Source organism: Perna viridis, chromosome 3, assembly GCF_037379345.1.
Source record: "Perna viridis isolate PV_CMFRI_1.1 ecotype Kerala chromosome 3, ASM3737934v1, whole genome shotgun sequence".
In the NCBI taxonomy this organism is placed as follows: Eukaryota; Metazoa; Mollusca; class Bivalvia; order Mytilida; family Mytilidae; genus Perna; species Perna viridis.
In genome coordinates, this window is record NC_142447.1 from 60,438,892 (window position 1) to 60,576,569 (window position 137,678).

Here is a 137,678-nt window from a genome sequence, read left to right on the forward strand (position 1 = left end):
AGCCTATGCTTCTCATATAAAAACCTCCAACAGTTTGATCTTGAACAGTTTGACAGCGGGCTTTTTTCATATCACATCAAGGTAAGACTTATTTGGGCCCTTTCCAGAAGACGATTCAAGGCTTTTTCCATGCGAGTTGTTGGGGCTTACGTAACACCTCCCACCGAGGTTCTTACCATTACACGTTACTTTAGGTAAAAAGATGTTTATTACTAAATTGGTTATTGGCTTGTACAATACGCGAATTTTTTAACTTAATTTCAAAAGACCACAACAAGAATGTTGATATCCATTGTTTGGAAGTCCGTCATTGGTAAACTAGAGATCTGACAAGAGAACAGGAGCAGATATGGTAAAGGTTTTTATATTACGTTTACAGCTAACACTACCATTAGGTTTAAGAACTCACGTGGAAGAGGATGATATTTGTCCGGCTTTGTCATAAAAATATCTAAACTATTAATATTTTTGTTGTAATAATTAATTCATTAGAAATCAAGAATTGGTTTTAATTTTATTACTTGTAATTGCATGTATTAGTGGCATAACATTTCTTTTTAGCTTTTTGACACACAAAACTGCGTAAATACAGTTCTAGAAATGATTCTATTTTACAGGGAAACGGTCATTCATAATGGTCCCAATTCTCATAGCTCTCCTTTTCGCCACAGTCCAAGCCGGGGGCTATGGAGGTAGCAGATACGGCTATGGAGGCGGTAACTTTGGCGGCGCCGGTGGAGTTGTTGTAGTTGGTGGTGGCGTCGGTGGATTTGGCGGTGGCGTCGGTGGATATGGCGGTTATGGCGGAGGCGCAGTCACATTACCAGCTGCCCCAGCAGTGTCATACGCCCCAACAGTTTCATATGCTCCATCTGTTGTCTCAACTCCAGTCGTATCAACTCCCGTCGTCTCAGCTCCTGTTGTCTCAGCCCCAGTAGTTTCAAGTGGTGGTTATGGAGGCGGCAGAGTTTGTTCCGGATACGGATGTGGAGGGGGTGGAGTTGTTTCATCTGCCCCTGTCATAGCCGTCCAGAGTGCCGGCGGCGCTGGTGGTTACGGTGGTTACAGTGGTTACGGCTATGGTGCTGGTATTGGAGCAGGATCTGCTGCATACATGCCAGTCTCAACTGTTTCAACAGTAGGATCAGGAGGTTATGGATATGGTGGTGGCCGACGTGAAGTCTACGTTGTTAATGGTGGTAATGCAGGAGCTGGAATCGGAGGATTTGGAAAAGGAGGAAGTTCATCAGTTGTCGTTGTCGGTGGTGGTGCCGGTATTGGAGGTGGTGTCGGTGGTGGCTATGGATACGGATCAGGTTATGGAGTCGGTGGTGGTGCCCAGACCGTTGTTGTAAGCCGTGGACTCGGTGGAGGTGTCGGCGGTGGATACGGGTATGGTGGCTATGGATTCGGTGGCGGTGCAGGTCTCGGTGCTGTAGGTGGTGTCGGAGGTGTCGTCGTCGGAGGTGGCGCTATTGGTGGTGCGATTGGTGGTGGAAAGGGATATAACGCATACTAAATACATATGGTGAGAAACTTTCAACATAATTTAAATAGAAATATGTCGAAACCTCATCTTTTATATTAATTATTATATAGATAACAGTGACTTACCGAATTTTCTCAGTGTAAAACATTTCGATAGTTCACACTGTGAAATAAATTGGGTAACTTCACTCTCGAACTTCCTCCCTTCAAAACGTCACAACATGAATATCAATCCGCCGTTCACAGAATTTAAAATTTATGTTGAAAATAGTAAGGAATATTGAAGGAAACCTATATATACAATAACATCGTGCCAAGAACGCATTAACATTTAACTCGTGCGCGGAACAAGTTCGCATACTCGTTAAATTTAGGCGTTCTTAGGCACTACTGATCATATCTTGTTTGATCACTCTCACTGTCCTGAACGAGCCCGGTTTAGATTTTTATGGGCCTGGTTTCGATAACGCAAGATGGCGGACGGGCAATTTGACGTAAGGTAGGTGTCTTATATATCTTTCTGGTACGGCGCTATGCATACTTGTAACTGCTTAAAATCGAAACCAGGTCCAAAAAAAATCTAAACCGGGGTCGTTCAGGACAGTGACTCTTTCCAATTAATTATCCGATTAATCTAAAATTCCGTGAGGTAATTAAATTGGAAGAAACTGTGAATGAAATTGTTTCCTAAGGAATTTCATGTTACTATTTTTGTCTTTTTTCTAGACGAAGTTAAACATGTCAGGCGCGGATTCATAAGCGGAGGGGTTGACCCAGCGTAAGCTGTCCTTCGAATTTTGGAAAGATATGCATGCATGAATCCACAAATTCTACCCCAAAAAAGTTTCAGATCTGTTTAACCCCAACTTTAAACTGAAATTACGGACCCGCTCCTTGCACGTGAAAAAAACCCGAGTCTTTAATGCATTACATTTGCCACTATAGATATATTACTTCTTTGTTTCAGATGATGAATTTGTACTTCAAACCGATGAAGATCTACACGCCCGCTCATTTTGTATATATTTTAATTTAACATGATCGTTGTGGTAATAAATTGATGTCTGTTACTTGTTTTTGTGTTTGGTAAGTGCACCTTTTTGCATTTTTTTTAAATTCATGACCCCGAGACACACAGACTTTTAATTAGTATTCAAGTAGATTGTCAAGGATCAAAGTTCAGATTTTATATGAACTAAATTAGTCCTAAACTCAAAATGTACCTAAATAAAAGACACTTGCAGGAAAAACGTGTAACTCAACTACCATTCGGTTACTAAAACACTGAAACAAAACGCAATAAGATATACTATATCAGTAATTTATCTGATTTTTTCCAATTTAAACAGTATTTGCTTTTTTCGTGCATTATGGTTGGTTGTTCGCCTTTTGTGACCTCAGCGATGACAGTTTTTACAACGGCGTAAATTCCGCGTACATTTAGTAAACAGCTTGTCTAGCATCGTTTCGACAAAAGATAGAGCCGTTCGGTTGAACGGAATTATCTGCTCTATTTCATATCTTTTCGGCATTGTATTTTCAAAACAACAATTTTGAAAGAACGTAGTTGTAAGTAGCCCGTAAATACTTTAAATATTGAAATTGACAACCATACAACGTTGTCGTTTGAATGCCGCCATTTTCAATGTCAATTTCGAGTGACAATTTCACTGAAAGAGAGCCTACAAGACAAAATATTACTAGTAATATATTTCAGATAATAAGGGATTAGGATTATAAAGATTAAACGTAATTTTGGGATGTGTAACATCGGACCATTCACTCACAAACCTGACATATTTGGGTTGCGAGTGAATGGTCCGACTTGACACATGTATGAATTATGGAAAAAAACCGTGCAAAAGTAAATTCTACAACAGCATGTCTACCATCGCGTCGACAAAAGATAGCACCGTTTAGTGGCTTAAAATCGTATTGTCTACTTTATTCAATATTAGCTCGTAAGTGCTTTGATTATTATGTCACGTCGTTTGAATGCCGCCATTTGCACTTGTCGATTTCGGGTGTCAATCAAGTTTACTGAATAAGTGCCTACAAAAAAATATTAATATATTTCAAATAGTTAGGGGTTGGAATGTGTAGAATCGGATTATTTACCAACAAACCTTTTATTCGTTTTGTTTGTGAGTGAATTGTCGGATTTTACACATCGATACATTCTGGCAAAAACAATGTTTAATCCTATAATATTTTTCTTGGTAAATATGTTGATGATGAACGTTTACACATGTACACAAAAAACCTGAACGATAAAATAAAATTAAACTAGTACTAATTGTGTTTAATATCAACACAGATGTTCCCCAAACGTTCTCATTGTCACAGTATTTTACTTGAAGCTCTTCCGTTCGCCAGCATTTTTCTGTTACCCCTGCTCACAATGGAAAATGTGGGTGGAGGTAGAATTTGATAATTCATTTAATGTCATAATGGTTAAAACACTAACATACCACAGTCTATTTAGTCATTATAAAATCATCATAAAAACCCCTTCTTTTTTTAAAAATAGAATTAACATTTAGTGTTTAGCATAATATAGTTTTCAGTGAGCGAACGACAAAAAGGAGGTGTGCAAGTTGATGACTTTTTCGTCGTAAAAACAAATCGGTCATTTCAGATGTTACACTGTTATAGAGGAAATACTTGAAAGTTGCCAATATAGGTGTAATGAAGGTTTCAGAGTATCGCAGGATGAAATCCATCAACTTCTGTCTATCCAAGACTATGATGGAGTATGTTTACGCAAGAAAAATACTTTGACGTAGGATATGTGGAAATAGGGGTCGAAACTTTGTATGAAGTGTTGCTCGTAACGATTAGTTGAAGCATTTTGGAATAGCTATCCACGGTCGTATTGACAGGATTTTCCCATCATATAATATGGTTAAAGAGGCAGGACGTACAAACAATAACCAATTGGTAGTTGACAGCAGTAATTTCGAAATGAAACTATTTACTTCGATATGTAATGACATACTAACACAAAACTAAGTAGAAGATAAACAGTTGTTCGGTATGTTAATCTCGTGTAAAATGTGCATCATCCCGGATAGTCGCAGATTCTCCACCAAAGTCGAGACAGGGATAGTGATTCCGGCGGCGCCATAAACTATAAGTTTTTGTCTCTTGTGTCAATTAGTCGAGATTTTTACCATGCTCCTAAAGTCTATAGGCCTAAAGATCAGTTGTTTGAAGTCCTGAAAAATTGACTTCAATAGACACAATGTATGTGATCCCGATGTAGGGGAAGTTTGTGACATTGTTATGAATGAAAACGTATGTAGAATTCCAGATAACTGTGAGGAGGCAGTAGAATTGTATCTTAATATATTAATATTATAAACTCTATTTTACAACAGCTTTAAAATAAACAATGACAAAGAATATGTGTCCTTGTCTGAGGGGTCTGGGTTGTAATCATTCATATTATGATGTACATGTGTTTTTTAAAGTTTCATGATGATATATCACATTCCCTTCATATAAAACTAACATCCAACTTCTGCTTAACATGGAACAGACGTTAAGACGGACGGACACATAAACTCGAATTCTTTTATTGATTTTAGACGGAGTATAACAACCAAACCCATTCATAAACAATTTTGTATCCTCGTATGATATGCATGTCGCACTCTACATGTATTAAAATGTTCAATTTTATTTGTGTTCATAACGTCCAAACCAAGTTTCGAACCTTTCTTATGGATGTGATTCCTGACATTTTAGTGCTTGGGCTGAAATAATCTCCCAACTCCAATATGATTTTCAGGTACTCTAATACCTTCCATTTACAAATCAATTTGTCGCTAAAATATAAACTGAAGTTTTTTTTTGGCCGCTTTTTTATATTTAAGAAAAAAAACCCAAAATTTGTTATTTTTGATTCTCCAACTCTCCCCTTTCTGCAAAAAGAAGTAAACTGACATATAAGGGCATAGTCTGGCAGCTTTCAAAGAAATATGTGACAACACTTACGGTTATTGAGTTTAATGTAATATATACTAATGGAAAAAAAATGCATTCCCGTTTAAATTCATAGGTAACAAAACTTCAAATGCGCATACAATTATAAAAATTGCAAATAGTAACTTGAATTTTTTACACAATGGCAAGGTAATGGTGTAAATCTTTTTTCAGCAAAAATTGAAATGCTTTGGTTAGGGGCCGGGTTAGGGATACACATTTTACATATAACTCAAAAACTGTAAGTGTCACCGCATCTTTCTTGATAAAATTGATGAGTTTAGATACTTTGCTACATGATTATACCTTTATATTTTATAGTTAATAATTATTCATATTCGTTGTCCCAAGATGACATAGAAGCTCGAACAATTGAGTAAGAAAATCTTGACTTTTTGACCCAGTGGGGTACAAAGATAGGCTTATACTAAAACAGAATCCGAGAACATTCTTTCGTCAATGGTAGGTATAACAGCATGAAGTTGAAGATTGGGAGTGATGCACGGTCCATGGACTACATTCATCAAATAAGAATGTCTGAATTCCAATATGACATTTGTGTGGACATAATAACATAGAATAACACAACTTGTGCCAAGTTTGGTAGAGTTCCATTTAGGAATTAAAAAAAAGGAAAATTTTCCACTCGGTATCAAATATACTTATCATCTGGCAATTAATTTTAACGTCCAACCAGCTCTAAGATATCTAATACTAGAGTTTGTCTGGTAAGCTTTTTTCTGACTCAAAATGAGGGATACAGGTTTGAAAGTAGATACACGAAGGAACATTTGTGAATAGTTTGATTCAATTACATTCAGTAGTTTCATAGCAGAAGGACGATGGATACAAACTGATGTCCTATCATAGACCTGTATATTTAATTTACAGGTCTATGGTCCTATGAAGCATAGACTAATAGTGGTAGAAAAATAAAGGCGTACACACTGGATAGAAAAAAAATATGACATTGTTATATAAGGTATAACCTGAGTTAAAGTCTAAGTCTCGTAAAACAGGAATTTAAGTTGATGTCCGACAGTATGTTAAATTGCTTAATTTAAAGCTGCATTAGCTGTTTTTTTTTTCCGAAAAAAAAATTTCTGTTGAAATATGCCTTAATTCTACTAAATTGCACTTTTCCTATATAATTTCATTCGGTATCCACAAATAAAATGCGTTAAATACATGAAATTGGTGTCAATATATTTATATTGTCTTGCAAGACAAAAAAATCGACCTCGATAAATTCGTAGGCATGTGACTTCTGGTGACCTTAACCCACGCATGTGCTGTGAGGGTCGCTTAAAAAAAAATCTGATTGCAAAGCGAAAGTGGTCAATCAATGGCAAGGAAGACCGTCGGACTCAAGCCGTAAAAGAAAAAAGTTCGAATATAATGCAAGGATCCTTTTGAAATTTACGTACTGTGATATAATGTGGCACAAATATGGTCAGTAACTGTCATTATTTATTTGAAAACTAATCAAGAAATAGATGAAATGAAATGAAAACACGACACGTACTTATATGTGTATCCGTTATTGTTATTTTAGGTTAAAATATTTTTAACGCGGGTTAATGTCCTGTCGGCAATCTTCGAAAGTAAAGGCGAAAAATAATTAGATCTCAGCTATCGTTCTTCTTTGATTGAAAAAACGTTGTTTTTACAATATTCTATGGGTATTATCGACATTTATTGCTTCAATTGCATTACTACAAACATTTCATTTTATCAGAAAAATTCAGTAGAATCAAAACTGAACAAATTTGGCAGATAATGCAGCTCTAAAACCGTTCACACAGCTTGGAGGTAAGATTTTCCCGACGGAATTTCTTGTCATTACCAAGGATTTTTGTAGTAGACATACATTAACAAAATTCAAAGTTTCGCCGAACAGAAGTTGATTCCGGACCGAAATCGTTTACAATGTATCATAGACGTAAATTAATTAGATTTAATCACAGGTTTATGAATGTATCAATAAACTACTTCGTGTAGGTCACTCTGGATGATATGTCAAAAACTCAGACACATACAGCAGTACTGGTTTTACATAACTGTTATAGATGAATACACTTATTCTTTTGCGTTACACTTTTGACCTCCAGATGTGCTGAGATCTTGCGAAGGCTCATCCAGCTTTGGATGATCTGGACACTATATCTTTCTTGGTCAGAGCTTATGGTACTTCCTAGTATGGTATTACACATACATAGATGGTAAAGGGGATTTGAAACGAATCCTATGACAAACGTAATGTTTTTGACATTCCAATTGCAAACTTCCCCTTTCTTAGTGTCAGTATACCAGCATCTTTAGTCTATGGAGTACACACTTCACATTTAATCCATAACTGTAGTGTATGTGATCAATTTGTACACAGAATTTTTTAGTAGAGCAAGGAGACTGTCAAATGAGGTTCTAAAACGGGTATGCTCAGCCTTTTCTGTCTGATATCATCACTATAAAGTTGAATATGGTCGTCTTCACAATTTGATTGACAGATATGAATTTCCTATCTCAATAATGGGACAGGATATTTAGGTTAGTCCTTCAATTTAAGTGTCCGTTAATGGTGATACAGATGATATATAACCTTAATTTCAAGGAGTGACTGGCTGTATTAGCATTTGATCTACCCAAATGAACTTAAAATGAAATAGACAACTGTTATATCCTCTTTTGCTTCAAATCTAATCTTTTAATGGATAATACAGGGCGTATTAGTTCAGTACAATTTGATCGAGAGATGTAAAATATCTCAGTTCAGATTTAGATTTCACAACCCACTGAACTTTGCGCTTACCGAATGCAATCAAATTACAATGTGACGGGTATCGCTGGCGGAGAAGGACATGCTTATCCTTTAGGAACACCTGATGTGTCTATCATTTTTTTCTGCGGTGGTTTAGTTTTTTTTTTGTGTGTGCTGTCTAGTTTTTTTCATCTCCAGTTTTTATACTCTATTGTGATTTATTCTGTCATGGTTTATGTAGATCTTCTCTGTACCTGTTTTCACGTTTTGGCCATGTTACTTGTATCTTGTGTACTGTAGTGATGCCTCGATACTTTTTTTACCTTCACTGTTCATAGCTGATAAATACATGTAACTACATTTTTCCAATAATCTAGCAAATGACAAGAACATATTAACGCTTAATTTTATAGCTAAAGATTCGAGTGGACTGTTAATAAATCAATGAACTATAATGATCTGTCATAGACCCGACTTGACAAAGTTACAAGAGGAAATTGGATTGTCTCCACGGTGACTTTCGCTACTTGAAATTCAGATTTGTTGTTTATTAGCTTACAAAATCTGACAAAGACACTTTTTACAACTCAGAATTACAGCCAATAGGGCAGGTTATCCAGATTTGTTTTAAAATGCCAGCTCTTAGTACCACACTGGTGGGGAGAGAGTTGCATCGCTAGCACTGTAGCTGCACTACACTGGTGGGGAGGGAGCTACATGGCTAGCACTGTAACTGTACCACACTGGTGGGGAGAGAGTTGCATGGCTAGCACTGTAGCTGTACCACACTGGTGGGGAGGGAGCTGCATGGCTAGCACTGTAGCTGAACCACACTGGTGGGGAGAGAGCTGCATGGCTAGCACTGTAGCTGCACTACACTGGTGGGGAGGGAGCTACATGGCTAGCACTGTAACTGTACCACACTGGTGGGGAGAGAGTTGCATGGCTAGCACTGTAGCTGTACCACACTGGTGGGGAGGGAGCTGCATGGCTAGCACTGTAGCTGAACCACACTGGTGGGGAGAGAGCTGCATGGCTAGCACTGTAGCTGCACTACACTGGTGGGGAGGGAGCTACATGGCTAGCACTGTAACTGTACCACACTGGTGGGGAGAGAGTTGCATGGCTAGCACTGTAGCTGTACCACACTGGTGGGGAGGGAGCTACATGGCTAGCACTGTAACTGTACCACACTGGTGGGGAGAGAGTTGCATGGCTAGCACTGTAGCTGTACCACACTGGTGGGGAGAGAGCTGCATGGCTAGCACTGTAGCTGCACCACACTGGTGGGGAGAGAGCTGCATGCCTAGCACTGTAGCTGCACTACACTGGTGGGGAGAGAGCTGCATGGCTAGCACTGATGCTGTACCACACTATTGGGGTGAGAACTGCATGGCTAGCTCTGTAGCTGCACTACACTGAATTCACTAAAAGGTGTCTAATGCAAATCATACATTGAATCAACTTTATTACAACGGATGTATGTTTTTCTAGCCTTATGGTTTTCCCAAATCCAAATTTTCCCCAAAAATGCACAGGCAAGGCAAATATAAGTTAACTTCTCCTTTGTCATCGTGTTGAGGTCTGAGGTCTCCTCAATCCCCAAAATCAACCCAGCCTCTCTCCCTTCTGTTGTTTGGCATCTCAAAGTACAATATCATAGAGATCTATACACTTGCACTCAAGTTATTTCTCGTTATTGTTCGGAAACAAATGTCTTAAGACGACGACGACAACAGCAATATGATACCATTGCGATGTCTGCAATGATTTTACAGTCGTATAAAAATACCAAAATTCAATTTTATTAATCCAATCATTGTCCCTCAAGGGGCTTTTACATTCAAATATATATCCATCAGATGACATAATAATAAATTAGTCAATAAATCAATATAGAGACATAACATATAGTATCCATGTAGCACAATTAAAGATGTGTCTTTTGTATATTTGTAGTCCAGGTGAGATGACCCACCATAGATAAAATAATGAGTTTTATATTGAGAGAACGAAGTTGATGTTTTTTCCAACAATAAATTTGTCCAGTGAAAACGGACTGAATTCTAACTGTCTTGGACTTCGTTTTTTTTTCTCTCTTGTTTTATCAAAGGACTTTTCCATATTGTCGGTCCACAATGGACACCAAGGGGCGGTGCTCAAGGATACACATGATTTATTAGAATCATTGCATTCTTCCTCATGTCCTATGTCGACCGAAAAAGACTCACAATATAAAACAAAACATTTTGAAATAGGAACAGTAGATATAAGTAGTTAAAGGGTTGTAACATTGAGTATAGAATTTTAAGTTGAGAGAACATTAAATTTGTCCAGTGACAAGAGGAAGAATTCTAACTTTCTTGGATAGTGGCAATTGTTTTCTTTTTTTTTCTTTTCTTGTTTCATCAAAGGACTTTTGTGAGAGTATTGGTAACAGGACAAACCTCTCAAGTACAAGTTTTATACCAACTTCATATAGAATTACAAAGTACAACTGACAGTACACGACTAGTTATTAAAATTAAATGCTTCGCATGGCATAAGTCTGATACAACCACAGAGATCGAACTGCAAGTCGGGATACACCATTTAAGATTGAAACATCTCTAATTAGATTGTAATTTTAAAGTTTGATGCAGGACAATATCATGAGAAGAAGCAAAATAACCCCTTTCGATCACCAATTCCTGGTTCAAGCACAACTACCATAATCAATTCATATTTTTCTTTATTAGCATGGGATTTCCTGTACAATATCTAAGAAATCCGTTCACTACTCAAGATATTGTTCGGATATCAGGAAAATGGTAGCCCCGTAACTTAAAACCCATAAAATCAATTCTAACCTACTTATTGTGGTATGGTACCTTATAATATAATTACATAAATACTCGTTATTATCAGGGAAATAAATCATAAATACTTTTTGGTCCCTCATACCTACATGTAAATGGTTTAAATCACAACCCATCCCCAAAAATGAATTCTATACTTCTTTATGTGGCATGGCACACATATTATGAAATAATTTCAAATAAAGATATTTATTATATAGATAGTAGTGACTGATCGAATGATCCCCGAGTAAACAAAAATGAATAATTCACACTGTGAAATAAATTCGGTACTTTCACCCTCGGACTTTTTCCCGCCAAAAGGTTACAAAACGAATATCAATCCGCCGATCACAAAATTGTTAAAATTTATCAAGAAAAAAGCAAAACTTTATGGATAAAATTTATATAATAAATATAATAATCAATTGGTTGTCGTATACTCACTGGCGCCACTCAACGAATTACGATCCAGCTCGAGCGCGGAACAAGCTCTGCACACTCGTTAGATCTAGGCGTTCTTCGGCACTCGTGATCACATTTTGTTATTCACTCTTTCTAATTAATTACCCTGTATTATACTATTATGAAACGGCAACTTTTTTGGTGTCGTGTAACTGCGGTCCTTGAAATGTTTTTGGAAAGTCCCATATTATCCGACTCTTACCCTCATTATTGTCTCCTGCAGTATGAACACCAATTCTTTATTTCAACAATATGACAAAAAAGACTTGTCCCTATTCACCCCACCTCAAAATAAAATAAAAAAAATAATGTTTTATACTTAGTTAAATACCTACACCAACAATCGGACATATGATATAATTAGCTATTTTAAAAGAGTAATCAAGGGAACCAAGGTTATAGCGGTAATCAAAAGAATGAAATCCAGGGACAAAGACCAGACATGGAAAACAGGCACACACAACAAAGAACATAAAGTAACTAAAATCATACATACAAAGTAACAAAAGTAAATGAACAACTCGGACTCCACTAAAAACTGGGAGCATGGACCAGGTGCACCGGTAGAGTAAGCGTCCTCTGCTTTTCTAGAAACACCCGCCGAGTTGCTCATAAAAAGTCAAGTCCAGATAAAACAGTCTAGATAGTGTATCAATTAAATTTATCAAAATTTTACAACATAATTTAGAAAAACGTAAAAATGTAGAACATTTTCAAATCTTTGAATGAACAAATCTATAAATCTGTACTATAGTGACATGCTACATGGATACCTCTATATGCATATTATAAAATCGTATCGAACCAATATTACTGGTTTTAATACCATAAACCCATTTTCATTTTATGATCATTTACAAAATAATTTGTGTGGTAACAATAATCTTTTCTCTTAAGATAACCTTAAACTGGAAACTCCAGCTACACAAAAAGCGCTGAAACAAGTATATATATTCTTAATGTCTCACAAACCGCAACTACAGTGGTATATATGATAGGTAAGATATAAATTGCACTAGCAATATAAATACATGATATACATTTTTGCATTTTGATTCAATTTTATACATATAAGTAGATACTATATAAAATAGAGTTAGCCCACAGAGTTCATTTTTTTCCATTCCACAATTGTTCTAATGAATTTACAAATGACGATTTCGAGTTTGCACAAATTCCTTCATCTTGAAAGTATTCGGTCTTACTCTGAACTTAAATTTCAAGTGTGTATTGCTATTCATATTGAAAAAGCGACAGGACATCCTCTTGTTTCAATCGTTAATTATGATTTGTTATTCTAAATGTACAAATTTTACTGTATAAGATTTGGAAGTACTATTCAAAACGAAATGTTTCTTTAAACGGTAATTGAGTGCTTTCGGGCATTTTGCAAAGAGTAATCAAGGGTACCAAGGTTCTAGTGGAAATCAAAAGAAAGTAACCCAGGAACAAAGACCAAACATGGAAAACAGACATACACAACAAAGAACATTAAGTAACTACAATAATACATACAAAGTAACAAAAGCAAATGAGCAACTCGGACTCCACTAAAAACTATAAAGACGAGTTCCAACCTTGGACAAATTGATCAATAAGAGCTCGTTTTACAGAGTTGTATAACCAAGCATTTCTAACATGCTGAATCCCATATGTACTGTCCACAATCATCGAGAATGGCTTTTACATAAGTCAGCCAAGTAATTATATTTTACCAGAGTAAAATTTTCTGACACTTACATTATATATAATAGAAGGTAGCATTTCAGGTATCTCAAGTATTTGCTTGGACCTATATCAAGAGGGTATCTGCCTAATTCCCAATGAAATGTCTTTAAATGCAATATAATTTATGATCCCCAAATTTCACACCCGTATAACAAAACAGATTGGATGTTTTATTAAGATTGACACTCAGTAGATAAGTTATGCATCTACCTCGCTTTAAGATATCGTACATCGCGCTAGTTCTCTTTTTTGCGTTGACTTCTTTGCCTTTGAGAAGCTACCTGAAATCCATCTGCAATTTCGTATTAATTATCATCATACTTGAAACAAAGGTTCTTCGGTAATCTGCCTCAAAAAATATTAGTACCCTACTTTTAACTACATTCGCTTTTTCAATTTACTACAATATTCGTACAAGGTATCTAATTCTTCTTTCGATTCTGTCATAAGAACAGCAATAGTTAACAGTTTTAAAAAAGATCATCTCTTATATCTTTTAGCCCAACAATATTTTTGCTTTGTAAAAAATTAGCCTACATAAATAGATAGAGAACAAAATAGGTGATAAATTTTCACCTTGTCTTACTCCAATATTACAAGGGAAATAATCTGAGAATTATATACGAGACTTAATATTTGCTTAACATATTAACAATAACATCATACATTTTACCTTGAATCGAGTTCGCCAATAGTTTTTCTCCATGCAAAGACCACACCGCCACACAGTGTCAGCCGACAAAAGCAGTTAAAAGTTTGTTCCTTTTTTATCATAGTAATTCAAACAATAAATATAACACATATAAATTGTCTATAGTGGAATGTTTTTTTTTTTCATAAAACAAAATTGTTTTTAATGAAGTATGAGATATGATTTGAAAATGTTGCTCAAACGATTATTTGAAACTGACATAAAAAGCTTCCCAAGACAGCTTAGAATAGTTATAGGTCTGCAATTTCTAGGGTCCTTCCTTTGCCCCTTGTTTTTTTTTTTTATATAGAAAGGTAAGATGTTATCTTGAAGCTAAATTTCTGGAATGTTCCCCGTGGTGAACATGACATACAAATAGTTACTTTCGATTTTGATGGCTAAACAGATTAAATGAAAATTTGACCAGAGATAGATCTCACCACGCTGTACACTTTTACCCTATGTCAGAATTTGGCTAAATGGTTTTTGAGATATAAGCGAAAAACTACTGTCTGATCCCTGTGTTCTATTTTAGTAATGGCGGTCATGTTTTTTGAAACATAAGTTTTGTGCAAGATGTCCCAAGCAACATTCATGCCAAATTTGATTTCAATTGGTCAAGAAGTGTCGGAGGAGAAGACTTTTGAAAGAAATAATATTAAAAATAGCAAAAAAAAGAAAAAAAAATAAACGTCGAAAATAACTCCAAAATGGCTTGACAGATTAAAATGAAAATTTGACCAAAGACAGAACGCTTCATGCTGAACACTTTTACCCATGACAGAATTTGTTTAAACCTAACGGTTCTGGAGACATATGTGAAAAACTACAGTCTGATCGCTATGCTCTATTTTTAGTAACGGCGGCCATGTTTTTCGACGGATCTAAAATTTAAACAAAATTTGTGTGCAAGATATCCTAAGGAACATATGTGCAAAATTCCATATAATTCCGTTCCGCAGTTTCAGAGGAGATTTTTGAAAAATTGTTAACGGACGACGAAGACGGACGCCAAGTGATGGCAATAGCTCACATGGCCTTTTGCAAGGTGAGCTAAAAAAGGACAAATTGCTGATGAATCACAAAGTTTAACATATACATGGATGTATACACGTAACAAGTTCTAGCTTACCAAATAAGATATTTATACTCATTCAATGCAGAATACTTCGTAAACAAGTTAAAAAAAGATAATAAAAAATCATGATATATATATTTTCTAACGTAATAGCAGTAAAATTATGACAATAACAGACAATAGAGATTAAATCTCATGCATGTCTGTCTAAATAGCTGTATAATCCCTGGAGTTCTGTCCTGGTTTATCAGATGTTTGCCTAAATAAGGAAAATACACAGCTATTATAGAAATAAGCCTTGTGTTTTAATATATATGTATGGAGTTAATCATATTACATGTCATACAAGTTAACTTTATCATTTCATTTTTGTTAATGTATTTACATTGGAACATGTGTGCTGTAGTATTTAGTGATTGACGATGAATTATCATCATGAAAACGAAAAGAATTTTGGTATATTTGAGTTAAAACTTTTAATGCATGAACTCTTCTAGCCACAAACAAGAATCATACCATATTTCGATACATATATCGTAGCCACGCGCTTTCGCGTTCAGCCTGATAAAACCGTTGCATTTTCTTTGTGTGAAAAAAATTGTTTATCATTTTAGTTAAAAGAGTCACTCATGATTTTTTTTCTTTTTTAGTTGAAAATAAAACGAAGAAATATAGAGTATGATTTCTTTTTATGGCTAGTATACATTTTCGGACCCAGATATAACACAGATAACCTAATAAAAAACTCTAACCTTTTCTCGCAATCCAGAATGAGCTTCAACATCTTCATGTCATTTTCATTTTTAATCACAACGTGTATCAGAAACGACTTTTTGTCCTTTTTTTCAAATGAAAGGATGCACTTTGCCAGTATAGCAGCATTTTCCTTCGTAAACCAACTTCCAGGCGATTCATAATATTCTTCAAAAACAAAAATATAAAAAAAATATATCAAGACGTTGTAATCGAAGTTGGAAAAAACAACACAAAATTAACGCTGGTTGAGCGTTTTAAGTGTGCGCATGAGCATAATGACTTTTCCATCAAATGGTTGCATCTCAGATTGCTACTTCTGAAGTCACATCGAAACATGTTCTGCAATATTTTCTGCACGAAAGTGTTCAAAATACTATTTCTATCGACTATGGTAAACTTAGACGAAGTTACCAGAGAGAACTTAGTCTCAGTGTATATTTTAAGGTATATTTAATAATACTTTGATTAGTCTGATATCTTTTTTTTTTGGTGCTTCTGTATTTTTGCAGATATGCTGAGCCGCTAAATAACCGACTTAATTACAGCTGTAGTAATGAAACATCATTTGGATTGTTCGTTACTGTCAGCATTTTCGCCAGTTTAATTGCTCTGCAGTAGCATCTTTTTACCACTGGTATATTCAGGCCGCAATGGAAGAAGGAGGTTTAGCGCGCTGTAAAACCTAGATTTAACCCACCATTTCCTTTGAAAATGGTGGTGTAATATCTATTTTGCAAGATTCATTTTGAATTTGGCTTGACCATGGATCAGATTAGTGTTCGGTAGTTTTGTTGTTACCCTTAGTCAATCATTAAAACGGTTGCTTTTCCCTAACATATCTTCTAATAACACATTTAATGGTTAAATAAGGTGCGTTTAGGTAAACATATAACCTTTTTGGTTTCAGCAACAATACTATTATAGTATTGCGATATTAATACCGTCTCGGTCAAAGGTCATAACTCGGCAAAATAAAAAAAACAAAAAACAAAAAACAAAACAAAACAAAAAAAACAAAACAAAAACAACAAAAAAAAACACCAAAAAACAACAAAAAAAAACAAAAAAGAAACGTTCGAACGTTAATTTCAACTTACCTAGATATATTATATTTCAATCCATACAAAGAAAAGTATATCTTGCTCCATGAAGGAGATGTCTTACAAAGATAGACAACAAGCTAGTTGTAATACTATCTACTTATCATATACTTAACAATTCTAAAGATTTACTTGAAAACCTAATATCCCGTATTTTTTTTTTTTTTTTGAAATTCAAACGTTTGACTTCTCAACACTTTACACTACGTTGCCACATGATATATTGAACTCTCGTTTAAAAGGACTTACTCGTAAATCATTTGCTGCTTCTAGAAATTATGTTGTTTTAGGTTACAAATCCACATATTATTCCTCTCAGGGGGGTTAAGTATGCTACACTGAAAAGCAGGCTTGTAGCATGCTTGATTTCTTCATTGATAAAATATTTGTCACATTTGGAGGAGCTATTTTCAGCAACAAGTTGGCATTCTAATGGCCACTTATCGTACTCCACTCATAGCCCGAATTGCTTTTGTATTCATACCAGTCTGAATTTCTTCATAATCTCGTAAAGAATGAAAATATAAATGATGCTAAATCCTTCAGTTTCACATACAGATATATTGATAACGTATTGTCCATCAACAATCCTTCTTTTGTTAAATGGTTACCTTCAATATATTCACCAGAGCTCTTGAGATAAAGGAAACTACAGAAACAGCTTGTTCAGAATCTTTATTGGACCTACAGTGTTTATCTCGAATTCGGCAACAGTAGTCATCTCAGTACCTGCATATGATGTTTACATTTCACAATTGATTCGCTACGCTAGAGCAAAGTACTAACTACTCTGAATTTCTTGAACGCCATAAATATCTGTGTAACAGAATACTGAATCAGGGGTATGAGGAAATGCGTCTCTAAAGGTCTCATAATAAATTCTTTTTCAGATATCAGTCGTGTCGTAGGTTGAAAAATAATTAGTTTCTTCTAAAACAATAACTAATGATCGCTTTTAGAAATGCATTCTTTGTACTGATATGACCACTGATTCACCGATTATGATAGGCCTAAGCATGCAAATGCTATTTGTAATCATCTCCGCTATATTCACGCCGCAATGGAAAAGGGAGGTTTAACGCGCTGTAAGACCTAAATCTAACCCACGATTTCGTTTGAAATGCTTATACCAAGTGAGGACCATCGCGGTACCAGCTACTCCGGTGGTGTAATGTCTATTTTATCAGATTTAATTTGGACTTGACTTGATCATGCATCGGATTAGTGTTCGGTGATTCGTTGTTACCCTTATTTAAAGATTGTATATCTTAAGTCCGGATAATCAACGTGACATGAAGATGGAATCTATAATCATAATGATAATTATAATATCCTTTATTTAAACAGGATGACATATTTAGTTTAATAACTAGTTTACAATATGGGCCTGCAATATATACATATTTACGACATAAATTATCAAATTGATATTAAACAAGGAAGTCATATAAATTATATGATGATATTACTAAAAAATGATACAGGTGATATACAACTAAAAAAGCTTTTGTCAGCCGGGAACCCCGTCTAAACACATGAAAAGTAGCTTTTATGTTCCACAAACTAAGTGGACATATTGTTTTTGGTCGGTTTAGTAAAACAAAAAGGAAAGGTATCAGACTTCTCACTCTGAGGAATATTCAGTAATACAACGAAGAACTTGTGGTTAGATAGGATTTCATCGTTGTCCAACGTATTGCATTTGTATATAGGGTTATCCAAATTGATTCCTAATTCTTTTATTAAATATTAGTAGTATTATTGCGTCTTACATACAAAAAACAATGTTGTTAGAAGCTTTGTACGCAAGAGCGATAACATATTTCTCATGAAAGGAGGAGAGTCCTTTTGCAGCTTCTTTGAATTCTGATTTTGGTTGAGCAATCACGCAGTGTTTAAGATTGCTCATGCTGCACCTAATTGCTTTTGTACAATCGGACAATGACTTCTTGTTCAATGAGCTATTTGACACTGTGACAAACAATGAGATTGCTCTCCTCTGTTCACGCCTAAAATCAGGAAAAGCTGGTGGTACATGCAACATTCGAATATGAAAACTTGAAATGTAGTGGTGCAACAAAAATAAACTGCAAGTTTTATTAACCGGTTTATTGCTGGAGGCTCTCAAGAGCCCGAATCGCTCACCTGGCTTGATAAACAACATTCCATTTTTTGTAAAAGCGGCAGTATCATTTTTTCTTGGATAAAAAATAGTAACTCTCATACCTAAGGAACAATCACATCAATTTTCATTGCATCATGACCAATATTTGACCAGAAATATAGATTTCATCATACTGAAAACTTTTACCTTTTAGTCAGAATTTGACTAAACATAACGGTTTTGGAGGTATATGCAAAACAAATTCTGTCTGACCCATATGTTCTATTTTAGCAACGGTGACCATGTTTTTTCGACGGATCATTTCTATGCAGAATACCATTGGGAACATTCATACCAAGTTTGGTTACAATTGTTCATGCAGTTTCAGAAAGGGAAATGTTTGAAAATTGTTAACGACGACAATGAAAAACGACGAGATTGACGCCAAGTAATGACAATAGCTTATATGGCTATACGGGCTAGGTGAGCTAAAAGACTGGGTTTATTCCCACGGAATCGGAATAATGTAGGATTATATCACGCTGCAAGATATATAACAAACCCAGAAAGGCCTCAAATAGTTATCGGGCATAACATTACTATATTGTACATGTTGCATTCAATTTGTTTGAAAACCTAATGTCATATCGTTTAAAATGACATGACGACTTTCCGGGATTATTCAACAGTACATATGATTTTCTCGGACAATGAAAATGCATTTGACCGTATATGACAGGACGGTCTCCAACTCAAACTCTCGAATTCTGGAACGACCGCTGTAATATGGGGAAATAGTTCACCAATTCATCAAAACCACATTGGCACATGTTCAATTTAACATGCAGACAAGCCCAGTGCTTCCGAATTCAACAAAGTGTTGGTCAAGTTCTGGTCACACCCGCTTGGTTGCTCTTGCTTTTTAATAAATCAAGTACTGGAAACGAACTGTGGCAATACTAAAATATGCCTTTTATACTTCACTACTAGCGGATGATACAACCTTACGGAGTGGTTCCAAAGATGGTTTACAAACACAGAAGGTCCTTATAAACCAAACTGAAGACTTCAATATAACGCTAGCAAAAATAACTTTCTTGTGAATCATTCAAAATCGACATATATAAGTGATTAAGGACTATCCATGGAGTAATCGAGGGAACCAAGATTCGAGCGATTTCTAAGGACAAGGACTAGACAGGGAAACAGATACACACGACAAAGAACAAGAAATAACCAAAATAACACGTAGGTGATGAGACAATACTGATGAACATTGACATATTCTGGAACATGAATTAAATCTACTGGAAAACAACTGAGCAAATTGAAAATGCATGTAAATATAATAAAAAGTCACTGCACAGTATTTGTCTAAACCGCAAGGGAATGGAAAACGTACTGTGTTACCGACAGCATGTATGCATTAACCTTTAAATAAATCAACTCAGCTTTTCTTTGTATGACTTATTGAAAATATAATCAAATTCAGTGTTAATCCATAACCCACTTCACAGTCATCTATTGAACATTATGTTATGCAGAAATATTGACTTGACTTATCGAAAGATGATGAGTTGTTCCGAATTACACCAGTGAAATACCATGATATGGGTTTGACTTGTAAATTTCTCGTGTTCATGATTGATTGATTGATTGATTGATTGATTGGTTGATTCTCTTTAATTCCACCATTAAAAGGGAGTTCTATATATGATATACTTAAACATAGTTACATCTCACAAACACAGAAAAAAACTAGTTAACGTCAAAAATAAATCATGACTCATATCAAGTTTCAATATACAACGAAAAATTAATATATATGTGACGGCACACATCATATTTGAAAACATCGTACAATTTGTGCATGTACTCTGCTATGTGACACATAAGCTGAGCCCATTGTACGTATAGTGTCGGTCATGCCACCAAGCATCGCTATCATGAGTTCACTGTCCTGGTCGAAGAATGAAATTGATTTCTCTATAGGTAATGTGTCTACTATTTTATAGAACATATCGTTTCGTAATTGGAGATTCGTGCAGGTTAGGATGTGGTGATGAAGAATGTCTTCGAATAAAATTTACAGAATGAACGGTTCCGGCTTTAATAGGTATTGAACCATAATACGAGAAGCATAATAATTTGTTCGTTTATTTTCGGATAACACCGTAAGCCTCCGCAGTCTATGTTCGGTAAGAGTATTGCGAATTTTCGAGTAATGGAGTAGATCAGACCTCTGTTCCAATGCATTTTTCCGTCGTGTTTTTTTCGTGTATTTCTATCGACTGTGTGACAATTGTCTTCCACAAAAGTTTATTAGGAAAGTAGTTCTCTATTAAGTATACTTCGAGAAATAGCGTCAATTGATATTTTATCAATAGTTGAAATAATTCATACGCGATCGAATTTTTCCTGCATTCATTTGTCAACAATTGACTAATGCGCAAATTAAGCAAAAGTTTATGTGTACAATTAGGCTTCGCTCTGCATAATCCACCGAATAACAAAAGTTTCATTTTGTCTATGAACCCATTGACGCTCCACAAACCTAGGTTACTTACGCAGGAACAAGATGGGTTCCGCTTATAGAATCTCAATACGAACCTTGCGTAGTATCTCCATTTAATTTTTCTTAAAATATTGATTTTATAAAAAAAAAATATATTGATTTTATAAACAAATATTGATTTTATATATAAAAAAAATAAATTATTTATTGATCAATTCATCACCATTATAAATGATATATTTATCATGCACTTTAATTCAATTATTGCTAGATATTAAAAATCATTTCAAATCAATTCCATCTTCCTTAATGAAGCGATCTGTACATGACGTCTAGTAAACATGAAATATGCAGAAAATACCTCTTTTGTCAAGATCGAGTTAATAATTTTTAATCTTTGAACTTTATCTACCAATGTTTACAAAAATGTATATTGATGATATTCTAAAATAAATAAAGCAATTTAATTTGAAGATAATGGAAAAGTTATGCATTATAATATAAATTACACAGAGAATACTATTATTATTTTTTATAGAGTAAATTGGTTAATATAGTTAATTTAACTAAATTTAATGAATCAACCATTAAATTCGTTTATTGCATTAAAACATCTTTTTATCTTTTGCTATCATTTAGTTGAAATTTTTAAAAACCTAAGCGATACTCAAAAGAATTGTAAACGGTATAAGCGATTGGGCGCTTCCAAGTCCGTGCAAGGGCATATACTTTTCCCGCTTTCAAAGGAATTGTTTTAACTAAATTTAATGAATCATCCACTAAATTCGTTTATTGCATTAATACATTTTTTTATCTTTTATATGCTATCATTTAGTTGAAATTTTTAAAAACCTAAGCGATATTCAAAAGAATTTAAACGATATAAGCGATTGCGCGCTTCCAAGTCCGTGCAAGGGCATATACTTTTCCCGCTTTCAAAGGAATTGTATTTGTAAAGGAATATTATTAGTTCATCATTCACAGATTGATATTGGAAGGAATACAATCGAAATCTAGCACTAGAAAAAGTTACGTACTAAAAAACAACATGATATACAAAGCAATAGTCCAAAGATATGTTATGATTACAATTTTAAAGGGATATGTTTTAGACGTAATTGCCTTTTCATGTATATATTAATCAAATGTAAACAGATTCACTCTGCTTTGAATTGCAAAAGATTTATTAATACTGGTTCCTGGCAACTAGTTGTAAATTAATTTGGATATAACAGATCTGATGTATTTTCAAAACAGAAGAACCCTATCAATTCAGCAAAAATCCATGCAAGACAAAATTAATGATTGATATTAAATTAAAATATTTCAGATCTCGACAATGATCAGTTTAATATTTGGTCTCTAGGACATTCTCCAGTAAAAATAGCTGAAGTAGAGAAGTTACTTTACAACTACCCAGGTAGATATAATGCGAACATTTTACTAGATGGTTTTAAATTTGGATTCAAATTAAACTATGCTGGACCACGAGGTTCAGTTATATTTGATAATTTTTTGTCGGTAAGACAGAACATTGAAATTGCTTCCAAATAATTACAAGCAGAAATTGAACTGGCACGTATGGATGGACAATAAAACCTATTTCAAATCTTAGATGCTCTCCAATAGAATTAGTTCCTAAGAAAATTAGTGGACTTCGGCTGATACCTATCTTATCCTAAAGACAATAACGTTAATGACTTTACTGATGAAAAATTCATAAAAGTATGTTATTCATCATTGGACAATGTTGTTGATTTAGTCCAGAAACTTGGAAAACGGACACTATGTGCTAAGAAGGATATTAAATATTAAAAAGTTTTCTACCTTTCTACATTGGGCTGTTTCCGAAGAAGCGAAATCAGAAAATTTAGATCATTACTTAGATGACTTCTTTTTTGTTGGGAAAGTTGATTCAGATGAATGTTTAAAATGAATGGAAGCCTTTTCAAAGGTATCTTTAAGACTAGGAGTTCCGATACCGGACGAAAAAAACTGTAGGACCTACCACAAATATAGATTTTTTTGGACTTACTATAGGTACTTTGGAATTAATGATTAAAATTCCACAAGAAAAAAAAATGGAAAAATTAAAAAGTATTTTAAATAGTATATTAATTAAAAGGAAAGTTTCTCAACAAGAATTAGAATCATTAACTGGTATGTTAGCTTTTTGTACAAGAGCTTTGCCATCAGGTCGAGCTTTAAGTCGCATATTGTATGCTTCTCTGAGCAAGGTAAAGAAACCTCATTATCTCATTTGAGTAACTTTAGGTATGACAGAAGATTCGGAAACATGAAAATCATTTTTAGATAAGTTTAATGGAACTTGCTACATGCAAGATGTTAATTGGGTGTCAAATGTTGATTTGCAATTATTTACAGACAGCGCAGGTGGTAAATCGTTAGGTTATGCAGCTTATCTAGATGGTCAATGGGCTGTTCTAAGGTGGCCAACCAGTTGGCCAAATGAAATACTGGCTGATATTACTTATCTTGAAATTATTCCTATTGTCATGGCTATTTATTTGCGGAAAGAAACATTTTCTAATAAAAGAACTATATTTCATTGTGATAATTTAGCAGTTGTGTCCATTGTAAATACGAAGACTTCAAAATCCTTAATTGTTATGTCTATTTCGAGACCAATTGTTCTTTTGACATTGGAGTAAAATTTTCAGTTTGAGGCTGAACATTTGTCAATTACATGCAATAAAATTTCTGATGCTTTATCTCGTGGACAGATACAGAAGTTCAGGGACCTAGCTCCACCAGCAGAGGTATTTCTGAAGAAGATACCTCTAGATTTTCTTCTTAGATCTTTTGAAATTGAAGCATCTAAATTAGTAAATGCTTCGTTCGCTGAGGCCACAAAGAAATTGTATGACAATGCAGTTAACTGTTCAATGAATTTAGATTGAACTACGAATTACCACGTTCATGGCCACCTACATTAGATCAACTAAGTCAGTTTATTGTTTTATAATAATGAAAGATTATGCTCCGTCAACAGTAAGATCATATATTTCAGGAATTAGTTTCCAAATTAAAGTTGAGGGATAAATTGATGTAACAAATAGCTTCTTTATCAAAAAGATGTTGAATGGTTTTGATAAAATGCATAAGAGGCATGATACGAGAAAACCAATCACTGAGGACATATTATTGATATTAGTGTCTGTTTTAAAGCATATATGTTCATCTAGCTATGAATGTATTTTGTTTAAGGCTGCATTTTGTCTTGCATTTTATGTCTTTTTAAGGGTAGATGAAATTGCAGTCATGCCAACATGTTTATCTTTGTTGTTGCCTTTGTAAAGCGGTATAATGACACCATGTTGGAAAGAAGCTGGCAAGTATAAGTTCTTCATTATTAAGTTATACAACGCACAGAGATGTTTCAAAATCGACCGTCCACCACTGATTATATGCTCATTTATTACATTGTATTGTGCGGGTGATTTTCGTATTTTAAAAGTTCGTACTTGTTTTTCGAGTTCGTCAATCGTCATAAGCGAATAGTCTGCCACATTAACTGTAATGTCGAATGAGTTCTGAACAGTATTTAACACGTGTTTAGAACAGTTTGCATCATTAAGTTCATTTGGTTGTTCTGTATATAACTGTTCGAAGTATTGTCCCCATAAATTACAAACGTAATCAGGAATCAAACTTTCCTTTCCATCAAAATTAAGTTTATTGCACTGAGGACGGCAGTTTTTCATTTTTCGAACTTTCTATAGAATTCTCCTACATCTACTTCCGCTGCTTGTCTAAAATCCTCATATTTTTCCTCGTTCCTCTTATTTTCAGCTTGACGTTTATGTTTTTTAAATAGCCGTTTTGTTTCTTGTATTCTCTGTATAGTTTATTTGTATTGTCTCTAGGTTTGTCGTTGGCCAACCACTTATGTTGAGCTACGCGTTGCTTAAAGTGAAGTACATGCAGTCCATTGTTATTCAGTATGGTTTTAGGTAAGAGCGAAACTTTCCAAATGGGATGTAATAGTTACTACATGTATCTGCATTAAATTCGTTATCCAAGTGTTGTATTGTTCGATACTGTTAATTGTGCTATATCCGGAGCTTTGAAGTTGAAAAGTTTGTCTATTTCGGTTTGATACATACGGATTGATTTCAAAATCATTTGCATCGGACCATTTCAAAATATTTCTCTGTGATTTCGATCCAGCATATATGTCACACATCAGATTAGTTGTCAGAGACATTAAAATGGGAAAATGATTGGAATATTCATATGGACACTTCCCACATACTTTGAGATTTAAAACACAATTCACTAAAAAATCAGGTAGATATACATAATCAGTGAAAGACCTTTGCCTTTTGTCCTCATTTCTGTATATATAGTTTGGATCAACTCTTTTTTTTGCAATAAAGGGACCGCCTTAAAGTTTTTAACATTCAGAAAAGATCAACATTAAGGTTCCGCTAAAGGAAAACAAACCTACAACTGAAAGTTCAATATTTTATCATTGTATGCCATAATAACATCACATCATATACCAAAATGTTCCTCTCATTTAGCACAAGCTTTCAAAGCCATTTGTCAGTAACTGTAATCCTTGAATCTTGCAAACAAAGGTGCCAGACTGCCATTAAATACACACCTTTTGTAAGTCCATATTTACATATAAAAAGTAAACAAAATTATTTAATAAACATGAATCTAGTGCAAGTTACCCTTTGTTATGAATTCTAAATTTTGAAAATTAATTGTAACAATTAAAACGCTTATAATCAATTTAAATGGAAGCCATTTATATTGGGACTACTTTCAATTCTTTTTGTAGTTTTTCCAGTTAAATAAAAACTGCTTGCTGAAATGATATAAAAGTACATGTATATGTGAAAAACAAACACATTACCACAAACAAATTTCTTTTTTAAACCCTTAAAATAAGGATTATATTGTTGATTTGATGTGCAGACTAAAAACGTTTCAGGGTAAAAAAGGAATTGAGACTTTAGGTTTATATTGTAAGATTTTTCATTCAATATGGCATTTGGGGAGGCAAAATAAAGGGGTTGAGTTCAAAATTTTGAAACACACTGCTAAATTATACACAACTGGCCCCTTGTGAATGGTTGAATCAAACAACCTTGGTGAACATACTAACATTACCCCATTAGCACACATTTTCACTCTTTAGAAAATTTTAATTCCGATACCCAATACAAAATTAATCGTCCTTTTATGCTTCACTGGAGAATAAATTCTATTTAAGTTGTATTGCTACTAGCTATTTAGCAAATTTGAAAGTAAACTCAAATAAAATTCTTTGCTCAAATAAAAATTTGACCAGAACCATCATTAAAAAATTGTTTCAGTAAAAACCTGTAAAAATAAATCCCAAACTTCCAGTGGAGATATGGCACCTTGTGGTACAATTTCATAGTAATCCATTCCCCTTCACGCAAGTTATTGTCCAGAAATCAGAAAACAAATACTTTTTTCCATGGCCCATTTGTGAACCCTTATTTTTACTTGGCTCAAGTCACAACCACAAAAATCAATCCTAGCCTGTTTTTCTTAACTTTAATACCAACCCTAACAGTTTTACCATTTTAACAGTATATTGTACATGTACATGTATATAATTCAAAGATGATATCCCATTAACTTAATGTAAAATATAAATTTGAAAAAAAAAATTCTTCCTACCCTACCTTATATTTTTCGGATGTTACCCTCAACACACATTTTGTACACAGAACGAAAACCCATAAAATGATTCAGTGTAAGTGACGAACAATTACATGTTCCGCGGTATAGTCGTTCTACTTTTTAATTTTATATCATGGTTTAAACTGACCATAATTTAGTTTCAAATATAATTTATTCATAACATTTCCTCCATTATAAATGTGTTTGAGTCGCTATTACCTTTATTTTTAAGGACGGACCCAGTTGGCCTTTTGAAAATTCTTGAAGTATGAACTATAATTTTTTTTTTATATCTTCTTTATTATTGTTATGGTTTCAGTTGTCAAAACATCAGTCTGTTTGTCAGTGGGACGAGATATCCTATATTTCTTCTAAAATAAGGAAAATAAAAATACATTATACGCTTCTTTTGCAAAAAGTAAAATTAGTGAGCAACCATTTGATTTTTATGGGGAAGGGGGCTAGGATCAAAGCTGTTTTTCTGTTTCGAGATAATATAGGTTTACATGTTGGTCCTGCCTTTTTTTTGTTCGGCGCTGCACCAAAACATTTTTTTAAAATAATACAAGAAATATTATGGCAATAATAGATCCTGCCTTTTTATTCTTTTCTCAAGGCCTGTCCTGGCTTGACATTTCAAATTTGATCCGAGTCCCCTCCCCCCCCCCACAAAAAAAAATCAAATTGTAGTTTTCTTACTGTCCTTAGAACTTTTATACAATATTTCATATCTTGAATTTTTTTATATTTTATAATGAAAAAAAAACTACAATTTGAGGGATCTCCAAAACAGGAGTTTTAGCCTACATGTAAATGCACAGAGAAACATAGAAATACTTTTTATTCGTTTATTAGTAAAATTATATATATATTTACAACTGAAACCATAACAATTCGGTTTTGAAAATTGTTTAAATGAAGCAAATTAGTTGCCCCAAACAGCGTGGTAAATATGGAGATGATGTAGCATGAAACCATTTGAACATTTAAATGGTCGAGAATTGTTGGAATTTCGCAACTGACTGCGTTGACATCTTGACGAAAAGTTTAAATAGAAGTCAATTGTAAATAAAAACTAGATGAATACAAGCAAATACTCACCGATTTTAAATAATCAAACATTATGTCTCTGTGTTTACATCCTTGGCTTTACCGAATCAAACGTAACCGGATGTCATACGGCGTTAAAAAATCAACAGCGAAACGTTGAATAATGTATTATAAATACACGTAACAGTAAGTAAGACGATTGTTTGTTTGTTTGTTTGTTTTTGTTTTTGTTTTTGTTTTTTTTTTCATTTAAGAGCATGTCACCTAAGTTACATGATGTCTCCATAGATGGTCTCCTTCCTTTCATACAAAAACCTCTTGGACTTCATCACATTAGAACCAAACTTTATTATATACCTCTCACTCTACTACACTCCCTTTACAAAACAAGTCTTGACACTCCTGTTTCTGAACCCACCTCATCATTATACAGACTTGTTGCCATTATTTTGGATATTGGTTTCCATAGACTCTTTAAACCAGTTTGTGTGAAAAGTCAAGATGAAGAAAAACGATCATTTCTACCACTACCGTTTGTCAACAAAGGTATAGATGCAATTAATTTGGCTAACATCCTCCATCACAAAAACGTTACCAACAAAATTCCCTCATATTTCAAAGACAAATCCATACCAATTATTTCATATTCCTATACTTCACCCATCGCATCCAAAATTTTCAATTATAAAAGGTTATTGCAGAACCTCGAGATTGAGGACTTCAAGGCTAAACCACCTGACTGTTCTTGCAAAACCTCTCCATTCAAATATGGTCTTAAAATGGAATTATAACTTTAAAGTTCTTATGGATGCCGTCGAGGACTATGCAAGAAAATGGATAAAACGAGAACAAGAAGACATTGATTCTCTGTCAGAATGGTTAAAGGCCGTGAGGTCTTTAATTTTGAAACTAATGAAAGTTTTAAGTAGGTCAATGAGTGCCAAGGCTACCCAGTTTTCAAAGACCCCGATGTAGCAAAAACATTGTCTACTATACATGACAAATATGTTGTCGTACCAGCAGACAAAGCCCAAAACAACATTGTTTTTGTCTGCAAAACGTTTTATATCCAATGTTTATTATCAGAGGTAGACGTAGAAAATAATAGCAGTGATAAGACCTACACTGCTACCACTCTCTCCAAAGAAGAGATTGTGGAAAACCATAAATCTGTGCTATCCTCTTTTGGTCTCTCTACCAAGGACGATGATTGTGATTTACCGTCTATGTACTAGATTCCTAAACTTCACAAGAATCCATACAAACAACGTTTCATAGCTGGATCTGCAAAATGTACCACCAAACCTCTTTCAAAACTTTTAACTTCTATACTCACAAATGTCAAAGAGGGTCTACAGTCCTACCACAACACTTGTTACTCCCGTAGTGGTATTAATTTAATGTGGATCCTGAAAAGTTCAAAAGATCTTTTGGAGACAATCAGTTCAAGACTATTATCTGAATAAAATAGCATTAAAACCTATGATTTTTCAAAACTGTATACTTCTATTCCCCATACTCAGTTAAAATCCCGACTTAAAAACATAATACATCGTTGTTTTTCCAGAAAAAGATGGTACACCTAGCTACAAATATATAGTTCTTGGTAGAGATTCCTCATACTTTGTAAGAAATAATTCCAAATCATCTTCCAAATATACCGAGGAAGATGTTTACAAAATGTTGGAATTTTTAATCGACAACATATTTGTCCAGTGTGGTGGACGTGTTTTTCTACAAACGGTCGGCATTCCAATGGGAACAAATTGTGCTTCTTTACTAGCTGACCTATTCCTTCACTCTTATGAGGTTGACTTTATAGCTGATCTGATCAGAAAGAATATCGTTTGTCTAGATCCTTCAATCTCAGTTTCCGCTATATAGATGACGTATTATCTTTAAACAATCCTAATTTCGGGGATTTGACACATCGCATCTACCCAAAAGAACTTGAGATAAAGGATACTACAGACAGTGAAGTCAGCCTCATATATTGACCTACACTTAGAAACCGATGGTAAAGGAAAACTATTGACCAAACTTTACGACAAACGTGATGACTTTTCATTCAGAATTGTCAACTTTCCTTTCATCTGTGGCAACATCCCTTCGGCTCCTGTGTATGGAGTGTTCATATCACAACTCATACGTTATGACAGAGCTGAGCTTGCCGAAACTACACAGACTTTTTGTATCGCGCTAGAACTCTAACAAATAGGCTTCTGGAACAGCGTTATGTTGTTACAAGATTGAAGTCATCACTAAAGAAGTTTTATGGTCGTCATCATGAACTCGTGGATCGTTATGGTGTATCCATCAGCACCATGAAAACTGATTTATTCAACGAGTCATAGATTTTCTTTCCTCGTTTGTCTACCCCGGACTTAACTTCAATGTAAAATTAAAAATAGTTAATAACATCTTTCAGGGTGGAGGGATACATCAATCTAATTTCAATTTGGACAGATTTAGTTGTGCAGGATGCTAACAGCAGTTTCTGATGATTGATTGATTGATTGATTGTTGGGGTATAACGCCCGAGCAGCAATATTTCAGCTATATTCAGGCGATGAACATGGAATAGAAGATAAAATGAACATCAAATGATGATGAAATGGCAAAAATGGGACGGGACACAAGGATAATGGGGTCGAAAAATTTTTATTGCCACTGCAAAAAGAGAGAAGTGGGTAGGATCGGGCAATTTAGCCTCCTGTGGAGGAGCCCTATGGTTCCTACTGCGGGAGAATACCACAGCAGGGTTCTTTAACGTGCGAGGAACGTGGCATCTTTCCCAACACGTTGCACCACAATGGTTTGAGGTAAGGTTTTCCGTATTATGACCTGACGACCCCATCATGTAACATGCCAGGGTTACCCCGTTCCACCACCTGGGGCACGCAACCTAGTTGCTCTGTGGGAAGAGCGTCCTAGCCCCTGCCAGGGTTCTGAGCACTATTTAGTCGCCTTTTACGACAAACTTGGCGCTGCCACGGGCCTATTCTTTTGACACCCGGACCCGCACGGGGCCAGTTTCTGATGAAAAGGACTATCATCATAAATACATTTTAGTTACAGTTATGCAAAAATATCTTTTAGGTAAAATTTTGTTCGCAATGACTAGATCGGTTCAGTTTCACCCGAGATTTAAGATTGTTTTTACACTGCCCACTAAGATTTAAAAACAAAAAGGCGGCTTCCGTCAAGCTGAATTCAAAGTGAAAGTAACCATGAAGCTCGTGGAATACAGTAATTCGTTTCATGCAAGGGGTAACTTGCACTAGATAAAGGTGTGATGAGTTACTGGGAACCATTTGGTGTCGTTTGAAGGTGTACAGTAATGACCGTACTTTTTTTTAAATTCTCAAAATAACTACATTTTTTTCATATTTACACTATTTGTGATTAGTGGCACATCAACACAACATTGTTCATATAAAGATAGTGACAAAATTAACTTTCTGGCCAAGTTTCAAGTCTTTTTTATTTGGTAATAACAAAGAAATTAACATCTGACATTTTCCTTTAGCGGAACCTTAAAATCACTACCTATGATTGTGATATAATCTTCATTTAGAACATCATAATAACTAGATAATACATCTAAATATTTCAAATATTTATCTTTTGAATAGTTAGTGGATGGTAGCAAAGTACATACAACACCAAATATCCTTTAAATATTCTGAATACAAAATAGCACCACACATTCTATCATTATCTAAATTCAGATATCTCGACCTCTAAACCATGTTTTCTTATCAGTATTGCTGTACCACATGAACCCTTACATGTTTCATTAGTATTTTTGCTAATACTGTAAATGGTATTGTAGTCATCAGCAATATTATTAAAAAGAATATATTCTTCTCATTTAACCACGGTTCAATAAAAAAAAACAATAGCAGTATATTTTTAAAACAGATTGCAGGTATGTCGTGGCATACATGATATCTCATGTTCCAACATAGTACATTCAACAATGTAATTAATAAGAGAGAATAACAACTGTAACCTTTAATGTCACGGTCTTCATAACTGTTCTTGATTAGTTTTATTTTAAGGCACAAATTCTTGCAAATAGGCCAAATGTTTCATTTCTTTCTACGCATTGTGTAAGTAAAAGGTCCATTATTTTCTCGTTTTCCCATGAGCTTATTAAACGACACCTTAATACCTTTCTTTTCTGCAAAAGTTTTTACTACTGTACTGACAAGTTCGTATGGCTTATCACCTTTTACATTGAACAATACTATTTTTTTGTTCGTCTTCTGACAATACCTTTGAAGATATCATCGTCTAATGCCAATCTGTCAGTACGTTCCGGAATGTCGTCACTGTCTGTTAGCGGAATAAGATTAGGGTTTCTGTTAACCTATTCCGTTGTTGAAATTCCGAATACTTATTCCTAGATTCATCGACTGGGTGTGTGTCAAGCGTTTGTGTGATAATGGTCTAGTTTTACCAATGTTATGTGATGCATATGAACGAGGGTCTTCATCTATGAGAACTGTAGTTTCATTGTCAGCTTTAGTAATTTGTTCGATACCATCATTATTGTTTTGGCGCACCATCTACTTTTACAACGTCAAAAAACTGTCTTTTTCTGTTTTTCGTTATTTCGGTACACTTTCCGTCAAAATTACCTGCTATTTTTGTTAGGCTTTGCTGATATTCATGTTCTTTAGTACTTTCCTGAAAATGTTTTACCTTTTGAGATCGCAGCTTTAGCTCTGCATGCAGTTTTGTGTTCTGTGCCCGGGTTCCCTCTAGTTGGGCCTTGATTTGCCATTTCGTCTTTTTTGTTGTTGTTTTCAACTTGTTCTTTAAGGACTGAATTTAATTGTCTAGTTTCTTAGTCAAGACATCAACTGTATCGTTTGTTTGTTTGTTGATTCTTTAGCTCAAGTAAGGTACTTAAGATCACCGAATTCTCTGATTTTTTAATATTGTATTTATTAGTCAATTTTGTGCAAATCTCATTTATCGCAAAACTGTCATCGTCCCTCCTCAACTCTTTGATATGAACTACCTAAGCTCGGATATGTTACTATTACTCTCAAGATAGTAATATATTGTGTAGATATCAGCAGCCAGACTATCGACAAGAACTGTTCCACTTGTACTTGTTCTCTCAATAAGTTCGCTGTCTTGTAAAGATGTTTCACGTTTGCGGATTAGATCAAGAAGTGATTTTCTGATGGGTTTCACGTCTTGGACACCTGTGACCAAAGTTGGATCGTATTAGAAGAAACATGTCTTCGTCGTTGAATTGCGCAAATGATCAGTAATGAAAGTCATCTTCAGGTCATTTTCAACCAAATTGCAACTGCTTACAGTTAGTCAAACACATAAACTTCTTTACAACCGCTGCAATAATGATTTCACTTACTCGATCTGCTTACATCGACTAATATTATGTATCCATTACATTTGCTGTGAATATGCATAGAATACTCATACGCTTAAAGAAAATAGTAGTATATGCTGCAATATTTTAAAGCATATGCGATTTTTTACTGTAAAATTCTGTAAGTCTCAATAATGACTTTGCTCCCTTACTTTTGTTTCTATTTACGTGTTATTTTTATTATTTCATTTTGTCTGGTCTTTGTCCCTGTTCTATTTTATTTACATTTTAATCTGAAAAATTGATAACTTAGAAATGTTTTCAAAAACTAAAACTCCCGTAAACAGGGAGCGAACAACAACCACGACTCTAAATAACACCTTGCAACATGGCACACTTTCTTTAAAACTATTAAATCTGTGCTACAGTATCAAACACAAATTATTATTTTTTTCGGTTTTAGAGGTATGGGATTTTTTTAAGTGACAGTCAAGATTTCAAATGTCGCAAAATATCTTGAAAAAAACTTCTAATTTAATACAGGTGTTAATTCAAATTGTTTGAAGATCTGTATACTTGGGAGAAATTTCAAATTTTATTTCTGGGGTCATTGAATGTTCATGCGCTGAAAGGGTAGCTTTTCACATGTAACACCATATCTTGAGAACGCCTTATTCAAATAAACTCTACAGAATCATTGTCTATGATAATCTTAACGTCCGTACATTTTTTAATGGATACACATTCTTCCATTGCAAAACTAGTGGAACTTTTCTCTCACATGTGCAAGTACTGTTTTTTTTTATATGCTTATCAAAGGTAAGAAGGGAACCAAGGTTATAGTAATAATCAAAAGAATGTAATAACTTCAGAATTAAGAAAATAATGTTTTATTCTTAATTAATATATTCGGCAATATTTTAGATTTGATTTCTTTCAATGATAAATGTCAGTTTTATATATTAATAAGATACTTGTTGTTTATTGTCAAAAGTGATAAGCATTCAAGTGATAATTAAGATCAGAATACTCATCGGAAATATTTTAAAGATAATCTCAGGGTATATAGAATAAGTATTGCCGAATCAAAACAATGTTACATCATTCTTAAGGGTAAAAAGTATTAGTTTTGTCGACTTAAAAATTTTTTAGGAAATAAAATACTTCTTGGAAATTTTTGATATAGATATTCGATGTTTCGGATAATGTACACTTTGACTTAAGGCACCATACCAGTTCACTACATGTATTTAAGTTGAACAAAAAGTACTCTTGTCACTTAGCTGGTGACAAGAGTAAAAGATGTAACTTAAAGTGAAGTTGGTTTGTTTAAGGTGCGTATTTATTTCAGATGACTTTAATATAATTTATTTTGTTGAAGCATTCATTTTTAAGAAAAGGGTACTTCTTTAAATAACGAAATTTGAACCAAGACTAAGTTGTATTTCACCCAGTAACTTATGTTTTGAAATAAATATTTAAACGAATAAAATGCTGCTCAAAGTTAGTGTCCTTATAAATGTTTATTTATGTTTAATTGATAAATTGCATGATTTATGTATAATAATTATTATTATAACTTTTATTAATCACTATTATTGTATATATGACTCAGCTGGTGACAAGAGTAAAAGATGTAACTTAAAAGTGAATTTGGTTTCATAAGGTCCCTACCGCCGAGTCCCTGTCCCTCACAAAGTAACACTTGCGTAAGCGAGTTCCCCAACAGAAAAGTGAATGTGAAGTCAAGATAAACAGAAAAAATAAAATAGCGTAAATTCCCCTATAAGACCCCGAAAAACAGCATTATAGATTAAAACCATAAAAATGTTTATGTCGCATCATATCGCGAGAAAGCCTTTGTTTGAATTGTTTCATCTTACAAACCTATTGATTGTCACAATGAAAACCAACATATGAGAGCTGAAAAAGGCGAAAAAGTAATTATCGGTTGAATTGGAGGGGGGAATTCACGATTTGTCATTTGTTTAGTGTAGCCCCTTCCTCACAAGTGTGGGTGTATATGCAAAAGAGGGACATTCAAAGAAAAATCCTACCTTCAGTAAGAACAGGCATGCATAGATGATTAATTCCCTTCGCATGAGCTGCTTCAAACAAAGACCGATAGCATTCCTCAATTTTTTTAAAAAAAGACTTCTGCTGTGTCGAGGCTTGTCTTTTGCATTCATCATTCAAATTCGGCATGAATACATAACATGCATAATCAAAATTAAGCATGGTGTCCCCAGATATACATTTAACTTTGCCAATGCATTTTTTCTGCGAACTCAATGTATCATAATGTTGACGAAAATTTTTTCCACCTTTCTGCAGGGCAAGCGCTGCTACGCGACTTTTACTCTCCAGTTTTATATTATCGGGAATTGCAACTGCTGTTGTTGTCAAGTTCGAACTTAAATCCTTCAAGTGGCTATGTCGGTAAGACTTGAATAGTGTTCCATCACACATAACAACTGACAAACCTTTGCCTACAGGAATGTCCACCGTTTTAATTTCTTTGTCATGCTTCTTTGCATAGGAATCAAATTTTTCAAGAATTTTCGCCGGTATTTTGCTTATTTTTTTAACAATGCCTTCGTCTGGTTCGGGAACAGCCAGAAGAAATGATGTTTGAATATCTCGGACAACTTCAAAATCCCGGTCTACAAAGTGGACTTCCTTAACAGAACTCTTTTTACCGTATTCTTTCGAAAATGCTATAATGCCGTCTACATACTTTGGGAAACAAAGCTGTGTTGGACCACCACGACCCCCTAAAGAGGTAAAAACAAATTAATCAGGAAGTGATAATATGTATGAAACAAATGATTTATCAAATAATCATCTCTACTGTTAACTCCAATATTTTTCGAAATTAATAATCACTTCAGCAAAGCCTGCATTGCTACATTAAACATTTGTATATTTTAAGATGAAGTAAGTTAGAATTTTAAATTGATTATATATCAATTTAGCAAAGCAAATTCACATTGTTACTTATGTTTGTTACAATGGAACTTGACCTTGGTATTTATTTAAATGAACTTATATTTGGCTGAAAGGAAAAGGTTTTACCTAGATAAAGAAATATTGTTGTTAACATATAAAAAATACCACACAGGACGCAGGTTGATAGGACCGAAATATCAAACCATAAACAATCGTTACAACTACGAAAACTATATCGAAGCAGGACATTCTCTTAATTTGGAGTAATATTTGAATTGTGACGCATCATAGATTTCTGATGACTGTGATTATAGACCTTTAATAAAAAGCATCGACGAGCTCAGCATGATACGGCGGCATCTAGTTGAACTCTGTTCACTTGAGGCAAATGTGGACACAATATCATTTTTTGACATACTAAACAAAGGGATTTACAAATCATTATGGACACAACAACTAATTTGGACACAATATTGCACAATATTTTGAAATTCAATGTAAGTATAAAAGTCTGCTTCAGGGTTCATTCATAGATCATTGTACCTCGTTATCTCAAAAGCTGTAAATGATAGGGTTAATGTGGTAAGCATATTTCTTACAGCTCTTGGAATTAGGCTGGGAATTTCATATGGAATCCAGAAAAAAATAATTACAATTCAAAATTACACAAATGATAAAAAAGTCAATTTTTGGGGCGTGGTTCTCTTTTGATTTGAAAACTGTAAGAGATGTCTGAAATCTGATTGAAAAATTCAGGCAGGGATTTTCATGGGGAATCTAATGAAAGAAAATCGTCAAATTCGCACCAATGTTTTTTTTTTTTTTTTTGCAAAAGCGCAGCATGATACGACCGCAGTGGTCGAACCCTGAACAGTTAGGACAAGTGTGGACACAATATTAGTTTTTTGACAAACTTAAGCATAGGGACGTACAATTCATTACGGACACAAGAACTGGTTTGGACACTATATTGCACACAATTTGAAAAAAAAAAAATTACAAAATCAGACCAAAAATAAAAATATACAATTTTTAGGGTGTGGTCCCTTTGACCCCTTATAACTAGAAAACCATAAGAGATACTTGAAATCTGATTTACGTAAGGAATCCAATAAAAAATACAATTTTGAAATCGGACCAAAGTTTTATCATATCACACATCATACCTATGATGACGTATCACCGACTTCGACTTCTTATATTGAGGTATGCATATCACTTACTAACATTGCAAAATTGGCGCGAAATGAATTATGCACACAAAGGCATATCTCGACTGGGCATTCTATATATTATTAACTGCCGTATAGCAAAGCTTAGCCGACGCTATAATGTCGAAGCAATATATTTTCAAGTACAGTGAATTTGCATTGTTTTTTTTTATAAAGTTTGCTTTAAGTTTCATATATAATTTAGCTTTTTGTTTAGAATTAGATAATCGTTTTATTTTGCGATACTACATTTTACCGTTTGTCTATAATTAAGCTATTATTCTGATATTTGTTGAAATTTGCGATAGAAATCTTTTCTGATGTGATTTTATTTTCATGAATTGCGAAAGCGTTTAGCAAGTTTGTCAGCTACAGGGTGATTTTATTGTGTTTTCGAGTCGTGTATAATTGAGTTATTGAATGTTTTACGAAAGATCAATAAATATGCACCGATTGCTAATAAATATTTTTACAGTTTATAAAGATTTTGGCTCTTAATGGTTGGTGAAACCTGTCCTAGCAATGGAGGTAGTCTGTCCATACGCCCTGTGACAAAATTGGAGGCGCCAGCGAGATTAATATTTTGCCACCCATGCCACCGAGCCCAACATTACAATTTTTCGTCGCCCGTTCGCCGGAGTTGCCAGTATAATATAAAAAGTTCGTATTTTTATACAGCGCTGCGTGAATGTGAAATTATATTATATTTTATGTTAGCGTATACTGGTTATTGAAATTCAATATTTCAAAATAAGGCCGCCATATTTGATGTGCAGTTAATTGGTGATTTAAATCTACAACGTCATTATGGAGGAAACACGTCATTGATTCGTATTATAAAGGCGTTCTCATTCTAGTTGATTGACTTACATATGTACGTAGAACTTCGTTGGATAAATGTGTATTGGTTTTCAGCACTGACCGTGACTTCACTACGCATTACACTGAATTACTCACGTGTGATGATGTCAATATAACACTGAGGTCCAACAGTTGAATTCCATATAGAGAACATTTTGTTTTGACTATAAGAAAACAGCACATTTGATTTAGAAAATTGTGTTGTTTGTATTTTTTTACAAATATGTTGAACATTTTGGTATAATTTTGTTTAATGTTTTAGCTTGAATTTCAATAGCGGTTAGTTTTTGCAATATAGGCGTCTGTTAACTTCATACACTGAGCACTTTGTTTCATTTTTTTGGTCGGTGAGTTATCATTATAATTCATTTCATCACTTGTCTTGTCTATCATTTTATGTTTGTCTTGTGTTGATCACGTCTGATGATAGATCACCACATACGCCGACAATCGGCGCCGAGTCCGGGAGTAAAATCTCCGAACCTGACATAGAAAGGATGGTACAACTCTTATCACATCATAGAATAATATAAAGTTCTCATTGCTGATGAGTTGATATGTTGATTAAGAGTAAATCAACAGTAAAAAAAAGAGGTATTTGGTATTAACACTAGTACACTAAAAGCTGTAGATAGTGACACCGGAATTAAACCCAAACCCCCTGTACCTCCTGTGAGAAAATATTATCACGATATTTCAGCTGTTATTGATAAACTTAAAGTTAGTTTTAACTTAGGGAATCAAACTCTAAGTAGCAACCCACTTTCTTGTCAAAGACAGCGCCTACCGTTATTTTTTTCGGGTGATCTCAATTGCTTCCCCTTTTTTCTATGTCACATGAAGTCATGTGACAAAAAACAAAGGGGGAGCAATTAAAATCTAATCTGAATTAGATTGGGACAAAATGAGGCCATGTGGCATATTTATCACATTCAGTAGTTGATCTTGATCTATCAAAATGAGGGATATCTAGTAAAAGTTGGGTATTTTCATGTAGTCAAACAAACTTTCAGAGCATTAAGAGTCCCCGCTTATGACATTCCTGCTGAAAATTTTCTCAAATACGTTAAAAATGATTTGATTTCATTGTGATTGTATTAGAAATTAACCCATTCTCAAATTTTCAATCATTATCATTGTGGCTGACCTGTGATTTAAATACCCTATATCGCACCCCTAGGCCTAGACCTATATTGCATATCCTATATCACACCCCTAGATTCATATCTCATACCCTAAATCACAAGCCTAGACTAATTTGTGTTACCCTAGACCTATATTGCATACTGTGCAAATGTATATTACACACCTAGACCTATATGGCATACTGTACAAATGTATATCACACCCTTAGACCTACATGTATATCACATACCCTATATTACACCGCTGGATTATATCGCACCCTTAGTCATACATATGCACATCATATACTGCATATCACTCCCCTAGACCTACATATATATGGCATACCAATAGCACATCTCTAGAACCTACATTGTATACCCTATATCACATCTCTAGAACCTACATTGCATACCCTATATCACACCCTAGACCTGTATTGCATACCTTATATCACTCCCTACACAAAACACACTTGCAGTATAATTAAAATATATGATTTAATGAACATGACATGCGAAAATCTGTATCTGATGCGGGTATCAACCTTCGACCTATATCACCAATAGCCCAAAGTAGGTTGACATTTGAGTCTTGTGTTGATATCGCATGTGATACAGATTTTGGCATGTAATATTCAGTATGGAATGTACATGTGTATTATATCCATATACATGTAAGTCATAATTGATTATCAATACGGTTCTTTTTAGTGCATTGTAAAGATATACATTTAGAATAAAGATATTAAAGTTAGATACAGGATTATCATGACACACGAAAGACACAGTCAAGAAATTCTATGTCCATGAAAGTGCATTGAAAATGTGATGGCTATCAAGGCACCCAAAAGTAGACATTTCCAAAGAGCTGATTTCCAGGGACATTCATTCGTGTTCAATGTATTGGATAAGTGAAGGTATACATAAGTTTGTTCATATACTTCCAATGTACACAATGATTTAAAATTTTCAGAACTGGTGATATATGTAGGTCTACTGTATACATTGCTAGTGTAGAACAGTTGTCGTATGTCTTAGCAAAATTAGTACATGAAATGACTTTAATTTATTGTTTTAAACTGACCACTTCAAACCACTTTAATGTTATTCCTGGTTATGAGGGGATGTTGTTTTAACAATGACGACCTGTTAGTGAAAAGTAACCTATTCTACTATAACTAATGTTATCTGTTATTGACAGTTATTGAAACAAAGATGTGCTCATGAAGTACACTGTACTACATTTTTGTACAGTTTGTTATGTTTTATTTAAGATAAAATTGAATTATTTTAGAGAAAGAAGTATTTATTTTTTTCTTAATTAATACAGCTGATAGAGATATTTTAAGAATAACATTTCAGAACACTAAAATATAGTTTATATATTTATTGTATCAATCAGTAAAAACCTGGGACAATGATAACCACCCAGCCTCTATTTTTGCCTGATTTTGAAAGAATATTTCTCATCAAGAGGAGGTTTCTGTACTCCATATGATGTGGTTAAAATACATGTATATTTTCATGCATTTACATATTGTAACATAATGCAATTATCAAAGGCACTGTTATAATTTTTTCCTTGATTTCTTTTCAGTGGTAACCCCTTTTAAAGTTTCACTAGATCTACATTTTGTAGCGAGAAGAAAGCAAAAGCAAAATGGACTATTTTTGTGCTGGGACACTATTTAGGCATCCAACAAAGTATACGATTCTCAAGTGCTGGTACATGTCAACATCTCTTAATAAAAACTACAAATATGAAGTCTGATTTCGTAGCACTTATTTGTTGGCAAAACATAAGAATTACTTGTATTTTAATGCTATACATATTGGTGAAACAATCATGCATAAAAAAAATGAAAGAAATGCACATACATTATTGAAGGCAGACAGGTATAAAACACTCTGCTTAAGCACAATAATGATTCATCATAAAAAGTGGTACTCATGGGATATGGGTTCACTAGTAACCTTTTTTGTTTTGGAAAGTAGAAAAGATGGATTTATATTCAAAGTGCATTTGTTATAAAGAATGACATAATATTTCCTGTATTCACTACATCTCTTTATTCTTGACTTTACATCTTGATTGGAATCTTAGTTTGCTAAAAAAAAAATATGAGGTACAAAGTTTTTTAGTTTAAAGATCTTTAAACTGCATAGTAGTTTTGATAACAAGAGTTTGTATCCTTGTTTGAATTGAAAAATTCCTATAGAAAGGTAATTATTTATTGTAAAAAAGTGTATAGTTTAGACATTTTCAACTCAGGGCCTAATCTAGACAACAATGACAAGGACAAGCTTTAGTAAATTCTGTTTGAAAACTAACAATATTGACATATCTGTTCATTTAATCTATTACAAATCACTGCCAAAGAGAGCAAAAACAAGGACAAGTTTTTTGCTCATTTCTCCCTTTAGATAAGATCCTTGGTTAACCTAGCTCCCCTAGTCCACAGGATTCATTTCTTCTTCATGCATCTCCAACCCGAAATTCCAAAGTGTGGATTTATTCTTACTTTGAAAATCCATCTAATATTGTCAGTCAGTGATTCACAGTGGAGTTCATATTTTTTGAAGAAATGCTGGTTTGGATGTAATGTGTCTAGAAATTTGAGGACATGAACGTACACAGAAAGAAATGCCAAAAACAATAAAAGAAAAGATCCATAAATACATTAATAAACAAGTAGTATTAATATGCATTTAAACAGTTGGTTGACTAGGTTTCTGATCGGTTTATTTAGCTTGCAATTTGGTTAGATGAATATTTATGAGGTCTTCCTTGACTCAGTGCTTCATCACTTTGATTAAACTTTAGATACGAGCGTTACAAACGTTTTCTCGTCAGGTTAGCGCTAAATAAAGTTAGAGTGATTTATTTGTGTTATCACGACGACCTAATTCATATGCATAAATGAAAACCGGAAGTAACGCGCACTTACCATGGGCGGCTTCTTTTATCTTTACATGGTTCTGCGCCTCGTGACACAGGTGTCGACGCAGGTGTATGACTTCAATAATTAAAAGATATTTGCATTTCTTTTGTCTTAAGAATTTTGAAATAAAACAATTTACATGGTGAATTTGACACAATACACAATTTGTAATAGGTGACCGTAAGTGAGTTTAAGGGAGCTTTTTCAGGTACGAACAATATTTTTTTCGGTCTGTTAAAGTATTTAATTTTAGCAAAAGAGATTTAGAACACGAGGAAGCTTCAGCACGAAACCCTTTTATGGGTTCTCAAATAAAATTACCAAAAACCAATAAAAAATAGACATGTTCGTATTATCATATAATAGCTGTACTTGCGGGATACTGGTACACTTATCAGGAGTAACGTTCCGTAAAAAGGGGAGAAACAATATTTTCATTGAAGAGTTTAAATCTTAGAATTTAATTTACTTTATGTTCAATCGAACATAACAGAACATAATGAAATATTTCCATGTGAATCTTCGAATAGAAGTAGTGTCGTTTCTCTGTGGACTGTAGTCTTCATCCATGTAATAGTTGAATATTTCTGTCATTGTTTACCATTTTCTTATCGAAGTGGTTTCAATGATATATTGGCCGGCAAACCACAACTTTCAATATTTTCACTCTCAGTTGTCGAAATCATGTAAAAAGTGCATTTCAATCATTCGATTTATGAATTAAAAAACCAATGACGTAGCACGGTCATGTGACCACATGACTAATTAAAATCCGTATGGCGTGGGTCAACGTCGATTTTGAATCAATTTATCTTCAATTTAACGGCGTAAGTGAACACGGTTCATTCCACCTATTCCAACATTTTGAAATTTAAGTTAAAAAAACAAAAATTTCATGTTGGAATAGGTGGAATTATTGTGTAAACATTGGACAAACAATCGGATTAGCTTGTAAAAACATTATTTAATTGGTGATGTTAATTACAGGTAAAAAGGAGATTTTTTGTAAGAATGTTGGAATTAATATGTTTTGTAAATGTATCCTTTGCTTACTTCAGTACAGTTACTTTTGATTTTTTTAATGTTTATTGGAAACTGTGCTATAAAAACTGATTTTGTCTGATATTGTATTGTTGTATTCTGTTATATTTGTGATGACTTTGTCTGAATCATGCCTCCTGGTATCTTCATGGAATAAATGATTTGAACATGAGAAAAAGAAATTAAAACTAAATAAATTCATTTTTTTTATTTTGTACATTGATTATATATAAACAACATATTGAACAACTAAATTATTTAGCACTAACAAAATTCTTTGATCAGAAAGAAGCACAAATATAAACAAATTACTAAAATCATACTGCAATATTGCAAAAGTTAATTCAAGACAAAAAGCACAAATATACTGTTGAAACACAAATAAAACATAGTAAATTTGCGACATCAGCATACTGGACTGGTGTGAGTTCCTGGTTTTGAAGTCTGGTTTTCAGGTTGGCGAGTCTGTTGTCTATCTCTCTGTATTTTGGTGGTAGTAGTGGTAGTACAGCTGCTCTACGAACTAGTTGGTGGACATACTCATCATCTTTGTATGCAGTTTTAAGGCCATGTTTCTGTGCATTTCTCCATATACACTGGGTGTAGTGGAAGAAACAACCTTTGATGTTGATGCCAGGGAATACTGCGTAGGCGGCATTGTGTACTGCTGTTTCGTAGTCTACAAACATGGTTGTCGGGTGAAGAGGAGTGTTGTTGGTGTTACATAGATCTTTGAGTATACTGAGTAGTCGAATATACATTGGTTGTTCTTTACCGGGTAGTAAACTGTACACCAGTGGAAACATAGTTCCATCAACCATAGCGTGAAGAGTATATAACTGGTAAAAGTAGGTAGGGCATGAGTAAAATGTACCATCAGCATAAATAGTAGTAGCTGCAGCTAAGTGAGTAAGGTTGGTTGGTGTACTAAATATCAACATGCGGCCATGTGTGTTGTCATCTGCTAGAAGAAATTGTTGTCAAACAGTTGTTTCAGCCCATTCAGCCTCAATATTAATATCAGCTGCTGGGTTTGGTAGTGCGGGTAGTAGTTTGTGTCTCTCGTTGTATAGGCTGCCTTTACAGGACTGGAAAGTTGGTATGTGTAAAATGAGATTATGTGTGTCATCATTCCACTCATGGTTGCGTAGTTTGACGGGTTCCTCTTGGTATATGCTAGGAATGGGTGTAAGTTCCTCTTTGCAACGTCTTTTCATCTTTCGTAAGATGTCATCTACTCTAAGTTGCATTGTGTCAGGTTGGTGGTTGTGGTTTGCCATTACTTTGGTTGGTAAGTCATTCTTAGTATTTATAGTTGCAGGACAGTTGCGGGTGGAACACTGTCAGTAACATCTCTCTCCACGTCTAGTTTTAACTTGGAATTTAAAGCCATTGTGGATCAGGTTCTGATTGCCTAGTCTGTTGGTGGTAAATCTAATGTCTAAATGTGCATTTGCCATGTTTTACTATGAATGACTACAGACTGGCTGACCCTCACTATTTAAGCTCATTTTAAAGCTTGGGATGTTCAGCTTTGAACTGACATTTGGCATCAAGATAAAAGTGAATACTATTCATAAATCATTAAAATAAATTAAAAAGTAATAAGCTTGGCTTCATCAACCAAAACCAGCTTGGCATTGTCAATTATTGGCATGTTAAATGGTAGAAAGTTAAAATGGTTTTAAAAAGTTTAATATAATTTTTATTTTTATTTTAATAAAACATATTCCTCATTTTCTTATATTATTAGAATTTAATTCATTTTCACTCAAAATTTATTTTGTAGGAAAATTTATAAAGAGGAATTTTTCATATTTAATTCTCAGGTAAATTTTACCTGTAAAACTAATTAATTACTAATTATTGTAACAACATATTAGGCTATAACAACATCTATTGTTCTCTGCATGTTGGAATAGGTAGAATATGTAATTTCAAAATGTTGGAATAGCTAGAAGACACCAGTGAACACAATGGGCATTTTTGTGATATATATTAGGTGTCATAAATCAAAATAAACCAAAAATTGAAAAAAATGTGTCATGTCTCCTTTAAGACCCTCAATTGTTTTTAAAAGATCATTCATATCTAAAACAGCTGAAACAGGCTGATGAGAAATTAGTTTCTGTTCTAGAAGTACCAGAAAGTTCAAGCTCAAGTTCAAATGCTCTTACCTCTTACTAAGGATTTAAGTAGGCGTGGCAGCCACAGGATGTGTAAGCAGAGTATTACGGGCTTGACCCTTCAACGCATTTCCAATACGATCAACAACTCGGGGTGTGATTGTTCTCTGAGTAAGCATTTTACATCAAAAGATGTTTCACTCTTTAATAGCATCACCCGAAAAAATAACGGTAGGCGCGGTCTTTGATAAGAAAGTGGGTTGCTACTAAGAGTTTGATTCCCTAAGTTAAAACTAACTTTAGGTTTATCGTTGACAGCTGAAAAATCGTGAGAATAAATTGCTTCGGCATTATAGCTTCAGCTAAGCTAGGCTATCTTGTAATTAATGAAATATAGAATGCCCAGTAGAGCTATGCCTTTGTGTGCATAATTCATATCGCGCCAAGCGTGCAATGTTAGTGATATGTATACGACAGTATAAGAAGTCGGTGATACGTCATGATGGATATGGTGTATGATATAATAATACATAATGTAAAATAACACATACGGTGACATGATTTGTTTGTGGTCTGGCCCCTTTGACCCGTTATAACTCGAAAATGGTCTAAAAAGGCATAGAACCTGCTGATCCATTTATGTATGAAAATCAAATAAGGAACACAGTTTAAAATTTATTTTAATACTCCCCCACCCCCCCAAAAAAAACAAAAACAATCAAACTTTCTTCATGGGTTTCGATAAAACACATATTTTCACCATTTTTGGCCTCTTTAACTAAGTCGGTGGGGGCCACAAACTCTTAATTTTAAGGTACCTTCCTTCGGTGGTTGGTAAAATCAAATCATTACAAATCTACGATGCTGTTTTCGGTGTACTGTACTAATTTTCAATAAAGGGGTTTGGTTTGACACTGAGATTGCCGAATAAGTAAAGCTTTGAAATAGCGAATGTACCCTCTGAGACTGGCTTTAGTGTATTGGAATATCTACGTAATTAGGTGCGTGGCTAAAATGCAAAACTAAGTTATACGAAATGGCCAGTGTTGCTTAATAATGCTGTAATACTCAAAATTTCAAAGAGAGTAAAATATAACTTGATACACCGGTACAACAAAAGCTATATTTTGTATTTAGTTTGGTTAACAGTGCATTTGAAAAAAATATGACAGAAAAATCAGAACATAAACCTGATTGAATGGGTAGAGTTTTGATAACAAATCAATTTCAGGTGACTTTGAATGACCGTAGTAATCAAGTTCAATTTTTATCAACACATTTATTATTCAGCAAAAACTGGTAAACCCATGGCAAACACTAATGATATACAAAAAAAAAAAAAAAAAAAAAAAAAATGTCATGCGAATGATAACAAAACATGAAAAAAAGTTTAGCCATCCCAAGAGACACAGAAATAGAAATGGATATCTCCTACTCCCCCGTTTAATAACATGCACCTTGATTTGGATCAAAAACTTAAATGAGGGTGTACAGTTGTAGTATGCAACAAAAGCCCCATGAAAGCTTCATTAAATTCCATTCAGTTGAGTAGAAAGAGGTACGGGTACTCCACGTCAGAGAATAATAAAGTCCACGTTTGCTGATGTGAAACTTCAGAGAGCTTAGAGAAGTTAGATCCAACCCTTACATAAAAGGTCCACATATTCAATGCTTAGCAAAGATTCTGTAAAAGTTTCATCGAATTCCATTCAGCAGTGTAGGAGAACCGGTAATAATGGATAGGAGATGGGTACCCCATGTTCCAATATTCAATAAAAAAAACCCTCGTGGATTGCAACATGATACGACCGCTATCAGTTGAACTCGGTTCACTTGGGGGAAGTGTGGACACAATATTAGCTTTTGACACACTTAACATAGTGACTTACAGTTCATTATGGACACAACAATTCTTCTGGATGCAATATTGCACAATATTTTGGAATTCAATTTAAGTACAAAGTTCTACTTCAGGGTGCATTCATGGATCACTTTGTACCTCATATCTCAAAAACAGTAAAGGATGAGTAAATTTGCTAAGCATACCTTTAAAACTCTTGTATGTAGGTAAGGATTTTCATGAGGAATCCAATAAAAACACCAAAATATGACAATAATAAATGAGACGATTGTTTTGGGCGTGTGTGGCCCCCTTATAACCAAAAAAGATAAGAGATATCTGAAACCTAATTGAAAAATTCAGGAGAAATCGAAAAAATACAATTATCAAAATCAGACCAGAAATAATTTGATCATAAAAAAAGTTTATTTTTAAGGCGTGGCCCACTTTGGTCTCCATAGGTCGTCCACGCAAAATGCTATTTAGAATCTGTTATTTATTCTTAAAACAGAATTTGCAGAACGGTAGGGGCCATTGACCCTATTTCATACAGAAAGCTTCCTTAAGCATGTGAAGCAAGTGAAACTATGTCGAAATTTCACGACATTTGGTTCGGGACAACTTAAGTTATCGCGCGGAAACGAAAATAAAGAATAAATAACAAGGCCGCCGACGGCGACGACGTGTACAACAACACCATAACATAACACGACCGCGAAAATTGCGGTCGTATATAGAAATGATAAAGTTCAAGTTTTGTTATTGGAAACCCCTAATTGCTTTAAAGAAATAATTGAATACAAAAAAAAAAAAAAAATAAAATAAAAAAAAAAAAAAAAAATAGCACTTTTATATATTGTAAATTTCGATATGCTGTACACGTGTTTCAAGGTGTAATCTCTCATCAGGAGCATTAAAATCAAATTTATAGGTAGATCAAAATCAAAATATTAGTTGTATACAAGAAGTACTCATAACCAAAACTATCGAAAGAGGAAGCCAAATCCATCACCGAGAAGTTCTACCATATGCAATGCAAGGAATGAAGCCTCGGTGAAAAAAGGAGGTACACAATGGGAATATGTAATAAAGATTGAAAGTTTCATTAAATTTCATTCAGTGATGTAGTAGGAGTAACAAAAGGTATGAAGTACGGACGGATGGAAAAAAGGGCGGACACCCCCTATCACTATTTACTCCCACTTTGCAAGTTGGGGTATAACAATAATGTGCATTAGACTAAGAATACACATAATTTAAAGTTTACCTGATCCTATAGCGGGGATTCCAACAGACCTAGCATGTTTATCATTGGCATCGATTAACGACAGTTTGACTACTCTTTGAAGGTCTTCCAAAAACTCGTCTGTCGACTTTTTCTTATCCCATGCCGGTGAACATACATGGACAATAAAATTATACTTCAGGTTACCAGCACCAGTTACGCATGTATTGTGGGGTGTGAGTCGCTTATTTTCCTTCAAGTATTTAGAACATTCAATTTGTACCGTATCACCAGCATGGTCAGCTATTACCTTGGAAAGTCCAGATGTGTGGCTCATTTGTTCGCTGGATGAATTAACGATGCAGTCGGTCTGTAGAAAACACATGTTACCTTGGTAAACATAAACACTTACTCCCTCATTAGTTTTCATTACCAACGAAGCATTATCAGGTGTATGAGACATCATTTCTTGTTCTGAAGTCGCCGTTGATTGATTTTCTATATCGACAGATGTTTGTTGGGTATAGCGTTTCCGGGTACCGACCTTTCCATCAGTTGTCTGATCATTTTCTTCACCGCTAAACAAATCATTCTTCCCTTTAAATGAGCCCTTACTAGTTTCAGGATTTTGCTGAGAACACTCCCATTTATCGGCGTCAGAAAGGTCAGGATAAAGCATTGAAATATTTCCTTTGGTATGCGTTTTTATCGATGATGAACTTGTTAATGTGCTTTTCTCAGTAGCATCAACCACGGAACTTTTTGTAGTTGTTTCCTTGCCTTGGACAAAGTGAACTGGACTTGAAATTGAAGTGGACATATTTTTCTTCAATTCAATAAGAATCAATCGTGCGACAGTTATTTCCGATAAAGAACCAGTTATGACATATTTTCCATAATCATCTTGAACGACTTTTACTCCAGATTCTTGTTCAATCCGTTGACAATTCTGTTCTGAACTAGCAAGTTTGCACATTGAGTCAGTAAGCTTTGCTCGTATATTGACAACAGCCTGAATAAAATATTAATATAGACGTCTACATCTATATACACAAGGTAACTAATAGAACAAACAAAACATAAAAAATCCGAATATAAGGAAAACAAATTGTAAAACAAATAATTTAAGTACTAGCAATGCAACCTCTCTTAAAGCCGTGGGTGACATCAGGTGCCACGGTAGGTGAGCATGTCTTGCTCAGCCTGCGGCAACTCAGTTAAATCCGGTAATATTCTAACGACAATAATGCAGCTCCCGATGGGAGTCACTAAGGAGTCTCATCGTCAAAAATCGGCGATATCATTTAATTCAACAAAGTATCATGATGTAAATAAAGTAAATAATGCGAGAAAATTATCCGGGACAGACAAATTAAGTCAAGATAATAAAAAAAATCACCATAAACATGGGGCAATAATAACAATATTTGAGTGAGCGCCAGAACACGTGACCGTGGACGTGATATAACAATAAATCATGCGAGAAACTGACACTGTCTCAAAAATTAATATGAAAATTAAAAGGAAATTGAATGTTTCTCTGTATAATCTATATGCCTTTACATGAACTGTAATTGAGAAAAATACCTTAGGTAGTCACAATAACTAGCTCCATTGACTTGCCCCGATATAGTAACTTAGTATGCACTACTGCAGTAGTAAGCGTTAAGCATCATAAAAATTCCAATAAAATCCTTTGAGGAAGAGTTGCGCTTACGGGGTTTTAACAAGAAAACCTTCAGCTAAATTATCTCATCAGACAATGATTATATTCCTTCCTACACATTTTAATACAATGTCTATCCTTCCTACAATTTCATTAAAATCACTTAAGTGGTTTAGAAAGACTTGTGCATGCAAGATTTTAACATATGAAATCCTTTAAGATGAATTTTCTCCCATTGCAAAAATTGGACCATAGTTACGCTCCTTCATTCCTATATAAATATGATGCCTAACCTTACTTTAAAATGCTTCAAAATTTCTCGAGAAATTTAAAAGTTGAGCTTAAAAGACATGTGAACAGACGAACAGACAGACGGACAGTGTGGTTCCTATATATCCCAAACTTTATTTAGTGAATATGAAAGTACTAATTTTTAAGTGGAAAGGATTGCTGCTTTTGAACATCGCAATAATCAGCAGTATCTTTCAAATGGACAGAAAACTAAGGAGCTCATTAAATAACATCGTCATATATTTCAGTCTGTCAAGCACTTTTTGGGTCAACAAAATTAGGAAATCAGAAAATAATTTCCTTAAAAATCAGGAGGTTATCAAGAATTTTTTTAACATAAAAAGTAATGTAATACAAAATTCCATGAAAATGGCCGCCTTTCACCACTCTAAGTAAGAGCTTTCTAGAAATGTAGCAATTTGAGAAGCAACACTTTGAAAGAAGTTAGAACACTTTGATTAAAATATTTAGTAAAGAATATATTAAGTCACATTTGAATGTAAAACAGCAACCCAATGAATACACAATATCATTCTTCACAATATACATTCAGTTTTACTTGTATAACAGTAAACACTATGAAATATATAAAGATTTCAACATTTTTTTGTGGTACAAAGGTTCAAAAGTAGGAGTTATCAGGAGTTTCTCTGGAAAATTCAGGAAAAAAATTTGGAATTGCTCAAAATCAGTAAAGTCAGGAGTCGCTTGACAGACTGCATATATAACCATACTCAAATACCTCGATGTCACAGTGATGTGCAGTGTATTTCTGAGAACCTCTCATCTTTTCAACAAACCTCTCAGCATCTGCAAAAAATAATAGATTATAATAAGGATGTAATGTGTAAATAGAAATATCTGAAATAGACAAAATTGTAATGGTTCTTACGTCCCTTTCAAAACGGGAGGTAAAGACTTGTCATGCTATCCGTCCTCCCGTCTACAGTTTCCATCCTTCACTTCTCTGAAATCCCTAAACATAATTTGATGCATCTTCTAACAAAATCTTCATCCCAAAATACTTTTTTGTACAAACTTTTTTTATGTTTCTATCTAAATTCTACCCCCTCCTAAGCGACAATATGGTAAAATCATCAATTACTTTCAAGTTTTAAATGAAATCCTACAACATGGATCCCTATTTATATCTGATTTTGAATAATCAAGTGGCTGCGATAATAGTTGCGGTGAAATCCTGCCCCACCTTTTGGTCGATGTACTATGACGATGTCTATATATATTTTTTATTATGGAACCCAAAAAGTAAAGGTATCCTTTCGTGTCCAGAGTTCTTCTAGTATCACTGTAGTCGCACAAAATATTTTTTACGACAAAAGATGTCGCAAACATATAGCGTCTTTGTCAAAATGGGCATAGCCGGGGGTTTAAGATCTTAAAACAAGGGCCATTTTCCATTTGTTGGATATATTTCAATGATAAAACTAAGAATGAATAATCTTAAAGTTGTACATGCGTTTAGAACGCAATGGAAGATAAGATCCAGTAATCTTTCTTCGGTCGGCATCAAGTTTTACGAGTGATAACAGTATAACAGATATCGGAAATTTAACTGTTAAACGCGAAACATTTACCATTGTAAATCGAAAGTACAATGTGACTAGATAAAAGTTTTTTTTAATAATTTTTAAACCCGTATGTTATTTTTTGTATGGTTCTAAAAAAAATCCCTTTTTAAAGAAATCATTTGTAAATACAACGATTTCCTAACCAAGATTTTAGTTTCATTTCAAAAGAAAAGTAAGCAAAGACGTAAGTCTTCTATTTATTTAAAAAAAAAAACGCGGTCTTCACACTTTTTACTACTATCTGTCAGATATGTTTTGTTTTATTGTTTTTTAGTTTATTTTTCTCCTTGTGAGAAGTCAATTTCGTTAAAATTGGTCAAAAGTCAAACTTTTGTATTATATATTATCTACTTCATTATGTAAATGAAAATGTATACACAGATAAAACAGAACAAACATGTCCTTTTGGGAAGGAGATCATAACTGAAATACTATACTTACATGTACCAAAATTTGCAGTATTTGTGTTTTCGTTTATATTTGATTATGAATATCGATATATAATATTACAGTTAAAAAATGTAAATATCCACTTTCAATCTAGTTATGTTAGCTTAAAAAAAAAATCAAAAAAAAAAAAAAAAAAAAAAAAAAAAAATAAAAGAAAAAAAAACACCAAAAAAAAAAAAAAGGATTACACTACTTCTCATTTGCGCCACATTATGACCATCATAATACTATTTTTAAGAAAGCGTTTTTTTTTTGTGCAACATAAGCTTCATCATAGGATATCCTTTGGCTCTTAAATGTTTTAACTTTTCGATTGCATTGAAAAAAAGAATAAATAAAATACATCCGAAAAACAAGAGGCTCTCTAAGAGCCTGAATTACTCACCTGGCAGACCATGCCCTATTAACTAAGTAAGTAAGTAAAGGTACCATGCATTGTTACCACGTTTGACAAAATATTGCTAAAAACGTATATTGATGAATGCTGTAAGTTCAACTGAGTACCTAAGGCACTGTAAAGTATTGGAAATGCCTTCAAAGTACTTTAGAACCTCTGGAAAAAAATTAGGCTGGACCCCTTATGCCCTATTATCCCACTAAGTCTGGGGAAATAGCCCGCTATACATTTGTTGAAAAAGAACATAAAATTAAGTTAAATCATGGCTAAACAACATTTCCTGCATCATCATTCAACTCAGGAAACCATGTTAACTTTATAGACCAAACATAGTTAAAATCAAAGCAAGTATAAAAATTAGCAGAAAATGGCCGTCCAGTACAAATTTTCCTCATCATTATTCAACTTGGATAACTATGTTTCCTAGAGGTATCAAAGAGAAATCAAGGGAACGGGAACCAAGGTTATAGCGGTAATCAAAAGAATGTAATGCAGGGACAAAGACAAGACATCGAAAACAGACATACACAACAAAGAACATAAAGTAACTAAAATCATACATACAAAGTAACAAAAGCAAATGAGCAACTTGGACTCCACTAAAAACTGGGAGCATGGACCAGGTGCACCGGTAGGGTAAACGTCCTCTGCTTTTCTAGGAACATCCGCCGAGTTGTTCATAAAAAGTCAAGTCCGGGGTAGACGAAAGAGGAAAGGAAAACTTCGACATATTGAACAAAAATCACTGGAATCCGAGCAACTGGTGAAAATGGCCGCAAATTGGCCGCTTAAAAATAGTCAATACTGCCAGTCAACTCAGGATATTATGTTTATCTTGTGAGTGGCTTTGATCTTCATTATTCTTCTATAGTTGAGGATAAAATAGCAGAAAAGAATTTTGACCCCTATGTTCTAATTTAAGTAACGACGGCCATGTTTCCAACCGATGAAAAATTTCAAACAATCAGTTAGTGCATAATACCCCAAGAAGCAACTATACCAACTTTTATTAAATTTTGTCATATGATTTCAGGGAAGATTTTCAAAGTTGTACACGTGAAAGAGTAATCAAGGGAACCAAGGTTATAGCGGTAATCAAAAGAATGTAATCCAGGGACAAAGACTAGACATCGAAAACAGACATACACAACAAAGAACACAAAGCAACTAAAATCATACATACAAAGTAACAAAAGTAAACTCGGACTCCACTAAAAACTGGGAGCATGGACCAGGTGCACCGGTAGGGTAAGCGTCCTTTGCTTTACTAGAAACACCCGCCGAGTTGCTCATAAAAAGTCACGTCCGGGGTAGACAAACGAGGAAAGGAAACCTATGACCCGTTGAATAAATCAGTTTTCATGGTGCTGATGGATACACCATAAAGGTCCACGAGTTCATGATGACGACCATAAAACTTCTGTAGTGATGACTTCAATCTTGTAGCAACATAACCCTGATCCAGGAGCCTATTTGTTAGAGTTCTAGCGCCATACAAAAAGTCTGCGTAGTTTCGGCAAGCGTTGGCATAACGTGTGAGTTGTGATATGAACACTCCATACGCAGGAGCCGGAGGGATGTTGCCACAGTTGAAAGGAAAGTTGACAATTCTGAATGAAAAGTCATCACGTTTGTCGTAAAGTTTGGTCAATAGTTTTCCTTTACCATCGATTTCTAAGTGTAGGTCAAGATATGAGGCTGACTTCACAGTGTCTGCAGTATCTTTTATCGCAAGTTCTTTTGGGTAGATGCGATGCATCAAATCCCCGAAATTAGGATTGTTTAAAGATAACACGTCATCTATATAGCGGAAACTGAGACTGAAGGATCTAGCCAAACAATATTCTTTCTTTCTGATCAGATCAGCTATAAAGTCAGCCTCATAAGAGTGAAGGAATAGGTCAGCTAGTAAAGGAGCACAATTTGTTCCCATTGGAATGCCGACCGTTTGTTGAAAAACACGTCCACCACACTGGACAAATATGTTGTCGATTAAAAATTCCAGCATTTTGTAAACATCTTCGTCATATATTTGGAAGATGATTTGAAATTATTTCTTACAAAGTATGAGGAATTTCTACCAAGAACTATATATTTGTATCTAGGTGTATCATCTTTTTTGGAAAAACAACGATGTATAATGTTTTTAAGTCGGGATTTTAACTGAGTATGGGGAATAGAAGTATACAGTGTTGAAAAATCATAGGTTTTAATGCTATTATATTCAGATAATAGTCTTGAACTGATTGTCTCCAAAAGATCTTTTGAATTTTTCAGGATCCACATTGAATTAATACCACTACGGGAGTAACAAGTGTTGTGGTAGGACTGTAGACCCTCTTTGAAAGTTGTGAGTATAAAAGTTAAAAGTTTTGAAAGAGGTTTGGTGGTACATTTTGCAGATCCAGCTATGAAACGTTGTTTGTATGGATTCTTGTGAAGTTTAGGAATCCAGTACATAGACGGTTAATCACAATCATCGTCCTTGGTAGAGAGACCAAAAGAGGATAGCACAGATTTATGGTTTTCCACAATCTCTTCTTTGGAAAGAGTGGTAGCAGTGTAGGTCTTATCACTGCTATTATTGTCTACGTCTACCTCTGATAATAAACATTGTATACAAAACGTTTTGCAGACAAAAACAATGTTGTTTTGGGCTTTGTCTGCTGGTACGACAACATATTTGTCATGTATAGTAGACAATGTTTTTGCTACATCGGGGTCTTTGAAAACTGATGTAGCCTTGGCACTCATTGACCGACAAGAAATCTGTGTCAGGAGCCATGGTAACTCCTACATTGGGAGACGAATTATTTTGAAAATTTCGGCATACATCCGTCTTTTGTGGTGACCAATTTTACCATCCATCATAATTTTTCCATCTCTCCTCTTTGTCCCTGGATTACATTATTTTTATTACCGCTAGAACCTTGGTTCCCTTGATTACTCTTTCCTAAATTCAACGGTTTCTGAGTTATTTGCAAAAAGACTATTTTGACCCTATGTTCTATTTTAAGTAACTGCAGCGATGTTTATCGACGTTTCAAAAAGAGTTTGTGCAGGATACCGGGTTACCCTAAGAAATAACCATGCCAAGTTTCATTCAAATTGGTCAGGTAGTTTCAGAAAAGAAGATGTTTGAAAAAAACTAATGACAACAGATGACAACGACGACGGACACACAGTGATGAAAATAGCTCATCTTTAGGCAAGGTGAGCTAAAAATGTATCTTGAACAGAGGAAAAGATGACAGACGACGACAGACGAATACAAAGTGACGACAAGCTCAAACGTCCTTTAGGCAAGATGAGCTAACTACGTAATCTTTGATAACGTGGCACTTCAGGCCTACTCCCAAAGTTCTGATTTCAGTCATTCAAAGCAGGTTAGAAAAAAACAGACTTCAAAAATATGATGGTTATGGCCCCTTTGGCCCCTTGTTACTCAAATATGGTGAGAAATATTCCAATACTGAATGAAAAATGTAAGTATGGCTTTCTACACGGATTCCTATGAAAAAAAATCAAAATTGGACCAGAAATAAAAATGAAAGTTAATGCTTTTAAATGTGGTCCCTTTGACATCTGAAATATAACGCCGGCAGGAATTTTCACAAAAGAATCCAAAGAAAAAAACTGCAAACTCAGAACAAGATAAAAAATTTTAAAAAAAGCTGACTATTTGGGTGAGGCCCCACTTGGGCCCCCACTAGACTGAAAATGCCAAATGTTATTTTAAATCTGTTAAATATTCATAATACAAAATTTTATCAGAAACAAGTGTGGTCAAGCTAGTGTTTGTCTCTATTTTTTTATAATCACATTTCACACATATTTCACATTTTTCATTTTTGAATTTTAGATTTATTTTATTTTGATATGTTCTCGTCAAAAGTCTGAGTTAGGTTTGCCAGAAAATAATGTATTTATGTTCGTAATCGATATTTTTGTACTTTTTTCACATTTCTTGGTTAAACGAAGCTGTTCATTTTTATTTGACTATTTGTGATTTTTTCCCAAAAATCTTGTTTAATATTTGCATGATTTTTTAGATGATTTATTGATTTATGTTGTGTAAACATAATGTAAACTACGGTTAACCGTATATTTCGTGTTTGAATGATATAATATGTACAAATATAGTTTACTAGGTTATTTATAAGACATTAGTTGTGTGGCAGGACGGCCTACCTGCGTTGTAGTAGGTAGTGAGATTTAAATGGACTAGTTTAATGCAATTAAGTATTTTTTAATTTTATTTAAATCATTGTGTGCTTTCTTATTACATATTCTGATGTTACATATGTGTGGAACATTTACTTAATATGTACGATTTAATCTTTCGTATATCTGTCTGCTGCCTAAGTGTTTTGTAAAAAATCAACATTCACATTCACTGCTTGTTAATAAAGCCTAAAAACATCCCATTACACTTGGTCGCACATATTAAAAAAACAATGAATGAGAAATAAATTTTCTACAGTTATTTGAAAGCTGCATTAGTTGTCAAATTGGTTTAATTTTGATCCTACTGAATTTTGCTGATTCAATGAAATAACTTTGTAGTAATGCAATTGAAGCAATAAATGTCAATATTACCAACAGAATATTGTGAAAACAACGGTTTTTTAAATCAGAGATCGATAGCTCTGATCTAATTATTTTTCGCCATTACTTCCGAAGATTGCCGACAGGACATTAGCCTGGGTTAAAATACTTTAGTCTTAGTAAAAAATAACAATAACGGATACACAGGTAAGTACGTGTCTTGTTTTCATTTCATTTAATCTATTTCTTGATTAGTTTTCAAATAAATAATGACCATATTTGAGCCACATTATATCACAATACGTAAATTTTAAGAGGATCCTTGCGTTATATTCGAACTTTTTTCTTTTACGGCTTGAGTGCGTCGGTCTTTCTTGCCGTTGAATAACCACTTTCGCTCTGCAATCAGATTTGTTATTAAAAAAGCGACCCTTATAGCACATGCACGGATTAAGGTCACCAGAAGTCACATGCATACGAATTTATCTAAGTCGATTTTTTGTCTTGCATCACAATAATTGGATTATAAATAAATAGACATCTATTTCATTCCTCATACTTTGTAAGAAATAATTCCAAATCATCTTCCAAATATACAGAGGAAAATATTTACAAAATGCTGGAATTTTTAATTGACATCGGAATTTGATACATCGCATCTACCCAAAAGAACTACAGACACTTTGAAGTCAGCCTCATATCTTGACCTACTCGTAGAAATCGATGGTAAAGGAAAACTATTGACCAAACTTTACGACTAACGTGATGACTTTTCATTCAGAATTGTCAACTTTCCTTTCACATGTAGCAACATCCCTTCGGCTTCTGCGTATGGAATGTTCATATCACAACTCATACGTTATGCCAGAGCTTGCCAAAACTACGCAGACTTTTTGTATGGCGCTAGAACTCTTAACAAATAGGCTTCTGGAACAGGTTTATATTGCTACAAGATTGAAGTCATCACTACAGAAGTTTTATTCAACGGGTCATAGTTTTCTTTTTCTCGTTTGTCTACCCCGGACTTGACTTTTTATGAGCAACTCGGTGGGTGTTTCTAGAAAAGCAGAGGACGCTTACCCTACCGGTGCACCTGGTCCATGCTCCCAGTTTTTAGTGGAGTCCAAGTTGCTCATTTGCTTTTGTTACTTTGTATGTATTATTTCAGTTACTTTATGTTATTTGTTGTGTATGTCTGTTTTCCATGTCTGGTCTTTGTCCCTGGATTACATTCTTTTGATTACCGCTATAACCTTGGTTCCCTTGATTACTGTTTAATGCATTTTATTTGTGGATATCAAATGAAATTATATAGGAAAAGTACAATTTAGTAGAAATAATTCAAAGATAATGTATATTTCAACAGAAACAAAAAATTTCAAAAATGACAGCTAATGCAGCTTTAAATAAACACCTTTTTTAGCCTCTTTTGCAGAACGGAAGGGGCCATTAACCACATTTTTTTAGCAAGCTTCCTCTAGCTTAAAGTAACAACATGTTAAAATTTCATGACATTTGTTCAACTACAACTAAAATTATCGCACGGAATAGAAAAAAATAAACAAACAACGACGACAATGCCGACGACAGCATCAGAAAATAATATGACTGCAAGAATTGTGGGATTTTGATTTTATTTTTTTTTTAATTTTTCGTATAGTAACTGTCTCTCGTACTGGAAACCTGGTGGATTGTTATCATCAACTTTATGTGCTCGGTGATAGATTTTATCAGTACAGACGTATTGGGACAGCTCTTTCAAAGAATACGTGTCTTTACTGCCACACCCGTACCAGTTTTTATCAATTTTGAACCATTTTATGGGTACACAATTCAAATTTGATACATCGTTGAATTTTTATTATAATTAGTTATTTGACACAGGATTCGAACTTGACCAAAATTAAAGTAGTCGCTTTACGGCCCCTTATTCTTAAATGATTCAAGTCGAAACCTCTTAAATTAATCCCAACCTTCCCTTCGAGGTATGGCACCTCGTGGTACAATTTCAAAGCAATTCATACCCTTTTATTCAAATTATCACCAAGAAATAAGTGAAAAATATATCTGGCCCATTATTCTTAACTGGATCAAATCACAACAATCACAACCAAAAATAATAGTTAAATACTACGAAATGTTTGTTTTTGGCCCCTTATTCTAAAACGCTGGGGCAATCAATACCCACGTTTGTGATTTCAAACCTTGTTATAAAATTTAATAAAGATTAACCAACTGATATTCAAGTTATCGCATGAAAACCAACTGTGTACGGGCGACGAAGCGACGACGACAACAGCGCCATACCATAGTAATTTTATGCGGTCGTAAAAAAAGGTGACAAGACACTCGTAGAAAATTACAGACCCATAGTCGGCAATCGGCCAGCTGTGTGAAGACATTTTTGTTTAAGCCATAACTTGAATATGAGTTATTTGGGTTTTTATAAAATCTTATATAGAAGAAAATAATCCGTTATTGTCGATTTGCTGAAACATGTTAAAAATTATTAAATTTTATCTACAAAAATCATTGCAAATAAGGATCATATGCATGTATGCTTTAACAACTGAAACGATATGACGCTTATATAATAAACAATATTTTAACGTTTGATAGAAAACAATACCAAAAGATGTTAAATATGTATTTTTCGGACGTCGATGACGACAGTATCATACTACTATACAACCGTAAAATCAAAGGACCAAAAACGGTTTAATTTGTTTTTGCAGTATAGAAAGAAAAAAAATGTGCTTTCTGTACTTCAAGGCATTAAACTACAAAACCGACAACTAATGAAGATTTCAGTAAACATTTAAACAAAGATCAAATAGAACGAGAATAGGTATGGTGAATATGTCAAAGAGACAACAACCTCACTGGGATGAAAAATATCAGCCCAAGGCAACCAATTGGTCTTCAATGAACGACAAGGAAACCCTCACACCACATGGCATACTGCAGCTTGATCCAAATCATTATTATACACAGGTATAGCGAGAGTTGCCCATATATACTCAAGTAACATAAAAATAATATAAAAGTGAAAACGGAACAAGAAATACAGAGGCCAGAAATTCCTGACTAGTAACATGCGCAAAAAATGTGGCGGGGTTAAAGTACTTTGGCGTGATTATAACAACACCCTTCAAAATCTGACCACTGTGAAAAAAAACATTACACAGTTCAACACATAATAATCAGTTCAAAAAGGTCTGAGTCCCTTGTTACAACGGAAATAAATAAACTGAATATAAATTCCACAAATATACAAACTGAGGACTACTAGCAGTTAGCTTCAGACCAGTTTAAACCTACAAACAGTTATGTCCTCACCGTACGTGGAATCAATCCCAATTCTTCTAATGCGGGTTTGAGGATCACAGTACATCACAAGTCATACAATAATGACACAACCTATGTCATGCCAAAAACTGCTTTTAAATATAGTGTTTTAATTTCTATGCAAAGCACCTATGAGGAATCAATGTTGATAAAAAAAGGTATCTTTAATGATTTGACAACAATATCATTACTATATCCCTTACGAATTAGCCTATTCAACTGCGTAGTTAACTTTTTGGGTGAGTACCGAGCGAGCTTTCCGTGATTTGTGTAGCGTATTACCGTAAAACAAACGGTCAGAGATACCTTTACAAGTACATCTATATTTGAGAATGACTTCCTTTTTTGTGAATATTTTTACGAGCGTGTGATATTGAAAACCTTGATGTAGTAATTTCTCTGTTATAAGGATTGCTTTCGTTAAAATTCGACACATTGTTACAAATACGAGCAATTCGAACCAATTGTGATATGAAAACACCATATGATGATGGCAAGGGGATGGCACCATCTAAATGTTGTTAGTTGACAATAGGGAATGAAAAATCATCCCTTTTATGGTAAATTTTAGTTTTACATGTAAGTTAACCCTTAACCATTATCGATATGAATACTAAGATCAAGAAACAGACATTCTCAATTCTCATTATCAATATTTGCTTTATTCCAAGACAGTTCTACATGATATATATCTTTAGTATTGAAGTCAAGTTAAGAGCCAAAATATCATCCAAATATCTGAAGGTGATATTAATTTTGTCTACCAAATGTTGTTTGGAAGGGTCTTTATTTATTTTAGCCATAAATAGTGATTTGTAACAGTATAGAAAGAGGTCTACGATAAGTCCCAATAGGAATTTCAATAACTTGACGATAAACGGTTTCGCCAAAGCCTACGAAAATGTTCTCTAACAGGAATTTGAGTGCTATATTCCAATAAATATACCTGATTGGCGTTGTAGTTTGACTTTTGCTTCTTTTGGTATCAGCGGACACCAGAAAACAGCAAGTTCATTAACATCGACAAAGCTGTTGATTTCTTCCACAAGATCGCTATAATTGATATGATGTTTTGTACGAGATTCTACGTTGACATTCCAATTGGAAACATACACAGGAACGTCCGGGTTTTCATTTTCGCCACTGCAATAATAGTACAAGATAATATTTATTTTTTTGTTTATTACACTGGGGATTACCGAGTCCCATTAGTGGCAGGTGATGTAGTATTTTTAAGTCGTTATGACAACTAAGTAAACTTGTTATGACGACTTAGCTTAGTTGTTATACTATGGCAAGCAAAAGTGGATTAATTGATTGTTAGTATTAAAATTCATTTATAATGTTAATGTTAATCCCAAATGTTGAAAGTGTTAATTGTGAATCTGGATACTTGAATCCATAACAACTGAGAAAAATTCTTCCGAAACCGAACCAAAGAATTAATTGAAGTTTACCAACTTTCAGAGATTCTGTTAATTTCTACTTTTTGGTCATTTTCTGGCAAAAAAAAATAGTCCCTTCGGAGTGCCATGACAGTAAGTGCATTCCTTCATGCACACTTACGTATCATACCCAAACTTCTTATAAAATAACATCGAAATTTCCAAAGGGTTTTAGGAGGAGTTGCGCTTGCGAGGTTTAAACATGTTAAATCTTTTAAATTTGAATATCTCCCTTGGGAGTCCCCCGACCGTATTTATATTTCTGCATGCACATCTACCTATGATACTCAACCTACTTATAAAATTTCATAAAAAATTCCTAGAACGGTTTAGGAAGAGTTGCGCTTACAAGATATGTAGACAGACGGGGTGATTCCTATATACCCCCAAAACTTTGTTTGCTTGGGGGGGGGGGGGGGGGGCAGAAATTAATATAATACACCATAATGGTGTTCCGTAATGCGAACAGCATGACTATTTCATTCGCACTTTTACATAAACTATTTTCTTCAACGTAGTGAAGTTAAGCTTGTTTCCTCACAATCGTTTAAAGGTAGCAAGCAATTTAATAGAGTCAATATGTCTTGTCAAAATAATTTTATATTTCGTATTTATTCCATTGATGTAACCAAGAAATCTGTGAGCGACTTATACCACCGCTTTCCATCACCATATATAGAAAATTCATGTTTTTTTTTTTCAATTAAAAGAAAGTAAATGTCATACAAGTTCGAAAATGTATCCCATGATCCGACTTCCCAATGGAAATCTTAGAACAATACACCACCAACCTGTGATTAATAATAGCAGAGAAAAATGAAAACGAAATCTTCATGATATAAGAAAAAATCAGGTCTTTTCGGTATGCAAGAAGTAAATGTCAAACTAGTATGAAAATGAATCCAACGATACAACATCCATATAGGTAGAACGGTAATATTTCCCCATAGGCGACAATAGTGAAACATTTTGAAAATATCCAGCTTTAAAACAATGACGGAGCTGTTAAGAGATTTTTTTTCAGTTTGATCTCCATTTTCCTCACCAAAAATGTAGGGCAAGTCATAACATAACCGTCTCCTTTTTTCTATTTGAAGCAGATGATATTCGGGTCAAAGTCCCCCCTTTTTTGGGCTTAATGTACACAATTTAAAAAAAAATCATATTTTTTCTTAAATAAGATTATTGTCAAAAATCATAATGCAATTTTTTAAAAGTATAGTAATGTTAAAGTCTGGAATAAATAATAAAAAATTGGATATCAGCAAAATTTTCCAGTAAAATTCTCCAAAATAATGAGAAATAGTACCGTTCTACCTATAGATAGCTTTGTATAAATTATATTAGAAATCTATGATTAATGGTAGCCTAGAAATATGTGGACGAAAATTTTGTCTATTACCACTGTATATGGAAAAAATGGACTAACAGAAAGTACTGCAATGCCATACGAGTATGAAAATGAATCACAACATACCACAACCCTAAAGGAAACTTAATACAATTTATCAGCAATCAGTACTTAATAGAAGCTTTGAAATGCGAAGAACATTTTGTATATTTACCAATGTATAACGAAAATTAAAAAAAAAATCGACAAACAAGAAGTAGATGTCATACGAGTATAGAAACGAATCCCACAATACAACATGTCTATAGGAAGCATTGTATAACTATTATTAGCAACCTATGATTAATAGTAGTTCAGAAAAAGGTGACACAAATTTTGTATAAAGGAAAATTCAAAATGTTCGACTAACAGGAAATAGATGTCATATGAGTATGAAATGAATCACAATATACCATATATGTTGTTTTTTTTAAATTTTTTTAATAGTTTAACTACATGCTAACATTTTGTACATATCTGACACAATCTTTCGCAGATACAATAAAGAAATAAATTTCATCGAAGATGTATAACAAGATCATAGAATGGAATGGAATAAAACTTGCCCGTTGCTTGTTGGCTGCCTAAATGTATCAGTCTGGGATGTGTTGCTTTTACCTGTATATAAAACGAAAACATAATGGCAGTGATTATCAAGGTATTTATAACATCCCATCAAGTATCTAAAAAATCTAAAAAAATAAAATATCAAAATTGAAAGGCATGTAGACATTTTAGCACATTTAAAAGATTGAAAGGAAAATAAATTGCTTTCAAATTTAGCCGGACATCTTCGAAGTGAAACAAAAACTACACTGGATGGCATTTCCATGAAGTAAGAAACATGAAAGGTTGAAGAATATATTCCGTGGTTTCTGTTTTAATAAAATCTATACAACATCAGAAGAAGAAACTGTAGACATCTACGTTGGTCTTCTGGTCCCTAATTCCTAGACTTTTCAAGTAAAATCTCAATCTTTTCGCGATAAAGAGACTTGTGGTACAATTTAAGAGATAGATTTTATTGTTATAGTCCGGACATCGGTCTGATTCAGGAAAATGCTTGTTTCTGGCTCATTTTCGAACATCGTATTCCGAAATGGTTCAAGTCACACCACCATTTCACCATTTTTATGATGACATGACACATATCGTTCTTAAATATATATACCGGTATGAATATTCACGTCTTGAAATGGGTATAAAATAACATATTTAATTAAGATGCTTAATGATACGACACCACTGGAGTACAGGTTCCTAGCTTGGGACAGGCACATAAAGTATGTGGAGGGGTTAAACACATTTGTTAGCGCTCAACCACCATCCTTGGGACAGTGGTGGGAAAAAACAACAGTATAACGTACTATAAAAATCAAAATCTGGATTTGACTCTTGGGATCGATACAGAATCCAAGCATCTTAACAAATAGGACAAAAGACAAAAAACTGTATCTACCTCGAAAGAGTACTCGCTTTTTCTGTAAACAAGTTCAAAATCCAAAACGTAACAGATATGCACACCAAGTTCACTCACAAAAATATTAATAAAAACACCCAATGATTAAGTGAAAATATATCATAAAATGTCTTAGTAAAACGAGGTCTTCGTGCAAATGCCAAGATAAAATGTAATGACGTTCAAATAACGCGGGATTAGTTAATGTTGAATTTTTTATTAAACGATAAGTTCTCTCTGGAATTAAATTCAACTACGATTAGCAACCATTCATGTGTTGGTATATTTCGTCCCAATCAAAAAGTTTTCTTCTCATCGATTAGGTGACTACAATGATAGGATGGCAAATAATTCTCTTGTTGATTGGTTTCCCTCCTAAAAATTGTGTAGAACCTACTTCTTTTGTTCTAATGAGTATTACTATGGGTACTATTATTGTTATTTTATCTTCCCAATAAGTTTGTGGTGACCGGATTCAATTTGTTTTGTTGATTTCCTTTCGTTAACTCAGACCTAATCTATCCAATCTAAAATGTCCCATCTCTTTCACTGGTTGACTCAGACAATCTATCTATACATAATGACCCATCTCTTTCACTACATAGTTGTCCTTTCCTGGCTAAAAGTGGACTTTGACATACCAGCATCCCACTCTAATAGGATTTTCCTTTACAACAGCATAAATTTCATAGATACAAGGCTGCAAAAGAGCTTTATGAAAACATGAAACTGACGAGCACTTACCTAGCCATTTTTCTACGTTTTTGAATTCCTGGACCTCCTCCTCATCTTCTAAGCTCCTATGAATTTCTTGATGTTCAGGTTCTAATGGGTTCTGTAAAAGTGACATTTGTATTGGTAAGAAAAAAAATTACATTAGCTAAAAGTTACGGTGTAAAATTACTTTCCAACCACATTACTACATTTCACACCAACGATTGCAAACCACGTTAGCAATTTAAATGGACCTTGAATGAAATCAATAATGTTAAAAAACATAAATTCGAAAACCAAACATATAAATATTTAAACAAATAGACACAATGACATGTACTAAATTTTGTTTTTAATCAAGAGTTAAAATATTAAAATTTCCACGAATAAATATTGGTATTAAATTTTACGGTATCAAGTGTTCCCTCGTCATTATCATCAACTATTGCACGGATATTCTCCTAACATTTAAACAAAACATAGTAAGTAATTCGTTACATAATTCAGATGCCTTTATTACCAACATTTATCGAAAGAAAAAAAACTTATAACCTTCCATTTTGTACCTCGTGTTTTCCAGGGTTTCGCAACTCTTCTTCAAATCTCGATACCACTTGATTTACAGTCTTACTATTCTCTCCTATAACCTCAATCTTAACAAGCTTTGGAGTTGTACATTTCAGTAAGTCCTTTTTCATTTTTGGAGCTAAAGATAAGAATACACAACTCAATTGTCATAAATACAGGTTATTTAAGTTTTTAATCTGCAGCCATAAGTTTGTATGTCGTTTTTGTATAATTATGATACAGTTATGAGTAAAAAAGTAGGACCAAATTAAGAAATGCAAACCCTGGGCAGACTGTACGAAACATATACACAGATAACCCTTTGTTACAGTGAACATAATCGTGTATAAAAAAAAATCAACACTAGAAACAAAATCGACAATATAAATAAAATTCTTCAAAGTTACTGCACAAGCTAAACGAAATGATGCCAGCACAAGAGGATTGAGCAGACGAAAAGCCTTCATCTCCAAACTAAAATAAAACATCAATCAGCACCAACCCTTGATCTTTCTACAATTACATCTTCTAGCATCTCATCATACTTATGTTTTTTCTTATGATAGTCAAATATTGGAAATAAGCGGAGAAAACAGATGAAAAAACAGCATTAGTATATTAATATACTAGCCATCAAAAGAAACGATACAGCATTTTAATAAAAAACAAAATATTACCGTCTTGTAAAAATAATTATCAAATCGATAAAGTATTTATTTTTTTCACAATAGACGTTTCACAGTCGACTGCATCACAATTTTGATTGTGATTAAATGAATGACACATGATAATATTATACCTAGAATAGAGGCGGTTAGTAAACATGAATATTTGCAATAAAAATTTTTAAAGAGAATTTGAACAGACAAACAGAGTTTTTTTTCTATAGATCCCAGCATTTTGTTACTGTATCTGTAGGATACGATAAAAAAATCCAAAGCTTCATCAAAAGAAATGTCCTGGCATTTAATGGAAGTTTTTTTTAAAGATAAAAGTCCAACAACGGGTCATTGTCCTGTATTTGAAGTATTCATCCAATAATTCAAAAATGTAAAACCAAAAACATATAAAAATTAAATGGGACCTTACATTAATAGAAGTAAACTATTCATCAAAGTTCAAGAAAATTAGTTATTGTGCAAATATTGAAAATATTCCCCTCTTTTTTATGAATTAACTCCGAAATGGAAAGTCAGAAGTCTATAGAATTTGGAAGAGAGCTCTCATTATTACAAAAAATACAATGCAAGAAAGTTTCTTCAAAATGGGTGCAACCACTGTTGAGTTACAGTCTGAAAACTGCAAAATTCCACTTTTTTAGATAAAAAATTGCAGCGTTTCCTCTGTATATCTGGAAGATGATTTGGAATTATATCACAAAGTATGAGGAATCTCTACCAAGAACTATATATCTACGACAAACATGATGACTTTTCATACACAAATGTCAACTTTCCTTTCATCTGTGGTAACATCCCTTCGTATGGAGTGTTCATATACTCGTACGTTATGCCAGAGCATGTCGAAACTATGCAAACTTTTGTATCGCGCTTGACTTCTAACAAATAGGCTTCTGGAACAGGGTTATGTTGCTGCAAGATTGAAGTCATCACTTCAGAAGTTTAATGGTCGTCATCATGAACTCGTGGATCGCTACGGTGAATCCATCTGCGCCATGAAAACTGCTTTGTTTAACGTGTCATAGTTTTCCTTTTCTCTCACGTTTACCACGAACTTGACATTTTTATGAGCAACTCGGCGGGAGTTTCTAGAAAAGCAGAGGATGCTTACTCTACCGGTGCACCAGGTGCATGCTCCCATTTTTTTAGTGAAGTCCGAGTTGTTTATTTGCTTTTGTTACTTTGTATATATGATTTTAGTTACTTTATGTTCTTCGTTGCGTATGTCTGTTTTGCATGTGGGGTCTTTGTCCCTGGATTACATTATTTTGATTACCGCTATAAGCTTGGTTCCCTTGATTACCCTTATGGAACATTCAAACCAAGATTCGATCAAATTGGTCAAGTTGTGTCAGAGAAGATTTTTGAAAGAAATAACATTAAATATAACAAAAATACGTCAAAAAGGGAAATAACCCCAACATAGCTTAAAAGACTAAAACGTAAATTTGACCAGAGATAGATCTCATCATTCTGAACTTTTACCCTTCCAGAATTTGGCTAAACCTAACAGTTTTTGAAATGTATACGTCAAACTTCTGTCTGACCCCTATGGTCTATTTTAAGTAACAGCGGCAATGTTTATTGACGGATCAAAAAGCCCTACATCAGTTGTATACACAATGCCCTAAGAAACATTCAAACCAAGTTTGGTTCTTATTAGTAAAGTATTGTCAGGGGAAAAGATTTATGAAAGAAATAACATAAAAAATATCAAAAAACGTCGCAAGAGGGCAATTATTCCAACAAGGTTAAACAGATTAAACGAAAATTTGATCATAGATAGATCTAACCATGCTGAACACTTTTACTCTGAAGAAAAATTGCTGAACCTTAGTTACAGTTGGAGACAAATGCAAAATACTTCTGCATGACCCCTATGTTCTATTTTTAGTAAAGGAGGTCATGTTTGGTTTCAATTGGTCAAGAAAGTTCAGAGTGAGCTCAAAGTCGGAAGAAAGCTCACATCAATCAAAATTAAGAATGCAAGAGAAAATCACACAAAAACCCACAAAAAACGGACGGTATACTCCAAGTGATGTTTCCTCGTAAGTAAATCTAGAACGTATACATTAGCAAATGATGTAACTGAACCTCTGATTGTATCGGGTAAGATATACATATATATGATTTCGTATTACCTTCCCTTCTTCTACGCTCTTCCTCCTGAAATGCCTGTAAGACAAAATGAATAAGCCTTAGTTGCTTATTTAAGTTTCATTTTGCAATTAATTCACTTTCACTCAATTCATTATCCAATCATTAACAAATGCTTGATTCTAGCCACGTGTAGGTCCTAATTCTTTAACGTTAGGTCACAACAAGAAAATGCGTCGCAGGGTGCAACTGAATACGTCATGAACCTTGATCGAACCATGGTCAGTTTTGGTAAAGTGGATATACCATTTAAGCTTGAGACAGCACTGCATTATGACTATCATTAAATATTCGACACATGATAAGTTTGACCAGAATCAAATTCGAAACTTTTCGGCCCCAAATCCCTGTATGATTTCAGTCATAACCTCCGCAAAATCAACCGCAGACTTACTGTGGGGTTATAGCACTTTGTGGTATAATTTCAAAGAGATCCATTCACTTTGTCCAGACATCAAGAAATTGCTTATTTATAGCCCCTTTAGGTCTTCACGTTGGGACAAAATAAATTAAATGCTTCCATTAGGACAGTTTGTTATGCCCAAAAGGTCTAACCCTGAACAGATGGGGCAGTTATGGACACCACAAAATTCAAGGTTGAATCAGCTCAGAAATATGCTTGAGATTAAATCGTTTACACAGGGTCAGAATGAAAGTGGTCAAAGAACTTAGAATACATGTAATGAGGCCTTTATAAGATTACATAAACAGACAGACGGACAGACAGACGGATGGACAATTTGATTTCCATATATTCAAAATTATTTTTGTTTATGAAGGGTATGGAAATTTAAAATCGAGAGCCCTCCACAAAGGAAGTAATTGTCAGGGCATTTGATTGAAGGATTTTGAGAACAGCTTTTCGAACAGTATATTTTGAATTTAACAAGTCCGATAACTCAAAGGTGTATCATTCATAGATTTAAAAATCAAAATGTAGCATTTATTAAAAGAAAGATACAACACATTAAAGCTTCATAAATAAATGCTTGGAGTGTTTTCAAATTATTCTGTGAATATGAAAACTCCCTTCTTATGAGTAAGTCCAATAACTTGTAAACTGAAAATCAGAAATTCATAACAATTGAAAAGGAAGCTAATACAAAGAGAACAATAAACAATTTTTATGAATTAAGCACAGGAAATAAAAATTGTTAAATTGGAATATACAAAAATACAAAGGGATCTTCAGCCAATGTTTCTAAACAATTTTTAGTTGTAGTCCAAATACAGAAAATTCCCTAATGTTTGTACAAACAAGTCCCATTCCTGAAATTGGAAAATGGAAAGGAAGCTCAATTCAATAGAAAATATTCATTCAACAAAAGTTCATAACTTAACAATAGAAGTAACATTTCTCAGTTAACGTGCAAAGTGTGAACAACGGACAGACACCAGCATACCATATATCGTTCGTCACTAGTATAGGTGTTAGATACGATTATAATTTTTTTGAGTAGATTAGCCGAATGCGCACGCGAATGACATCCCATCCTGTGGCCGTAGACCGGACGTGACCGAGAAGGGGAGGGGATCGGAAGTGGACGTAGATGGGGACCCATGACCAATGAAGGAGACATGGGGATCCTTGACCTAAGAAGGGGAACCAAAAGGCATGGGCGGAAACGACTCCATAGCAATTATCTTAAGTGTCCCTTATGTGTCCCTTATTAGTGTCATCTAATGGTATGATGTTCTATAAAAAAGGTAAGTATAAAAAGGGGGGAGTTTATGACTAGAGTTATCTTCCTTTAAATAATAAATTATTTTGTTTGTTTCATTTATACTTTTATATTAGTTTTTTTTTCATTGTTTTTAATTATTTTTATGTAATGAAGTTTAATTTTATGTTTGTATTGACGTTTAATTATCTCCTTGTGATTATGATTTTTTATAAATTTATGAATACTGAAGTAGATGTTTCTTTTTTTCATGGAGTAATGGCCCTTTTCAGCAGATGTTCGAATATATGATCTTTTTATTGAAGTTTTGTATGGGGATTTGTCAAACCTGTTGTATACTATGATTTATTGGCTTAGGACTGTTTTGTTATTTTTTTATGAATAACTTTATACTAACGGTTGTAATTTGAATAGTTTACAACTTGTTATTTGCTTTTGATGAATTTTTATGTGTAATTATGTTTAATATATTTTTCGCGGAATATCTGTTGTACAATGCCATTTCTGCGTGTAACCTTTCTATTGTGGTTTTGCCCTATCAAATCCTTTAAACCTTTACGAATGATTTCATTTTAACGGTTGTCAGGAGATTTTTACCTTTTCCTATGTTGTGCAAATACAAAAAACAGCAGTTGTATACATGGTAAATTTCGATATGATGTACACGTGCTTCAAGGAGTAACCTCTCATCAGCTGCATTAAAATCAAATATGTAGGAAGATCATAATCAAAATATTAGTTGTATAGAAGAAGTATTCATAACCAAAACTATCGAAATAGGGAATGATGTTTTGCGTTGATTACAATCGGAACGTAAAGCACTTTTTTAAGTTGTATGACCTTCCCTTTTTTATTATTAGATTTTAATTGTCGCATTTTTTAACATACATTCAATCTGTACATATGCACTCGACCTTTTCATCGATTTTATCCGTGTTATTGGGCTCTATTGGGTCAGGCATTTAAGGTATAAGAGGTATATTTTTGTTTTCCCCAATGACATATATTAATTCGGTACATTAGTTTCAAGCAGGGCTTTTGAAAGTTGTACGGTATGACGTTTGTTTTTAATAAAAGTTTTTTTTTCTATTTTAACACTTACGTCTCATACGTTCAATGTTAACATTGAGCGTGCACTCAACCTTCATTTAGCCGGTTTTATGCCATTTAATTGTATAAGGATTTTATCTTGACTAAGGCTTATTTTCCATATTCTCTTCAATAGTGTGTTTCTTAACTCCCTCCTTTTTTATTAACATTTAAGCCAACCTTATTTGACCGTTTAATGGTTGTCTTTTGTTTTTATAAGGATGCCGATCTTTTTTGGTACAAATCAAGTCTAATATTTTCGATGTTAATATGTCACCCACACTCATACTTGATTTGTTTCTATTTGGGTTAACGTTTGTTGACAGGATTCAACGGTTTAAATGCTTAAGGTGTGGCTGTCTTGTGATGGGGATGATGTATAAGTGGACTGTTTCGGTCTGTTTGCGTAGTTCTCGTAGCCTGATAAACTGCTCCGCATAGATCCTTATGGTGATCTGAAATAAGGAGTGCATCTGGTTTTACTCAGATGGGGTAGATTTGTTGAAATATGGTATCCGTGACTTTTCTAATATGACGTTTCATATAATTTCTTGTCGTTAAGATCATCTATAGTCCAATTCACCTCAGATTGTTTGCGGTTTTTTGCGTTTATTTTTGTAATTACTCGACGGTTCTATTAAAAAAAAACTTGCCATTTTATTCATGTCGTTCTGTACTACGATTCCCTTACAATTATTTTTCGTTCTTACCTCCAAGATTGAAAAAATTCAAAATTTATTTTTCCTACGAGAATTTTGCATTGAATGTATTGTTTATCCGCCATCTTGTTTCTATGGATATTTTGAAATGTTCCCTATTATCTCACAATTGAAAAGGTGAAATAACATGATTTCCCGCTATATTTCTGGTTCCCTGCTAATTCATTACTTTATGTGGAAGGACTCTTATTAAGTACCAGTTGTAACATTTTCATTCGGAACTTCTGGTTTTGTCTTTTACTAAAGGTAAAGAGCAGAAATATGGCGGGAAATCATGGTATTTCAGCTCTTCAATTGTGAGATAATAGGGAACATTTCAAAATATCCATAGAAACAAGATGGCGGATAAACAATACATTCAATGCAAAATTCTCGTAGGAAAAATAAATTTTGAATTTTTTCAATCTCGGAGGTAAGAACGAAAAATAATTGTAAGGGAATCGTAGTACAGAACGACATGAATAAAATGGCAGGTTTTTGAAAGGAACCGTCGAGTATTTACAAAAATAAACGCAAAAGACCGCAAACAATCTGAGGTGACTTGGACTATAGCATTCTGGACAATTCCTGGACATCTTGTAAATGGCGTCTTTCTTCTACGACAACTATGAATAAAATTATTACAGTTTTATTCGTCTTTTACTTTTCAAACTACTTTTGCCAGTCTGCATGCTGTTATTCCCGCTTTATATTTATCCTTTTGGACCTATGTTTGACTCTTTACTCCAACTTTTGACCCTTGACTTTTAACATTGACTATTGAATCCTACTCCCGACTCTTTAATCCAATCTTTTGTTTTACTCTTCTGAGTCTTGTCTTTTGACTCTCGACTATTTACTGCCATTCTTGACTCTTATCCGTACTCCCAAGACTCTTGATTCCAACTTCTGACTTCTAACCCTACTCTCCTGTTTTCTGACACCTTCTGTTGACTCTTTACTCTAACCCTTATGAATCAGTAAAACTCAACAACAATGCTTCAACCCCATTCTACTCTTACCCGTAAACTAAACTAAACCGTTGTTAGACCCTTAACCGACCATATTCTAAAGCTTTTACACTAGTCATATTCTCCACCCTCACCCTTTGGCTAATTTATCACTAACTCAACGCTCATTACTTTCTCGAACCATAATCTAATCCAATAACTATTTTTCACGATAACTCTTGGCCGTAGCACTATCCGAACCTCTTACTCCAACACCATACAATGGTATCCCTAAAAATAAACCTAGATCTAACCCTAACACTATGCAAAGATCTGATCCCAACCCTAAACATAGCCCTTACCTTTCTTTTAACCCTACACTTAATTCTAGCTGTACACTTTACCCCAACCCTATACCTAACTACGTATCTAACTTTTAACTCTTAACAGCATTCTTGGAACTGTTCCTGAGCCACACCTCAAACTCTAAATCTATCCCCAGCTCAAATTTCTTCATTCCTAACCCTTTTTCACTGGCTCTAACCCTAACCCTAACCCTAACTTACTGGTTATAACCATACACCTGAATCATAACAAGTACCAAGACCTTACCCTAAACCTATACAAATACTAAGACCCGCCCCCAACCTTAATCATAACCTTTACCTTAATCCTACACTTAACCCTAACCGTAGACCTAGTCCTTACTCTAGACCTAACTCTAGATCTAATTTAACCAAGACTTTAAGTGATATAGAAGGCAAGTTTACATGCCGAAACTAAAGTGTTGTTGATTATTGCATATGCAGCTCAGAACTTATCAAAATTATTTCTGTCCTTGATTTTTCATGCCTTTATTCAAATGTTCATTCTCCACTTGATATTTTGCTTAAGCAAGACGACCGGCAACCAATCACCGAATGCACAGAGGAAACGCAATGGTGCAATAGATCAACAAATGGACCAATGACAAAGCAAACAAGTTCCTGGAATCCTTAAATCTTACAGAAATAGACAATATAAATTCTGACATAAAGTCCACATCAGAAGGGACAAGAATCAATAAAAGCGCGAATAGATAAAATCGAGAAAGTGCCTGTAAACGCAGCAAGAAAATCTTTCGGAATAAAAGACTTTACAATAAATATGACATATATTGCAAAGATGAACCATGGTCTGACCATACCTGTAAAGTTGGGTCCACACACAATAAGTAAAAAATGCTTCCTACATTTGATTGTAATGCTGCTGTTGAGAGGCTACTGCTTGAAACACGCGTACAGCATATCAAAATTTACAATATCTGAAACTGGTATCTTTTGTATTTAAGAACCACTGGGTCGATGCCGCTGCTGGAATCCCGAGGGTATTCACCAAACCCAGTAGTCAGACTTGTGTGACCCTGAATTATATCATATTTTATTTACCCTATTTATGAAATCTTGCAGTATTCCAAATTTAAAAATACATACAACACTGAGACTTCATTCCTTGCATTGCATATGGTAGAACGTCTCGGTGAGGTTTTTGGCTGCCTCCTTTGATAATTTTGGTTTTTAGTACTTCTTGTTACAGCTAATATTTTGATTATGATCTTCCTACATATTTGATTTTAATGCTGCTGATGAGAGGTTACTCCTTGAAACACGTGTACAGCATATCAAAATTTACAATATATAAAACTGGTATTTTTTTTTATCTTTACCGATTACACAATGTATTGGTTTATTAAAGCTGTATTAACTGTTATTTTCGTAAAATTTCGTTTCTGTTGAAATATAACTTAACTTATTTCTACTAAATTGTATTTTTCATGTATAATTTAATTTGATATCCACAAATAAAATGCGTTAAATACATGAAATAGGTGTCTATGTATTTTATGTCTTGCAAGACAAAAAATTGACCTAGGTAAATTCGTATGCATGTACGAGAACACAATTAATTCCCCTTGGTTTTCGTGGTATACGAATATAGTTCCAATTTGGTAGTAGGTACATTCTACATTTTTTTCATATTTTTACTGGAAACTTATTTACTTAAGTTTTGCCTCTAATTGGTAGAAAATAGGTTAAAATTATATGGGATTTTTTCTCATTAATCAATTCTGACTAAAAGTTGTGATTTGGTTCAGTGGAAGAAGGTTAAAATTTAGGACTTTTAACTCAGTTCATTTGTCATGTTTACCCCATTTCCGAATTATATGTATTCATTTCAGAAAATGATGGTAAAATTTTCTACAATTTATATATAAAATCCTGTTTGTATATATCTTTAGGCCAGAGAAGTTTTATTCAGTTTGCGCCGGTGGAATTTTTTTAATCTGCTCAAATGTGTATATTGAAATGCACTTGAAAATTAATTGCGGTCTCGTGCCTGCATATGACTTCTGGTGACCTTAATCCGCGCATGTGCTGTTAAGGGTCGCTTCTTTAATAACAAATATGAATGCAAAGCGAACGTGGTAATCCAACGGCAAGGAAGACCGACAGACTCAAGCCGTAAAAGAAAAAAGAGTTCGAATATAACGCAAGGACCATTTTGTTTAGGTATTGTGATATAATGTGGTTCAAATATGGTCATTATTTATTTGAAAACTGATCGATCAAGAAATAGATGAAATGAAATGAAAACAAGACACATGCTTGCGTGTACTCGTTATTGTTTTTTTTAGCAAGGTTTAAATACTTTTAACCCAGGTGAATGTCCTGTCGGCGATCTTAGGAAATAATGGAAATAATTGGAACAGAGCTATCGATTTTCTCTGATTGAAAAAAAAACACGTTGTTTTCACAATATTCTGTAGGTATTATCGACATTTATTGCTTCAATTGCATTATTATAAACTTATTTCGCTGAAGTAGCAAAATTCAGAAGAATCAAAACTGAACAAATTTGACAGCTAATGCAGCTTTAAGTAATTTGTTTTTCTGCATACCTTTGTTCAATTTGGGTTATATCAGAATCAAGATAAATACAGAAATGGCACATTTGAAAACATGTTATTTCAATAACAGAATTTTCTATAATTTGCAAACAAACAAGTATAATTGTTTATCTGACTCATTAATTGTTTTCTAAATTGTTCTGGAACTTTCTTAGTATGTTTAGATTATAATTTATATAAATACTGGACATCTGAAAAGGAAATTAAGCTAATTGACTGATGAATGCCTGAATGCTATTTTGTGAGTACATTCATTCTTTAACACTGGACTTCTGAGGACACATTTGCAACTTGTTTGATTAAGTGTTTGACATTATTCTGTGCCGGACTAATACTATTTAAATCAACTTTGGGATTCCTGCTATATAATAGAATTCAAAAGTGGACATCAAAAGTTTGACGGATTAGCAAACCTTCCAGACTGTATACTGATAAGTAACTTTTGTAATTATAATTTTCGTAAATTGTAACACATTACTTATTTAGAAAAAAAATATTGAAATCGTAATTTGTCTCCTGTTGGCTGAAGTTATTTCTGACCTTGACGTTTTTGTTGTAACAATATATATGTTGTGTACAAGTTATAATTTCATACAAATTATAATTTGTATGGAAAACATTTAGAAATTATAATTTGTGTTTTGACTTAGTACAAATTACAATTTGTCCAAAATACGCTTAAACAAATTATTAATTTGTACGAAAATTAGCCAAAAATCACTTTCAACTTGTACAGAATTATATTTATAGTCTAATAATACATGTAAGTGACTAAGTGTAAGTGTTTGTAAGAATCAGGCAAAAAAAAATCAGAAACATACATGTCAAAACACCGATCTGACAATGTAATATCACTCAAGGATACTTTCTCTGTTTAAAAAGACCATATTTTGATCTGTAAATCACTGGCTTTGCGCAGAAATTTTAAAATAGAATCTTAGAAGCATGAGGTTTTTGACAGAGTTATCTGCCCTAAAAAAGTTTATTTTCAGTGCATTTAAGGAAATTGTAACTAAATGGTCCAGCATAATATGGAAAATCTTGTCTGTTTTCCTTGATTCTGATGGTGCAAATAGTCAAAGAATAATCAAGGGAACCAAGGTTATAGCTGTAATCAAAAGAATGTAATCCTGGGACAAAGACCAGACATGGAAAACAGACATACACAACAAAGAACATAAAGTAACTAAAATTATACATACAAAGTAACAAAAGCAAATAAGTAACTCGGACTCCACTAATAAATACATAGAGAAACAAGAGTAAAGTGCAGAATTGGTTAAGTTTGTTCTTGTGGACCAAATAAAAATGGTAGGTAACAGTTCTCTGGTATTTGGTATTTCGACTTATAGATGAACCAGTCCTCTATTATTTGGCTATAGAAGACATGTACCCTTTAATTAAGACATGAAGGGATCCATAAAACCAGCAAGGAACTCAAAACAAGAGGCTCCCAGGAGCCTGAATCGCTCACCTGGTTATTTTTTTCCTTTCAAGGCAACAACTCTAACAAAAATTGTCCGACAATTTTGACTCCGTGAAGATTTTGGTAGGACTTATCATGACGATCATTTCATCAATCGAAAGTTTCATTCTATCTATTATAGTTTTCAAGATATCGACTGAAACTGCAAAAAAAAAGTAATGTTTTTCCTTTCAAGGGCAATAACTCTTATATGGAGTCGTATGATAGTTTTTGAGGAGAAGATTTCTGAAAGCAATAACATCAAAAACAGCAAAAGACATCCAAAAAGGGCAATAACTCAAACATGGGTAAACAGATTTTCACCAAAACTTGACCACAGATAGATCTCATCATGCTAAATACTTTTACCCTGTCAGAATTTGACTAAACCTAACGGTTCTGGAAATATATGCAAAAATCTGCTTTCTGACCCCGATGTTCTATTTTTAGTAACGACGGCCATGTTTTTAACCGAACAAAAATCCAAACGGTCATTTTGGGCAGGGACTTTAAGGAAATGTCATTTTAAGTTTCATGCAAATCTATTCAGTAGTTTCAGAGGAAAAGATGTTTGAAGAAATTGTTTACGACGACGACGACGGACGCAAAGTGATGGCAATAGCTTACATGGCCTATGGCCAGTTGAGTTAAAAAGGTTTGCAAATATCATCAGTAAGTTTCAGAATCTTCGGAAATAATTGCGAGCTATGTATCATTAAACGAAAGTGTTCATCATCAAGCGACTACTACTGTTGATCATACGACTGATAATGATGTCACTGACTACTCAATTGAAATATCGGATCAGGATAACGTTCAAGCTGAGGAACAGAACAATAGTACTATTACCACTGAAATTGCCCCCAATGGAGATACATGTACTCATATTTAGCATGCCAGAAATGGGCACTTTCAGGTCAATTCACACAATCGAAAAACTATCAAGAAACACCAAAAAAAAATTGAATGAGCTTTCTATCGGAAGCAATATCATCATTCTAATACCAGAGTTCGAGAAAGCGATGAGCGTAGAGTTAGTGATAGATAACATTGCCAGTTTTTATAATTCATTAACCTTTTATAGAATTAAAATCATATACATTTTCTTTAATTCCTTATAAGACTTTAAGCTTTCTGTTCTCATTTTGTTGCTTTGTTTAGCATATGACTGTATTCAGCATTGAACTACGTTTTACATATAAGTTTGTCCCGTCATGCAGAAGTATAAATATTTGTATGACATTAATTTGCAACAGTAGCTGACTAAAGCTGTGCCTGGCAATGCTCTTTCATCAATATAAGTCATTATAATTTGATATTTGATAATCCTATTGAATATTAATATGATTTTAGCCATAATGATGAATTATCCAAAAAATATTTCAATGCCTTACCTTACTATCATTAAAACATTAAGAAAAACTGCAGGGTGAATTTTTCTGAAAATTTGTTTATTGGGTCGCATATAAATAGTCCATATAATATCAGTTTTGTACGAAAATTAAATTATGAATATTTGGCAAAATAGAGGTTTTTATATAAGCCAGTCGCTGAAAATGACCCCCTTTTTGTTATTTTGATCAATTAAAAGCCTAGTATCTCTTCTACAAAATGAAAAGAATAGAATTGTATATTAAACCTGATACATTAATCCTTTTAATGTGTATTTGACTTAATATTCAGTTATCTATTTAAATATATTGTCAAAATGACCTAAAATACCAGATATGGTTTCAGTTTGGGCAATGATTCGGATTTAAAAAAAAAACAGCAATATTTTGGTCTTCGTTGTTCAAAATCTGCACAGTGAATTTTCTTAAAAATTTTACAAATGATGCGCCACAGTTAGTGTAATATCATGTACAAATTAGAAGAATATTGAATTATGGGAAAATTTAGGGGTACCCCAGGTCTACTACCTTAAAGCTATAGAATATGGTCGGTTAAGAGTCTATCGCATGTTTAGTTTTGGGTTGGGGTCGGCATTAGAAATTTGGATTATGAATGTTGTTGTAAAAGTGAGAATCGAGCAGGGTTAAACCTCCAGCTAGGGTGCGAGTTAGGGAAAGATTTTTGTTAAAACTTAAAGATATGTTTAGGGTTAGGGTTAGGGTAGGTTGGGTTTAGTTTTATTTCATGGCAAGAGATAGAATTAAGAGTCTACAGTAGGTGTCTGCAGAAAACAGGAGGGTAGAATTTAGATTCAAGAATAGCAGTAAATAGAAATAGTCGAAGAGTCAATAGTCAGAAGAGCAGAATTAAGGGTGGGAGTAAGGAGTCAGGAATAGGATTCAATAGTCAATACTAAGGGTCAAGAGCCAAATGTGGGAGTAAAGAGTCAAACATTGGTCCAAATGGGTTAAAAACAAAGCGAGAATAAAAGCATGAAGACTTGTAAATAGTTTAAAAAATCAAAGACTGAAGTCATCAAAGTCGCTATTGATCAAATATTCAATGTCACTGATTTTGGCTTACTTTCTACATTCAAAATGGTACAAATGCGATATGCTCTAAAATCTTGTGGCTTCCTTCCGTTTAAATCTTGGTTCCCTTGATATTCTTGCGTACTCTTTAGTAAACGTAAGACCCGAATATTTTAAATCATCTGGAACAAGATTTAACAACTGGAAATGGCTATATATAGATATCGGTGTCCTGATATATGAACATGATGACCTTTATATAATCAATTGTAACGAACGCCAGTGTTTTAATCGGAAACTGGGTAATATTACATAAATTCAATACAATCAAATTATTTTATCCTTAATGTAAACTTCCCGTTCTATTACAAGCAAAAACACGTATAGTTGTTTTTATAAAAGTACGTTGTAGCGATCTTTGTGTCGCTTATTATGATATTGACCACGGAACCAGTTTAAGCAGCTCGCAATGAATATTCATAAATATCAGGGCGTGTTCATGTATATGACCTATATAGTCTTGTAACGATCATTTCACGTAAACTTCCTCTTCTCTCGTACATAGAAGAAACAGTTAGAACACACGTGTATGATATTTTTAAAAGGGTACATTTTTATCTCGTATAACGCTAGAACTACGACGCTAAGGCGGTAAACACGGCGAAGATCTGCAGCATTATGTAGCGTATAACTACATATTTATGCAAATCATATGCGAATATTAAGTACTGAAAATGCTTAAGGAACGCTTAAGGGAATTCAGGGGTCCCCTTTGTTGGCCAAGGGTCCCTATCTAAGTCCACTTCGGTCTCACTGGGTCCAATTCCGGCCCCTCACTTTCCCTGTCACCTCCGGTCCACGGCCACCGGAAGCGAAGTAATGTGCATGCACATTTGGGCTAATCCACCAGAAAAATTATAATCGTAAAAAAAATATCAAAAAATTCAAAAATGGGATTTTCGATTTTTCCCTTAAAAGTCACATAAATTCGACTCTTCGACGGGTGATTCTAGAAAAGCAAAGAACGCTTACCCTACCGGTGCACCTGGTCCATGCTCCAAGTTTTTATTGGAGTCCGAGTTGCTCACTTTGTATGTATGCTTTTTTAGTTACTTTATGTTCTTTGTTGTATATGTCGGTTTTCCATGTCTGGTCTTTGTCCCTGGATTACATTATTTTGATTACCGCTATAACCTTGGTTCCCTTGATTACTCTGTCAAATTATTGCTCATCTAAAACCTTTCAAATTTGGTCATTCGATTTATAACTTAAACTTAATATTCTACATACATAAACCACGAAAAACTAATTTTCAAGAAAGAATTTTCAAAAAAAATGTTAAAAATGTTACCTCTACCAAATTGTTAATTTTTAGCATATAATCGATTTAAAAAAAGAAATGTTGGATAATATTTATTTAATCATTGATGTATCCAACATATCTGCTCATTTTAGGTGCGTATTTTTCAGTTTCAATGTGACAATAATGAGTTTTTCATGAAAAAGAGAAATTTTCGGAATTTCATATTTTCTTCCATTTCAACGGTAATTGGCACCCTACTTCAAACTACCTTTTGCATGCTCAAACACATTTATGCAGCATCTTAGCTTTCTAATTAGTCAAGACAATGCATACTTTAACGTATTACATGCCATTTAGGCGAAAGAATGGTACCCCTACCCACTAAAATTTCCATGAAAACCCACAATTCGTATGTGGTAGATAAGCATTTTTAAATGGTGCTGGGTATATGTATACCAATGAATCATTCATCGTAGTTGCTTCTTTGAAACTTGATATGTATCAAAATTATGATAGCAAACAAAATCATTTTAAAACTGTGATATTTTAAACAAAAAAAAAAAACAATTTACGTGCTAAAATGCGTGATAATCTGTTAATTCATTTTCCTTTTTTAATATAATGTCGTCTTCGGGAAAATTAAAGCATATTTGCTGGACAATATGATAGATACAAGATCTCCATTATTAAATTTAGTGGGTAGGTGGTATAATTTTTTCGCCTAAATTGCCTGGAATACGATTAATTGTGCACTGCCTTTGCCCATTAGAAAGAGGTAAAATGCAAAATAAATGTGTTTGAATATCGAAAAGCTTATTTGAAGTACGGTACTTGAAAAAAAATTTTCATTACCGGTGAATTGGAAGAAAATATGTAATTCCAAAAATTCCCCATTTTATGAAAAACTCATTATTGTCAACGTGAAACTGAAAAATTTACGCCTGAAATGAGATGTGGTGAATACACCAATAATTAAGTACCAGTCCATCTAAAAATCACTGCCCATGGTAAAGTGATTCATGGTGTAGAAAAACCTACAGAAGAAAAGATGATTTTTCAGTCTACATATACTATATATTTACATATTAATAATCATTTCAGTATTCAAATCTGGATTTTTGAGAAAATCATACATTCATCTCACACTAAAATCAACCAAATGGAACCAAATCAACAATGATAACGCTTGCAAAGTGCTTATTCCTTGTACAATCTATACAAATTTTGTCTTAAAAGCGCAACAACCATAAGAAAAACTAAGACTGGTTATGTGATCAGTAACTCTTACTGAACAAGAAATAAAAATGAATTCTGAGAGTTTTTGACATGCATGAATCACCTGCTGTCTGATTTTTTTGGAAGAAAATATAAAACTTCGAAAATTCCCCTTTTTATGAAAAACTCATAATTGTCACATTGAAACTGAAAAATAAGCGCCTAAATGAGCAAATATGTTTGATATATCGATAATTAAATAAAAAATTACCCAACATGTCTTTTTTACACCGATTATATGCTAATAATTAACATTTGGGTTCATGTTGAGGTACTTTTTCATGGATAGCGGTGGCAATATTTCACCTAATTGGACTTGAAAACGTTCAAATATTTATCACCTTGACACATTAGAAAGCTACTGTTCTATGTAATTGCATTTTAATATACGTAAGCTTGTTTGAGATACGGTATTTAACAAAAAATTGCCAATAACCAGAGAAATGGAAGAAAATATAAAACTTCGAAAATTCCCCTTTTTTATGAAAAACTCATAATTGTCAAATTGAAACTGAAAAATACGCGCCTAAATGAGCAGATATGTTTGATATATCGATAATTAAATAAAAAATTACCCAACATGTCTTTTTCACACCGATTATATGCTAATAATTAACATTTTGGTTCATGTTGAGGTATTCTTTTCATGGATGGGGTGCCAATTTTTCACCTAATTGGACTTGGAAAAGTTCAAATATTTATTAATTAGGCTCAATTGAAAGCTAAAACACTATATAAATGTACAGTATCACACTAACACTTGTTTAAACTACGGTATTCTGAAAAACGGGAAATAACGGGTGATATAGAAGAAATTCTGAAATTCTGAAAATTCCTCTTTTTACGATTTTACATTAATTGAAACCCCAAAAGAAAAAGAAACTAAGCCCCTGAATAGATCAAATATGTTGGGTACATGTACATCAATATCTTATTATGAATGTCTAAAATATGTGTTCTGTGAATAAGAATTCTGTTTGATAGTGAGACCAGTTTGCTAAGGGTGCAAAATTTAGTACAGTCGAATTTATGTGACTTTTACACACACACACACACACACACACACACACACACACACACATATATAGAAAGGTCTGAAAAATTCCCAACGATGTTGGTACTGTCAAATTTGCGATGCAAATTTTTGGTCGTTCCCTCCGCGGGACTCGAACTCGTACCGCTGTGACATCTATGGCAACACCGCCTACACAAAGTCCAGCGCCCTAGGCCATTCGGCCAGCTAGGCTATATGTCGAGTGGTCTAGGGCGCTGAACTTTGTGCAGGCGGTGTGTATGTTACGCCCATTGCCCCTTTAACTTGTCTTTATGCTTTTAATAAATTAATAAAATCAAATAGAAATACTGTGAGCCCTGTCAAATACCCCCCCCCCCCACAAAAAAAAAAAACAAATATAAAATATAGTAAATAAAAAATGCACAAAAAATTGTCTCTACCTCAGGTTTAACTAAATTTGTTGTCTTGATTTTTCATCCATACATTTCTAATTAAAACATACTTTTCTGAAAAGGTTACCAAGTACATTTTATATTTATTAGTAGATCACCATATACGATTTTTCAACGAATGAAATTTCCTTGGCCGTTTCTGGCTTTTTTTAAAGAATAAAACTTTATAACACGGAAAAGTAAAATTTGACATTTATACAAATCGGAAGGGAGCTTACTTCAATAGATATGAACAATTCACCAAAGTTTCATAAAAGTTAGTGAAAGTGTTTTTGAGTTATTGTCCGAAAACTTGAAAATCCCCCCTTTTTAAGTAAAAAAAATTATAACACGGAAACGAAAAATCTGAAATTGATAAAAATCGTAAGTGAACTTATGTCAATATATATGAACAATTCACCAAAGTTTCATAAAAGTTGGTGAAAGTGTTTTTTGAGTTATTGTCCGAAGTGTGGGCGACGGACGGACAACGGTATACCATAATACGTCCCGTCTTTGATTGGCGTACAAAAAAGGTAACCCAAAAAAATACAAAAATACTTCTGTTAAATTTTTGGCGACAAAAAGATTCGTAATTGGGAGGTATAAGAAAACCTGAAAATTATATTTTGGTTGATGAGAGGTATACATTCCATATGTAATATGACTAATATGAGACTTACCACATATAGTATTGAATTGGCAAGGAACCAGAAATATGGCGGGAAATCATGGTATTTTAGCTCTTCAATTGTGTGATAATAGGGAACATCTCAAAATATCCATAGAAAAAAGATGGCGGATAAACAATACGTTCAGTGCAAAATTCTCGTGGAAAAAATAAATATGGATATATTTCGATCTCAGAGGTAAGGACGAGAAATAATTATATGAGAGTTGTAGTACAGAACGACATGAATAAAGTGGCAAATTTTATAAAGGAACTTATGAGTAATTTGCAAGATATTCTAAAAAAAACTGAAAACAGGCTGAGGTGAATTCGAGTATAGGTAATCAAGTGTGGGTTATACATTACCTAAAGTATGTAGTTTTGATGGCATATACTCCGAAAAATAAAAAAAATGTAATTGAAATAGGAGTTGTGCTTACAAAATAGGAGGAAACACAAACGGACAGACATACAGACAGGGTGAATACTACGTAACCCTAATTTGTTTTTATGGGTATGTTGAAGCGTATTAAATATAAAGTTTCTTGCCCTCTAAGAAAAACCAACAAATTAAGAATCCATACCTGCATGGCTTTGGTATCCCGGGGGTATATGACAAATGTGACAATCTTTAAAGATCCACTTTGATTTTTGCTGGTATACTCTCTAACCGTGTTAAACATAACTTTTGCCACTTCGTTTGCAGGATAACCAAGATTACCGGTTCCAAGGGCAGGAAATGCAATATTTGTCAAGTTTCTTTCTTCTGCTAGTTTCAAACATTCATTTACGAATCTTCCTAATGTCTAATAAAGAAATACATATAAATTAATATTTGATAAGGATATTTTGAATTCGAAAAATGAGAAATATTTCTGTATGTTTGAAAATTAAAATACCGTTTACAAGATATCATAATTCCTAATCATTAATTCTGAACTTGTATAAATCCCATCCTTTATCATCAATACATTCTATATTAAAGTTTTAGACAGACATAGTTGCATTGCAGAGAAAAATCTTACGTTAATTAAAGATATCTCGGGGCGCAGTTTGTTACGAACACAGAGGTCAAACTCTGAGCAGTCCCGCATATATGTATACGTTTAATCTTATTACAGCATGAAATCTGGTTTGTAAATAAATGTTCGACTCAAGATAAAAGTCCGAAATGGAAGTAGTCTAGGTAACATGCAATTCAACTTCACCAGAAAAAATATATGGACGGACGGCAACGTTATTCAAATACACCCCACTCGTTGAGATATTGAAATGTGTATGCATGCCACCATAGACCATGACATTAAAACTGTGTTCCCTAACCTAGCCTCAAGACTTTACAAGTCCACCTCCTGCGATATTGACGAAGATGAACATAATTTGAACTGTTAACAATTTGTGAAAAAGGAAATGGTGAAGAGTTTAATTCGGAAAAAATGAAGTTAAACAAGTTGTAAGTCAGTTAATGAATCTCTTACTCTTTAGAATAAATTTCTACACCTTGATAAAAACTTGCTTATTTTGATCATCGGTCATCTGATCAGAACCAAATAGTAAAATATCCGTATTTATCATAACTGGTAAATTTAGGGAAAATAGAGTCTCATTGCGAAGTTCTGGATATCTATCACAATGTAATAAGAAATGAGAGATTGATTCGCTTCTACCGCAAACGCAATATGGTGAATCCACTAAGTTGCGGGAAAAAAGATGTTCATTTAAAGAACTGCAATTCATTCGCAGTCTATCATGTAAAATCTGTCCCATTCTTGATCCGCTATTACAAATGAGTTTGGTAGGGCATTAGACAGAGGGAATGAAGTTCGTGTAGTATTTTGCAATATTAGCAAAGCTTTTGATCGTGTTTGGCATAAGGCGTTATTATTTAAGCTAGAAAAATATAGAATATCTGGCAATTTATCAAATTGTATTAAAAATTACCTCACAGGTAGGAGGCAGAGAGTAGTTCTTAACGGGAGAAAGTCCAATGGGAGTGAAATAAATGCTGGCGTTCCACAGGTTTCTATTTTAGGACCCCTTTTCTTTTTGATATTTATTAATGATATAGGGTATGTAAGTCTCGTCACGTGACTCCGTGGTTTCGTAAGAATGGGTCCTAGTCTACCATTCAAATGTATGGAGATTCGTCATTAACATAGCATTGACTTCAACATTAAAAGCGAAGTATCATATTTTGGTGAAAATATTGATTAAAAATGACCATTATTAAGTTCTACCAACAAACAGTCGACATTCAAAAGGGAACAAATTGTGCTCCTTTACTTGCTGACCTATTCCTTCACTCTTATGAGGCTGAAAGAATATCGTTTGGCTAGATCCTTCAATCTCAGTTTTCGCTATATAGATTACGTATTATCTTTAAACAATCCGGGGATTTGATACATCACATCTATCCAAAAGAACTTGAGATAAAGGATACTACAGACACTGTGAAGTCAGCCTCATATCTGGACCTACACTTAGAAATCGATGGTGAAGCAAAACTATTGACCAAACTTTACGACAAAACGTGACGACTTTTCATTCAGGATTGTCAACTTTCCTGTCATCTGTGGCAACATCCTTTCAGCACCTGCGTATGGAGTGTTCATATCACAACTCATACGTTATGCCAGAGCTTGCCGAAACTACGCAGACTTTTTGTACGGCGCTAGAACTCTAACAAATAGGCTTCTGGAACAGGGTTATGTTGCTACAAGATTGAAGTCATCACTACAGAAGTTTTATGGTCGTCATCATGAACTCGTGGATCGTTATGGTGTATCCATCTGCACCATGAAAACTGATTTATTCAACAGGTTATAGTTTTCCTTTCCTCGTTTGTCTACCATGGACTTGACTTTTTATGAGCAACTTGGCGGGTGTTTCTAGAAAAGCAGAGGACGCTTACCCTACCGGTGCACCTGGTCCATGCTCCCAGTTTTTAGTGGAGTCCGAGTTGCTCATTTGTTTTTGTTACTTTGTATGTATGATTTCAGTTTATTTATGTTCTTTGTTGTGAATGTCTATTTCCCATGTCTGGTCTTTGTCCCTGGATTACATTCTTTTGATTACCGCTATAACCTTGGTTCCCTTGAATACTCTTTCTAAGAGATAAAAATGTTTAGAATAGCATAAAATAGAATATTTTGCATTGTGAAGCAGCGTTTGAAGTACACACTAAAATGCATATTGGTCTTCGGATTTCAATACGTTCTACACAGGAAATTCCGGAAGGGAAACAGAAACTAGAACGAGACTTAAAAACCCTATTGTGGACAAAATCAATGCATCTATTAAATTATTTGCTGACGATACAAGTCTTTATCTGGAGATAAATAATGCAGCTGAATCGGCAGGGATAGTGAGTAGGGATATCGATACAATTCACCAGTGGTCAGAAAGGTGGTTAGTAAAATTTAGTCCGCAAGAAATTGAGTCAATGGTCATTTCACGTAAATAAATCTAACCACTTCACCCGCCGTTGACAATGAATCAACACGACATACAAGAGGTAACTAGTCACAAACACCTTGGCGTTATAATATCGATCAATGGATTATAGCACGATCAATATTGATTATATCGTTAAAAAAGCATATAAGCGACTAAACAGAATTAGAAAACGCCTATTCTCTGTCGATAAATTTACTTTGCAGAGAATATATATGTTTTATTCGACTTATTTAGGAATATGGCGATGTAATCTGGGATAATCACAACCAGTCCCTCATCGATAATGTTTAAAACGTTCAACTGGACGCCGCAAGAATTGTAATTGGGTCTACAAAACTTACCTCAATCGATAGAATATATAAGGAGACTGGTTGGGAAAAACTTTCCGTAAGACGAATACGGCATAGATTACTATTACTTCAAAAGATGTTCATAAATAATACACCAGCTTATCTAAGTAATATCATACCAAACTTTGTCGCAGATCGACATACCCATAACACGCGTCAATCTCGGGATATAACTGAGATTCGTACTCGCACAAATTTTTATTCAGAATATTTCGTACCGCCCGCCATTAAATTAAGGAATAAATTGCCTCATTGTATACGCGATTCCAGATCTTTAAATACATTTAAAGATCACTTATGAAGGTTCGATAAAAAAATGTCCTGTCTATTATCATAGCTAGTGATTTTTATGGATTAGATCGATCAGAATTGAAATAGCAGTCGCCAGAGCCTATAGATTCGTAAAAACATATTAGGAGCTGCAACTATCTCTTACACCACCGCAGGAAAACAGTTCCATTGGCATACCCCGTAAATGTTAAAATACAGATATTAAGTCCCCTTTATATGTATTTTTAATATTTCGTATTTATTTCGGTTTATTCTCATTTGTGATACATTTGTGAAAAACATTCATCCCACTTGTCCACCCTACAAAAATAATGGTTTTTTTTCTAATTAGATAATTATGTCTTTATAAAGTATTAAAATGAAGCTATATTCTCTTTTTTTTATTGACAATTTAATAGTAACCAAAGTACCATAAAATGCAAAATAATATTCAGTGATTGTAAATAAAACATTGTACATACATGTATAATAACTAAAAGAAATAATGTTTTAATTGAAAAAAAATTAATTGTTCAACTACTCATTTGATATATATGTATCAATGGAAGTTTGAATAAAAACTGTTTTAACTAAATGTTATACAATGTAGAAAAATTCTCACTTAATGACTTGCTCATTATAATTAAACTCATCACCTGAAGTAAAGTATAATTTAACTTGTTATATCACCTTTAACTAAGGCAGGTTTCCTATGGAAATAATAATTAAAAGCAGACTTATTTTATATTGGAATAGTTTACTGACTGACAATAATAAATTATCGTCTATCATGTATACGGTAATGTTTTGCTCTGCATCCCAGAAATCCGAATAACTTAAGTGGATATCATTTGCTAAGTCCGTCTTAAAAGATGTAGGACTTCCTTTCATGGTGCCAGTATCGTATTGCATATCCCTGAGCGGGTGTACGTCAAAACATGGATGCTATTAAAATATAGTGCATTTTCTTTGTGCCTCTTTACAAACTAATGTTTTGTCAAAAGATATGAACAATGACTTATAAAATAGAGCAAACATCACACTGTAAGATTAAGAACTTTTTAAAAGAAAATCTAACATAATAACATAAAAATGTTCCACTGAAAGGGTTGGTTTGATGAGTGCAAAACGAAAGTGAAAGTAGGGAAAATTGCTATTTATAGTTCGAGACTACTTTTCTGTCCGATCTTCGTGGACTCGCCCTATTTTCTTTGCGGGAAAATATTTTTTCACATGTCCTTAGAAATGCTATATAAGTGAAAATTTTATTGAATCAATTTACATATTTTTAAAAAAAAATCCTAAAAATATGCACTTCACTATAGAAGTCTGTGGGAAAATTAATACGATACTGAGACCTTATTTGGAATAATCAAAAATCTATGGATAGATATGTATTGAAAACCATTGTTGAACGACAGTTAAAAGATCAATTCATTCAATCATGGTTCTCAAATGCTAACAACTCTTCAAGATGCGCATTTTATTTGAATTAAAAAAAGAAGTTAAGTTAGAATCATACTTCTTAAACTTAAAGTAGGTGAAATGCACCAAATCGCCAAACTGAGATGCTTCAATTTAAAAGTACCATTTGAAACAGGTAGATGGTCTAAGATACCAAAAGGTCAAAGAATATGTCATCTTTGTGGGCAGGGAATCAGGAATGAATTCCATTATTTCTTTCAGTGTAAGCATGAAAGGATCAAAGAAATTCTAGATAAATATTTACCAAAATATTATACTATAAATCCGCAGATGTATAAATTAAAAAGGCTTCTTGAATTTTGTCATAAAGAACAGTACATTAATTTGGCATCATTTATTAGAAATCTTGCTAAATAAGTATGAAAACCAACCTTGCATCCGTTAGATACTTAATATCTTGACACTGTTGTGCATTATTTTTATATTTTGTTATTTAATGAATGTATTCAATTTCTGATTAGTTTATACGCTATGACCTAATCGGAAATTGAATACATTCATTATATTTGAATTAAAAATTAAATAAAATGATATATCCATCACTTTTATTAATACTGAGTAAACAACAACTTTAATTTTCTCGCCGTGTAGTAATTCTAATAAACAAATTGGCCGCCATTTTAAAATCAGCGGTAAGACGCTGTCATTTCATCACTGGGAAATGTTCAGTTCCAAAATTGCAGACTAAGAAGTAATCAAGGGAACCAAGGTTACAGCGGTAATCAAAAGAATGTAATCCAGGGACAAAGACCAGACATGGAAAACAGACATGCACAACAAAGAACATAAAGTAACTAAAATCATACATACAAAGTAGCAAAAGTAAATGAGCAACTCGGACTCCACTAAAAACTGGGAGCATGGACCAGGTGCACCGGTAGGGTAAGCGTCCTCTGCTTTTCTAGAAACACCCTCCGAGTTGCTCATAAAAAGTCAAGTCCGGGGTAGACAAACGAGGAAAGGAAAACTATGACCCGTTGAATAAATCAGTTTTCATGGTATTAAAGCAGGAATTTGACATAAACCCGGCGGACATAAAGTTAGTTAATAATTTATTGTCACAAAAACGTTTCAACGTTACAAAGTGACTGAAAACGTTGTTTCGGATGTTGACAAACAAAAAGTAGTTCCGTAAAAGGTGTGCGTGGCCTAAATAGCAAGTTAGTTTATACAATTGAAACAATGTTAATTTTTTGTCAACAAACCAATCAAATGGCAGGATTCTCATCAAATTAAAATATTATTGTATGTATTGTTGTGTGATTTGTATGCTATGATAGTGTGCTCCTGTACACCTATTATGTCGGAGATTATCAATAAAGTTGTCTTGTCTTGTCTTGTCTTGTCTTGCAAAATTCATTTTATTTTATTGAAATTTTCTTAATGAGCTCAGACTCTCTTATTGATATTGGTATGCTGGTACATTGAGATCACCAACATGTCTTCAATAAGTGCTAACACACCTTTAAGTAACTTCTAAAAGGCCCCGACAAAGAAGTAATAAAGTCCATGGTAACAGAACGATGACACTTCTTCAAAATAAACTAAAATGTAAAATAACGACACGAATGACCAACATCTCTTAACGGTGGACAGGAGCATGTCTACGGTAGGGTTAAACTAGTTTTATAATGCTTTAAGGCCAACTAGTAGTTTGTAGTTCAATTATGTAGTATATTGGAGAGTTTTGTGTTCATTTATCTAGGTATTCCATGTAAGTTTGATCGAAAAAATGAACGAAAGGTTATTTGTTCATTGTTTTCTCTTCGTTGAGTCCAATGTTAAAAATAAAAAGCAGTGCGCGTTCAGTTAACGAGCATCGAACCTAAATATTATGCAGAGTGCCGCACTGCTATATATACTGTTACGCTGCCACGTGAATCTTAAAGTGAACTGAATGTCCTTCGTAAACAGAATGGTGAATTTAACACGAAGAGTTCAAAATTAACTATTTACAACAATAATGTTGTGTTCAGATGCGTTTGGGGTCGATCCCCGTTCTACCCATTAAGGTAGCTTATCCTGATGTTTGCAATTTGACGATTGTTTGAGGCTTAAAAAATTCCAAATAATCGATGTAATTTATTCAGTACATGGATAAGTCATTAGAGGCTTCGCGACTTGGGCAAGTATGGAATCCCCGTTCAAACTTGATACTGCTCCTTTTAACAAACGTCTGAACGGACACAGAGGCGGACGAACAAAAGACCTGCTTACTTCCTAAAAGTAAACATTTCAGATTACCAAACCACTGTTCCGAGGATTTCAACCAAATGCAAATCTTAATTGTGGAACAGAACACGACCTGGAGCGGTTCCAGAGAGAAGAGGGAGGTATTCTGGATGAAGGACCTCCTTGTCCTTCATCCACACGAATTAATAAAAAAAAATAAAGAGCTTCCATGCTTTGTATGCTTTGTAAGGTTTCTTTTCATCACAGTGTTAGTTAATATTTTGAATTATATATTTTACACGAGACCAGCTTATAACTCATCTTTCAATTACTCAGTTTCACAATGTTCAAGATCTGTGTGCAGTATCGATAAAATGTGAATACATCACAAGTATTCACTTGATTATGTAGTGAGTTTCGCTCATATTTTTAGATATGGTGAATATGTCAAAGAGACAACAACCCCACTGGGATGAAAATGTCAGCCAAAGGCCACCCATTGATTTAAATGTAAGCGGGTACAACCTTTTAATCACATTGTTCTACCCTTTGAATAGTTTTTTTCTGCAAAAACCACTTTGTATGTATATTCTAGGTCAATTTATAATAAACTGTTGTTGAAAAGTTAAAAAAAAAACGTCAATAGATAATGCCTTCAATTTTTTGTATGAAATTCCATGACAAATCGATAAACTGCCAAGCGAAACTAACAAGCAGTTTTCTAAAAAAAATATGTATAAACGACGGTTTTGATTATTTATCCACATTTTAAACATCTCAAACCCATGTTTAGAATAAGTTTGTGCACTTTGTTATTGCTTCACAATTACTTTTATGCTATGAGGATGTGTTGTAGTATGACAGAAATATATCCACTGTGACTTACAAATCTTTCAAAGAAACGTCTTTTTGCAATATATCAATAGATGTCGAACAATTAAAGCTGAAATTTCAGCCTCCATGTAAATAAAAGTCAAGTTTACCTGATCATACCATCTTGAAGCAAGTGCGCCGTGAAAAACATATATGGATTTCAACTTGTATCCATTGGTCACAACAACTTCTGTTGATGATAGTTTTTTCCCTACAGGAAGTTTTCGTTTACATTCCTCTTGGATTTCTTCTCCAGCAATCTTATATATTGACTTTGATACAGCTCCACAGTTAAGATCCAGTGATTCGTTTGCACTGTTCACTATGGCGTCATACTGTAAGTAAGAGAAACTGTCGCAAAGAATTTTCAACCCCTTTATTGCTGAATTTAAGAATATTGAACATACATGTAGATATTTCGGCTTTTTTTCAAAACTGACAAAAGTACAGAAAAGTTTCTTTTCTCTATAACGTAAAACTTCGATTAGAGAATTTGGTACGACACGAAGTATTGCATTAAGAACTACATCTGTTGGCTCTTATGGCTTATGATGTGTTGCAGAATTCATTACATTTCAATTTTTATTCAATAATTTCTTATTAATATGCAAGATTTTTTCATTAATATGCAAGATATTTTATTATAATGCAAGAAGAATCTTTTATTAATACGTAGGATTTTTTCATTAATATGATACAATAAAAAACATCACATTTTAAAGAAAAAGATTGCATATTAATAAATAATAATAAAAAAAAAACCCTGCATATAAATTAGAAAATTCTGAACAGTACGACTGTAAAGTCGGTTGGACTATGAACAATACATAACAAATGTGTCGTAATAAGCTACTTAAAGTTTAATACTTCGGTTTTATTTTTTCATCAAAACGTTATATGTTCACCTTAAAAACACATTCCCAACCATCTTGCGCTTATAGGCGATGCATTTTACTTGTATCATAGAACGCAAAACCCAGTTCATTGTAATTATTGCAAAGGCGCTTACTCTGCTGGAAATTCCCGACTCAAAGCGTCTAATTTGGAGCAAAAATGTCAAAAATCGATTTCAACTACTTTTGTTGATAGTTTTTGTACTATTCCTCCAACTGATTTTTCACAAATTTATTGGGAACAATCAGGGTTTTACTACAAATTCTAATTAAAATTTCGGACATTTGAACAATTTTTTAAATTGGTCCTGCTTGAGATCAGAATCCTGTTTGAAATGGCACTGATCCTTTAGAGTTGCAAAACATAGAACACATCTAAAATCAAAAACCAACTTGGTTGTGTAACACATTTTATACGGAAGGAGAAGCGGTGATAGAGGTTATAATTGGCCTAAAATACAGCTGAAAATTAATCATAGTGTTGAAAGCTTTCATTGTGAATTAAGAGACTTGAACTGATTACAAATGAGAAAAAGACTTCTAAAATAACTTTAAAGAACAAAAGAAAACAAATCAATTGCTTGAAGTTTACCCAAATTCAGATATTCTGTCAATGTTGTGCTTTTTGGTCATTTTCTGATAATATTTGGGTAAGGAATTGGCATCCACACCCATAAAACAATTTCATATTAAGCCAATACATTTAATATTACATAGTTTATCAAATGTGAAAATAATAAACAGCTGCGCTATGTGTAACAGCAACTGTCTTGATACCATTGTAAAGCTGAGACATTGTGCTACAAGATTATATATATATATATATATATATATATACACACAAACGTCTCAGAATGTGACGACTCTATTCGCTACACTGCTCCATCGGATCAAATTGATATTGGGAAGATAAAGTAAACGTATAGAAAGGACTGAAAAATTCCCAACGATGTTAGAACTGTCAAATTTGCGAATCAAATTTTTGGTCGTCCCGTACTACCATACATCGTGTACTAAGTTACAGCCCTAGATTAATCCTACGAGGAGGAATGACCCGGCCAGCGAAAGATATATTTTTTTATATAGCCTAGCTGGCCGTGTGGTCTAGGGCGCTGGACGTAGTGCAGGCGGTGTTGCCATAGATGTCACAGCGGTACGAGTTCGAGTCTCGTGGAGGGAACGACCAAAAATTTGCATCGCAAATTTGACAGTTCTAACATCGTTGGAATTTTTCAGACCCATATATATATATATGTGTGTGTGTGCGTGTCAGTTTACTTCGTTTTGTATCAACGAAGTATATTAAGGAGCTGCGCTGAAAGCGCATGATACGCCCGTTGCCCTTTTAACTTGTCCTTATGCTTTTAATGAATTTATATTATCAACAAGAAATGCTGTGAATACTCCCCAAAAAAAAGTAAATATAAAATGCACAAACAATTTAGCACTATCAAGGCTACCTCAACTTTAACTATGTTTTTTGTTTTGATTATTCACCCATACATTTCTATCTTGTTTGAAACACACTTTTCTGACAAGGTTACCAAGTGCCTTTTATATTAATTAGTCGATCATCACAACAAACGGTCTGTTTTAAACGATTTTTCAACGATAAAATTTCCTTGGGCGTTTCCGGCCTTTTTTAACAAGTAAAACTTCAAAACACGGAAACGTCAAATTTGACATTTATACAAATCGGAAGGTAGCTAACTTCTATAGATATGAACAATTCGCCAAAGTTTCATAAAAATTAGTGAAAGTGTTTTTGAGCAATTGTGCGAAAACTTGAAAATCTCCTTTTTTAAGTATAAAAATTCATAACACGGAAACGAAAAATCTGAAATTTATGAAAATCGAAAGGGAACTTATGTTAATAGATATGAACAATTCAACAAAGTTTCATAAAAGTTGGTGAAAGTGTTTTTGAGTTATTGTCCGAAAACATGAAAATCCTCCCTTTTTTTAAGAAAAAAAATTCATAACACGGGAACGAAAAATCTGAAATTATAAAAATCGAAAGAGAGCTTACGTCAATAGATATGAACAATTCGCCAAAGTTTCATTAAAGTTGGTGGAAGCGTTTTTGAGTTATTATCCGAAGTGTGGACGACGGACGGACAGACAACGGTATACCATTATACGTCCCGAATTTGACGGGCGTATAAAAAGCTGCTTCTTGCGTGTGGACCTAGTTTTCTGGATGTAAAAATGTAAAAAAAAAATTACAATTCTCAGCAGTTTTTGTTAAATAACGTATAATTTTATATATTTTTCTACGCTAAGAACTACAACAAATTTATTGAAATATTACCTTTAACAAAGCGATTTCGCCAGCTTCAATGTGGATATTTATCCTTGGAGTGTCATCTAAATGGAATATAAATATCATTATTACGTTTATCTTCTTGAACAAAACAAACTGTGTGATAATACATGTATTCGTGTCAAAAATAAGTCATAGTTAGTTGTTCTCCTCATTAGCCTCACCTCGCCTCGGTGAATAACGTAAACTATACAAAGACTTATCCTACCTCTGTTTTTAAATAACCCCGTGTTTTTTAACTTTTATAGCACATCCAGAGGAACGACAAATTTCACGACCTATCTATATATATTAGTGAAATGACATTAACGATGCAATTTTTTTTAACTCGTCGGTAACGAAATGTACATGTTATTTCTTTTGATCCAAGTGCAATGTAAAAAGCGACTCTTGTCCAAGTATATTAAGCATTTTCCAACGTTCACCGGGTAAACCCATTTCTTCCAAAATGGTACCCATCAAAAATTTGGTTGATTAACAAGCTCTAAATTAGACACATGGGAATTACAGAAATGAATCCTAAGGAAATGCGATGACTGTTTTTCAGGCAATCATTAAACAATCCCCTTGTTTAAAGGTTTTCACATTAGCAAATGATCCCAATATTATAATAAATCTTTTAGATTTAAAGAATTCCCAGTTCAATGTATTCAGTTTCTTTTTTTTATCTGATTTTTTTATCACAAATATCGTTAATTTTTTTTAATAAATTGGATGTTTCAAAACAAAAAAATGTCTTTCACTTATATCTTCTATGTAAAATATTATCAATTCCAAACTTGAAATCTTTTGATGATAACGAACGGTTTTTGTTAAAGCACCTAAGCCAAGAATGTGTAACCTTTAATACTGTTGATATGTTAGTTCAAATCGATTGAGAACACGCAAATGTTGTCGCAAGTGCGATTTATTTTATTATTTTACTTGAAAAACAATGAACCGTTATGGACAATTGGTTATGCTTTAAAACTAGTAAAATACGAACCAAACTCTTTTATCACCATGATACGCATAGATAGATGAATAATAAGTGTATATCATTGTTTTACTAAGTTGTATGGGTATGAACGTATGTCCATACATTATTTTGCAGGACAGACATTGATTTTATGTGTTTCCATTAAGTAATGAAACGACTAATGATTCTGAAATTACAGTTTTATATTGAAAGTCTGAACACAAGGATAGTGAAATGAAATACAGAAAACTTACTGCAACGCGACAAAAATGCACCACTGAAGAACCTAACTACAAAATAGTGAATACTTTGTTTAGCCTAGCAAACCTAAGATCATCTCTATTTTACCGGAATTAGATAATCTACTTCCGAAAGTCGTTCAAACAATGTCGTAAAATTGTCAAATATATTCACCCGATTCTTATAGCAAGTGACAAGTGTAATAGAATGGTTTTTTTGATAGTGTATTAATATAAGAAATATAAAAATAGAAGATGTGGTATGATTTCCAATGAGACAGCCATCTACCATCTACTAACCCATACCATAAAGCAAGCTGTAAAAAGCACCAAAATAATGAAGTGAAACTATTCATAACAGACGAAAATCGGCCTAATCTATATATTAAAAACACAAAACGAATAACAAAGAACATAAAAAAAACAACGACAACCACTGCATTGCAGGTTACATAACGGACGAACAGGGGGAAATTGATATGCCCGTGACTGTTTGTCGCGGAGGCATAAAAATTCCATATTACATGTAACATCGAATTTATTTTATGTTGACAATAACATCAACCGCGTTATACGAGCACACAATTGTAAATCAATCGGTGTAATCAACCGACTATAGCAATGTTGTTAACTCACTTCAGTTCTGATTTTAACTTGTTTATCAACCGCATTGGCGATAAGCCCCATTTTTTAATAAAACGGATTTACCCGGGTAACGTTATAATTGTTTATAGTTTTGATTCAACGTGAATTAAGAAAACATAACAAACCTTTTTTCCGTGAGCTATAAAGTACTTACAAAAGTTAATTGGTTTATAAAGTAAAATACCGGGTATAATTCATTACGAGAAGGAGAATATACTCACACAAGCTGTCTACAAAGTCTTGAATACGCGACGAAGCTTGCTCGAAGTCTTTTTTTGAAGGTTCCAAGAAATGAATTGCTAGAGTGTTGATATTGCGTTTAAATGACGACAAAACTCCATTTAAGAATTTCTTCTTAGGCCACTTGAGTTTTTCCGCTCCCGAAAGATGAATTGCAAGTGAAACCTTGCCTGAAATAGCGCTTTGTAGTATTTTGTCATTTAACACCTCATCTAATGCTGAATCGAAAGTATCCTTTTCTTTGTTACCACCGCCTGTCCATTTAGGTATGTACATCGTAACTGACGGTTGTGAATTGTTTACCGATAACACTTTTGGTGGTGCAGGGTTGTCTGCAACAAAGGGTCGTACATATATATTTTAAATACTACAGAAAATCTGTAATAAGCTGAAGCAGTTTTATACAAAAGACTTGGTCGAAAGAGAAACTTACATGTCTAAAACAATAGTCGGTTTCCAAACTAGGGCCAAATAAAACTAATTACATGTGATGTTAATCATTGTATCTAGAAAAAAAAACACAAATAATAAAAGTGGTAATACGAAGAAAGACAGGTCTGTTATAGTAATAATGGATATAGAGATTATTGGTAAAGTTATACCCAAGGTTCGTACAAAAAAAAACAAAGACATCGGACTATTTCTTTTTGTTTGCTTGTTCAGAACAATTAAAATAATTTGATTGAAATCTTTTAATAAAATTTTGTACGAATCGACCAAATACTAACAAAAAGTAGTGGAAAAGGAGATATTTACAACAGTCACTGTGATGTACGCGGATAGGACATTTTATAACGCTTGCCTTTATACTTCATTGTACAATATATATCTTACCGTTTTCATCTGCAAAGCACAAAATTATATGATCTTTGATTAACCAAGATGCAGCAGTATTGGTCAACTTAAAATCACACCCATTTGGTAGTTTCCACGTATGACTTTCAACTGTCTTTCGTAGATCTATAGGCTGTGCAGCTCTGTTGGATTCATTTTCTTTTGTTGTTATTTGAACGCCGTGCTCTGTTAGTCGGCTGATAAGATTTTTTAAAGTTTCAGGTTTTTCGTCAGTCTGGTAGCACTTCTCAACTTTTTGTATATTGTCAGCAGCCATTTTAATTTCATCATATGCATTTTGCACTGAGGATCCTGATAGCCCTTCAATTACCCAGGATGAACTTCCACAAGATGTATTTTCAGTCATGATAACATTGTATTTTTCTGTGATGTCCTTTACTACTTCTTGAAAAATGCCACAGTTTTCTTTTTTAACCGTAATAGATCTTCTTTCAATCAAAGTCTCCAATTCAGTTTTTATCTTAATTTCGTCATCACGAAAACATATGTACGTAAGTTCATAGATAGCTGGATCATACCTCAGTTTGACAAGGTTGGAATATTTTTCCTTTATAATTGCAAGCTTTTTTTCCACAAAAGGAGATGCTTGAAGGATTTCTGGCATTTTCTGACGTCCATTTACGATGAACTTCCGAATCGTCTCCTCTATCCGTGTATGGCAGCAGCCCGAATAGAGGTTTACAATGTTTCTTCTTTCATCAACAAACCAAACACAGTCAATACACCTAGCTTTGTTCCTGTTTAGTTTTTGATCCATACGTCTCGAAACTGCATCCGTCTTTAGAAACTCAATTTCGGAAGCATCAAGGCTAAGTTCTGAATGCATAAAATCATTCCTTACCCTTTTTAGCTCGAATTTAATATCATTTTCAATTTTTGCTGACTCTCCATTTTTTTCAAATGAAATACGAATACTATAAATCTGCTCATCTATAGTAATGTTGACTGCCTTTGACTTAAAGGCAGCTGTTTCCCATAACTTACAAAGGAAAATCGAAGCCGTTTCTTCGGGGGTGAAGTTCAAAGTAATTAATTCCAAGTTGACGAAATCGCCTACATCATCACTATTTCTCCTGTTCTTCTGGTCATATTCTTTAACATCATCCCCATCATTATCATCAAGATAGTGTTTTGCTCTTGCAACAGATTCCTTCGTACCAACAATATAACACCCATTGTTTCTGTATGTAAATACTTCAACATCATAACCCTTGAAATCTTTTGGGCAGTTTTTGGAAAAGAACACATCTAAAAAGGCAGTATTTTTCGCCAAAATCTTTGATATTATCAATTTGCCTTCAATTGCTTTTTCGAAGCGAGCAAAATACTTTCCTTCAAATGGCGGAGACAGAAAAATGTTTTTGTCTTTCAATCGATTTTCAATCTGCTCAAAACTATGCTTTAGTGCATATATCCATAGATACCTCTCCTCCTCCCCGTCTGTCCATTTTAATATATCTTCTCCTCCTAAACATATAAATATTCAAACAATAAATTTGCTAATATCATCACCACAGACGAATTACAATCGACAACACAATTTAATATGCCGATATGAAGTTTTCAAAGCATTTGTGCTTAATAGTTTCTACTTTATTACATTTTTCACACTTATTATTGGCACTATATCCGAACTTCTGTAATAAATACTTATATTCGACTAATCTGTGCAACACCTTGTACTGAAAAGATTGAAGACGACTTTCAATTGTGCACTTGAAAGGCAATTTATAAATTTTCTCCCATGTTTGTCTGTCGATTTCTTCTCTTCAGCTGTGGGAGCAACTTTTTCATTATTCAAAAACATATTACCAACATTTCGAGGACAAATCTTAGTGGCAATATCTTGATTTCATGAATAAACACAATTTTGAAAGAACTGCTTTCAACCTTGACATAATTCTTAAAAAGTAAAAGTTTCCAAGAATGCGGAATAGCTGCCCTTGCAAACTAAACATCTAAAAAGGTGGCGTTTACTTTTTTCACTAGATATATGTGAAAGAAATCTAGGATCAATGTCTATCATATCATTTATAAATCGAATACCCTTATTGAAGAAAATAGTGTTCTTATTCGTTTTGATATAGGGGTTGAACTATATAAATTCCTTTCTGACTTCAAATAAACTTTCAGGTGAACACATACGTTTTATCCTACTTCATGTCATTATCTAAATAAAAGGGTGAAACATTTCGGACGTCTCTCAAATCACATGTACTGTAAAAAATATCTTTTAAATTGAAATAATCTGGACAGAAGGCAAAAGGGACTGTTTTCGATTTCGCTTTAGAATCTGACATAAATCTTTTGATCCACATAATTCTCATAGCAATCATCTAATGTTCAAAATTATGTGCTTTCAGTCCCCCATCATTGATCGATTGCTGAATGACTTATTGTTTTATACTTGGAGGACCATTCGACCATGGAAATTTCTGAATGTTATTTTGAATCTTTGTCATGTAGCAGGATGATACATGTGCAGATTGAAACAACATATATCAGTTTCGACACAGCTAAAGATTTTAATATGGTAAATTTACCAATTAGTGAATGGTGTCTCCAGGTGCACTGGTAGGATAAACGTCCTCTGCTTTTCTAGAAACACCCGCCGAGTTGCTCATAAAAAGTCAAGTCCGGGGTAGACGAAAGAGAAAAGGAAAACTATGACACGTTGAACAAATCAGTTTTCATGGTGCAAATGGGTACACCGTAAAGATCCCCGTTTGTGCAATTTAGTGCTAATTCTAAAAATAACTATACATAGATAGTTAAAAATAAACATAATTTATATGATTACAAATAACAATTTGTAAATATATATCATTTTGCAAGAAATATTAAACAGTTTTACTTAAGCTATCTGACAATGAACTATTTCGCAGCAAATCATTATTTACAAAATATGGCGGCTAACGATGATTACCCGATACTGCGGACAAGTCTAAAATTGTATTTATGAAAATAGTTAAAAAATGCAAACAACGAAAATTTAATTCCAGGTATTTATTACATGTAATTTAGCTGCCTGTTTCATTTAAAAGCCGAAACTTATTGCGATTTACGATTTTCACCCAAAACATAGAAAAATGTTCAGAAAAATTATACTACCGATGATTTCTGATACTGTATGTAAACACATACTAAAATACTCAACAAAGTAACCAATATTAAGGCATTCTCATTCAGCGAATGTTAAAAAAGTGCAGTAAGAACTAATGTAAATTTAGCCTTAAAATCCTTGAAAATCTACATGCCATTCAGTGCTGGCAATAATATCAGCATTTTTTTAATATAAAAAAAATAAAATAACTGGCTAATCCCCCCTACAATACTTCAATTTTATCAATACAATTATCAAGGTTGTTACAGTCTACATTCGTCATAGTGTAAAAATACATACCAAGTGTTTTAAAAGATAAGGCCATTTAATTAGTTAAGAACTTTCTCTATTAAACTTATCTCTACCGATCCAAATAGCCTGTCTTGGATAAATTGACTTTTAAACCTGAAATCCTTCTGAAATCATCAAATATTTTAAGACATATTTAGCTGACCCTACATCTTTAAAAAAAAAAAAGATGTGTCTTCGGATAATTGTGACGTCTTAACCTCTACATCTCCAATCTTCATACCCGATATGTCTTTATCTTCCCTTTTGTTAATCGCCAAAATCTCTGCTGCCTACATAAACAAATAAGGTGGAAGAGGACATCCTTGCTGTACATCTCTTTCAATATTAAAGATATCTGAACTTAGAAATGTCCGTGTATAGTAATTCTACCCATTATTAATCTCAGATTCTTGAAACGATATTCATTCATACTATGCTATATCAAGTTCAAGATCAAATGTTCGACGTTTTCAAATATATAATTGGTATTGTCCCATGTTTTATGGTGTTTTGTTTTACTTAATTTTTGTTTATTTCTGATAATTTTCAACCATTTTTGCATTATTTACTTCATTCAAATCATGATACTTTGTTGCAATACTTGTTTTTGGCACATACCTCACAAACGGTTGAAGTCAAAACCTTCATTAATGAATCGCAGGATCCCTTTATAACTCATGTCGAGGAACTAAATTATTGTTCCTAGACTTTTACTGGATACTTCCACTTGCACTACTTGTTTTTGGCACATACCTCACAAACGGTTGAAGTCAAACCTTCATTAATGAATCGCAGGCGTCCTTTTGTGACATGACACCTTGTGGTGCAATTTTAAAGAGACATACGTGCAAGTTATAGAGTTACTTTTTATGGAAGTCTTTCAACTGCCCGTTTTTTCCTCATTACTTCACAGTAGGCGTTGTTATCCTTAACATTTTAATGTTTTAGTTAATAGAAAATATATATATATGTCTGTATGATTTTGCAAGATGACAGAAAAGTATGCTCGGTGTAAGTTATGTTCTACCTTAATAAGTGTTTGATCATTTAACAATCTTGATACCATGTGCACTTATTCATTGAAGCAAGTATGGCTTAATAATTTCCGGCGAGTGATTAACTCGGTTCTTATAATAAAATTCTAACCATTGTTGTGTTACCTCATTGAATAGTTTTTCATTTACTCAAAAAGACAGTGACTTTGTTCCATTTCTATTTATAAGACAGTATATTCTAATAAAAAGTGAAAAAGGGTATATAATAACGTGGATTTTCTTCAATTGATTAAGGAAGCACATATTATATTTTATATTTACAGCATGGACTTATGTACATGTTTTTGACTTTGTCAGACAAGATTGGTTTGCTGTTCCTTCCATCCTTGAGCATATTTTGTTCACCTTAAGGGAACAATTATCGCGCTTGACGGCAGCATTTATAATGAGTGACAATACAGGTTGCTACCACTGTGGCAGTCTTTGATTATCATTTCACTATATTTCAGATATCAAAAGGTATAACTTGTAATGACTTAATTTAGTATAAATAGGCAGTATTCATAAGAATAATTCTTTCTGGTATATGATATTAGAGAATAAAGCTTTGAAGGCTTTATAGGCCCGGATTTCATAAACAATCTCTACCTCTTGAGTCTTTCCTCAAATCTTCAATTTTAAGTGATTTGATTGGTTGAAATTTGAGTTGCCGCAGGATTTAATGAAAAGCTCAACTTGAGATCCTTAATGAAAGAGGTTCGAAATTAATAGTTTTGGAAGACAATTTTACTCAAACTTTCAATTCTGAACAACATAGTTTATATTTCTGCAATGGCTGAAAAGCTGATGAAATATGAAAATACTAAAAAGAGAATACAGTTCCAATGGAGATCATAAAATTCCAAGATCTGCTCCAATGTGCCAAAATTGCTTATGTAGCTTTAAAAACTAAAGTTTTTTTTTGACTTTTTACCTTACAGCACACTAAATCTTTGTTTTGCTTTTGTTTTTTTTAAACATTCAATTAAAAGATAAAACAATGTATGAATGTTGTCAGGGATTGTGGATTGTATTTCAACTTTTTGCAAATTAATTCAAAAGTTTTTAGTACGTCATAATTAGTTGCTAAGAAAAGTGCGACGAAAATTTTAATTTTCAAAATAAGATTTAAAAAAAAATAAACGAAGTTCTTTGTATACTTACAGGAAAAATGTTTGAAGATTTCAAGCCGCTGTGATGAGTAGTTATTAAGAAAACTGTGACCGAAAAAGTGTTTCATGAAATTTACTTAATTACCTAAAGTTAATTATTTCTCTTTTGAAGTTTTACAAGAAAGTTCACCTGAAGTGACAGCAATTTTTTTATCTATTCGCAAATGAACTTCAAGAGAGACAATAAACGGGAAAATTTATTGACGTCTAGCTTCCATGCCGACTAGTAGGCGATGGCTAGCTTCATACTGATAAAATTGAGCGGTAATGTGCTTTTTTATTAGCTCTTGTACATAAGAAAACAAACAAGCATATATAAAATACTTACTCTCTGTAGCCATCCCTAGAAGTATTATCTACAAAAAAAACATGACAGTTTAGTAATACTGCATGTATTACACCAAATCCTAAATGGCACAAGAATACATGTACCTAAGCAATACAGGAATTTACAGTTTTGCAAGCCGTTTTGTTTTGATTTTATATGTTCTTCTGAATAAACACTGATAAAGAACAACAACGTGACAGAACCGTCATATGTTTGTCAGCGTATTCTATAGTGGGAGATTATATTACACAAAATATGCACCAATGAAAGCATATACTGCTGGTTTTTTTTAAATGACTGAGTTCGCATGGCACAACATAAAACGACCGCAGAAATCGAACCCATTGTCTTACAGTTCCAAAGAAATCGATACACTTTTACTTAATTTATCATTTTATAAGTTGGACATCACGAAAAGTCTGTTTATGGATTGTAATTCCTAATCAGTTCAGTCACACTCCAAATCAATCCCAACATTGTGTTTTGGTATGACACCTTGTGATACAATTACAGAGACCCATTCACTTATAATCAAGCTATTGTCCAAAAATCAGGAAAATGCTTGTTTCTAACCCCTTGTGTCCTCCCGACCCTTTTAAATTCAAAAATAGTTTGTATCGTACTCTTAAAAACTTTCTTAGAGATCCATACATGTTTTCAAGTTTTAGCCAAGAAATCACGAAAATGATTGTTTCAAACCCTAAATGGATCCTAGTTCTAATCATAACCCTAAAATCAATAAACTTTCTTTTGTAATATGGCACAATATAGGTACAAGTACAAACAAATCTAAACTCTTTTTTTTTCAAGACAAAACATAAAAAAATTGTATTTTGTACTCTTTCGTCTCTTATTCCTGAATGGTTGAAGTCATAACCCAATATATCAATCCCACCATTCCTATTGATGTACAATCCAAGAAATCCATTATAATATACTATTAAAAAGAGAAGATACCACAGTTTTATCAGAAACAAATTCGTCTAAGATATTGCTCCCAACGGGACTAATACCCCCGCAGCCTGGAGAACCCTGTTCATATAGGGACCAATGTGGACATGCGATTCATATTCAACCCAATTTATTTTTAGAGCGGATAGACTAAGCACTTTTGGCACACAATATGTTGCCATTTCTAAATCACCCAACTACTAACAGCGTTTTTATTGACAACACAATGACAGAATATGACTGCAATTTTACTGTTTATTTTTGTTTGACACAACATTTTTCCACCTGACTGTTTTTTTGAAAAACGCCTAAATCCAACAGCCGTCATTTCTACAATTTTTGTCAACACATAAATTCCTGACAATACATATGTATTCACATCTCCATGTGACTATGCTACATCCCACTAAGTTTTACGACAATGCTGCAACCTGCTTTGAAAATAGTTCAGACAGACAGACAGACAGACAGACGAGGTGAAACCTATATACCCTCAACTTCGTTTGCATGGGGTATACAAATACAGAGTGACCTCAGGTGAACCGGAAGAGTTAGCACGCCTTGTTCCGCCTGCTGCATCCGTCACATTTCATGCTAAGTAAAATCCGGTAAGTTTCTAGTTAAAATAATAATATGTAGCTTCCGACATAGTATCAAGGCAGAGATGTCCAAATAATACGGAGCGATTCACGATCGGGCGATTTTCATTTAATTTAACACAATTTCATGGTGTAAATGATTAAAAAATGTGGAGATAGTGGAAAATTATCGAAAAACAGAAAAACTGAAAGTCGATAATAAACATTACAATAAAATATGGGACAATACAGAACAGTTAATCTTAAACTTGATATCATGTAGCAATGAATCATGCGAAAATCAACTGACCAAGAATATCAAAGAAAATGAAATGTATCATGTACTAATCTCTGTCTAATTTCAACGCCTAAGGTAAAAAATAATTTGTAATGGAGAAACTACCATTGTGAGTCATAAGCCCAAGCTTTCGTTGATCCTCCGACACAGCTTGGGCATCTTGTTTGACAGTATCGGTGCTCTGCACAGAATGTTCGTGAGCAGATCACAGGCTTTACAGTAACGGATTAACTTGAAATAAATACTCCATAGTTTGGAGGTGTTGGTATATTGCCATGGCGAAGGGGGAAGTTAACAACTGGAAAGTCCGAGCAAACAAATCACATTTGTCATAAAGTTTTGTTTTCAGACGTCCAGTATCATCCATGCATAAGCTAAGGCCTAGTTATGAAGCAGAAGAAGGTGTTTCAGTTGTATTATTAATGTCAAGATCATTTCGGTAGATGAGATGTAAGTATCCTTTGAACTTTGATTGTTAAAAAAATACCTCGCATCATCTGTATAACGCGTACGGAAACAGTAAATTGAAGACTTGGCTACCCGCATCTCATCTCATATATATATATTAATCCTACGAGGAGGAATGACCCGGCCAGCGAAAGCTATATTTTATAGCCTAGCTTTTTGCAATATTACTAAATCAATAATTTGTAATATTAGAAAATGAATTTTTAATATTACAAAATGAATTTCTAATATTAAAAAATCTTTTCTAATATTAAAAAAATAATGATTTTGTAATATTAAAAATTCATTTTCTAATATTACCAATATTGATTTTTGTCCACTTTGGCTTGCTATAGTTTCCTACTAACAAACTAAGAAGTTCAAGCATGATAAATTGTGACCTCAGACCATAAGTACCAATTTCAGGTCACATGGACCAAATGAAAGATGATTATTAGTGAGCGAGTCAGATCATTTGGAATAAAAGGATCAATAAAAATAAAAATACGCCCAGTACGTGCTGGTACATGATTCTAAGAGAACAACGTTATGTAACATACTGTATGGCGGACAGACGGACACGACAAAAAATATATCTTACCGTCAAATTTGATAACTATTTAATCTAACCTCCAAATATTAACACATTCACGAGAATTTAGGTTCATAGTTGATACATGATTTGGTATGAAAAAGAAAGTACAATTCTTCGATTCCTGGAAAATTATCCCAATAAAATGGCACCATTGAATAGAAATAACTTAAACAACCACTTTCAGGGAATCGTATACATCCATTGATTTAATGATATAAAACATTAAAACTTATTAGTAGCGAGCTTCATGGAAAGTCATTAATATTCTATAATTAAGTTCTTTTTGGAAAACCGGAGTACCTATTATTGCATTTTGACAGGCTGAATCTAAGTTTATCGACGAAAAAATATGATATAGCTACATTTGTATATATATATTACTACTTACACTTATTTAGTTTCAAATCAACACCCATGCACAAACGTTAACATTTCAAAGCGTACACCTTTACATTGTATCACCATAACATTAGAGAAACGAAAGTACATACCTTAGTGCGCAAGGGTTTCTTGATCATCTGGATGATAACTTTTTAAGGCGGGAAAATTTGAAATTGTGTTTGGTAGAGATAAAGTCATTACACTACGTAAGGTTTGTTTAGACCCTTTGACTATCCTTTCTAGACGGAAGTAATGCATCGTTTTTTTACATGTCGTCCATCGAATCTTGCATTATATTTGGTATCATAACGACCTAACGTAGCACTTTGTGCGAGTGAATGATCAATCAAGGGAACCAAGCTTATATCGGTAATCAAAAGAATGCAATCCAGGGACAAAGACCAGACATGGAAAACAGACATACACAACAAAGAACACAAAGTAACTAAAATTATACACACAAAGCAACACAATCAAATAAACAACTCGAACTTCACTAAAACTGGGAGCATGGACCAGGTGTACCGGTAGGGTAAGCGTTCTCTGCTTTTCTAGAAACACCCACCGAGTTGCTCATAAAAAAAGTCAAGTTCGGGGTAGACAAAAGAGGAAAGGAAAACCATGACACGTTAAACACTTCAGTTGCATGGCGCAGATTGACACACCGTAACGATCCACAAATTATGAAATGCTTGTTTTTGGCTCCAATTTTCTATACCGCTGGAACCATTCTAAAATATCAACAACAATCTTCATTTTATGTTTTGGATCCGTGTTATTAAAATGTATGAATTCTCACAAGATAACTTTAGATAAGTTATTGCATGTAAACAAATTGTCGACGGACGATGACGACGTCACTGATGACGGCAACGCCATACCATACCAGTGTACACTGGTTTTTGACGACAATTTTTCAACAGTCGTATATAAAATAGCTCTTTAAACCAGTATATCATCATTATTTTTTCTGAATGGAAGGCGAACAATGGAAAACCTTCTTTCAAAAAGAAGATTTCTGCAAGTGGTAATTTTATGTACATTTAAAAAAAACTGCATGTATATGTATGCACTTATCTCTTATAAAGTTTCCTATGGCAAATCAAAGTGGACAAAAATGAGTATTTTCTGATATTAAAAAATGATTTTTTAATATTACAAATTCATTTTCTAAAATCACGAAACACTTTTTTAATATTAAAAAATCATTTTTAAATATTAAAAATTCAATTGTATTTCTAGTATTAAAAAACGATTTTTTAATATTAGAAATTGATTTTCTAATATTAGAAAATGGATTTGATGTATCCAACTGCGATTTTTTATTATTAGAAAATCATTTTGTAATATTACAAAATGTGACATATTTTGCAATATTACTAAATCAATAATTTGTAATATTAGAAAATGAATTTTTAATATTAGAAAATGAATTTTTAATATTACAAAATGAATTTCTAATATTAAAAAATCTTTTCTAATATTAAAAAAAAATGATTTTGTAATATTAAAAATTCATTTTCTAATATTACCAATATTGATTTTTGTCCACTTTGGCTTGCTATAGTTTCCTACTAACAAACTAAGAAGTTCAAGCATGATAAATTGTGACCTCAGACCATAAGTACCAATTTCAGGTCACATGGACCAAATGAAAGATGATTATTAGTGAGCGAGTCAGATCATTTGGAATAAAAGAATCAATAAAAATAAAAATACGCCCAGTACGTGCTGGTACATGATTCTAAGAGAACAACGTTATGTAACATACTGTATGGCGGACAGACGGACACGACAAAAAATATATCTTACCGTCAAATTTGATAACTATTTAATCTAACCTCCAAATATTAACACATTCACGAGAATTTAGGTTCATAGTTGATACATGATTTGGTATGAAAAAGAAAGTACAATTCTTCGATTCCTGGAAAATTATCCCAATAAAATGGCACCATTGAATAGAAATAACTTAAACAACTACTTTCAGGGAATCGTATACATCCATTGATTTAATGATATAAAACATTAAAACTTATTAGTAGCGAGCTTCATGGAAAGTCATTAATATTCTATAATTAAGTTCTTTTTGGAAAACCGGAGTACCTATTATTGCATTTTGACAGGCTGAATCTAAGTTTATCGACGAAAAAATATGATATAGCTACATTTGTATATATATATTACTACTTACACTTATTTAGTTTCAAATCAACACCCATGCACAAACGTTAACATTTCAAAGCGTACACCTTTACATTGTATCACCATAACATTAGAGAAACGAAAGTACATACCTTAGTGCGCAAGGGTTTCTTGATCATCTGGATGATAACTTTTTAAGGCGGGAAAATTTGAAATTGTGTTTGGTAGAGATAAAGTCATTACACTACGTAAGGTTTGTTTAGACCCTTTGACTATCCTTTCTAGACGGAAGTAATGCATCGTTTTTTTTTGTACATGTCGTCCATCGAATCTTGCATTATATTTGGTATCATAACGACCTAACGTAGCACTTTGTGCGAGTGAATGATTAATCAAGGGAACCAAGCTTATAGCGGTAATCAAAAGAACACAAAGTAACTAAAATTATACACACAAAGCAACACAATCAAACAAACAACTCGAACTTCACTAAAACTGGGAGCATGGACCAGGTGCATCGGTAGGGTGAGCGTTCTCTGCTTTTCTAGAAACACCCGCCGAGTTGCTCATAAAAAGTCAAGTTCGGGGTAGACAAACGAGGAAAGGAAAACCATGACACGTTGAAAACATCAGTTTTCATGGCGCAGATGGATACACCGTAATGATTCACGAGTTCATGATGACGGCCATAAAACTTCTGTAGAGATGACTTTAATCTTGTAGCAACATAACCCTGTACCAGAAGCCTATTTGTTAGAATTCTAGCGCGATACAAAACACCTGCGTAGTTTCGGCAAGCTCTGGTATAACCTATGAGTTGTGATATGAACACTCCATACGCAGGTGCTGAAGGGATGTTGCCATAGATGAAAGGAAAGTCATCACGTTTGTAGTAAAGTTTGGCCAATATCTTTCCTTTACCATCGAATTCTAAGTGTAGGTCAAGATATGAGACTTATTTCACAGTGTCTGTAGTATCCTTTATCTCAAGTTCTTTGGGGAAGATGCGATGTATCAAATCCCCAAAATTAGGATTGTTTAAAGATAATACGTCATCTATATAGCAGAAACGTAGATTAAAGGATCTAGCTAAACGATATTTTTTCTTTCGGATCAGATCAGTTATAAAGTCAGCCTCATAAGAGTGAAGGAATAGGTCAGCAAGTAGAGAAGCACAATTTGTTCGTATTGGAATGCCGACCGATTGTTGAAAAACGCGTCCACCACACTGGACACATATGTTGTCGATTAAAAATTCCAGCATTTTGTAAACATCTTCTTCTGTATATTTGGAAGATGATTTGGAATTATTTCTTACAAAGTATGAGGAATCTCTACCAAGAAATATATACATGTATTTGTATCTAGGTGTACCATCTCTTTTGGAAAAAAAAACAACAATGTATAATGTATTTAAGTCGGGATGTTAACTGAGTATGCGGAATAGAAGAATACAGTGTTGATAAATCACAGGTACTAATGCTATTATATACTGATAATAGTCTTGAACTGATTGTCTCCAAAACATCTTTCGAATTTTTTCAGGATCCACATTGAATTAATATCACTACTGGAGTAACAAGTGTCGTGCAGACAATTGCATACCCTCTTTGACAGCTGTGAGTTTTGAAAGAGGTTTGGTGGTACATTATACAGATCCAGCTATGAAACGTGGTTTGTATGGATTCTTGTGGAGTTTAGGAATTCCAGTACATAGACGGTAAATCACAATCATCGTCTTTGGAAGAGAGACCAAAAGAGGATAACACAGATTTATGGTTTTCCACAATCTCTTTGGAAAGTATGGTAGCAGTATAGGTCTTATTACTGCTATTATTTTCTACGTCTACTTCTGATAATAAACATTAGATGTAAAACGTTTTGCAGACAAAAACAATGTTGTTTTGGGCTTTGTCTGCTGGCACGACAACATATTTGTCATGTATAGTAGAGAATGTTTTTGCTACATCGTGGTCTTTGAAAACTGATGTAGCATTGGCACTCATTGACCTACTTAAAACCTTCATTCATTTCAAAATTAAAGACCTCACGGCCTTTAACCACTCTGACAGAGAATCAATGTCTTTTTGTTCTCGTTTTATCCATTTTCTTGCGTAGTCTTCCACGGCATCCATAAGAATTTTAAAGTTATAATTCCAATTTATGGAGCGTGGATCACAGTACTTGGGACTTTAGAGAGGATATTAAGCAGAGATTCGTTTTCAATTATGGATAAATCTGACCAGAAGGACCATATTTGAATGGAGAGTGTTTTTCAAGAACAGTCAGATGGTTTAGCGTTGAAGTCCTCAATCTCGAGGTTCTGCAATAGCCTTTTATAATTGAAAATTTTGGATGCAGTGGGTGAAGTATAGGAATATGAAATAATTGAAATGGACTTGTCTTTATAATATGGGGGATTTTTTTAAACGTTTTTGTGATGGATGATGTTAGCCAAATTAATTGCATCTATATCTTTGTTGACAAACGGTAGTGGAAGAAATGATCGTTTTTTCTTCATCTTGACTTTTCACAAAAACTGGTTTAAAGAGTCTTTGGAAACCAATATCCAAAATGATGGCAACAAGTCTGTATAATGATGAGAGGTAGGGTCAGAAACAGAAGTGCCTGACTTTTTTTGTAAAGGGAGTGTAGTAGAGTGAGAGGTATAGAATAGAGTTTGGTTCTAATGTGATGAAGTTCAAGCTTTCGTATGAAAGGGAGGAGACAATCTATGGAGACATCATGTAACTTAGGTGACGTATAGTGGCGATGGCCATGACTCCTTTCCCGTCTTGGATATTTGTCAAATAAATTCATCACATTTATGCTATTGTTATATTGGCTTGAAAGGTTTCCTATACTTTTGATGTCGTCGTTGCATCCGTAAGGTATTGCAGTACCTAGTCTGCGTATCCAGTACTCCTCTCTTTACCTGCGATAGTTTTTACTTAGAACGGGACTGTTCGTAGGATGGTACTTTTTTTTTCTAAAATACGAATATTCATTGAGCGGATTGAATGATCTTGTTGATAAACTGTCGGGAATTTGGTGGTATTTATTCCCGAACGATGACCGCGCATTCTTTTGTTTAATCGTTTTTGCGTTTCACCGACATATATTAGACCGCGTAAGTTGCATTCTAATCCATATATTAAGTTTGTTGATTTGCAACTTAAGTCATCGTGACTTCTTGTATACAACGAACTATTTTTATAATACGTCAATACATGAAAAGTTACAAAGTGCAATATACTTTCTGAAAATCGAAAATTGGGACGGGTATTGAAACGAAGGTGCATTTTATTCTTAAAAAAAAACATGAACAATAAAATTAACTTTTATAACCTAATCCTGCTACTAAGATCGGGATGTACAGTCGTTTGCCATGAATGGGTTCGTAAAATGGCCGACGTCGAACTGTCTTAATAATAAAATCACAATACCATGCATATTTCTATTGTAAAAGCTTAAATGTACTTACATGAAAACATTAATACTTAATTATATGTCCATGTGAACGTAATACAGTCCGTACTCTCTTGATCAAACCTGAGTAAAGGCTTCTAATGTAGTGCAAAGGTAGACGAATCCAAATGTCAACAATCACTATTTCCAAGTCGGCAGGGTTATAAATTTCATTTACCCTTCTTTAAACCCGAGCTTTAACCACTTTCCACACATTTTCAATAATATTGATATCTGGACTTTGAGATGACTATGGTAAAGTATTTATATCATTTCCCTGCTTCCATTGATTTGACCGCAGCGAGAGGTGGCAAGGTGCATTGTCTTCTTGAAAAGTCCATCGACGATTTGAGAAGTGCCGAGCAACAACAGGCCACAAACAATCATCAAGAACAGAAATATACTTTTCGCTATTCATGTTTCTCTGCACAGGTGTAAGATTCCCCACTCCATAGTACGTTATACAGCCCCAAAACATTCTTGATGCACGGTAATGAGTCTCCAAGTCACCACGAACACCAACACATTATGGACGTAATCTTTCGGTAGATTTGCGCCAGACATAAATTTTATTGTTTTTTCCCAACATTATCTTTGTTTCATCACTAAAACTGATTGAAGACCAATTATTTTGAATTGTCCAGTGAAGTTTTTCTCGGCAAAAGCGCCTCCGTTTCTCACGATTTACCACTGATATTGTGGTTTTCTTGGAAACGATCCGGCGTTTGTACTCCTCATGAAAAAATCGTCTACAAACAGTTCTTGTAGACAAATCACATCCAGTTCTAGCATTAAATCTAGCAGTAAGATCTCTTAATGTTTGTCTACGATTGGACTTCACTGACCGAAACAAAATCCTGTAGTCCCTCGGTGTCCTCTTCCTAGGTCATCCACTTCGAGGTAAATTTTCGATGTCTCCTCTTTCTCGCTACCGCTTGAGAAATTTTTGAATTGTTCTGCTATTCAGTTCGGTTGCATGAGCAATTTTCTAACTAGAAATTTCGTCATTTGACATGGCAATTATGATTTCGTTTTGCTCCTATGTTGCCAAGCAGACGATAGTTTTGTTTACCAAAGAGGAATAACCAAAATACGGGTACCTGCTGAGAGGCGATTCTAAGTTTAGAGTAGTGCAGGGAAAAATCCATGTTGTATTTAGCTATTTAACAAGGAAGTAAGACAAAATAATGTCGGTGGGGTCTGTGAGTTTTGACGACGTCGCCATTTTGAGAACTCATTCATGGCAAACGACTGATATAAGTAATCCTTCCGCCTGTAATTCCGTTCATGCTCTCGTTACGCAGATACCCTTCTCTACACCACTGAATAGAAAGAGTAATTAAGGGAACCAAGGTTATAACGGTAATCAAAAGAATGTTATCCGGGGACAAAGACCAGACATGGAAAACAGACATACACAACAAAGAACATAGAGTAACTAAAATCATACATACAAAGTAACAAAAGCAAATGAGCAACTCGGACTCCACTAAAAACTGGGAGCATGGACCAGGTGCACCGGTAGAGTAAGCGTCCTCTGCTTTTCTAGAAACACCCTTCTTTTGTATATTTGAAAAATGATTTGAAATTATTTTTTACAAGTATGGCGAATCCCTACCAAGAACTATATATTTGTATCTAAGTTTACCATCTTTTTTGGAAAAACAACAACGATGTATAATGTTTTTAAGTCGGGATTTTAACTGAGTATGGGGAATAGAAGTATACAGTGTTGAAAAGTCATACGTTTCAATGTATTATATTCTGATAATGGTCTTAAACTGATTGTCTCCAAATGATCTTTCGAATTTTTCAGAATTTGTTAAATAATGAAAATGTACACTTCCTTTTTTTCTTGAAAGATTTTTATCTGAACATTTTTTTTTCTGAAAAGGGAGATGTGTTGATGGATGCACATTTTTTGCTTGCCTTTTATGAATATCTGTAATATATCCTACATCACTGATGCAACTTTTGTAGAATCTTTCTGACATAATAAATTGTGCATCTCCTTTGAGAAGATCAAAGCAGCAGCTGAAATAGACATCGGTGTGTTTTATCGAACATTGTGAAGGACTTAAAAAATACGTTCGTCTACAACAAAAACTGCTGTGACAATACTGAGGCAACAGCTGATGATGAGATATTTCAACTATGGGGTAAATTTTTTAACGATTTATATTGAAAACGAAACCATGCACGATGAAGGTTTTTTCAAACTATATGGACTAAAAGTGTAAGTGTATTATGACAATAGCAGCCAATGCTCCATTCTTTGATTAGAAGGTGATATTACCATTGATGAAATTCATGAACAATTGAACGCTTTGAAGTGCAAAAGGGCACCGTGGCCTGACGGAATCCAAAATGAACACTTAAAATATGGTTGTAAACAAGTAGTAAAAGAGTAATTAAGGGAATCAAAATTATAGCGGAAATCAAAATGCAATCCAGGAACGAAGACCAAATATGGGAAACAGACAAACACAACAAAGAAGATAAAGTAACTAAAATAATACATACAAAGCAACAAAACAAGCAAATCGGACTCCACTAAAAACTGGGAGCATGGACCAGGTGCACCGGTAGAGTAAGCGTCCTCTGCTTTTCTAGAAACACCCGCCGAGTTGCTCATAAAAAGTCAAGTCCGGGGTAGACGAAAGAGGAAAGGAAAACCATGACACGTTGAACAAATCAGTTTTCATGGCACAGATGGATACACCGTAACGATCCACGAGTTCATGATGACGACCATAAAACTTTTGTAGTGATGACTTCAACCTTGTAGCAACATAACCCTGTACCAGAAGCCTATTTGTTAGAATTCTAGCGCGATACAAAAATTCTGAGGAGCTACGGCAAGCTCTGGCATAACATATGAGTTGTGATATGAACACTCCACACGCAGGTGCTGAAGGGATGTTGCCATAGATGAAAGGAAAGTTGACAATTTTGAATGAAAAGTCATCACGTTTGTCGAAAAGTTTGGTCAATAGTTTTCCTTTACCATCAATTTCTAAGTGTAGGTCAAGATATGAGGCTGATTTCACAGTGTCTGTAGTATCCTTTATCATAAGTTCTTTGGGGTAGATGCGATGTATCAAGTCCCCAAAATTAGGATTGTTTAAAGATAATACGTCATCTATATAGCGGAAACTGAGATTAAAGGATCTAGCTAAACGATATTCTTTCTTTCGGATCAGATCAGTTATAAAGTCAGCCTCATAAGAGTGAAGGATTAGGTTAGCAAGTAGAGAAGCACAATTTGTTTCCATTGGAATGCCGACCGATTGTTGAAAAACGCGTCCACCACACTGGACATATATGTTGTCGATTAAAAATTCCAGAGTAATGTCAAAAGGCCGATTCTACCCCACATGCAGAAAATCCTGCATAAAAACCCCAACCCGGCGGCAAAATGCAAACTGACGGCATCCCTATTGAGCATAGGGTAAATACAAGAATTATGGCTTTCGTACAGAGCACAAGTCAGGTCGCTCCAGCTGAGGATAGTGGGGATGTGGATAAGGACACATTAAAGAGAGGTGTGCCACAGATTGAAATAAATAAATGGATGGCATCCAGTAGTGATAATATGAATCGCTACCAGGATTTCTTTCTGGAGAATGAAGAAGATTTGGAAGATACCACTCCAACCCGTAACCCCCAAAGGCAGCAGGAGTGCTGCGATAACCCCAACGTGATGCAGGTGGATGAGCATATCCAGCAGTGCCAAAATTGCGTTGCACAATCAACCAAGCCGCGATTTGAGCATCAACCAGGGGAGCAGAAGACCACCTGCGGCGTCCCACTCAAGAGAAATAAGGGGCAGTTCTGGAAGAGCAAGCCCGGGAAGGATGGTCTCTGCTGGAGGCATAGCAAGGAACCACGCCAGCAGGAGGAGGAGGAGGTCATTCCAATCGTAGGTAAGATCGTGGTCAAAGAGACCAACCATGAAGGCACTCCGTAAAATAGCTAAGGAGGAGGGTCTGAGGGGGTCAGTAGGAAAAACAATGAGGTCTTGGTGGAGCTTATCGAGGAGAAAACCAACCGCAAATTCGCCCGCGAGGAGGTCTTTAACAGAAAGGAGCTCAAAGCACTCGCCAAGAGCCGTGGGATTACCAAATACTCCCGGTTCAAGAGAGGTGATCTACTCCAGCAGGTGGAAGAGAGCATCAGAAGCGCCTCAGTCGAAGATGAGATTAAGATCACCGATAGGCGGGAAGCGCTGAATGGCGTATTTGGCACGGTCATCATCGAACCTTTGAAGCCGCATGACGTAGCTACGTTTCTCAAGCTAAGTCGAAGCACGATCTCCACCACCATCTCAGATGCTCTCGTCCAAAAGAAGGGATTGAAGGTCCACTTAGTGCTCCTAGTGGAGATGGTGAAAACGAGCCTCACGACCAAAGAGAATATCTACATCACCACTCCCTTCAGATCACGCACAACAAAGTTCAAGGAATCTGACGACCTCGACTTGGAGAAGATCAAGGAAAGTATGACTAGTTATATGCGCGAAGGGAGTGGATGGACTTTCAGCAGCGTCGATAAGCTAGAAATCCATCTGAACCAATTCAAGCCGCTCAAGGGGGGTTCCTTCTTACCGACGCCATCGGCACTCGTCAAAAAGAAGGCGATCGTCAATGTGATGAATGAGGGCGATCGCTGCTTCCAGTGGGCGATTCTCTCAGCCCTGCATCACGAGGAGGTGGATCAGAAGCATACCAACCGGGTGAGCCAATACGCAAAATGGGAGAACGAGCTAAAATTCGAAGGCATCGACTTCCCGGTCTCCCTCAAAGCGATCGATAAATTCGAGAGGCAAAATGTCTCTATCAACGTCAACTTCTTTGGCTTCGAAGGCGTTAAAGGAAAAACATTTCTGTACAATTTATAGGTGCATTTTGCTTCTTGTGATGTGAAGCCTAATCTGCATAATGATTTCTATATATACCCCTATCTTGTGAAAACACTGGGATTTCCCATGCTATTTATAGACACTTCACTTCCGGTGACCAGTACTGCACTGCAAGTCTGCTAACCCCACATGCCATTCTGAGGATTGTGAGCTGACATATGTAGAATCATGCTGATATATAGTCCTCTGCAGGTTAAAGTTAAGGTAAAGTCCAGAGAAGCCATTGAATATTGTGAAATTAGTATAGAAGCCTATGGGAAGTGGAATTAGTGGTTTCTAGCCTTTAGGTATATCAGCGCTGCGTTCTGATTCGGCCTCGTTATCTGCGTTAAAAGGATCGGCGTATCGTAATACTTTAACTTCACTTGCACTTTTTAGTTTAAACATATTTTATTTTCATATAATCATAAATGTGATAACATAGATACAAATATAATAGATATAGGATCCAGAAACAAGCATAGTTATGCTTTTATAAATCTGTCTCCATAAGAACCAGCATGATATAATTGACATTTTTGCATGCTCAAATGACAAATACATTGAATAAAATATAGCACAGTATAAGAGCTTATAAAGAATTCAGTTGAAAAATAAAGTGGAGGAAAACAATTGCAAAAAGAAATGTATATATTAGAATAATCATTAAATTTCCAAGAGAAGAGAAATAAAAAAAATTATAATTATTTTTTTTTAAATAAGTAAATAAATGTATAAATGTATGAGTATCAATAACAATTAAGTTATGTGTTAAACCTTTTACTTTTCAGAATGCTTTCTGGAAAAGCTTAAAAACCATAGAGTTTTGTTCATCTGATAGCTGCATAGATCCAAAAATAAATAAGCTCGTATCAATCCTAACATTGATATTACAATCTGTCATGGCATTAAACATATCATGTCTTATATTAGCATATCTTTGACAGTGTAAGGTGAAATGTTCAACTGTTTCAATTTGCCCACAAATACATCTTGGTGAATCAGATAAATGTTTTAGGAAAAGATGCTCATTTAGGGAACTGCAATGCATTCTGAGACGTGCATGTAGGATCTGACCGAGTCTACAACCAGAGTAATAGTAAGATGGGGTCTTTCTATTTTGATTTGACAACTGACGTTTAAAGGAGGCAACAGATTCAGTATTTCGTAACTCAGAAGGCAAAGTATTCCAGTATTTTACTGTAGACGGAAGAAAATAATCTGAATAAACATTTGTTCTTGTTCTCACTTCCTGGATATTGTTTGTCTGACGCGTGTTGTGGTTGTGTAGAACTCCAACAGTATCTGGTATTAGATCTGTCAGATATTGCGGTCTTTTCCCATTCTTGTGAAATAATAGCAGTCTGTGATTTTTTCGTCTGTCTGTCAGTTCTTCCCACTGAGTTTCGGTGTACAGATTTTGGTGTGAGGTCAATTTGGTCCCACCTGTAACTATCCTAGCTGCTTCGAGTTGGATATTTTCAACTTTATCTATCAGACTTAAATTTTTTGTATCTCAGATTACATCCGCATACTCTAGAATGGGGCGTATAAAAGAGATATAATTTTTTTCTAGTGTAAACCGATTAAGCAAAAATTTTTTTTTTAAATATTCAATCTCTCATAGGCTTTAGCAACGACATAATCTATATGACTTTGCCATAGACCATCACTGGAGAAAATGACACCGAGGTGTTTGTGACTAAAAACATTTTTTATCTGTTGATTAGCCATAACGAGTGGAGGATGATCAGGTTTATTCAGTTTTCTAGATACAACAAGTGATTCTGTTTTATGTGGGTTAAATGTAACCAACCATGTAGATGCCCATTTGTTTATTTTCTCAATATCCCCATTCAGAATAGTAGCGGATTCCACCATATATAAGGTAGCATCATCCGCAAAAAGCTTAATGACAGAATTAATTTCTGTAATAATATCATTAATGAAAATAAGAAATAACAAGGGTCCAAGTATAGATCCCTGAGGAACCCAAGCTTTTACTGGTTGCCACTCTGAGTGTAAACCGTTTAAAACAACCTTTTGAACCCTCCCTGAAAGATAGTTTTTGAACCAATCCAGTAGTTTACCCGAAATTTCCAGATGCACAAGTTTAAAGAGAAGACCCTTGTGCCAAACCCTATCGATGGCCTTACTGATATCACAGCATACTACCCTAATTTCTTTTCCACTATCCAAAGCTATTTGATATATCTATAAGTTGATTAATTGCCGAGCCCCCCTTAGAAAATCCAGACTGGTGTTTTGTCAATAAACTATTAATAAGAAAATAATTATGGACATGTTTATATACACAACGCTCCATGCACTTAGAGACAGCACTAAGCAGGGATATAGGGCGATAGTTAGGTTTCTACCTCATTTGGAGCCTTACTTTTGTAAACGGGAGTAACATTCGCTCTTTTCCAACTAGAAGGATAGATGCCAATACGTAGGGATAGATTAAAAAGTTTACATAATGGATACTTTAAAACAGTGGCACCCTCTTTAAGTAATCTTGGACTGATATGGTCTGGACCTGAAGCCTTCGACGAGTTTAAAACTGACAGCACATCCTCAGTTTCATTTTCATTGAGTATAATGCTATCAAACTTACTCTCGGCGTTGCACGGAAAATCTGGAAGATTCTTATTAGAGTCATCGATCCTGGTTTGAGATGCAAAATAATTATTAAATTCATTTGCCTTGTCGAGATCGTCAAATATAACATTATCCCCCTTTATCAGCGGTGGAAAACTAGATTCCACCCCTTTAATCCCAGATATTTGGTTAACAGTATGCCACCAATTGGTATTAGACGGGTTTCCATTGACAAGTTTACTAATCAATTCATTATTATGGCTGTCTTTTGCTGGTCGCACCATACTATTCACAACATTACGAATCCTTCGAAATTTTGCCCAATCAGAGTCGCGATTATATTTTTTCGCCTTTCTTTGAATTCTGTTTTTTTTACGAATGTTTTTTCCGTATATCGCTAGTAAGCCAACGCGGACTACCCATGCGAACCGTAATAATTCCGTTAGGAATGGCAGCGTCGGCTGCTTCTATAATACTCTTTGTAATTTTATTGGTTATAAAATCAATATTTTCCGTCTCAAAAAAAGTGTCCCAGTCTACTCGACGTAGAACATTATTGAAATCTTCAAAATTTCCTTGGTCATACATCCTGACCTTACGCTTAAATGACTTCGAGTGTATTTTGGGGCAATTTATAAATCCAATTACAGGACAATGGTATCGAATTTGGTCAATAAGCGGTGGGCCATCCCCGGAGTAGACTAGACTATGAATATCGTTAGTAATAATCAAGTCTAACAAAGAGGAAGAAATTTCCGTAAAGTGCGTCGGTTCATCGATTTGTTGAGATAAACTGAATTTAGTGAGCAGAGATTTTACCTTTTGTTTCTGAGGATCTAATTGATTGTCGTTAAAATCACCCGTGACCAGAATATAATCAATACTATTGTCCTCACGTGTCTTTTCTAAGGATGTTTCTAATTTTCCCAAGATATCGATGTTGTTATTTGGAGGAATATCAAAAGTGGAGAACAGGACTTTCTTACCATTAAGTTTTAATTGTAACCAAATACCCTCCAGACCATCCTCCTCTAAGTCATGCCTTCTTAGTGCACTCAAGTTATCCCTTACATAGATAATGACGCATTCCCCACTTTTATCATGTCCACGATCATTTCTAAATGGAGTTTGATAATTCAGTAGGTGAACGGCGTCATCAGTATGACTATCATTTAACTATGACTCGGAAAAAGCTAAAATATCAAAGTTTTCATATTCAGCTGCAATTAATTCAAGCTTAGGGATTATACTTTGTGTGTTCAAGTGAACAAATGAGACGGATGAAGAAAACATATCGCACATTTTAGAAGTCAGTGATGAATTTTCAAGTGATGAAAATGAACTATCATTAAACGTATTATTTCCATCAAGAGGACCAGGGTTAATTTCTATACCACCGATGATTAACAAGGTAGCTATGCAGAGAGTAATAAAAATGAGGATGAAAGTAAGACAAATTTTAGGAGTAGAAGACTCCTTGACCAGACTCTTACCCTTTACAGTATCGGTCTTGTAAATATCGCCTCGCTCTGCATGTAACAAACTGGATATAAGAGAAGGACGAATTATCGAAAAATAGATTTTCACAACACATGTAAATGCCGAAAGATGATTTATACTTAAGATCATGATGCAGATACAAAAAGCATCAAGCAGACTTAATGTTTTTTTAGTTTTACAATTTGTTAAACAATGAAAAAGACCCACTCTCCTTCTATATTGTTCAATTCCAATACACATTTAGGTTACACCTGATTCATCTTTAGTTAAGTGAGAGTGGTCAAACAATAATTCAATCAAACCGTCTTGTAAAACATAATAACAAGTACACCAAACAAAATCTCTTTCAACAACATCAAAATACAAAGCAAAGTGAAGAGTTGTAAAGAATTCAATACTCATACACAAAATAAATATGTAAATCAGAAAGATAAGTAAGCTATATACAAAATTTATAACAGGTAGATATGTCATAGTAGAGATTAACTCTAGTATAATGAGTGTTTGTGGAAATCAACTCAAGAAATTGATATATTTTATGTCTAATATAATCTAGTTCTAGTATGATCTAGTTAAGCCAAAGGGTTTTTAGCCATCAATCAAGACTGTAATAATACAATAATAATTTACACTGCTACTGACGGCTAACAATTACTTTAACAATTATAAGAGAAGATAAATTTCAGATCGTTTTAATAATTATGAAAATTAATAATTTTGTGGGATAATAGTAAGCTTTATTTTTGATTATATGCATAATAATATGGAAGAAAGTTTGAGGTTCTCTACATCATACATGTACTCTGATATAGTATTATTGTACATGTTTGTCATGTGATTAAATAATAAATCAATGTGTTCAATTCATGACACGCAAGAGTAAGCAATATTACTGTTAAGGCTTGGGTATAGTAAAGCACAATAAACAAAACAAGACAAAAAACAGTGAAGTCAATATACATAGAACGCTGTCATGTAAATATATTTATTATAATGTCCACTCGTCAATCATGAGAAACAGGTATTGCTGCCGCTGTAGCATAAGATTGTTCGAGAGAAATATGATTACTTCCGTCACCACTTTCAGCAGACATACTGACTGTTTTCGGGATCGTGGATGCCGGTGGATATAATACTTCCATTGCTCCCGGACAGTTTTTTAACACATATGTTTGCAAGGCGAGATCGGTGTTTGTTGTAGTAATTTGACCTTTAATGTTCTTAATGAATATTTTACCATCCAGCGTCCAAGTGTTGGAAATATTACCATTTGATTTTAGCTTAGGTGCTTTGTAGGCAAGGCTGTTGCGTCGCTTTAAAAGATCATCGTTGATCATAATATCGGAATAATTTTCGAATTTTACTGCATTTGAGGATGCGCCGTTTTACAATTGGGTCCTTAACTCTTACAATTATCTGACGAGGAGGTAATGGTCGACCACTTTTGTTAACTCGCGTCGGATTTCCAACTCAATGAGACCTTAGGATATCACCATCTTGATACTCATTATCAATATCCTTAATAATCTGAGTGATTATCTCGGTTGTGTTCTCATCGGCTGATTCTCTTATACCACTAACACGCATCAATTCCCTTCTACCATATTGTTCAAGTGAATCAATTTCGTCTTTAAGTTCAGCATTTTCCTGTTTTAAAGTTTCAATTTGATTAGTTAGACCATGAAAGGAATCTTTAAGTACTCTTCCTAATTCCTGCTTGAACAATGTTTGTATCATAGTTTGAATTTCTTCGCCAAGGGCACTCTAGCTGCAACACTATATTACTTAAGTCTGATGGTTGCAGCGTAAAGGAGGTTGGCGCTGGCGTTGTATGTGAGGGACATGATTAGATGTATGAAGATGTATGCGGTAAACGAGGGTCAAGAGCAGGAGTGTGATGAGTCGGAGAAAGTAGGCTATGTACAAGCATAGGTGAAGTTTCCATGTTATGTTTCTTTATATATTCTCTTTCGGGAGGAGATGGTTTACTTAGAAGACGAGACCTGTTTATGGGTGTAAACATTAAGGTGATCAATGTTTTTTTTTTTTGTTTACATATAAGTCATATAGTCATAATAACAAACCAGGTAAACCCTTCAATCAGCTCAACTACACATAAACCAGTGAACACTGCTCAAACTTTACCTAATATATACTATACGCAGAACTGTATACATAATGTTTTCAATAATTTCCAGCTACTTTCAACTTATTGAAACATTGCTATATAATCCAACTAGAACTTCCATCGAGTTTCCTGAATGAATTTCCACAAAATAATATCTATTAAGTCATTTTCCTGAAATTTTGTTTGGAGCTGATAAAGTACGTGTCCACTACACGAGCATGCGCAATCTTGTGACCTTTGATGTCATGTTACAAACTCGTACCGGAATTCGACATTTACCCTCTTTATTCAACTCAACAATCCGAGGACAAACTATAACACTATCGACACCCTCCGTAACAACTGTAATGGCAGAACTGTTGCCGTTACGAACCACACCTGACAGAGTTTTGCTTGACATTGGCATAAGCGTAATAGGCTTTTTGTTCGTTTAATGGACCAGAATCGAGTTTGTATGTGTAAGTGAACGGAACGCCACAGTCCATTCCGGCGGAATGTTTTCATATTCCTCGGTATATGATCTTAACATGTTCAGTACATTTGTACCAATAATAACTGGAACATTCTGGTTATATTCAGTATTTGAAACTATCACCATAAGAGCTGGAACGGTCTCGTTGTTCATGAATGGTACTGTCAAGTTAACCTCTACATGACATGACCTGAATAAGGTAATTTGTCACCAGAAGCTACACTTACGGATATGAGTTCACCGATTTCTTTAACTTTTTATGACAATTGTAATTGCTTCATCATCGTTTTAGAAATCGTCGGAATCATAGATCCACAATCCAAATGAGCTTTACATAGTTTACCATTTTTTATGACGTCGGACTCGTCCGCTGTACCAACTAGTCTAGATAACAAGTTATCATCAAATGGGCCATCATTTCTTTCGCCCGAGTCCCTAACCTGCCCTACGTTAGAGACTCCTACCCGTTTAAATGTCCGTCATTTGAGTGTCCACCGCGGTTCCGGTTATTTCCTCGACCTCGGTTACGATTCCAGTCTCGGCCCTTTCAATTACCTCGATAATAGCCGCGATTCGATTGGTTCGAGGATTTATCAGTTTTCAGACTTTTAAGTTCCGACTCCATTGAATCTATTCTTTTGCCGAATGTGTCTAGTTTTTTAACACTTCGGTTATTTTCTGGAGTTCAACAGAAACGGAACTCTGTTGTACACTATTAAATGTAGCCGCTGTGTCATTCGGACTCGAATTTGTTAGTTCAAGTTCGATTGCTCGGACCTCTCGCCTTAGCATATCAAAACTAGGAACAGAGTCATAGTTATGTCGGTTGGCATTTCTCAATAAAAGGTCACGTAAACCAGACCAGAATTTAGATCTTAACATGTCATCCTTAGATTCAGGATTTACATGGCCTCGCTCTATAGCAGACTGTAAAAGAGACTCTAGTTTCATACCTTAGTCAGCCACTGTCTGATTAGGCTGCTGTTTCTCAGTATAAAATTTCTGGAGCAATGTTTCGCTCGAATATACATTACCGTATATACCCTCTAACTAGTCTATGATTTGCTCCGGACTTACATCCTCTGACAAAGTCAATAAAAAGTTACGGGCTTGCCCTTTTAATGAATTACGCAGGGACTGAACTATAATAGTTTCATCAAAATTCCCTTCTCTAAGTATACACCTAACCTCATACTTCCATGTCTCAAAAGTTGCCTCCCCTTTTTGATCACCGGAAAAAGTTGGGATCCTAGGTCTTTGCCAGTTGCCATGGGAATTATTCCCATTCTGGTCAATAGGAATCAGGGAGTATTTCCTTATATGAGTAGGAGTGTGTGGTCTAGGGGTGCGTGCTCGGACTTGGGTGCCGGGGTACTACACTGAAATTTATCGAACTCCGCCTCAGTAAAAACCCTATATTCTGTATGATCATTCTAATAACTGATCATTCTCTGTACATCTGTGGTATCTAAACCCAAAAAGTCTAACTTCTGTTTTGTTACAGATTTGTCAAAACCTGTCGCCATTTTAGTGTCTGAATGGCACTTAGTAAAATCTTAGCAATATATATGATGCACTTACCGTCCCCTAAGTAGTCAAGTACATGCAAGTCGCTGACAAAGTCGTTGACAAAGTCGTTGACAAATGTCGTTGAGTCAAATTAAGGGGTGAATTACCAAAACCAAGGTTTTCATCACAATTTACAGTAGCCAAAAAGGACAAACTACCTCGCTGGAGCCTCCATTTTGTCGCTGGGTATTTTGTGGCATTAAAAAAATGTCGTCCTGTATATTTTTTTTATTCTGAAAATACAATTAATCAACTTTGTAATATAATACTACAATAGCGAGCTTAACATTTCTCGTATTGAACTTTTAAATAATTCCGAGCATTTTTTATATTTATAATTGACTAACCTGAAAATACAGGGAACTATTGCAAAACAGTCCACTCTGTTCCACGTATGCCCATACAATGTAATGACTACAGGTGTGACAGGCAGTTAGTAAACAGGTGATATTTTTCACGCAAGAGTGCATTCAAATTAAGGTGCGTTTGACTTTTAAACTTGGTCCGTCAGTTAATATGAACTGATGATGTAATGAATGATTAATGAATGAAAAATACGGAAAGCTAAAAAAAAAAAAAAAATACGGAAAGCTAAATGGACCTTCCCGTGACATATGGCGATATCCTACGAGCTTCGGAGGGGGGCATGTATCAAGGAAATTACATCCTCTCGCGCACTCCAAAGTCCAATCGAAGCCGCAAATGGAAGGAGATCGTATCCCACCTTTATAAGCAACATAAGTATGGCAGCGGGGTGCCGATCGTCTTCCTCCCCCCGTGCTTCGACCAGCTGCTGGATCGTCTCAATCTTTGCGCTGCCGCCTACCAGGCTGGAAATAATGGGGTGCGCAACGAAATCGTGGCCATCCTCGACGCCATGAGGAAGTCCGGTCATATCAGCAGGGAGGAGTGCGAGAAGTTGCATCAAAGGCTCCTCTAGATAAATTAACGATGCCTTTAGAAGTGAATCACGGTTATCGCCGGAGGTATGTTGTCGGCGGGCGTGGACTATTCGATGCCATCACCAATCTAGCAGGACGCGTGCTTACCTCCTCTGCCGCCAAGACGTTGGGTAGTAAGGCCGTGAGCGCCGCTTCCAATGCAGCCCTGAAAGGCGTGGAGAAAGGTGTGAGCAAGGCCGTGGACCACGTCGTCCATCGAGTGACTCGTAAGAAAAATCCTCCCCCCAAGACCAAGAGGACCTCGCAGCAGGCCCGTCTCAATAATCTTATCTCGGGCGGGGGCATCGTCACCATCCACGACTTCGTCCAGCGCTATAGATTTGAACAGAGAACGAACGCATCTATTGACACATTTATCATTTGTTCTGAAGATGTTAAAGACATTCTTCAAATACTAAAAACTTGGTAAAGCCCTAGGACCCGATCCAATCAGTCACCATATGCTTAAAAATATCAAAGATACAATATGTTTTCCGTTATCTATGCTTTTTTAATATATCCCTTTTCAACAGCCCAATTCCCTGAACTGTGGAAAACCACGACCGTGATCCCACTTTTGTAAAAGGGCGATAGACTAGAAATTAGGTGTTTGAATACCAGTATCATAAATTGTACACATAGAACAAAAGTATGATAATACAATTTATAACAACTGAACATATAGTTAGTAATAATACATCTGAAAACATACAGAAAACAGAAAAAATAACTCTGCCTTCGTACCATGAAACAATTATTTCTTGTCAAACGGCAATATGCTTTACGGTAAAAACGGCCTAATGAAGCTCTATATGAAAATAGATCATTATCCATTTTCAAATTGTATACCAAGAATTATAGTAACAATAAAAAGGCCGATGTATGGCAATGAATCTATCACAACCCCGGTTAGCCAGACTGAAACTGTATAGAAAGTACAAAATTTGATAAAGCAGTTAACTATGTACATTAATAAGCTTATTACGAAAAAATAATTTTGAAAGGAAATACATTTTGTACATGTATATAGTGGGTGCATTTTTGTACGATACATCTTAATGAGGCGATTACCTGCAAATTATTTCGAAAATAAAAAAAAAAACAAAACAAAACAAAACAAAAACAAAAAACAAAAAACAGCACTGTATACTTCTATACTTCTTGGTAGAGATTCCTCATACTTTGTAAGAAATAATTCTAAATCATCTTCCAAATATACAGAAGATGTTTACAAAATGCTGGAAAGTAGTGTCAAAAGGCCGATTCTACCCCACAAGTGTTGATCTCTTAGCTGAATGAAAACATAAATTTAATCATATAATGAATCAGTACAATTTGACCAATACAATAACTGAACCCACTAGGGTAAGCAATAATTGCCAATCCTTAATGGATCCTATTCTGGTTACTGACGACTGCGTTTTCTCTGATTCCCGTATAATACAAGTTGATAGACAATACAGCGATCACGAAGCTACGATTGTATTCTTGCAAATTTCTTTAAAAACGCAAATTTCGTACATTAAGAGACTTGTATGGGACTATCGCCATGCAGACTTTCAAAACTGTAATGAACTGATATATGTATTTTACTGGCAAACGATCATAAACTCCAACAACTCTATAGATAAAAACTGCAAACAGCGTAACAGATTCCACAAACTAGCAATAAAAACAAAACAAAACAGATACCCATATCAACAAATATAAAAAAAAAACAGCGAAATCATGTTAATAACATGAAAAAATACCACAAGCAACAATTTTTCTTTAATACAAATATTATACCAGACGAATAAGAAAGCACTAATTCTATATACTATTGATCCTTGATAAAAAAAATCACAAAAGGTACTGATGAAATTTCTAGAATTAATCAATTGAAAAAGGAAAATGATGACGTCATATCTGATGAACATGAGAGCGCTTGCCTTCTCAATAATTATTTTTGTTCTATGTGTACAATTTATGATACTGGTATTCAAACACCTGATTTTGAACAGAGAACAAACGCATCTATTGATACATTTATCAGTTCTCCTGAAGATGTTGAAGACATTCTTCAAATACTCAAACTTGGTAAAGCCCCAGGACCGATACAATATGTTTTCCGTTATCTTTGCTTTTTAATATATCCCTTTCAACAGCTCAATTCCCTGAACTGTGGACCGCGACAGTGATCCCACTTTTTAAAAAGGGAGATAGACTAGAAAACTCTAGACCTATCTCACTTATATCATCTGTCGACAAGGTTTTTGAAAGGGTAGTATTTAAGCACATGTTTAATCATTTGTTGTTCAATAACTTACTGTATAAATATCAATCAGGTTTTATCGCAGGCCATTCAACCGTTCACCAGCTAATAGAAATTTATCATAAAATTACAATGACTCTCGAAGGAAAAAATGTATCTTCTTTTGTTTTCTGTTATGTATCGAAAGCTTTCGACCGAGTTTGGCACACAGGTTTACTGACAAAACTTTAAGCATATGGAGTAAGCGACAATTTGAATAACTGGTTTAAAAGCTACCTATCGAACAGAAGTGTTTCAGTGGCCAATTCAAAATCTCCTGCGAAACAAATAAGTGCTGGAGTAAAAACAAGGCTCCGTTCCTGGCCCTCTGGTTTTTCTTGTTTATCTTAATGACATAGCTGATGATCTCATCAGTTTTACCAGACTTTTTGCGGATGACACATCGCTATCATACTCTGCACTATTGTATTCTACAATCGAAGATGTAATGAATTTAGACCTTGAGTATATAACAACGTGGTCTGAAAAATGGTTAATAAATTTTAATTCACAGAAAACTAAGGCTTTAATCATTGCTAAACGCAACATTACGGAAGACATTGATTTATTATTTCAAAACCAACCCATTGAATTTGTTTCGTCTCATTAACACTTAGGTATAACGTTTGATTCGAACAGGACGTTTTCAACCAATTTAAACAATATTATGCAATCTGCTGGCAAAAAAATATCCGTTCTTAGAAAACTTAAATATATTTTCTTTGTAGAAAATTTTTAGCTAAAATTTATCTAACTTTCATTCGTCCAGTCATGGAATACGCTTCACAAGTCTGGGACGGGTGTGGTCTTAATGTTAAAAACAATTTAGAAAAATTGCAACTTGAAGCTGGGCGTATTGTAACAGGATTACCTATTTTAGCCAGTAGGGAATCGATTTACTATGAAACAGGTTGGGAGTTAGTGGAAGATAGAAGACGATTCAAACGTCTTAACATGTTTTACTCTATTCATAACCATCTGTGTCCACAATACTTCAGCGATCTCATGCCCCACTTAATAACCATATTTCGTCGTATAATTTACGCAACAGTGCGGATTATACCATATCCCACTTCATATTAACTAGTACCGAAAGGTCATTTTTTCTATTCAACAGTAAGAGACTGGAATCAGCTAAATTTAGAGACAAGAAATGCAAGAAACATAAGGGTGCACTATACAGTTACATTAAGGCGTACTGTTTCGCACACCAAGTTGATCCCGTTAAAATTTGGTGGATATATTGTTTAAATGTAGTTAAGCATTTATACATAGAGAGATGTAATATATGTAACGGTAAACAGGTGTACTTTAAATAAAGAATGGTATCCGGAAAGTTTCAGTCCCTGCTGTACTAGGTTCTCTCCTCAGCATCAGATGGCTTATTTTCAAAATTTCGCACGAACTTTGGGAACTAAAATTGGGAGAGAATGAATCGAAAAGGGTCATATTAATTTTACCCTTTTTCCACCCACTCCATGCATGCTTTCATTCTGTGGTAGTGTCTTAGTGCCTGATTTTTTTATAAAACATAGTAATTGGCTGTTAGTTTTGGAAAGGCATCCCTGATTTTTACTAAAACTCAGTAATATTTTTTTCAGTATGTTACCATGGCTACTGGATTTTATAACAAAAATTTGTAAAATGAACATAGAAATTCTCTGTTTGGCACGGTTAGGCGGTAACGTAACAATAGAATTTCTGTTGGCTGGTGACGAAAACCTCACATACGCTGAAAACACGGATATTTTTGCTTGTGTTCATCATTTTGTCAATCTAAAAGATTTGCATAATACTGCATGTACATGTATATATGAAATGACTATCTCTCACGTTACTCCCACCCCGCCCTTTTGCCAGACCCGCCCCCTTTTATTCCATTTCTTGTTTTAATTTCATATCGTTCATGTTAATTTGCATTACCTTTGCATTTTCTATTGTTATTTTAGTTATATCTAATTGCTGTCATTATGCATTCTTTGTAATCATGATTGTTTGTATTGGAGAGGACCTCCATTATAATGTTGTTATAACTTGAGTCCAATCCCCATGCCTGTATTCTTGAGCAAATAAATAATTTATGTTTAAACTAAATCAACTTTTACCTTTGACCAAGGACGAAGTCTGAGGTCAATATATTCTAACAGGTCAATATATAGCGTATTGACTGAGTGAAAGTCCTTAATTTATATATTACATATGTAGATAATGTATTTTCTTCTTGTCTTCTTGGTCTGCGGCTTCCGCTATGATTTACCGAGAGAAATTAGGAATGGAACTGTTTATATCCGGATGTAAATTTAGAAGTATAGCGTCAATAAACATATTTATAGAAACATAGCGTCAATATACATATAAATAATAACATAGCGTCAATATATTTAAAAATAGAAACAAGGCTTCATGTACGCGGAATATCCTTTGCATCACGTGATCATGATAACCATGAACAAAGAAAACTGTACACCCCATATGTAATAAATGTTAAAATATTTTATGGCAAATTTGGTGATATAAAGAGAAAATACTTTAAACGTTCGATGTACATGTACAACTTTTATTAATTAGTAAGGCAAGAACAAACAGACGGACAAATGTTTATACATGTCTTACCTCTCATATATATACATAGTATACAATTAAAACAGTTAACGTTATTCATGACATAAAATTCATTAAATTTATCAATGTTAAAAATCATTCAACATAAAAACATTAAACACTATTTGCAATTACACATTTAAAGATCCACTCTTTTCAAAGAGTTATGAGATACTATAAAAACAATGATATTTTTCATATTTCACTTATATAAAATGTTACTTCTGTTCAATAAAATTTCATGGCAGATTTTGGCTGAATAAAAGAACATATTTTCATTACTGAATAAAAATATATTGACGTTGCATACGTTGTTAGTGTCACATTCGACTGAACCGGGGCTGATTACGAAAACTTAAATGTTGCTATTACAATGTGGAGTTATCAAAGGCAGAATAGATATTAAAATGTTAAAAAATGGTTCTTGTTTTAGAAATATAATCATAAATCTTTGAAAGTTGCCATGAATTGTGGAGGGAAAGCATTATTCGATCACAAGAACGTCCATTTTCATATGTGGACGGGTAACATTAAGAAATGCTTGCTTCCCATTTCACCGATACATCTAAGTTGTTTCTTGGCGTATTTTGATAAAACAAACTTTTTTGGAAAGAGCAGTTTGTGCTGCAGACGATGTCATATTTTTCATGACGTAATGATAAGATCAAAGCGTATTACAATATCACAAATATCTCCCCTTTGACGTGGACATTGTAAAAATGGAAAGAAATCGATCTGAAGACAAAATGGTAGACATTTTTTTAAAGTTAAGCAAACAGCTGTTTTTTAATCGGAACTTTTATTAACTATATTGACATTTTATTACATAACCCCAAAATTATATATAAAATGTTCAATTAGTCTTTTTGTTAAAAGCCTTTTGTCCGTATTTCAATTATGTCACAAATCTTAATTTTTTCAGCGTTGGCCATTGGCAACTTTCTTGCTTACGGTTGTAAAATATAACAACGAATAGTTTTTTTACCAAAGTATATTCACGCTTAAAGGACTGCATAAATATTCAGGATATCATGTTTATTCTAAAAAATAGTGAGTTTTATTGTCTAATAGTAGATAAATACCCACATATGTTGTGATGTCACGTTTTCTACACGTTGCGTACTACCCAGTCTTTATCAAAAACTTTTTTCGTTAGCTTTGAGTGAACTAATAACTATAAAATTTTGAATTTTACATGTATATATGCTGCAGATAGTATATTCTAAAAATAATGGTACTTGGTTGAACATGTATCTAAGCGCAGCAATTTGTCTGTGTCTAACCAAAATGTCACAACATCTAAAATTTGTATATTTCATTTATTCACGCGTACACCATGCGAAATTCGAACGAACTGTTCAAAAAGGCTAATGGTGTAAAAATGTCACAAAGCGCATTTTTGACGTTTCCAAAGTAACGTTCTGTTTTGCGACGTAAAACTCTTTTAACGTCAATTTTAAAAACAATATAAAGTATTGAAAAGTTATGATACTAGATTAAATTATTACGACTGTGGACGTAATCAATAAAAAAAAAATACGATTTAAACGAATGTGATAAAATAATGAAAGAAATGTTATAAAATAATACGATTTAAACTAATGTGATAAAATAATGAAAGAAATATTGAAGAGAAAACAGGAAAAAGAAAGCCCCCCCCACCCCCGCTTTCCGCGAACTCCTGTCTGTTCATATGCAATGATGTCCTGGTGAAATCGGGATCAGCGTGCCTGCATCAAAGTATTTTGAAATGTGTAGACACGCGCTTGCACATTCGCTAGCGCCCGTGCAGGTCCGGGTGTTAAAAGAATAGGCCTGCAGCAGCGCTAAGCTTGTCGTAAAAGGCGACTAAATAGTGCTCAGAAACCTAGCCGGGGGCTAGGCGCTCTGCCCACAGAGCAACTGGGATGTGTGACCCAAGTGGTGGAATGGGGTACCCCTGGCGTGTTACATGCTGGGGTTGTCAGGCTATAATACGGAAAGCCTGACCGCAAACCATAGTGGTGCACCGTGTTGGGAAAGATGCCACGTTCCTCGCACGTTAAAGAACCCTGCTGTGGTATTCGATAGGAGTAGGAACCTTTGCGCTCCGCCACAGGAGGCTAAATTGCCCGACCTTACCCATCCCCCCTTTTTCCAGTGGCAATCACAATTTGTCGACCCTATTATCCTTGTGTCCCATCCTTTTTTTCATTTCATGTTCATTAATCATCCATTTCATGTTCATCGTCTGAATATAGCTGAAATATTGCTGCTCGGACGTTAAACCCCAACAAACAAACAAACAAACAAACATATTCGCTAGTGAAATATTGTAAAATCAATGTATTTCATGATAGTCTAATTACCTTTTGACAATTATTTTAGCTGTAAGATATAATAAGCTGTACAAATATTGCCAAAACATTTTTTTGATTTTTTTTTAAATCGGACCAAAAACAAAACAAAAAAAAATATTTATTCTGGTGTGGCCTTTTTGACCCCTTACAACTCGAAACCATAAGATATATTCGAAATCTGATTGAAAAATGCAGGCAGGATTATTAATTAGGAATCCAATGAAATAAAAAAAAGTTATGAAAATTTTTTAGGCGTTGCTCAATTTTGACCCCCTATAACTTGAAAACGGTCCAAAACACATAAGATCTGTTGTACATATGTTTAGCCGAATTAAATAAAGAACACATTGAAAAAATAGAATATTTAAAATAAAAAAAAAACCAAATCTTCATGGGTTTTAACCAAATACGTATTTTCACCCTTTTTGGCCTCTTTTTCTAAAGCGGCGGGGGCAACAAAGTCCAAATTAAATAGGAACCTTATTAGTTGTTTGTAAAATCATATCTACATTTCAGAACAATTCGTCAACCACAACTAAAGTCATCGCTCGGAAACGAAGTGTCCCTAGACCACGACGCGGACGAGACTGCGCCATAACATTATATGACCGCACGTTTTTTTCGTAGTATAATAAAAACGGGAGATTTCGCTCTCAAATTTTCTCAAAGAGGGAGATTTGCCAAGATTTTGTTTTCTCGAAATGTCTACCAATGTTTTATGTTTAGCAACAGACCTTATAAAATTCCGAAGCGAGTACATGTATTCGGAAATATCAACATACATCTACATTAGATATATTAAATCAAATAGAAAAGATTCACTTTATACGCTTTCACAGTATGACTTCCGGGTGGTGGTGGTGGTGGGGGGTGCTACTGACTTTTTTGCTTGTAGGTTTGTTGGCTTTCTGTTTTAGTGAGGCTGTTTTACTTTTTTCGCATCACGAAATTTGTTTTCACAATTTCTAACATTTTTTTTCTAGGATAAAATTTCCTTCAAATCATTTTTAAATGGTTGCCAAACTATTTACCATACCAGGATGTAATCTGATCATTTCAACTGACCAAAACGTACGAAAAAATATTATCGAATCGGATAATTAAATAATATAACATGTCATATGTGTTATTTCATGTAAACAATTAAATAAGCACACTTCTTTTTACGTGTAACAATTATAGAATGATGTACGTCGCAATACAAAAAAGACGTCGAAA

General features: G+C 34.2%; 1 protein-coding gene across 3 annotated transcripts; it reads right to left on the minus strand.

The window, feature by feature from the left end:
• Nucleotides 1-10,016: 10,016 nt before the first annotated feature.
• On the minus strand, nucleotides 10,017-109,625 carry LOC148623191 (uncharacterized). Of its 3 annotated transcripts, XM_088573805.1 has the most exons (17): nucleotides 109,511-109,625; nucleotides 106,254-106,281; nucleotides 100,305-101,792; nucleotides 99,452-99,802; nucleotides 97,377-97,432; nucleotides 94,283-94,507; nucleotides 86,151-86,372; nucleotides 69,603-69,636; nucleotides 66,781-66,920; nucleotides 66,245-66,335; nucleotides 64,608-64,659; nucleotides 62,153-62,349; nucleotides 51,617-51,684; nucleotides 48,960-49,929; nucleotides 35,653-36,369; nucleotides 15,785-15,953; nucleotides 10,017-15,291 (listed from the first exon to the last, which is right to left on the minus strand). In XM_088573805.1, the coding sequence occupies exons 2-17, from the start codon at nucleotides 106,264-106,266 to the stop codon at nucleotides 15,240-15,242; spliced, it is 4,845 nt and encodes a 1,614-aa protein (XP_088429931.1). In that variant the 5' UTR covers nucleotides 106,267-106,281; nucleotides 109,511-109,625; the 3' UTR covers nucleotides 10,017-15,239. The 3 variants fall into 3 exon arrangements, with proteins under 3 accessions (XP_088429931.1, XP_088429932.1, XP_088429933.1); XM_088573806.1 differs by lacking the exon at nucleotides 35,653-36,369; XM_088573807.1 differs by lacking the exons at nucleotides 10,017-15,291; nucleotides 15,785-15,953; nucleotides 35,653-36,369 and adding an exon at nucleotides 38,680-38,780.
• Between the last annotated feature and the right edge of the window lie 28,053 nt (nucleotides 109,626-137,678).

Bases quoted from the DNA above. Each gene is read 5' to 3' on its own strand.
- LOC148623191 (XM_088573805.1), bottom strand. The intron at 97,433-99,451 runs GTGAGTATATTC...TATTCCATTTAG, and splicing joins AGACTTTGTAGACAGCTTGT to ATGACACTCCAAGGATAAAT. The intron at 62,350-64,607 runs GCAAGTTTTATT...CTATTATTGCAG, and splicing joins AGGCAGCCAACAAGCAACGG to TGGCGAAAATGAAAACCCGG.